The sequence below is a fragment of the Calliphora vicina genome, chromosome 2, assembly GCF_958450345.1.
Source record: "Calliphora vicina chromosome 2, idCalVici1.1, whole genome shotgun sequence".
Classification (NCBI taxonomy): Eukaryota; Metazoa; Arthropoda; class Insecta; order Diptera; family Calliphoridae; genus Calliphora; species Calliphora vicina.
Genome location: NC_088781.1, coordinates 98,228,329 through 98,345,101, shown reverse-complemented (window position 1 = coordinate 98,345,101; position 116,773 = coordinate 98,228,329). Strand labels below are relative to the sequence as shown.

The following is a 116,773-nucleotide window of genomic DNA, read 5'->3' as shown; positions in this document are numbered from 1 at the left end:
GCGTATGATCTAGAATATTCGAACTTTGACAGTTAAAGAGCAATCTAGAGTGCAGATGGCAGTGTTATAAATAGTGGCAGAGGTTGCAGTCGTAAGTGAGTTTATCAGATACGCTTTTCGAATAAACATCAACTGAAGTGTGTTGTGTTTTTCAAGTAAATTGGTGTACATTGTAAAAACGGCACTGCATTGCCGACAATTGCAGTACTAAACATGGAAGAAAACTGCACGATGTAGCTAATTATTAAGAGTTACGTATGTATCTTATCTTTTGTGAATAAAATTAAAAGTTGTGGACAGATTTTAATGGATTAGGACTTGTATTATTTGGAACTTCGTTTTCCAATTTTTCATGCTGTTTTAAAAAACAAAAATTTTTCCACTAGTCAAATTTATGGATTCAAAATAAACAAAAAACAGAAAATTTACATTGCCGACAATTGTAGTACTAAACATAGAAGAAAACTGCACGATGTAGCTAATTATTAAGAGTTACTTATGTATCTTATCTTTTGTGAATAAAATGAAAAGTTGTGGATAGATTTTAATGGATTAGGACTTGTTTTATTTGGAACTTCGTTTTCCAATTTTTCATGCTGTTTTAAAAAACAAAAATTTCGAAATTTTTCTAAATATTTATTTTTTTTTGCAAAAAAAAACGTGTTAAGCCTTATTTAAACGTAATTTTATTGCAGAATTTCGTTTTTTCAGTTTATTCAAGAAACTAAACCTCCTCCATTTTTGAAATAACGGTATATCTCGAAAATACGAGCTAACATAAAAAAAAACTGTTAGCTCCACTGAATTCACCGTACACGAATTAGTTTAACCCACTTCTTGACAGAAAATAAAGTGTCAATTTCGTGCACAGTGTAATTAAACAAAAATACTTAAATTCTTAAGTGACCACCATATGTGATTGGAATTTCTCTAATAGCACTACTATTTTAACAAATTTTTTTTTCATCATTTATTTATTGTATCTTCATTATTTAATGAACTAACAATAAGTGGTTCAAATCTTATATCTAATAATTATTATTTAATTAGTCCAGCCAGTGCCGGACGAAAAAATTTTGTATTCATGGTTGTTTTGGTTAAATTGGCATTCTTCCTTCTAGATTAGGTCTGCTGTGTCCCTCCTTCTTAATCGAGTGTGGCCACGGTTATCTAATATGTTGCGGGCCAGCGGGTTTGGGTGAACTTCAAGTTTTTTTTAAATATTTTTGTACATTTTTGGAGATTTCTGTTTTTACAATGGGCACGTTTAGATCTTTGTGTATATTCGCGTTTTTGATATACCAGGGGGCAACTGTAATCATTCTTAGAAACTTGTTTTGGCGTCTTTGGATCTTTTCTACATTTGACGCTGAGGCCGTATCCCATAACACCATATCGGTTTTATGATCATGTTATAAAGTAGATGTTTACAATCTAAACTAAGCGTAGAGTTTCTGCCAATAAGCCAATTAATTTGAATTGATTTCAATTTCATTTGAGTCAACTTTGCATTTATATGACTTTTCCATGTAAGGCGACGATCGAGATGTATTCCGAGGTATTTCACTTCCGATTGTTGAATTATTGTTTGGTTATTGATATGAATAGCGAGGCATGATTCTCTTCGCAATGTAAATGTTATGTGTGTACATTTTTGCTCGTTGACTTTAATTTTCCATTGTTTTAATCATTTTTCTTATATGTGGTTTTGTAAGTAACGAGACGCTTGTTTTGGGTTTTCATGAATGCTTAGAATAGCAGTATCATCAGCAAATGTTGATGTATGAGTGCGATTGTTAGTTGGCATATCAGACGAATATATCAAATATAAAAAAGTTCCCAGGATACTGCCTTGGGGGACTCCAGCTTCAATGGGTTGTGTAGTACTTAAAAAGTTTCCCTCTTTAACCTTAAAAGTTCGACCAGTTAAATAGCTTTCCAACAGCTTATGTGTGTTTGCGGGTAAATTTTTACTCAGTTTGTATATTAATCCAGCATATCCTATCAAACGCTCAACCGTTTACACTCAACCTTCGCTCACTGTTTTCGTTGAAGAGACTCATTTAAGAGTAGTTGTAAATAATTTAGTTAACACTATTGATCTTTATTTAATAGATAATGCACAAAAAAAGTTCAAAAAAGAAATAAAGAATTTTCTTTACTTATTTGTCTTTGTCTTTTTGTTTATTTTTGTTTTTATTTTTTTTTATTTAATATTATTAAAATAAAAGCGTCCTTTCGCGTTAATAAAAAACAGGTGTAATTTATATTTATTTCCCGATAAAAACATTAGATTAACGAATTAACTCGGAGTAAAAATAAACACGTCCAATCTCAATCACGGTCGCTTTAACAAATTTAAACGCAATAAATTCTACAGTAGTTTCTCGCTTTATATGGCGTTAAGAAAAAATTAGTCTATTTTTCGTTAATTTAACAGTTTCAGTGAAAACGCGTTCGATTATTCCAAAAACAATTTTAAACAAATTTAATGAATTTATATGAGGAAACACTTAATTTTAATTCCGCAGTGAGTATATTAGTTTCTATGGACCTTCTTCCACGATGTTTACACATTTAATTACTACATGGCGTTACAGGTTAACAGTTAAATGACAATCAAACTCGCAGGAATATCTAACAAAATCATATATTATTATAGTAGAACTTATTCCCCAGCGGAGTAAAAATTATGGTTACAATTGTATCGACTATTATTCCAAATTTATAAAAATGTATCTTTACCTTTTTTCAAGATAAAATGTAAAAAGAATACTTTAAAATAGGTTTAAAGTAGGGTCGAGCCAACTTTAAAATGGTTTATTTTAATCTATTAAACGTTTATGAATACAATTTTAACAAATTTTGCTAACAATGGTTTATAAACCAGTTTTAATCTTTTATGAATACGGCCGTTAGTTTTACGTAAATATGTAAATTCAAATATCTACACTATTTTAGGTATTTATACAGTTCATTTTATTTTTTCATATAAACCAATAGGCTGTTTCTGACATTTGTTAAGACCAGTTGTTGTTTTTGTAGTACCGCCACCACTTAATATGAATTCGCCTTGAGCTGTATAGAAAAAGTTTTACAATAGGTGTGTTCGCGTACTTTCCAGTAACATTATTTTAGAGAGTAAAAATAAATTACTCTCAATCTGAAAAGTAACTAAAAAAGTACGCGAACAACAATTTGTAAAAATAAGTTGCATTTTATTATAAATCAATTTAAAACTTTTGTTTTGTGCTATTTTACTTCTTTTCCTTGCAAAACTTGTAAATTGTTTTAATTTTCAACTTTAAGTTTTGTTTGCATTTGCAACCATATGTTTTAAATGTTTTTTTATGTTGACATTTTTTACTGGACAAAAAATTTCCTTTAAAAAATATCATGTTCTCTATCTACGAACTGTCACTTTTACCACTCACTTGCTCTCTCGTTACAAGTTTTTAAAAGTAAACGAACTTAATCCCGTAACCAGTGATAATTTGTACAAATTATCAAGTACGCGAACACAACTAATTATAGTTACAATTGCCTTAAGTGAACTTTCATCGAGTAAAGTGTTTTGTTATAATCTTGAGTCATAATTGTTGTCTCTGTCTAACCAGTTATACATATAAAGTGGCGTTCTTTTGTGAAACATAACCTCATTGTTGTCAACGTGGAAGGATAATTATATTGGATTTAATAATTTTTATTGGATTTAAGAAGGAAGGTCGAAATTAACTCAACCGATTATATCAACACATTTAATTACAAAATTAAGGAAAATGGCTGAAGCCGGGGGCTCTTGCCCGCCGGAAGAGAAGGATGACCAAGAGAAACGTAGGAAGACGTCAACCAAAGCGCAGCCAATGGAGGAAGAAGGAACAACAAGGGGTAAGTCGGATAAAGTCTTGAATATTGACATAACTCGGACAGAAAACGTGGAATTGTGCGTAAATGACATTAATATAAATCGGGAACAGCCAACTAGAGTGAATATTGAGTATTATTATGATGAGGACCATATAACGCCCTTACATTATTTATGTGGACGCATATGATGCGAATGGCATCAGAAAATACATGAATGGAATAGCAGTATGCAAAACTATTATGGATTTGAAGATTGAGAATGTACTAGAGATTTCAAAAATTGGTTTCGGAAGATGTAAAGTATTCTTCAAGAATTATACTGCCGCTAATAATTTTGTAAAGGATAGGATATTTGGACATATTTGACATACCAACGGAAATATCTGAAGAGGACTTTTTGGAATCTATTTACTCACCAATAGGGATTATCAGGGCACAGAGAATAAATCGACGACAGAAGAATGCCGAAGGTGAATTAATATTTGTAACGACAAAGAATATGAAGGCGATTTTAAGGGTAATGAAATCCCTAAGGAGCTAATTTATGGTTACACGAAGATAAGCGTGAAGTACTTTATACCTTTCGGCCAGTGTTATAGATGTTTTAGATGTAAGCACTTTGCCCAACACTGTAAACAAAACTTTGAAATTTGTCGAAATTGCTACAATCAACATGATGATAACAACTGCCTGGAGATCAAATGCACAAACTGTAAGGAAATCATTAACCCACATATAAGGAATGTCCAGCAAGAACAAAGGCATATGCATTGAAAAAGTTGATGATAGTAGGGAATCTATCAGTCAAAGAGACCAGGACAGAAGAACAATAGAAAAAACAACATCAATAACCATCACGAGGCAATTAGAGATTTCCATAGAATTTTAATATAATAATTATTTATGCTTAAGGTCTTTTTTATAAAAATATTTAATTTTTATTTCAATATTTCGCTACATCAATGTGTAGCATCTTCAGAAAAAAAATGTTGTTTTTGTTATTTCAAAATATTTTGAAATAACAAACAATGTAGCGAAATATTGAAATAAAAATTAAATATTTTTATAAAAAAGACCTTAAGCATAAATAATTATTATATTAAAATAAATTTAAAAGGTCAAATAAAATTAGATTTCCATAGAATTTTACCGTTTTCCAAGGTGGCAAAAAATAACATGAACAGGGAAAATACAGCAGCATGAAGCTATTACAATTTAATATTCAAAGCTTAAAGAAAAAAGGAAATAAAGAATTACTTGAAATTTTTATGGTTAACAATAACATTGCAATTATTTATGAAACTTGGTTAACAGATAATGCATTTACAAGTTTGAACAACTACAACTTTGTATGTAAGAACAGACAGGATGGTTTTGGTGGTGTTGTATTCAAGAATTTAGCAACGAAATAAGGAGAATATTCACTTATGCAAAGAACCAAACAAATTTAACGATATTTTGTGGTGATCTTAATGCAAAATCTAAATTATGGAATAAAAACTCATCTGATAATAAGGGAATAATAATTGAAGATATTCTTATGAATTCCAACTACAGTTGTATCAATAATGGATCTGACACATTTATACCACCAAATTCACAACCATCGGCCATAGATGTGACCTTTTGTAATAGACAAAATACTGCATGGAAGGTAATGAATACTAAGATAACTGGTAGTAACCATTGTCCAATAATTATCGAGATCACAAAATTTTTAAGAATATTCTCAAGAAGAAAGAATTGTATAACGATATTAATAATATCCAAGTTGTGGGAGATTTAAATGATTTTACAAAGACGATAAATAATCTTAAAACTAAGAACACGATAACAGTAACAGATGGGAATAGGTACTATCCCAAATGTTGGTGGGGAATTGAAGCAAATAAATTATTTAGCCTATGAAATCTAGCAAGAAACAGATATTTTAAAGACAAATCAATTAACAATCTCGAAAACTACCGGCAAATCGAAATTAAACTTAGAAAATATATAAATGAAAAGAAAAATCAGGCTTTTAATGATCTTTTGGATGAACTATCACATCCAAACTCGATTAAGGAAATGTGGAAAAAACTATCAAGAATTAAAAAATATCAATTACCCAAGAAAATTAACAACTCATGGAACTCCGATCAGGTTAAGGAATTCTTATCAAGTTTAACGGAATCTAACTCTTCGATAATTACTGAAGTGGAGATCTACGGCTCAATGCATTAATGATGTCATCAATTCAGTTTATAATCTTAAGAGCAAGGGAAATCACGTGTTTGGATATCGACAAAGCTTATGACAAGACCAATCACAATTTATTATGTAACATGATGATAAATAAGAGTTTCAATACCCATACAATCAAATAGCAACATAACTTTCTAGAAAAAAGAATCCTTGTACTTGGGAATCAGGAGGCTCAAACAAGTAACGGTTTGACACAAGGCAGTTCACTTTCTCCTATCTTGTTTAACCTTTTCACGGAAAGTTTACATGAAATTAATGATGAAAAAATCATGCTTTTTCAATTTGCCGACGATTTTTCATGGTAGTGTTCGATAAGAATTTCAATACTTTGATCATCGATACAAAATCAATTCCCGAAGTCAGAACCATTAAGTATTTAGGCCGAACTATTTCAAATAACAACTCATCAATGGATGATGTTAAGAACTTTATAAATAATATAAAAAGAACTTGCAACTTTTATCGTATTCTTAATCATCGTACTTTTGGAATTGCACCGAAGAGAGCTTTACTAATATATCGTTCCTTTATAAGACCTCGAATTGAATATGCCATTTCAACATGGGCAAAAATGCATTAAATATCATAAAATCCAATATAAACAACTACATTAGACAGGCACTGGGTCTTCTTCGATCTACACCTACGCATATTCTATATCATATGGCTAATGAACTTCCTCCTAAGTTCAGAATTACTCTTATAACAGCTAAGGAAATCTTAAAATCATTACTACACAAACTTCCAATTTCAAATTACATTAATGAGTTACAAGGTATAAACACGAGTATAGCCAATATTTATCGTCAATATGATTTCATTTTTAATGAAATCGGTGAACTTACGAGGTGCAACAACAACAATGATCATATAACATTCGAAACTGATTTTTTCAAAGGATCTTGTAGGAACAAAGCTGAGGCTAATGAGGACATTATCCAAAGATTATTTGCTGAGAAATTAAATTTTTTTAAACATGAGGAATATGAAATCTTATATACAGATGGTTCTGTATCAAATAACTCTACAGGCTTTGGCTTCGTTCATCCTGAATCTGATACTGCTGAATCTTGTTATACATTTAGAATTTTATCATCAATGACTGCAGAACTACTAGCAATTGATTTTGCTACTCGAAATTCATTCAAGAAAATTGTGATCTTCACTGATTAAAAATCTTGTCTACATGCTCTACAGAATCCTAATCATCAAAACTACATTACACACAGAATCCTTAACAAATGTGACAAATCACAAGTTAAGAGAATTTGTATTAATTGTATTCCTGGTCATGTGAACATTTTTGGAAATGAAATGGCAGATGAAACAGCCAAAGAGGATTCCAAGAAAGGGTCTCTAGTACACATCAAGTGGCCACTCAAAGATGCAATATCGGTAATAGAATCTCTTTTACATGGTGAATGGAATACCGAATATACTCAGATCAAGATAACAAAGGGCGTTGATTATGGTTATGACTTATGGTTTGACAATACTAATACGGACATGACGAAATTCAAGGCTTCCGACTTGAGAACAGCAGATCGAATCCTTTCTGGCCACACTTACTGCAGGAAGATTCTACACCAAATGGGTGCTGCACCTTCGGATATTTGCGAACACTGTGGAACAGTAGAAGGTACTTCCCACATAATATTCAATTATCAACTTTACACTAATAAGAGAAACAAATTTCCCATCATCGTCAAATATAACATTTTCAAAGATTTTTTCGAGGGAATTGGAAAAATAATTCATCTCATGGAATTTCTCAATTCCATCGATATTACTTTACAACCAGGATAAGGAGGAAAAACACTAAGTTAATACAATTTCATGTAGAAACACATAATTAATAATGAGCTAGTAAATCCTGGCTAAAATTTGGAGTTAACGTTATGTATTTTTTACATGCCAAATAAATTTTAGCTGTTGCGCAGCTAAGTAACTTCAAAATCAAACAAACAATAGTTACAATTGACTACTGAGATATATTAAGTAACCATTTGTATTTATTTTGCATTACAAAGAGTGTTTTTATTTATTTATTTTCATTTAAGGCCCCAACACTATAAGGTTATATAGGCGTTACATTTACAAAGAGTACATGCGAGTTAAATGAACCAAAAACATACAAATTATAGTAGCCAAGTAATTAAACATTACTGTAAATGTCTGCCCCATTAACCATAAAAATTTAACTTAAAGTAAGTCCTAACTGTAGCTCTTAATATTGAAAATATTCTCTCTGAAATATGTGACATTAGTTTTGTAACCACTATGTTGTATTGTAATTACATCAAACCGCAACAATAATTTTTGTAACTTAAAATTTTCCACCATATAATTTTCCGACCCTATAAAGTTTATATAAAAAATTTTTTTCCAAAAAATGTATTTTGTATTTTGAAGTATAATTTGGTGAAGGGTATGGTATATAAGATTCGGCACAGCCGAATATAGCTATCTTACTTGTTAAACTTAGTGCTAAATTCGGGTTTTTATTTTAGTAGGGGTAAAAGGGATACATTGATTGTTTGTAAAAAACATGGATGTGTCTGTATTATTGTAGACCATTGGTAGGCAAATAGGGGCATTTAATTTGTGTGCTTTTTTGGGTAAAACATTAAATATCCAACAACAGCAAGCAAATGAATGAAATGTGTGTATTTTTACTCTCTTTTGTTCACATTCGGGTTGTTTGACGAAAATCATCGTAACCTGAACAATATGAACGCCTACCAGGGTTGTCAGATTGTTTTTACCTCCATCGCCAAAATAATTTTTTTTCGATTTTTTTTGTAAAATACATAATTTTATTTATTATAAAGTCAATTTTTTCAGTTTAAATCTAGTGCATTAGTTATTTATATATGAAATTCCCTTTCTACGCAAGCGTTGCAGGTTGGTAAAATTAATTCAAATTTTTATTGCTAAACATTACAAAAGGCGCATCAATAAATGTAGAAACCGTGTATTTTTTACAAGAAATGGTAAAAAGTTCAAAAAAGTCGAAAATAGTCGGAAAGTCGACTTTTTAAAAAACGGAAAAAGTCGAAAGGTCGAAAAGTCGATTTTTTGTTTCAGCTATAGAACCCTAATTTATACCCCATGCATTGTTCACTAACTATAAACAATTATAACTTTTATGGTTTTGAATATTTTTTGCCAATTTCTTTTTTTGTTTTCTTAAGTTTTTATTCTTTTTATTAATAATAATAAAGCTTTTTAATAAATAATTTACGATAAATTTTCCGTGGCGTTTTAGATAAATCGTTTTATTGTAAGTATATCTGAAAAGTAAGAAATCTTTCATGGACTCAAAAATATAGAATACCATTTGATTCCAGGGTTCTGTTGTCATCACATGAAAAATAGATATATAACCTATTGGGATTACAAAATAATTTTTGCAACCTTTTGCATACTGCATACACATTTTTTCAAAAGTTCAGCAAGATATTTTACAGGGTTAAAGTTGTTTTTCAAGGTTATGTTTTAATGGTTAACGTTTTAGTAAAACTTTCAGACTATATTAAAAATTATATTTACTATAATATTCCTAATATTCATATAATCGCATGAATATAGCCAAATAATTAGTTTTTCTCGAAAATCGCAAAATTTAAATCGCAGGTACGGAAAAACTATACGAGATATTCTCAATAAATCCCAATGTGATGACCAAGAAATTCTGAAATTAGCTTAACAAATTTTTTAAAAATTTTAAAATGGAGTTTTGAAACTGGCGTTAATTAAATTTATTTTTTTTGGTCTTACCTGGTTAACGGTATCCTATGAAGACAAAAACTCATATACAAGTAAATATGGATATATTTTAAGTAAAAATGAGCTATTATTTTAAAATTTCTCAAAATATGTTAATTTTCTTTCTACATTTCTTGTTCTAGTGTCTTGAGACAAGTTAATGGCCTGAGGATTTTTTAATAACTTTAACATTTTTTAACCAATTTTTGTCTTTTATATCTCATTAGAACGACAATTATGTACACATTTCGATTCCTTTAATTAAACTGCAAAAGTAATTACTTAATGGCTATTTTTTTAAAAAAACTGTAAAAATTTAATTTTTTCCCCTTTAAATGCACCTCAAAACTTCAGCGTAGTTGCAGCACCAGTTAACGTAATCCTATCATCCTAATATTTTACACAACGTGTTTCTACAATACATAGAATAATTCTAGAGAGGGGGGGGGCTATAAAAATGCCCAATTTTATTTAATTGGAGCAATCTACTGGAACTGACGATGGTCGATCCAGTTGTCCGATTTCGCTCAATTTTTCAAAAAAGATGCGTATTTTCATGATAATACCTTTAATAGTTTTCAAAATACAGATTTTAATCCCCCTAAAATGACAAAATCTGACACTGCCAGATAATTTTGAAGGAAAATCGGCAACTTTGTCAAAAAAAAAACAATTGTTATAAATGTATGAAATCAAAAATTTTTATTAAAATATATATATTATTAAAATGTATATCAAAACAAAAGAAATCAATTCGGCAATCAACATATTAATGTTATGTTATACAAAGATAAAATTTTAAGTCTGAATTATCATTATTTTTAATTTTTATTTATACATAATTAATATGAGATAAGTTCAAGTTTTTTAGTTAAATATTTAAGTGAAAATAATGATGAAATGAAAATTGGTTTTAAAGAATACATGCTTGGTTTTAAAGAAGAATACATGCTTGGTTTTAAAGAAACTTCGTTAAGTTTAAAATATCTTTCTTAATATCTATATCAAAACAATTTGAATTGTTATATTTTAAAAAATCTTTAGAATAAAGAATACCTTCTAAAGATTCGTTTACAAGGGAACATCGAAATTTAGTTTTATTAAGATTGACCTGACTAAAAATACGTTCAATATTATAAGAAGAATGTTTCAGTATCATTATTTATTGAATAAAATTGTCTAATAAGGTAGATGTTTTATCGCCACGCTTTTGTCCACAAACTGTTTTCCAAAACGTTGATAAATTAATTTCAAAATCATCAAAATGTCCTATAATTCAAAAACACAAGATTTTATCACTGAATATATCTTCACATGAAAACTGTTTATTTCAGTTAAAAAGAACCGTTAGGTTTTTTTACATTTTTGTTTTGTTTTGCTACCTTTATTCTTCATAGTTGGATATTTTTAAAGCATAAAAGTAGTAAAGTAAATGTAAAGAACTCTAATTCTTTTCACTCTCTAACGAAATAACATACGTATTTTGCAAATAGTTTTGTTGAAATATTTACAGTTGCCAAAATAATCAAAACATATAAAGTAACCAAGTTTTTAGAATTAAATAAAAAAATCGGCACTTTGCTATTTTTAAGGTATAAAATCGGCAGGCCTGTTGCATACACATATACAAATCCAATAAAAATTTAATATAAAGAGATAAACTGACTCGATTTCTAAATTGGTTATATACAAACCTGTCACCATTTCACCAAATCATCTCAAACTTATTCATTTTCATAATTGTTTACTAAATTGTAAAAAAAATCAAATTAAACTCAAATATTTTCATCAATTACATTTATTTACACATCTTTAACATCAAGCCTTGAGAAACGGAAAATAGCTGAAGCCGAGGGCTACCGCCCGCCGGAAGAAAAGGAAATTCAAGAAAAACGCAGAAAGAAGACAATCAAATCCAAACCAACAGAAGAAAACGCAATAACTAAAGGTAAGTCGGATAATGTCTTAAATTTTGACCAGACACTGTCTGTCCGTGTCTGGGTAACGCGAAATTAGTAACTTAGACACAAATCGAGAACAGCCAACTAAAATTATCAACGAATATCGTTATGATGAAGACCATAAGGGCCATACATTATATATGTATGTGTGAAGCATATGACGCTAGTGGCATCAGAACATATCTTAATGGAATATCAGTATGCAAGATAATTATGGACTTGAAAATTGAGAATGTAATTCAGATTTCTAAAATCGGTTATGGAAGAAGTAAAATCTCGTTCGTGGAATTCTAATTTTGCAAATGATACTAGAATTCCATAAAAGGGACTAACGCCGAAAATATTTGCACATTTTGTATCCAAAACAGAAATAATATTTGACATTCGAACTGAAATCTCTGAAGAAGACTTCTTAAAATCTATATATTCGACATTAGAAATACAAGGAATAAAACGACGACAAAAAAATTCTGAAGGTGAATTAATTTATGTTCCAACAAAAAATATGAAAGCTATATTTAACGAAATCCCTAAGGAATTAATTTATGGTTACATAAGAATAAACGTGAAATATTTTATACCAGTGCAATAGATGTTTTAGATATAATCACTTTGCACAACACTGTAAACAAAACTACGAGCTCTATCGAAATTGCTACAACCAACATGATGATGACAATTGCCTGGAAATAAAATTCACAAACTGCAAGGGAAATCATCCACCTACTTATAAAGAATGCACAGCATTTTTTTTGAAGGCCCCAGATATCTCCGGAATCCAAATCTTCAACAATTCTGTCAGACATACTTTCGAGAATTTTGCTATTTAAAATCAGCAAAATCCGTCCATAAATAACGGAGATATGAGCAAAAATCCGAGACAACCTCTGAAAATTTCATCAAAAAACACAATGTATTGCATGCTTTGACAAAAAAGAAACAAAACGTATGTTTGGATGTGCATGCTATGCGTATTTTATTTTTTTTTGTGTTTTGTTTCTTTTGGCGTTGTTGTTGTTTTTTATACAACTAAACGTTTGTTTGGTTGTGTGTTTGTATTTTTGACAAAAAAGCAACAAAACGTATGTTTGGATGTGCATGTTTTGCGTATTTTGTTTTTCTTTTGGCGTTGTTGTTGTTTTTTATACAATTAAACGTATGTTTGGATGTGTGTTGGTTTCATGGGCTTGCGTATTTTGTTTTTTCTTTAGGCGTTGTTGTTGTTTTTTGTGTTCTTGATAAATTTAGGATGCTGTACGCTGAAAGTGGGCAATGTTCATACATACATATATACTAATTATAAAAAATAATAATGCATCCACAACAAAGGTGAAGGGTATACAAGATTCGGCATAGCCGAATATAGCACTCTTACTTGTTTTGTTTAATATTATTGGGTTTTCTTCCATTCTTTTTTCTTCCATATTTAATGTTTTATTTAATAAGCATAACAATGCAATTCAAAATTTAAAAAAATAAAATATTTATTTTTTGCGAATTAACAGAAATAAATAGAAATTGAAGCCATCCGACAAATAGAGAAAAAATTCGTTAGACACGAACCGGATGATATACGTCTGAAACTATAAATTTAATGGAGAAAAACTGTGTTTTCAGTTTTTCATTTCGTGATCCTGTGTCCTTTTTTAAGGACTTCAAAGTTTCAAAGAAGAACAAGAAGATTTGTAAAACATTTTGTATTATCTTTATTTTATCCTGTAAGGATCAAAAGATGTTAAAAATGTCCTTTAAAATGTTTATCCTTTAATATCCTTTAAGATTGCCAAAAAATTCCTTTTAAAAAAATAGTGGGTTAAAGACCCAAATATTCTATACTAAATGTCAAAATTTCATCCTTTATATATATAAAGGTCAAATTAAAATATAAAAAAAATTTATTATTATACAAAAAAGTTTTATTAAGAAAAGTGCATGTTTATAAACTACACCACCATAGTGGGGGAGGTATAATGGGTTAGGGCTGTTGTTTGCAACATACAAAAATATTGTCCCAACACCCACCTTAAAGTATTCCAATCTGCTCAGGATCACTTTCTGAGTCGACTAAGCGATGGCAGTCCGTATGTATGTCCATCCATGTAAACCTTGTAATCAAACTACAGGTCGCAGGTTTAAAGATAATTCGACAAAATTTGGCACAAACCTTTATATTGCCCCAAGGACAAAGGCTATTGAATTTAGTTAGAATCTGCCCATTATTTATCCTAGCCCCATACAATTGGCCTATTTGAAAATAGTTAAGCTGTCATAAATATCTTAATTATAAACATATTCAAACCAAATTCAGCACAATTAAGTTTTATGTAAGCCTCACGACCAACTTTCGTGACGATCGGTCAACAATATTCCATATCTCCCATATAAGCAACATTCTCGAAAATGTCATTAATATACATAAATCTCTGAAATATGTCAGTATCCAAACAAAATTCAACACAAATATGTTTCATATATTCGCAATTCATCACACCAAATTTTGTGACGATTGGTCCATAATTAGTCATAGCTCCCATATAAGGCCCACTACCGAAAATGTGTGTATTCAAATAAGATTCAACACAAATAAGTTTCATATCAAAAGAAAACTCTTTATAATCATATACCCGGTGTAAGGTATCACAAGGTCGGGCTTGCCCGACTATACCATTTCACTTGTTTATTAAAAAGTCTTCTTCGTTGCTTTTCACAACGGATTTTGTTATATTTTTTTCGAATGATATATTAAAATAAAATATAAAAAATCAAATAATTCAAATTTAAAATATTTTTTAACACTTAAGTAGTTAAGATAGAAGGATGAAATTTTGGCATGTGGTATTCAATATTTGAATCTTTAACTCACTATTTTTAAAAAAAAAATTATTGGAAATCTAAAAGGATATTCAAAGATAAAAATTTGAAAGTACATTTTTGACATCTTTTGATCCTTACATGATAAAGTAAAAATAATACGAAATATTTTACAACTCTTCTTGATCATTCGACACCAAATTTGACATAGTAGGATGATCAGAAGTATTTTAAAACATTTTTTTAAAAATGTACTCCTCTGAAAATTTGAAGTCCTTTTAAAAGGAAACAGGATCACGAAATGAAAAACTGAAAACGCAGTTTTTCATTTCGTAAAAAAATAAGGACTCAACAATCATCTCAAATAACAAACCCATTTCCTACTTTCTGTTTTTTTTTAAACACTTGAAGCTATGATTAAGACTCATATTGAGAATCATATTATGATAAATAACTTGATACCCGAGAGGTCGTTTACATTCAGGAAAAAGAGATCTACGGCTCAATGCATCAATGATATTATGAATTTAGTATACAGTCTTAAGGATAAAGGACATCATGTAATTGCGGCATGTTTGGATATTGACAAAGCTTTGATAAAACCAATCATAATTTACTATGTAACTTAAAGATGAATCAGGGATTCAATACTCATATAATGAAATGGCTAAACAAATTTTTTGAAAAAATAATTCTTGTACTTGGTAACCAAACCTACAATCTACTAGACAAACTAACGAGCCTTTCAACATATTGTAAAAATCGCAATTATCCTTCAACTATGAAAAGATAAAGGCAATACATTTCAACAACGATTCAAAATCAATTCTTGAAGTTAACTCAATCAAATATTTGGGCAGAACTATATCACCGTGCGACAGCAATTATTGGACTTGAACGACACTATACACATATGAAACCTGAGATCATATATAGTAGAACTGCGTTTTCAATTTTTCATTTTGTGATCTTTTCTCCCTTTTAAAGGACTTCAAAGTTTTAAGAATATAAAAATTTCAAAAAAATTATTTAAATAGTTCTGCTCATTAGTTTTTCTTTATATGGATATCAAATGAAAGGGGACAATTTCTAGAAGTACATAATTTTTTTATTTTTACTTTTCAGGACGAAAAGTTGCAAAAAATGTCCTTTGAAAATGTATCCTTTTATATCCTTGAGAATTTCCAATATATTTTTCTAAAAAAATATATGTTGAAACCATGCATATACTTTAACACATGCTTAAATTTCGTTCTTATAGCTTTATAAGTTAAGCCTAAACAGAAAAAAACATATTATGAAGTTAATTAAAAAAAAAAACTTTTATCGATACAGCAATTAAGATTACAAAAATATTAGATAGTACTTTTTGGACTTGAACAAGTCCACATACACATGAAACTGGAGATCGTATATAGTAAATCTGCGTTCTCAGTTTTTAATTTTCTGATCCTTTCTTCTTTTTAAAGGACTTCAAAGTTTCAATGATGTACAAAATACTATACTAAATACTAAATAAAGATATAAAAGAAAGAAGAAATATAAAAATATATTATGGAGAAAAATGAATACGTTTACTCTGCCGCTTGTATGGAGTATGTGAATCTCGATATATCGACCAACAGTATTTAGCGAGCATGCGACAAGTGCTCTTTCCTCTAAAGCGATTTTCAATAATTGCTAGGTCCTGGTGGAATCGTTCCCCATGTTCGTCACTAAAATGTCCCAAATTATCGGGGAAAAAATCTAGGTGCCTATCTAAGAAGTGTATTTTCAGTGACATATTCACACCCATTTCACCGAAGTTGCGAACGAGATTGCGGACGATTTCTTCGTAGTTTTCAGATTTTCTATTACCTAAGAAACTATTTTTCTCAATAGGTGATAGAAGGTTTGGAAATTCCTTGCAATTTAACTATTTTTTTAGTTGGGGTCCATTAAAAACACCTTAAAGTATAAAACATTACTTAGGGTAATACAATAATATAAGTATTTAGCAATCGAACCTACCGGCGTCAATCTTTGCTTCGATTAATTTGGGAATTTTTTTCCCAAAGACACAAAAAACATTGGTGTTTGGCAAACCCTTTTTTTCAGGTCAGAACAAATCATCCAACAATGTCGGTCATAATTTATTAATTTAATAATAGCGCTTATATTTTCATAATTTTCTTTAACATCTGTACCATAAATAATTGGCACTGATGGATACACATTACCTACGTGAAGCAACACACCTTTGAGGCTCTTCGTTGATCCATCTATAATGAGGCGCCATTCATTTGGGTCATAGGAATGGCCAATAGTTTCGAAAAGTTTTTCAACATCATCTGCGTAAGTGATGCCAGTTTGGTCATCCACTTTGAAACATGCGTCAAATGATTGCTCGTTTGAACGCTTTCGGACTGATGTTACCCGAAAATCTTCAGAAACCAATTTCCACTGTTGTAATCGGGAACCTAATACTTCAGCACTTCTTTGCGAAATATTTGTGTCACGCACGAGATCATCAAAATCCGCTTGGGTTATAAAATGCGGCGATGGATCGGCTAGCATATTTCCTATTGGTAAAAATTCCGAATAAAGTTCTGATCTAGAGCCGATACTCAGTAATTCTAAATCATCACATGGAATTGTGCGAACCTCTTCCGATCGAGCCGTTGGATTTGATGTTGAACGTAGTACCGCGGGCTGCACTGAATCACATTTATGGTAAACGATTTTCTCCCTATCTTGATTCTTCAGCCTGATGGTATTCGGCTGATTTCGGCAAAAGTAACACAAATCGAGCGAATGCTCACTCCGCTTCAACCAAATTACTGGGTACACATATTTTATTGGGAACTGCTTAGATCGTAGTAACCCCTTGTAACAATAATTACACACAACTTCTGGTATATACCATGCCTTCGGAACCATGTTTATTAAAAAATATTGTTCATACATATCCACAAAAGCCTTTGTTACATTTTTTCCTTTATTAAAAGGTACAAATAAACCACAAACAACACAAAATTTGTTTTTATTATGACATTCCATATTACTTTTTAAAAATGACCACTTATTAAAAATTATTTATAAGAATTTTGACGTGTCAATTCAAAACTACTAGATGCTTGATGTTACATAAGATATTTAACTTTTTATATACAATGTATCCTGATAAATAAAAACTAATTAACTTTTAATAGACTCAACCCTTTTTTAAAATTAGTAGGAAAATTATCTGGGACATGAAAGAAAAAATGTTTAAAGGATTTTCCTTGAAATTTGTTGTCCTGAAAAATTAAAAAAATATTGTTTCCATTTCTGGTGACCGTCTTCTTTTATTTGACAAACATTTATAAAAATATTTATTTAATTTTTTATAAATTTGTACATCCTTGAAACTTTGAAGTCCTTTAAAAAGAAGAAAGGATCAGAAAATTAAAAACTGAGAACGCAGATTTACTATATACGATCTCCAGTTTCATGTGTATGTGGACTTGTTCAAGTCCAAAAAGTACTATCTAATATTTTTGTAATCTTATTTGCTGTATCGATAAAAGTTTTTTTTTTAATGAACTTAATAATATGTTTTTTTCTGTTTAGGCTTAACTTATAAAGCTATAAGAACGAAATTTAAGCAGTTGTTAAAGTATATGCATGGTTTCAACATATATTTTTTTTAGAAAAATATATTGGAAATTCTCAAGGATATAAAAGGATACATTTTTCAAAGGACATTTTTTGCAACTTTTCGTCCTGAAAAGTAAAAATAAAAAAAATTATCTACTTCTAGAAATTGTCCCCTTTCATTTGATATCCATATAAAGAAAAACTAATGAGCTAATTTGTATATCCTTAAAACTTTGAAGTCCTTTAAAAGGGAGAAAAGATCACAAAATGAAAAACTGAAAACGCAGTTCTACTATATATGATCTCAGGTTTCATATGTGTATAGTGTCGTTCAAGTCCAACAAAAAAAAATGTAAAATTGTATCACGGTGTAATAGATGAAACCCAGAAAGGACTGTTAACTTTGCGGTGGGAGATTAAAACCAACTTTTGCACCCGAAAACCATTCTGGAAGTGTGGAAAGACAATTAATTAAATTTATCCAGACCTACTTCCCAGTGTGGAGATTAAAATTGAAAAGAAAAATTATTATTATCTACAATTTTATCCTATTATCATGGATAATAATAATAATAATATTGATCATGATATGGAGGAAATTAATGTAGAATATAGTGAAGGTGAATATTTCACCTTATCAGTTTAAAAATTCAAATTTTTTTCTAGAAGATTTCAACCCATATATAAAAATACCAAAATATCAATTTGTAAAAAAATATCTAAAAATTACCCTTTGTTCTGCGGCTCCTCATATGATTTGTAGCAAAACTCGTTTGTTTCGAAAACAAGTTGCAAAACTCGTTCGTTCCAAACTTGTATCTATTATTTCTCTATGTTGCAGATTATTTAAATTTTTCAACTGTTGAGTTTTTGTCAAGAATGGAGTATCATCTAAGAATTTAAAGCCTTCGACTAATTTGGTCCATTTAATCAGCCGCTACATGTTTTTCACTTTTTTCCAAAATTCGGTTTGCATTTCAACTACTCATATATTCTATAATGTTATCATTTATTTATTATATTTATGGCATTCCTATATGCATATTAAAATATTGAGCAAATTACACAATTTTAAGGTCAAACATTTTCATTTAGCTAATGTGTGATGTATTTTATTTAATTTTATCAAAATTTATCATTATTCTGCAATGTTAATTCCAAATAAATGAATTGTATCCCTTATAAGCTGCTATAAAAAAGAAAACATATTTAATTAAAATGCATTTGAAGGGAAAAAGGCGAATTTCATTAAACAAAAATGCATAGAATGAAAATAGAACGAATGAAATCGTTGGCGCAATTATCACAGACACTTATTTTATCATGATTATTAAGACTTTTGTTTCCAAAAGAGATCGCTTGTCGATGTGTGGGTTTGCGGGTGGGTGACTGTTTTTTATGGGGGTACTTTTCTTAAGTGTTTGTAAGACCTGAGAAAAATACTTTGTTTAATTGGAAAATGTTTTTTTTTCTTATTGTGTCTGCAATTATTTCATTCATAAATATAAACAAATGTGCAGACAAACCAGCAGACACCAGACCAGAAATGAGTACGAAACTTACACAAAAAAACAAACATTTTAGCACTTCAACACTTCTGCAAAACTCTCAAACAATCAGTTAATAAAGAGAACTCGGACAGTGCGGACGATATAAAATCGAGTGGAAGAAAATTAAATTTTAAAAATTTATCGAATACAAAACGATATCGTTGTATGTGTGTCTAGTGTGAGATTGTTTGTTTATATTGATATCTTGAGTAACAAATTGTTTGGACTTGTTGGACTTGTTGGACTCATCACCCTCAACAGAAACAACAATAAAATATTTTTAATTTTGTTTATTTATTTAGTTTAAATGAAATAATTGTGAATATGAATGTTTTGCATGTAAAAAGAAAATACGAGCGAATTTCACGACTAATAAAATCGACACTATGCATCTTTAATATCCGTTACCTGTATGATTAGTTTAAAATAGTCGCGCTTGACGTGCTCGTGCTAATTTTGATACAAATATTTCGGCAATATTTTGATAAATCTTCTAATTTTAAACTTGTATAATAAAAAGAAACGTCGTTAATTTCGTCATTTTGTTTGAATCATTAAAAAAAAAATATTAATGGCAGTTGAGCAGCTGATATCGTTATCTTAAGACAACAATACTTACTATATTTGTTATTGATATTGTTGCTGTTGTTGTTGTTGTTACAGAATAAAACGTCATTAATCGATTTGATCGAATATTATTTACTCGTGTATAAAATGTGCTGTGCTAAAAAATAACGATCGTATACAAAATAATAAAAAGCAAATACAATAGTTTTTAATAAAATAAATAAAACAGGAAAAAAGTTACTAAAAGAGGTATAGAATTTAATTAAAGTTTCCTGTATTTTTAAATAATAAGCGATACATTGACTACTTGCTTAACTGCTGGGAAGTGTTTGGAAGGGAATCGCAGACTTTGTACGTGTGCATCTAGAGTTCAGTGAATTCTAAGGTGGATCATAGCAAAGAATATAAATCATGATTTATATTCTTTGATCATAGTCCGATTAATCGCAAGTCGTTTTCTCTCTACATTGGACCAAATTCTGGTTTATGCTTTTCCCATCTTGTAATGAGAAACATTGTACATTCTGAAACTTGTTATTTATGTCCAAAATTTTGAATTTTTACAGTACCAGTCTCTCGAAATTTGTTTATAATGTTTGCTACAAAGCAACACGACCGATATTGCCGCTGTAGCCAAGTTAAACTGATTTTTATTTTCGTGAGCAGATTTAGTGCTGTCAAAATAATGAAAATTATGAAATATATGAGAGCTAAAATATATTAAACAAAAAAGTATCAAAAACATTAACTATTATAAATATATTAACAATCAAGTGATTTTAACCAAATAAATTGATCTGTTTTTATGATATATTTAAAAGTGGCACCACTGAATATGTATTTGAACAACATATTCAGTGGTTATGTTGCCGCCGTTTTTAAAATAATTAAGTGGTTGACAATTATTGCTAGCGGCATTTGTAGTCATGTTGTAGGTAACCTGCAGTCGTGAATGTGTTTAATGAATAATTGTGCCTTCGAAGTGTTCTTACGTGTTGGCAGCTATTTAAATTGTGATCATTCAAAAAATAAAAATTTCCCAGCCAGAACAAAATCTATCGGTCAAATGGGCGAAAACTAGATATTCCTCAATTTTCTCTAATCGTTTTTCTGTTCTTGAAAACAGTAAGGAATTTCCAACTCTAACTGGTGCTTCAAATACCAGTAACAAAAATTATGAACATAAAATTTGCTTTATTAAATTTGAATACTCATTTTGACACTATGGCGATTATGACTTTAAATTTAATGCCAAATTTCAATATAATTGCAAACCAAGAATGATAGAAAAATAGATTACGCATTGCGCATGTTTCTTATTTTTTAAAAAAAATACATGTTCAATGTACTACGTCACATCAGCAATAAAATTTTCAATATTTTATTATTTTGAAAATAAAAATTGTTAAAAAATATATAAAAACCTGAAAAAATGTTGTAAAAAATTTAAAAAGTGTATATATTGCAAACATGAAATGCATTGTAAAAAATTGCAATAGCACCAACAACTCTATGGCGTACGAAATGATTTTTTTTATTTTCCACGGAACCACCCATTCAATAGCAATTGTTAAGTTTTTATGGTCGTAGAAACCGGATTAAAAAACACGGTATATTTGTGAATACGTTTTCACTGTTTATGTTTTACTTTTTTTTTTTCAAGTACAAATCTGATGTGACGTACATGCGCAAAACGAAAAAATTTTTAAATACTGAATGCGTAATCTATTTTTCTATCATTCTTGATTGCAAACTATAGTCGAATTCAATTAAGTCTTGAATATTTTAATTCAGAAGCGTTCAAGATTTTTTAATTTTCTAATATTCAGAAAAATCGCCCAATCATTCGTGGTGACTTTAATGCTAAAGCTACCAGATGAGACAAAACCACATATAATCCTAGTCTTCATGCTTAAATACAAAAGAAAGCTAATTTTGAATAAGCAGTTTTATACTACATGCCTGGTCATAGTGGAATTATTAATCAATGAAATTGCTGACAGACTGGCAAGAGTGGCACCTAAAAGTCATTAAATGGTCAATGAAAGATGCACTCAAAACGATCGAATCTATGTCTAGATAAGAATAAGAATGGGGAATATAATATAATTAAATCCTTGAAGGGATGATGTGACTAACAAGTCTTGGTTTCATGACTTGACATTTGACAATAATGGAATTGAAGTTATTGGTATTAGACTTGTCAACATAATACTCAATGCGCGTTTCTTTTGTGCTGGCACCATTTCAAGAATGGGAGTATTACCTTCTGGATTATGTGACACTTGCAATGTTCATGAAGATGCTTCTCACTTACTATTCAATTACCAGCAATATACTATTGAGAGAAATTCATTACCTACAATTCTCAATTACAACAACCCAGCGGTAAAAATACACATTACGTAAGCGCTTATCTAAGCAATATTTCGTAGCAGTCATTGGTGATTCTTTCGCTTATTTTCCCACTTAGATTTAACATAAAAGTGTCATAGGCTGTATAATCGGTGTGCTCTCGCTTAGAATGTAAGCCACAATATCAGTAGGTGTCACTACTATTTAATTTACATTAAAAGCGGAGTTCTAAGCGAACTTGATGATATGCCTATAAAGACTTGCAAATTATAATGTAATAAATGTAGATTACAATTCTATTTGCATTTGCAAGTTAAGGTATAGTACCATGCATACTGATTTCGTAATTGAAAGAATACTTATGTATATTTCCATACATAAATTTCTGGAGGAAAAACCTTCCATTTTCATTTAATTTATTTTTAATTTTTCGGCACTAAAATCAACACCTTCACTTACAGGATAAATATAAATTTTATCAATTTTGTTTTTCATGTATAAACAAGAAAGAAAAGGTATTTATTTTTAGTGTATTTTAGTGAAAAATAAAAAACAAAAAAAATTAAATAGCTGCTGACTATCCGCTTAAATCGTAATCGAAGTTATAATTAGTGCATGATGTGTTGGATTACGCACAGATTATACTCTAAGTACTTAGATTGCTCGCTTAGAATATCATCCTGACGTTATCGATTATTATCTGGGTACTTTGTTTCATTTACCGCTGGGAAGTTAACTAACTGACTTTATATTTGGGTATGGAGTTTAGAATATTTCCATCATCTTACATTTCGTTCAATTATGGATTTACAAACATGGAACATACAATTTATCATCAAGATAATTTTTCATATTTATTCAATTATACGAATATCACATATTCATCCATTGGATATACATTACTAAATATTATATCAAATTTTATGATTGAAAGTATCTTAAAAAACTTACAAACAAAAAAGTATAATTTTCATCAAGGAGAAATCTCCTATACTTTTTAATTCTTGAAGAGGAATTAGGTAATTTCTCAATCCCAAACAAATTGTAGAAAATTGAGTAAAGTGTTGAACTTAGCCTTGCTTAAAATTCAATTTATTAAGACCTCTTTTAGTAATTTTTTTCATAAAATCATTTTGTTTATATTATTTGTGTGTGAACAGAGAGTTTTGCTACGGAATCAATGTTATTCGCCGTATTTTGCGTGTTGTTTATAAACGGTGGCATACAAAGTATAACAGCTGGAGCACCTGAACGCTCGACGGTGCCATTATGTTGCCCTGCCACCGGTTGGAAATTAGCCAGAATATCACGAGGTTTATTTCGTTACGACGACTATACTTGTATTCCGCCAAAGGCGGTTAGCATGCCAGAAACACTTGATGTTGAGATTGTACCATTTCAAAAGAGTTCGCCTGTCTTCGGATACGGTATACTGGAACCAAAATATCATCCACAGATCAATTCCACCATACCAATGTGCGAGGGTAAAAGCTTTGTGGAATATACAATAGATGGAGACTTTGAAATTCCGCCAATATCATCATGTCTTATGGGGGTGGCTGAGGATCGTGTGGCAGCTATTTCCTGCGTTTCAGATTACAGCGACAAGAAGCAGCCAATAAGTTTTATACACAAATGCTGCCCCAACAACTACACATATGATAGTAGTCAGCGCAAATGTGTGAAGGCTCCTGCAAATTATCATTTATATAGAAAATTGTTTAAAAACTATGCGATTTTCCATGCAAATTCTCTGGCCTGCCCACGCAATAAAGTTTTGGTTGAATATCAATTAAATGATTTTAAATTTTCCATTGATAATGGTCAATTATTTTTGAGAAGTTTAAATAAGAAATTTGACTTTTCGGAGTATTGTATAGAGGCGGTGGCACAAAATGATGGCGGAGATAACTTATTACAGCCCTCAAACATGTTAAGGCGAGAACAACAGTTTCTTATACGTACTTGTGATGATATACTGACAGTATGCCGTCGCATCCCATGCATTAGGAGATGCTGCAATGATGGTGAAATGTTTACAAAGGGAAATGCTACCTCATACTGCCGACGTGATGAATCTGATACAACTTATCACAGTTTCGAAAGTCTGGAGATTAGTGGGAATTTTTCTAAACCACCAGGTAGGTAAATACTTATTAAATATTTAAATCATTATTATTATTATATGTTATACTTTTAGTTTAGTTAGTTTAATTCTTATTGATTCATCTGCATTTGAATTGTTATTGAAATGATTTAAAATCTGTATAAAAATGTGTATAAAGAAAACATATTTATCTCTATTTATATGCATGTTTAATGTTTACCTTAAAACACCACAACTACTCACTAAAAACAAATATGTATTTAGCTACGCGAGAATTAGTTGAAAAAGTGATTCTCAAACTTTTTCTCACAAAATATTGTACTTGTGACACGTGTCGAAGGTACACGACTTTAATAACTTAAACTCGAATACTCCTTGGCTACGTCAAATTGGCCAGAGTCCGATTATCCCGGACCAGTTGTCAGATTTATTTCCAAAAAAATATGATTCTGTCTTACTGTATAGCGTCATTAGTTTTAAAGATAATTTAAACCATTTTTTATATTACCTTAAAATACTTTCTGCTCTTTCAGTTGAGTAGAGTCACATTATTGAATATATCATGAATTTGGATTTTATCTACAAAATGTACAAATTTGTGGTTGTATGGAAAAACTAGATAACTTCATTTTTCGAAAACACTAGAATAACGTTTTAAACATATTTCACTAATTATTTAATATGAATTTATGTTGTTATGCATGCGCATTAAACAAAACATAATTTTAAATAATGTTGAAGATTTCTGGATCCGTTGAACTCATTTTTGGACATAAAACATATAGTGTGAAATGAATTTGACTCTGATTGTTTATTTGCTATTATAAAATTGTTTATTGAAACCGAATCTATCTGTAATATATTTACAGAATATATGTATATTGTTTTATTATAAGAGAAAAATCTGTCACGTACGGTATGTCATGTACGATATTAAATTTTATTTATTATAAAATCATCCAAAGATTGTTTTTATTTAAATTGACGGATTGTAAAGGAAAACTATTTGGTTTAGTGTAAGAAATTAAAAGAAATCATAACGCCGCTCACGATTCGCAAATTTTCTCATATTTCTACATGTACCTCAAAATTACTTCCGTTTTATGTCACGTACGATATACCCTTATTTCGCTCGATATTTTGGACAACAATGTTTCGAAAGAACTTTTTATTATTTTAAAATATAGTACCCTCTGAATGGAACATAAACACCAAATTATTTTTCAGATACTCTTATTTTTGCAAAATCTATTTCACTCTATTTGCTTACAAGTATCACGTACGATGATATGGAATTGCCCATATGTCACATCTGCTGTTTTTATATTCTTATTGATCATTGGCAATTATTGTATGACATTTTGTAAGGATAATTATAAAATATTTAGTAAAAACAGTGGTAAAATTGTGCGAGCAAAAAAAATGCAACTCTACGGAAATTTACTTAATTTTTAAAAAAATAAGTATAAAAAATTGCTAAAGTATAACAATGTTGCATTACCATCATTTACTATTAATACAAACAAATTTAAGGACATTCAAATTCAAAAGGATAAACATTTTATCCAAAAAACGCCATACTCCTATTCCGTTATAAAAATTTAGATATAATTAAGAATTTTGTTATGATTAGAGTGCCGAAATAATTTTGATGGCTAGTTTTGAATTGGATTTTATTGAAATAAAACTAAAATGTTAGACATTGAAGTAATCAAGGCTGTGTTACCTGTTCCTATATTTGATGCTACCCAAACGAACTCATGTGGACATTTATGACCATTGCAGCCTATTGCTAGCACAATTTTACCAATGTTTTTACTAAAAATTTTATAATTATCCTTACGTAAAAAAATATTGGACAAAATGTCATACAATAATTGCCAATGATCAATAAGAATATAAAATCAGCAGATGTGGACAATTGGATACCTTTTTGAGCAAAATCAGTGCTGTTGAAAATCACATAGCATATCGTTGCATTTTTTATGCTCGCTGCTGTATACAATCTCCTTGTCAACAACAAACCAAAAAAGAATTATTTAAAAATCATGGCTGACTCCAAAGTTATATGGATTTGAATTTAAAAATTTTAATAAGGTAATAAAAGTACTTTTTTTCTTTTTAAGTTATCTAAAAAATTTCTAGGAAGATGTATTAGGAATTTACACTTTTTGAAAAGCTAACTTCACACTAAATATTTTAAATGAAAACAAATTTGAAAATTGTTGATACCGAGGGGACCAGGTCCATCCAAATAACGCCTATTTTTTATGTAAAATTCAATTTTAGGGCAAAAATTCTCAAATCGCATAGTCGATATCAAAATATAGTAACCCTTTTTAGATGGTCAAATATGTTCTTAATTATTTTGTAAAGAGTTCCGATAACCCCGGCCCTGGTATGGATATTATATCCAAAAAACTAAAAAATCCCATTTTTGGGATTTTTTAAAAATTTTTTTGGACTTGCGGGATTCCCGATTACACATTTCAAAATTTATTTCTATTTTCAATGGAAAAATCTATATAACTGTGAAATTTCATTAAAATATATTCATAAATAAAAATTTTATTTCAATTTGAAAAATTTGTATCTTTGAAAAACTCTTTTCAATCGGACTAAGGGTTTAGAAGTTACAGATTTACTTCTCTCTTTTTTTTCTCATACCACTGTGCAGCGCTGTATCTTTACGACAAGTGTCAAGTGGGAAAATATATATTTTTAAATTTGGGCCTCCAATGATCTTGCGGAAGTGAGAAGCAAGCTGAAATATTTCAACAATATATACGAGTAATGGAGGAAAGATGTCAAGGAAGATGGACCAAGATTTGATGGCAGATTACTGCTGGAATCTTTGTCGGGATCATAAGCCGGTTGATTTTGTTTAGATTTTCTGTAGATTAATTATCCAGAACATATCGAGCCCATAGCGCCAAATTATCGTAAGCGACATTTTCAAAATTTTTTTTTATTGCAAAAATTTAAATTTTATGGACCGACTGATGTTTTAGTGTTCTCAGAATATCAATATTGTTAATAACTTCAAAATTATAGGGGGTAAGATTTTATCGTAAGTCAATGTTTACATTTTACGGTAAACGAATTTTATCGTAAGCGACACATAGTAGTTAGAAAAAAAAGAGGGAAATAAATGTGTAACTTCTAAATGGTTAGATTGGTTTGAATGAAATTTCACATACGCAAAGAAGAAGTGTTCCCGAGTTTAAGTTCTGAACGTGGACCTCATTTGCCCACCAGGGCAGCGACCAAGGATCCTCAAAGTAGGACACCTCGGGTATATTACATTTTTAAAATTATCCAATTTCTTCGTTTGTGTTCCGATTTCAAAAAAATTACACACATAAAATCTTTTCATCGAGTGCTACAAAAGACGTAGTCGTAGCTATCAATTGGCTCTTATAGCTTAGGAGATATTCGCATTGAAAATAAAATTTTCAAAATTTTTACCCAACCTACTCCAGTTTTTTGATAACATCGTATCCAAATATTTTCCGATTTTCTCCAGTTTTCCTTCATTGAACTAACAACATACGTATGTGTCAAATAAGGAAAGAACTTTTTAAAAATAATGACTAAGTCCAAAGTTATATGAGTTTGAATTTAAAAAAATTTTAAAAAGCCGATTTTTCGCTAATTTTTTGGGAAAAAAGAACTTTTTTTCTTTTTAAGTTATCGCAAAAAATTTCTAAGAGGATGTATAAGGAATTTATACTTTCGGAAAGCTAAGTTTTTATAAAATATTTTGAATGAAAAAAAAATTAAAAATGTTTGTTATCGAGGGGACCAGGTCCATTCAAAAAACACCTATTTTTGAATTCTCAAATCACATATTCGATATCAAAATATTATAACCGATTTTAGATGGCCCAATATGCTTCTAATTATTTTGTAAAGGATTCCGATAACTCCGATATTATAGCCAAAAAACTAAAAATTTCCATTTTTGGGATTTTTCAACACTTTTTTGGGAATTGCGGGATTGCTGATAATAACATTCAAAATTCGTTTTTATTTTTCCATTTTAAATAGAAAATTTACATAACTGTGAAATTTCATTAAAAACTATTCATAAATAAATATTTTATTTCAATTCGAAAAATTTGTATCTATGCAAAAATTCAATAAAAAATATTTTTTGTCATATTTTTCAATAAAGTATTTCATGAATTTTTAATTGTCAAAAGTTATAAATATTTTTGAAAAATAGACAAATAGCTTGAACGAAATTATAATATATAGCATCATAAAATTTTTAATTCTATGTATAAATTTCAAAAAAATCGAAAAAACCTTCTCCTGTAAAATTTGTGTTTTGTCGCTTACGATAATTTGGCGCTAAGGGCTCGATATGTACTTTAAGTGTCGTTCGTCAAATATTAGGCGAATAATACAAAAAAATTTTCAAATTATGCAAATATTAAATGTCACTATATCTTTGTGACTAAGCCACTAGAAAAATACTAATGACGCCATCGCAAACCGGTTTCCAGGGTTTTTTTTATTTGCATATTGTTACACCACTTTAGTGTGGGATGGTACAAATAATGTAATGATGTTTGTAATGCTAAAAATATTAGTCCAACATACACCTTAAAATAAACCAATCGACTCCGAATAATTTTCCGAGAGAACAACGCATTTTCTTCGTTGAACAATATTTGAAAATTAATTTTTGCATTTTCATGGTCAAAAAAACAAATTAAATTAAAAAGTTGTATAAATCAGATTTATGAAATAATTTGAAAACCTCTGAAGAACTCTAGTCTAGAACCAATCTAGTTCTAAATAAGAACACAGAGAAACTCGATTCGTTGTGATAACAGAATTTGTAGCCAATCGCATAATTCAGTTCTAATGACAGCATTTTCTTATATTGAAATTCATTCAATATATGCAGTTTGTTTCTGTGTAGTTACAACAAAAGTTGTAACAAAATTACAAATTAAAGAATAATTGGGGTATTCACACGGTCTGCTATTAGTCATATTGTCATAATGTCCTAATATATTATAATAGTTGTTGTTGTGTTTTAATTAAAAAGTATTATTTTATGACAAAACAATAAACCTAGTTCAAATAGTTTTATTAGTTTAGAACTTTTTTGTTTGAAACAACAAAAATTTGATTAAACTATCATAATATATTAGGACATTATGACATATGACCAAATAGTAGACCGTGTGAATACCCCGAATATTTTCGAACTTCAAAATATTTTTTAGTAATTCTTATTTTTTATTTAGTATTTCGATTTGTTTTTATTCTCATATCACGAAATGATGGAAAGTTCGGAAAATCCAATGCGGATTGCAGAGCGTGTAAAAGAAATCTACAAAGTAATAATGTTAACATTTAATGTTGATAACTGTAAATATTGGTAACGCTGATCAACGATGATTTACTGTATTCATGCATAAAAATAGAGTTGATCACCCTATACAAACGATTTGGAATCACTATTAGTTAACACATTTTTTAATTTTATTTAAAGTGATCAAATCATCTACTTAGACATTTTGTGTATTTCTAAAGGGTGCTCCAAATTCAGGTATCGTTTTGAAATGAACAAACGTTAATTTATTTTCTAACTCACATTACACAGTAATACAAAAACTAATGAAGTAGAAATACCTGATAAGTGATACTATTTTTCTGATAGGTTTTGTTGAGTACAACAAGAATCTCTTTTTGAAATTTGCCAAACACCCCCAAAATCTTGAGTTTCAGGTAAAATAGTAAAAATAAGTTGATATTCTATCAATTAAATTTTCCATGATCTTGTGGTCGGTTTCTGAGCGTATTTGACGAATGGATCGGACGATATTTGCTTTATTAGTTTGGAGCGCTTCTGGGTTATCCGCAGAATGTCCAAAATTTAGAGAACAAGACCCCCATTGTGGGTCAACTTACTATGGTCTTATATACGTCGTTGCAAAGGTCTTTAAAATATCTATCATTAGATATCCTATTGTCTATATTAATGACTTAGTAATCCAGATATAGGTCAAAAATAGTTAAAAAAAAATCGAGGTTGTCTTGGTTTTTTCCCCATATCTCAGCCTATTTCTATTTTATTCTATTTTTAAATTAACCCTAAGCTATCTTTTGTTGTGTCTTATTTCTGACTTTCTGGTTGAATTTTACGTTTTGGTGTATTCAGGAACTTATAGTAAAATTTCACGGATAATATTCTGCGGAACATTTTAACCCCTTAAATCCCTGTTTTAATGGTGTTTTTTGCTCTTTTTTAAAAGAAGGACAAAAAAGACCCCTGCCTTGACGATTCAGAGGGATAACGTATTCTACAAAAATGTTCTTCGTAACATTTTACACAAAGTTGCTAAACATATTTTATAGCTAAAATGTAAGGATCACAATGGTTCCTTATGCCGATTAACAATAAGAATGTGGTAGAGTTGTGAAAATGTAACCCCCCCTCAAATGAAATTCAAATGTAAACTTTCAATTTATTGGTCGGACTTTGTAATTTTGGAAAAAATTTGATTTTGTTGTATAGTGTAATCAATAGCTTGATGGGAAATTTTTAAAAAGTTACCTCTATTTAAACCACCCTTTATTTTTGTAGAAATTTGCTCATTTCATAAAAAAACAAAAAAATATTCTGTGTAAACAAAAACAAACACAACAACAACAATATATTAACAAATTTATCTGTTATTTAAATACGTATCAATAGTATTGATTCAAATATTTCAACTCTATAACAAACACTACTGTATATTTGAGTATGTGTTTGTACATATACAGTGGAAGCCACATAATTAAGTATTGCTAATTTTATTTTTAAATTTTAAAAAGAAATCACTACGACCTTTTCACTTTTATAATAACATTTAATTTACATATATGTAGGCCTTTTCCATAAAATCGGTTTTAAAAATCGAATCATATTATCAGGAGATTTCCCAAACATTAAACAAATTCACATTTAAATATAAGATTATACTAGCAAACAATTAAATTTGCAATAAAATTTAAAATATGTAATCTTTGATTTTCTTTCTTAACCTTAAATTGAGTTTATATTTGAAGCATTTGTATTCGAGAGAGTCTTGAATTCCTCTTGGTATTAAAATAAATGTCAAGCAAATCGAGTCAAAAATTCTATAAAGTGATAATCATAATGTAATCATATTATATGTGTATCACAAAATTGTATAATAAGTCTGTAAGAAAAAATACGAAAGAAAATAGTCTTGTTTTCTTTTAAAAATTGAAAAATAAAATATGTTGAACTAAAATTATTACGAATTATTTAAGTTTTTTAAGATAATGAAAATCATAAAATCGATTAAAATTTAAAACTTTTCGGTTCGGTTCTGAAAAAATAGGTCGGACTCCAATATTTTTCAATATCTTCAGAAAATAATATAATTTAATGGTGTTTACTCACTTTCAAATGCCCATAGTATATGGGCGAATGTTTTAATAATATTGCCACCACTGTACATAAATATTATTGTACATGTGTTTGCTGCTAATTGTTAAAATCTTCATTTATTTAGTTTAGAAACGTCATCATATCAACCGGCTAAATGTGCGTTCGCTTTAAAAATTCATTTGAAATAAATTTAACGCTTTCACGATGGATTTAAAATAATTTATGATTGTTTATTTATTTGATTATGTTCAAGAGCAAGAATAATAAAAAATCCTTATACTAAAATATAAAAGTAAAATGTTTGTCTTGTTGCCGTCACGTCACGTCACATTAAATTAAATTTGTAAGGGAAACCCCCATAAATTAAAATTTGATTTTTATGCGGCAACCAATTTTATAATAAAGCTATTGTGTTTTTTCAGATTACATAAGATGAGAAACAAATTAGTATTTTAAAACCTGTTATTAATTACATATACAGAGAAAATTCTATTATTAATATTTCATACGAAATAATCTTTCACAAAACTTAATAAAATGAATTTTACTTCTTAACAAGCTTTTAAATAAAATTATTCAACAATTAATCAAATAATTTAGATAAATAGCGACATCTGGTAATTTAAGACCACAGCCATGAATCAGAAATAATATTAAATATTTTAGTTATTAGAATAGTTTATGATTATATTGAAATATTTTGGTCCATTGTTATAAAATTTAATATAATCAGTCTCATTTCCGCATCTCTATTATGCGGTATTGAACCAAAGTTCAAGTTAATAAAATACTTGGAGAGTAACGTTACAGAATAACTGATTCAACATTGATCAGCCTAAACTCTTGAATTCCCGGGAATATTTTTTTTGACTAATGCAATGGTTTTTGTCTAGTATATTCCATATATATAAAAATCTTGGCATCATTTTTAATTTTGTATATATCCGAGGTGCCTCACTTTGGGGCATTGTGTCTCAGCGTCACCCAGCTGGTATAAGCCCAAATTCAAAAATTAAACTTATCAACACCTCCTGTATATCCATGGGAATTATTAAAATCGGTCTATTATTTTGGAAGATACAGATTTATTTCCACTTTTTTTCTCAGTTCCCCCACTGTGCACTGGGCCGATTTCGTGCAAACTTCACGTTTCCACAGTTAAGGGTGACATCAAAGTGTACACATGTTTTTATATATATAGATTTCTAGTTTCATTATAAGTCCGATTTGAAAATTTTGTTTCAATATCTCAAGTAGTTTTCATTTTATATAGTTTCTTGTTTCTCCTATAAACTTATGAAAAGTTATTTTGCATTTTAGGTGACGATATATATATTATAATTATCGATTTCGAATCAACATTTTATACAGATAAGTTATATGTATGCAAAAATCAATTATGTGAATATCGGTTCATAACTCGGGTATAACTCCTAATATCGTACAAATATATACATCAGGATAAAGTTTAACACATTTTGGATTTATGTATACAACTTCATATTGTGAATCCATAATTGACCATACTTCCTATATAAGGTCCTCTTTCGAGAATCAATTTAACACACATAAATCTCTTAAAATTATCGTTATTGATAAAGTCTGAAATCCTGTATTATGTAGCTCTTATCTATTATTAATTTTAATACAAAACTAATTTGTGTTAAACACAAATTGGCTATAACATATTAGGTTCACTTCATATTAACGCGTATAAATATTTTATAGACATATATCGACAGATACTCCGAAAGTCAACAAGTTATACAATTTATATACCCTTTTTATACTCTATTATTTTATTTGTGTTGAATAACGAATGTAGATCATCAATTATATACTCACTGTGTCTCGTTCGCTAACATAAGTGTATATTTTATTAAAAACATATGTTTTTATTACGAGCATTTTAACTTGAATATTTATATAGTTAAAAACTGTGCCGTAATAAGGAAGGTAGGAAGCAACAACGGGATAGAAATAACTTTCAACAGATAGTTACGTTATTCCATGTCATAAAAAAGTACGTTCCAATTCGTTTATTTTTTAATTTGTCTGTTTTGTTTTAACAATTCCGGCAACAAAGTAAGGGATTAAATGCTAGAAATATAAACTAAAGTTTTGATTATGGAAATTACTATTATAATTAATATCCTAACTACTTATTTATATTGTTTGCACAACATTTTATCATTTTTTTTTTCGCACAATTATTATAAACAGTTAATAAAATTATTAATTTACTAAAGCTTTTATTACCCATTCAGACAACTACAATCATAAATAAATAAAAGAATTAGAATATTAAATACTCGAATTGCTAATGATTTGCATCAACCATAAAGGTTCGGTCGGTCATACATGGCAAATGGTTAACAACAGTTGTTTGCACAGAGAAATCAAATACAGTTTATATTTGTTGGACTTAGTATTTGTTTGCTAAAATTTATATTTCAAAATTGTTGTGGATAAATATAAAAAAAAACTGTTACATGCCTGAGGGTCGTTAAAAAATATTGGCAACAATAAACATTATTCAGCTCTCGTATTCGAGAAGGAACTATTAACGTGAAATAATTAAAGGAATTAAATAACGTGAAATAATCAGAAATTCATATAATTGATTGCAATATTTATTGACCATATTCCTTTGTTCAAATTGCCAAATGTAATTGTGAAGTATTATAATATGATAATAAAGTTAGGTTAGATAGGAACGTATTAAATAAATAATAAAGAATAATTGAATCTCATAGTGATAATTTGAGTATTTAGGTTTCCAATTGTTTTGAAAAATATTTCCAAACAATTTTCCGTTTTGTGATTTGTATTTGCTACAGTGTAAAAAATAACATTACCATTATTAATAAATCAGCTCTATAATTTTTAAAACAACCCTCGATTTAGCAACATTTCACGCCATGGTGTGAAAAACATTTAAAAACAATTTACATTTATTGTTATTTTCTTTACAGTTTTTGGAATTTTACGCAGCTTAGATTGTCTCAAATATCGTTTAGATCCGGATGCTTATGCCGACGAAGCCCACACGATTAGCGAACGTGATGGATCTCTGTATGTGATGGCCTCCAAGAAATACTACACAAATGCACAATATTGCGTTGAGAAAATACGCAACGCCTCGTGGGCCGATCAAAAGGTAATTTGACCAGTATGTCCATTTGATACTGAGATTTCTTAACAACAAAAAAATCAATGTTTTACGATAAAACTCTTAAATTAGTTGTACACATTTCTTTGCTTCGATTCAAAAGTGGTTGGCAACGATCGAATACGCTTTAAGGTCTACACCATTGGTCTATTGATTTCATGTTCATTTTATGCCATCACGCTATTGGTCTATTTGTGTATAGCGCGATTGCGTAATTTACCGGGAAAGATATTGATCTGTTTGGTGAGCAGTTTGTTTACGGCATATTTGGGAATAGCCTTGGGTCAATTGATGCCAACGCCAAATGACACTATATGTTTTTCATCAGGTGAGTGTAGAAATTATTGCATTTTAAATATTTTTAAAGTTTTTTCAACTAAATATTTTTAATACATAATAATATGTATTCAATATTCATGCGTATAATCATACATACATTCATATTGCATTGTTATTTTTAAATAAATTTAATCAATTCGATTTTATTTATATTTTTCATAGGTTTCTTTATTTACTTTTGTTTGATGGCGGCGTTTTCTTGGATGAATGTCATGTGTTTCGATATCTGGCAGACATTTGGGTAAGTTAACTAGTCTGTCGACAGCTAATCTGTGTGCCTACAGTGGCTCCTTATCACCTAACTGGTTACTTGATTAGCTGACTACACTACAGATTACATATACACACTAAAGTGACAATTGACATTTTGCTAGATTACATGGGATGCATAAAATAACCAATTGACTTCTCTATGCACCACCAAGAGCACATACGTGTCAAATGACCCGAAACGTAGAAATTGGAGTCAGCTAGTGATAAGACATTTGTGACAATTACTGTATCTATAAGATACATTGACTACCTGTAAAACTGCTGGGACATACAAACAAATATAGATTAATTTATATTTATTTAAAGAAATACAATAATGATAAACTAATAAAGCCATACATTTCTCTGATTCCAAAAACACGAATGCATTCACATTATTTTAATACAGAATACGAGTATACGTTATTTTGAGTGAAGATGTCATCGGATATCATAGCTAGGCTTCTATAGTTATGCATTAAACACATTGCAGACAGCAGACTTCACAAACACACGAATTCAAATGCTGCCGGCTGAAGTTGCAGTCGTGCGACAGCTTCAAAGTAAACAGCTGATTTATAATTCAGTGTTGTCCTTTAATTTTTTACTTTAATAAAAAATAACCGTACAAAATTCCAAATTAATAAAGATTTAAACAATTATTTTGAATAAAAATATACATATATGTAGTAATAATTTATGTACCTTTTATTAATTTATTTTAATATGGTTATCAGAAACTTCTCTTAATTAAGTAAACAAAATATATATTTTTTAAGCACTAATTTGATTTACATTTTTTATTATATTAGTAACACTATTTCTGTTTTGCAGTTGACAAAAATAGAAATTAGCCTAATTGGGTAGCAGCAACAAAAGAAGTCGTGTCGCCGTGAAGTTGTGCTGTCGTGAAAAGAATCGTCTTCATGTATAAACGTGTGTATTTTATTTTTGACAGATTGAAGTCGGAAGCCTGCTGTCTTCAATGCGTTTAATGCATTAAGCGATTATTTCTGGGCTGCTGCGAAATGAAGTAGTGGAAGGCCTTATTGCCCCATTCCATAGTCATATATTTTTTACACACGGTGTCCTAGCCAGCCAAGGCCTTCTGCTTCACCTTCTTCAACAGGCCTGGTAGTAGGCCTTCTTTAACAGGCCTGTTATCAGGACTTTTGTAAATTATTTGAATAACAGTCACAAGTTTTTTTTTTTAATAATCGCCTTTAGAAATGGAACATACTAAAAAAACCATGAAAACTTTAATAATAACCATGTAAAAAATTAACACTATGCACAACAGCTTTGTCAAAGAATTTAAGCAAAACAATTTTATGTTTACTTCTTTTTATACCCTTCACCTTCGTTAGAAGTTTGTCATTCCGTTTGTAATTTCTACATATTTCATTGCCGACCCTATAAAGTACACATATTCTGGATCCTTATAGATAGCGGAGTCGATTAAGCCATGTCCGTCTGTCTGTTGAAATCAACTTTCCGAAGCCCCCAAATAACTTACATACACGATTCATACATCAATATCTCCGGAATTCTTCCGGCTCTGTTGCTATTTAAAATCGATAAAATCGGTCACAAATGGCTGAGGACAACCTTTTTGCCCTACATTTGGATTACTAAGTCATTAATATAGACAATATAGATATTTCAAAGACCTTTGCAATGACGTATATAAGTTGGACCTACAATGGGTCAAAATCTGAAAAAATATTTTTTAACAGGAATTTTTTTTTCACCAAGATTTTTTTTTTGCATTTGTTGTTTTGTCTTTGGAATATGATTTTTTTGTAACGGCATCCATAAGGTCATACTGAGAAGGCAAGCGAGCATGAGTACTGGATCTAAAAAAAGGTCTTACAGAAGGCCTCAAAAAGTTCGCCGCTGGGTAGCTTTAAATATAATAATGTTTAATGTGTTGTATAACTTGCAAAAAAAATCAAAACTTTTTGATCTTCCGCACAACCAAGACAACTTCATACAATCACGTGTACACCGCTCGCAACGTGTTTGGTCAGCATATCGATTACGAACAAATACATCTCTTTTATAAATGAGACATCAGCGCAAAACTGGTGTAACCCATAATTACAATTATCAATATAAAAGTGGTGTAAGCTACTTTTTGGTATTCAAAAGCAGAGGGAGCTGAAAAAATTGGTGTGGCACAGAGCATAATATAACAAAGTAATGTAGCAAAAGTGGTGTAAGCTGAATATACAACTAAGTAAATTGTTTGGGGTTACACCACTTTTGCGCTGATAGCCTCAAATATATAATAGAAAATTGTACAATTTCTTTATTTTAATGATTTGGCTCAAGGATCCAATTGCTCATTACGAAAGCATTGCGAATTAATGCGTTTACCATTTCTGGCTCCTGGTGTCTACTACACCAGCTCTAATTTAAAACTGGTACACGCTGTTTCGCACAGATCTGAGAGAAAAATTTTTAATGACTGTCGCATAGATCCTGCTGAATTTGACCGATGGCCTAAGTTATATTCACTTTAAGTTCATCGATTGATTGCGACTTATTGGCCGTAATATCCGGGAGAAATAGCTATTCCTTCAAATCGTTTATGGCTTTCGCGGTGTGGCACTTAGAGCTGTCCTCTTGGATCCAGGTGTCGTCCAAGTTCATATCATTTAATTCGGTGCAAAAGAAATTGCATTCAACAATGTGCACTGACACCTTCGCTATTTATGGTTCGAATTAAGTTCTACATTACTGTATATTTTATTTCAATACAATATTACTATCCCCTACTTTGTGGTAAATCCGGTATAAAATTGCTAAATAGATATTAAAATGGTGAAATATTATTCACAGTCTCATTGATAAATGTTAATTTAATTAATATTTTTTTGATAAAAAAATAAACAAAAGCATACTTACTGCCACACATTGTTTAGGCACCGCAGAAACATAAATGAGTCGAATTATTACCACTGCCAGGCATACTATCACATGGTTCATTTTGCGCTTGATATATTTATCTAATTTTAGTATGTCATTTAATTAATTTTATGTGAAAAAAAAACAAAATAACAAATGTAGTCAGTCAGTCACTCCCCTGTGGTCAGAGTATGAAAAATTCTCCAGACCAACAAAAAAAAAAAAAAAACCATTCACAAATAATAACACCTATTTGTTGTTTCTTTTTTCTAGTTTTAGTTCATTTCTTTTATTCATTTAATAATCAGAAAATAAACGCACATTCAAAGGGACCTCCACTGGCGAATTTGTTTTTAAACCATTAAATTTATTATGACGTACATATTTAATTTCATTTTAATATTTTTATATCAATAAACATTTTTATATCAATAAATTGTAATGTGTAATTCCTATTCCAACTACTTAGTTGTGAATTATTTTTTATACGGAAAATATTAACGACTCTTATTGTTTGCATTCAATGATGATGGATGTCATAAAACAACAAAAAAATATTTGCCCTCAGAAATAAATGTTCACTTAAGCCAAATTAATGACATTTTCGTGGGTATAATAATTGTCAATTAACGATGAAAGTCGATATTTAATAGCGTGTTATTTATATTATTTTTACATTAAATATATGTACATACATATATTTATTAATATTCTTACTACATTCATCCAAAAACTAATATAAAACATTAAGGTGGTACTTACTTTTTTTCAAGCACATAAATTCTTTTAATTTCCTTCTCTACTTAATAGAAGGAGTGGCAAGCAACAAATTGCATATTACGAAATTATTTGTTAAGAATGTATTGGAGTGAGAAAAGTAAACTATGTCAAGGTGTGTGATTGTTATGTAGATGTGTCAGTTGATTAAGAATTAATCGGACAACATTAGAATTTCTATTATCAATAATTAGGAAAGAAAGAATGTAAAGACTTTAGAAATAACAAATCCATTCAAAACAAAAAAAAAACTCATCCTTAGTATTATTAACATTGAAATTTAACAAAAAGTTAAAAAAATATAAAAAATCATACGACAAAACATATCCCAGCGGGAAAAATATGCAGTAAATGCCTCATTTTACAGACACAAGAACTTCTAGCTGCATGGCAAAATCATTGCTGTTAGAGGACTATGGGAAGGTCTACTTATGATGGGCTGCAAGCAATTTATTGTTGTAATTTTGTAAGGAGAGTTAATCAAAGAGATGCAGAGTATTATACTTTTTGATATAGACTATTTTCATTTACTCACTTGTTGTTATAAGGGGATTCATTCATATCTAAGAGCAGACAGAGTGGAATGAGTATAGGATCTTTTAGAATGTGTAAGTATGCCTTTTAGTAGGCCTACAAACTGAAGTCCTATCATTTTTTCTCACTGGGATTGGATTCTATAACACATACTAATATATTGTTGGATAAGCGCAATTCTTCTTTTTTTATGTATAGAACAATTATAATACTCTACTGTTTTCATTGGAATATCGGTGACCATAAATAATAAATAAATACAGAGCAAATCCAACTCCGAAAATCATTCTAACGATCATACATTCCCTAAAATGTCTGGTATCTACACAAACTTAAAGGCACATAAGTTTTATGTAGAAATAAATCACGCGAGATTTGTAAAAAACAGTTTTGAATACTGAGTACCCAAATACTCAATACTTTCACTTATTTTACTCTTGCGATATTTTTTATGTTTTTAAAATCTTTAATTCATGAGAAATTAGTTTGAAATTACACAGGTCAATTTGGAACTACCTTTACATTTTTTTTACTGGGCTTATATACCCAAGTCACACATCGTATATACAAATACATACCACATAAAATATTAACCACCCTAATACATTTCTAACAAAAATGACTTTACTTCCTTGTAAAATATCACTATTTGATAACAATGCAACAAGTGTCAATAATCATTAACAGCTAATATTTTAAGAAAACAAGTAGAATTTTTTATTCAGGATAAATGGGAGGGTGTATAACGAACAAATACCGTCAACAAGTGTGTAATTACCAGGGAAATCGAAATCATATGGATATCAGTTCCAACTAACAATAATATGACAAATGTTATTATTTAAAATCCACCTATCTTGATAAAAACAAATAAGGGAGCTATATTGCCGAATAGCTCCCTTACTTGTTACATTGCTATGTGCCGAATCTTATTTTTACAGCATATTTTATGCGCATACAATACTTTTTTAGAATATATTTAAGGTTTCCCTGGTTATCAACAATATACATATGGGCAATTCCACGAGAATGACAACCACGACTGAAAAACCAAAAATCCTTAAAACTTGTTTTTTAAGATGGTTTAAATAAGAGAACACTACAATTTTACTATGTAATAGTATTTAGAGCTTATTACAACATTTTAAGGGCAAAAATAATAGTTTAAACTGAGTATATTTAATTTCTTAATTTAACTGGTATGTTTAGGCTAAGATTACTGAGGAAACTAAGCTCCCAATTAGCATGTAGTATGAAATGAATTTGACTCTGATTGTTTTTTTGCTATTATCAAATTGTTTATTGAAACCGAATATATATTTTCTATTTATTATACCCCTCACCTTCGTGAGAAGGATATACATATATTAGTTTGTCATTCCGTTTGTAATTTCCACAATATAATTTTCTGACCCTTTAAAGTATTCTGGATCCTTATAGATAGCGGAGTCGATTAAGCCATGTCCGTCTGTCTGTCTGTTGAAATCTACTTTCCGAAACTCTCAAATAACTTGCACGATTCATCCATCAATATCTAAGGAATTCTCGGAAGGAAGCTCGGTTGCTTTTTAAAATGGAGAAAATCGGTCCACAAATGGCTGAGATATGAGGAAAAATCAGGACAACCTCGATTTTGAATTATTTAAACTTATATCTGGATTACTAAGTCATTAATATAGACAATATGGATATCTTATGATAGATATTTCAAAGACATTCGCAACGACGTATATAAGACCATAGTAAGTTGGACCTACAAAAGGTCAAAATCGGAAAAAATATTTTTTTAACCCGAATTTTTTTTCACCAAAAGTTTTTTTTCCCTAAATGTTAAAAAAAAAATTAAAAAAACAATCGAAACATTTTTTTCCAAAAAATTAAAAAAACAACATTGGAAAAAAAAATAAATTTTGTTTACCTAAAAATACTCTCATATTGCTCTATATTTTGGACAACAATATTTCGAAAGATAAAATATAGTACTCTCTGAATGGAACATAAAGACCAAATAATTTTTTAGATACTCTTATATTTGCAATATCTATTTCACTCTATAGGGGTACAAATATCACGTACGATGATATCAAATTGCCCATATGGGGAATTTCATATCAAGTGAACCAACATTTGAAATCGATGTTCTATTGGATAATAATTCAGAGAAAATTTTTCAACAAAATCTCTCTGAACTCTCTGAATTTGACATTTTGGCCAAACCAGTGTGTTTTCTCATACTTAATACCTATTCTTCTTAGCAAAATGTATCCCAAATAATTTGGATAGCTTTTTCGATTTCAAAAGTTGGTTCACTTGACATGAAATCCCCCATATGTATGTATGTTCTGTTAAATGGTTTAAACGAATATTTGTAATAAGAGTAGTAGTTTAATTAATTGATAGCATGTGACAGCAATATTTTATACTAAAAAAAATTTGTTATCATTTATGTATTTAAATTTTTTATTAATTATTTGTTAAATTAACTAATACTTTTTTCAGATCAGCTAAAAAGAAGCATGGATTTAAAAAGAATCAAACTAAACGATTTCTGTTGTACTCTTTGTACGGATGGGGTCTACCAACGCTGATAACAGCTATAACGGTAACTCTAACAAAAACTGAGGTTTTAAGCGAAAATATTCGACCAAATTTTGGACATGGAAGATGTTGGTTTACATGTATGTTGATATAAATATAAAGAAAATGTTCACCATTGAAAAATAGCTATATATAATATATTCAAAATCTCAACTCTTTGCAGATGATTCTCCCGGTTCGGCAAATCTATTATTTTTCTCCGGTCCGATTGGCTTATTGTTTCTCATCAATTTCATTCTATTCATTTTAACACTGCGCTATTGCAATCGTGTTAAGCGTGAAATCTTTCGCATGCAAAGTTCGAATAATGAGAAACCTGTTCTGCGAAGGCGTTTCTTTGTGGACAAGGCCAGATTTGCCATGAATACGAAACTATTCGTAGTAATGGGCATAACATGGTTCTTAGAACTCTTGAGTATTTTATTTTACGATCACAAAAAGATTTTCTTTTGGGCCATCAGTGATTCGTTTAATGTTTTACTCGGAGTGTTTGTCTTCTTTATATTCGTATTTAAGAAACGAGTTTGGCATTCGGTTCTGGAGAAGTTTGGTGAGCATTTTTTTAATTCAAAATCTATTTAAAATTTTTGTAATAATAATTAACATTTTACTAGGTTTGCGAACGAGCGAATCATTGAAGAATGGTCCAGCCGGAACTGGTGCTACTCATTCCACTTATACTCAAAATAATATATCGATGACACGCCTGAATGTAATCGAGGGCCACACTACCCTATTAAGCCCAAATGCTGCACGCCGTATGCCGACTATGTAGACTGAGAGGAGTTTACATTTCTATAGTGCTTTTGTAAATACTTTTTATTACTGTATATTATTTTTCTTCTTTTTATTAATTTTTCATTTATGTGCCATTATTATTTATTTTTGTCTCACATTCGATATTTTTCCTTATTTCATGAAATCATTGCATCATTTAACATTGAGAACAGTGAGATTCCAATCAGAAAGTATTTATGTATTTAAGTTTATTGTTTTGTTAAACATATTTAATTATATGAAAGTAATTACTACTCTATTTTAATATTTCTGAAAACGTTAGACTATTAAAATTTAACAATTCAAAACATTATTAGAGATTTACATGGTATCCTATCATATCATAATGTAGAACATTATTTCACAATTCACGGCTCGGATTATCCGACTCTTAGCAGTTAGTTACGACAGAACAATAAACATAGCAATAACAACATATTTAAACCATTGTGAAATATTAGCACATTATGGCAATATGACATGATAGGATACCTTATGAATCCACTAAATATTTCGAAAACGTCTTTTCTATTCAGTAGATAATAAGTAATATACATATACTTTCAATTGCGTTTGGGGATACTAACTAATCCTTAAATTTCTTCAAAGATCTTTACTTGATATCGGCTTTTATATTAATTTTCTATGGGGTCCAAATGTTATTGATTTTCTTAAACCAGCCAGTACTTAGGAATATCTCAACAATATAGATCATAAAAGAACACATAGGAAGATAACTTAGTAGGCGTTATTTTAAAGCAATACAAGAACATACATTTTTTCCCTGATCATATGATTTACCTTTTTTCTAGAATGCACGAAACCTTAATCGTAAAACGAAAATAAAATCTTGTTTGTCTGCTTCTTGACCGCAATGGAGAAGACGAATGTGCCTATGGGTGAGAGTAGTATTTAACTATATTGCTAACATTGGAGCAAAGTCACCATTGGAGTTATATTACTTATATATTCAAGATTCGTTGATTTCAAAAAAGAATTACGATTGAAATAACCGAACTTTAGTCAGCCTGTCATTAAGATTGAATTATATTTAAGGAAAGTAATGACAATAAAGTGGATTAAATTTTGTTTTTTAAAGCTGTATTTCGAATTACACATTTTGTGAATGTTGATCGATTAAAATACATTGGACAACCAAAAAGCAGGCAAAAGTCTATGAAGATTACTTATTCGAAAGACATTGTTACACGTAGTTTAATTTAATTTTTAAAAATTCCCGAGAATGGAAAAAATCCCAGAAAACCACTGGTAAATAGTTCATCTCCTGATTACTTGATTAAGACACGAAAAGTATTAGTCAGTGTTTTCACTGATTCGGACTGCACTAATATTTATTTTAAATTTTTAAATTAAACACTTAAGGCCTTATTCATAAACAATTTTTGAATTTGAACAACGTTTTAAAATCAAATTTTGTATGGAAATTTAGCATGAAAACATTGTTTAAATTTAATTTTTTTTTTATGAATATGGGGGTTAAAATATAATTGTAGCGACATACGATTATATTTTAACTGTATAGTGGCCCTAAAGATCAATCTCTGGCATTTACTTTCCAAGTATAATTTCATTAAAATTATGTCCACGACTACGCTGTAGATAGTTCATACGGAAGGACCAATTTTCAATTACTCTTTCTAGCATTGCTACCGGAATGTCATGAATTACGCTAGTAATGTTGGCTTCCAATTCTTGAATTGTAGCTGACTTATCAACAAAGACTTTTGACTTCACATAACCCCAAAGAACAAATCCACATGATCTAGACCGCCAGCTACTACTATTCAAGACTTGGAAGCCAACATCCAAATTTGTTATTGTACTTCTTTTAAAAATCAATAACAAATCCTCAAAATAATTTATGCAAATTTTATTTTAGAAAGAAAATAAGTCAATATCCTAACGGTTCAGCAAATTTAAGGTTACAAAGTAAATTGTATGTCAAATGATGAAATATAAAGAATTGACTTTTGCCATTTATTTAGTTCAAAATTGGAAATTTGAATGAATAAAACAAGTGAAGGTAAAGACTTTATCATGACTCTATTTTGTTTTTGCAAATATTTTTGGTAATGGATGTTCTAATATTTTTCTAAAAACATCCAGTACAGTTGTTTGGCAATATCAAGAATTTTAAATGAGTTTGAAAAAAGGAACTTAATTTTTTTTTATATTTCTCACCCCATTAACACGAAGTCTGGTTATGCCTTTTTGTATGAAAACTGTCAGTATAACTTTTAGTTAACACATAACCAGACTTCGTGTTACTGGGGGTCAGAGGTTTAAAAATATTTATATTATTTTGGCATATTTATTAAGAACTGGCTTCAATAATAAGAAATTTTAGAATGAGTAGAATTAATCTGTATTCTAAACTCTACACGCCCGATCATAAAACGTGGGCAGATTTCAATGAATATAACAATGTTCTATTCATTGAAATCTGTCTATATGTTTGAACAAATTGTACAAAGTTTTTCTAACACGAGATGGTCAATTTTGATACCCTGTATCACAATTTGTATTCTAAAAGGGTGGTCATAAATTTAATTTTCTTAAATCCAGTGCAATTTTTTAATAAATCGCAAAAAACCATTTATGATCCGAATGAGGTGAAATTTAAAATATATATTGTCCTTGAGAAGAATATATGAAAAAACGTCAACATTTTTCAAGGAGGGCAAGATTTGTGGAGCTTCTGGAGAGTGAATACAGGATTTTTATATAAGTTTTTGATATTGGAGAAAACCTTAAGACTTAAGACTAAGATTGATATTGTTTTTAAAAAATTTGATACCCGATGTGAACTTTGATATGACTGGTCCCCATTACCCCTAGGAAGCTGAACAACTGTAAATCAACTCGAAAACAACTCAGCTCCAACCATGTGAAATTTCGGAACAATATCTCCAATACGGAATTATTTAAAAAAAAAAACATTCTTAAACCACTATGCCTCATTGGGCAATCGAAAATTCAGATTTATAACTTTTTTTTTACGATTGACCCTTTCGAAAAACTTAAACAATCTGTTGCTCTGCGATTTTAAAAATGTATAAAAGAGCCCAACATCATATTCCATTATTATTTCTCAAAATTCTACTTTAAATTGGCATCAATAAAAAATTGTGTTTTTAAACCAATTGAAAGTAATTCCTTAAGTTAAATTTGACCACCTTGTATCCCCAAAAATTAAAGATAGAAGAATTTAAATATAATGAATCTGATTATAAGTAAATCCCCCACAATTTTACTAGAGTGAGATTATTATGCTTTTATTGTTTCACAATAAGTTTTATACATATGGATGGATGCTTCATTTGACAAATTAATTAACACTATTTTCAGACTATTTTGGATTTTAATATCACCTATCAACTATTTGTATTCCAAATAAAGTAAATTTAAAACTACTAAAGGTATTTACAGATGACAATACTGAGTGTATATTTTTCAAATTAAAAATATTAAATCCAATCGGTTTGTCAAGAAATCATTTTGAAAAATACATTTCTTGTTTACATGGTAGTTTCAAAACATGATACAATAATTATAGAAGGTAGAATCACTAGGGAGAGTTTTCAATATTTAGCCCTATAACGTAAAACTTTGATTTTGATTTTTTTCATATTTTCTTTTGTTTGACGTTACAAGAATTGTATAATTGAGAATTTATTTCCTACTGAGTATACCTTATATTGTTGTGTCATGGATTCAAGATATTTTTTTGATGATTATTGATGTTTTTCTGCAAATTCTATTTATTTTGTATATTTTCTTCATATTGAAAGTTTTCGATTTGTTTCAAAAACATTTGATTTGTTTCAAAAAATAATTTATGTACTTATATTATTTGGAAATCTAATACAATTTTTGTTTAGACGATGAAATTGTTTTATGACACAAAAGATTTGGCAAATATTAATACTCAGTATTAAATTACAAAAGTTTGTAGCCATAAATTAATAAATATAAACACTATAATGTTCTTAATTAGATTTCTTTAACTTTTTGACGATTTTAAAGTCAATTAGCAATAAGTTAAAAAAAATTCTTTAAATGATTTTTAAAACTGAATTTAATCAAAAAAATATGTTAGGCTTTTAATAAAATTAATGGTGTTTTGGGGAGTTGATCTATTTGACATATGAGACATCTACCGGTAGCAATTAAAAAATCAATATTATATATATTTTAATTTCACTTAAGATATTTATAGACGGCAATACTGAGAATTAACACTTTTCAAATTTAAAATATTGAAATTAATCGGAATTTCAAAAAATCGTTTCGAAAAAAACATTTATTGTTTACACGATAGTATTACAAATATTTTATTTCTTTGTTGATTGATATTTTTCTGAAAACTTTATTTTCATTTTATATTTTCTTGACATTTTTGTTTGCCTTATTTGTATTTAAAAATACATACCCGATACATATGAAAATAAAAAGTTTTTGATTTGTTTTAAACAAATTTTGAATACAGAAATCATTCGTAAAAATCAAAAAAAATCATTCGTATTTTTTAAAAATCTAACACGAATTTTGTTTAGACGATGAAATTGTATTATGATACTAAAAATTTTTGACTCAGTATTGCCGTCTATAAATACTTTTAATGGAAATGTAAAACTACACACAGTATTATGAAATGCAAATTAATTTTTCTAATTTATTTAAGATCATGTAATTAAGTCCAAATAAAATGGAATAAGCTAAGAAATTAATAAAAATTATGAAAGCTTCATTTTAAAATTTTGTAGACATTTGAATCATTACTAAGAATATTTTACCCATGTGTTCTCTAAACCATTTTTTACACAATCATGCTTTAATCACTTTCATCTATGCCTAAGAATAAGCTTAAAAGAAAGTCCGAAATAATGCAAATAATAAAGAATTAAAAAAAAAACTATAAAAAACAATTGTGTTTTAATAAAATTATGTTTATTTTTATATAATAATTTCGTATCCGCCTTTTTTGTACATCATTGACAGACCGAGCGATAAAATAGAACCGAACAGAGGAAATAGAGCAATCGCGGATGTCGCCACGCCCACTGTGGTAAAATTAGTGTTGATTAAATTTCTCAATTTATATAAACAACCCTGCAATATAAATAGGAATGAATTACTTCAGTGTTTTACTTAGTAGTTAAAAAGAAATTAAGAAGAAAACTTACAATTTCATATACATTATTGGCATCTGTCGTTGTTTTGTGAACACTCGATCTTTGTGATCGGAAACATGAGGATGGTACAGAGTTCTGAGGCCAGTCAAGAAAACTTTCATTGCCGCAACATTGTAACTGAAGTTTAAAGGAGATATATAGAGTTAATTTACATATTACAAGAGTTACTTAAATAAGAAATATAAAAAAAAATTAGTTTTTAATATTAGTAGATTACACAGAGGAACAAAATTGACATTTTGGTTTGGTGCCGTGGAAAATGTTTTTGATAAAACATTACATAGTCAAAACTATATCTAGTTTTTTTTTTTGAGGAGCTCTTGTTTTTAAGATATCGCGGTTTTAATTTTTTTGGTTATTCTGTATTTTTTTCACTTTTTGTTTTGTTATTTCATAAATGGAGACTAAAATTAAAAACGCATTTTTGTACTGGTATTCTACACAAAATTATCTTTTATTTGACATCTATTTTGTTTATCTAAGTTTCAGGATATATTGGTGATATCGCAAGGATGTTGAAAATTAACTTTTTTCAGTTTCATCCTTATAAGTTTGACCTATTGTAAAAGGGTTCAACATTTTTTCACTATATACAATAAAACATATCAATAAACTAATTTATATAAAAATATTGAAAATTCGCTGAAAATATACTAACTATTTGGCAAATAACTCAAAGTTTTACAATATTTTTTATATGTACATATTTCATATTAAAAAAATTATATAAATGTTCGTAACTTGAATGTTTTACACCTGTTTTTTTTTTTTTGATAAATATAATTTCTCTTGTTATATTATTTCATTATGGCTAGTAAGATGAGATGCTGTGTTAAAGATCCTAATATGTTTTGTTACATTTGTGACGAATATATGTTAAAAGATCAGCGAAAATCAATTACATACACTGTTCTCCAATTGTATTTTGCTTACTTTGGTATTCAAATTCGCAACTTAGACAATTCCTGGATATATAATGTAGAAATAAATCTATATGTTTGTAAAAATTTATTTTTTTCTATAAAATACTAGTGTTTTTAAAAAAAATGTTTAGATATTTTTCACAAAAACGCTGTAAATCACGTAAATACAAAATTCGCAATATTTTAAAAACGTCAAATGAAGTATTTACATTGCTGTAGTTAGATTTAAATGTGTATTAAGAAATAAGACTAATGATCACCTAAAAATTTATTTATAAAAAAATTGTGTTTTAGGATGTAAAATTTCGGGATATTATCTAAATATTTCATTAAATTTTTAACGCCCCCTGTTATCAAAATGGAAAAAGATTTACATATGTTTTTAACAACAAATCTAACATTATTCTACAATGAATGTTTATGTTTAGTTTTAAACGATGTAGACACAATGGAAAAAGAAGCTAGAGAAAAAATTGTGCACAAATATCTAGAAAATCCGTCTTTGTCGGATTATAAGATAGCCAAAATCTGATATTCGGCAGGTATCTGAACAAAAATTTTATGTTTCGGCAGCTCGAGGTTGTGTGGCCTTTAAATATGAATACGTAAAATTGAACAAAAATATTAATTTGGCAAGAAATCCGCAGCTGCGGCTTGAAGACTCAAGCTTTTCAGAAATGTATAACAAATTACATCAGAATTATATATAAAAAGATAGTTTGGAAAAGCGATTGCTGTCATTTATAATACATCACACATCTGATACAAAGTTTTAGCCAAGTTGTCATTACTCAATGACAAGTTGTCTTTACTCAAATACAACTATGAAATGGTATAATGAGAATAATATTGATGTTATACCAAAACACATCAATTAAACAAATTGCCCAAATTTTCGTCCAATCGAGATATATTCGGCAATTGTTAAACGTAAAGTGAAAAAGAGTGCAGGTACAGTAAATAACAAGATTTTGATGATAACAAAGTGGAATAAATATGCTGGAATAACGGTAGAAGTGGGAAGAAAAATTGTGCAGCTATCAATGGGAGGCATAAGAAGAAAAGCCAGAAAATTTATTCACAATAAAGACACATAAAATGTTAACATACGTTGTTTCATTTAAAAGTTATGCTCGCTTTAATCCGTACGGATTTTAAGTGACCACTTCTTTAATTTCGCGTTTCGGACCTTGGGGTTATGTGATGTCAAATGTTTTCATCGAGAATAGTATTGCCAAATGTGCCGAATTTCGCAGTATTATTTACTCCCGTTCAAATCAAATTAAATTGTATCTCTTAACTATTCCATTGAATAATTCATTACGAATTAATTCATAGGCTTAATTCCTTAGTACTTCAAATGTATTGAATTCATTCCTTTGAGAATTCATTCTCAAACTATATTGAATGATTAATTTTTTCTTCAATTCAAATCTATTATAAAAAGGCCTTTGTCAATTTTTTTCAATTCATAATTAAAAGCAAATCAAAAAACAAAACTGAATTGAAAAAATATTTTAATTTTTGTAATGAATTAATTCCATTATAACTAGGGTTATACCGATTTATTTTATACGGTTAACTGTTCGAATAATTTAAAATTGCCGATTTTCAAATAACAAATAAACCGATTAATTTGTGTCGATTAACCGAAATTCCCTTTTTTGCACTTTAACATATTTTTTTGTATTTATTTTTTCGTTTCAATTCTAATACAAATTTCAAATTAAAATTACATATTTTTGCGAACATCCAAGAAATACATGTATTTGAAAATTTGTATTTACATGTATAGACGAAACTTTTTTTGCAACGAGTTTTTATCAGAAAGAAACTATTAAAAGTATTCAAAATCTAAATAAATTCAAAAAGAACTCCAATGGTATAACGAAGGCTTTTATATGCTTAGAAAAAACTAAAAGAAGAACTGAGATATTGGATATTCTTTATCATGCCTTAATTTATCCATCATCTACAATCAGTGAGAGAGTTTTTTCCAAGTCAAGTTTTTTTAAATCTAAAGGAAAAATCGTTAAAAAAAACATTTATATTATATTCTTTTTTTAAAAGATTATATCAGTAGATCTCACTAAAATCCTAAAAAAATCAATTTTTTTAGTTTTTTTTTTAAATTTTTGCCATTAAATAATTACTTTTGCAATTTAATTTAAAAGAATCGAAATGTGTACGTAATTTTCGTTCTAATAAGATATAAAAGACAAAAATTGATTAAAAAATGTTAAAGTTATTAAAAAATCGCCAGGACATTAACGTGTAACGTGTTTTTTGTAGATTAGTTGTTTGACAATTATTAGATTTCATATGGGCAATTTCACGAGAATGACTACCACGACCGAAAACCCAAATTTGAATAGGAGGAACCAATAAAATATTACTATGTGTAAGTATTTAGAGCATATTAGTGGCATAATAATAGTTTAAACTGACTATATTTAATTTTTTAATTTAATTGGCATGTTTTAGGCTAAAATTGCGGTTAAAACTAAGTTCCGAATTAGCATATAATATGAAATGAATTTGACTCTGATTGTTTATTTGCTATTATAAAATTGTTTATTGAAACCGAATATATATTTTCCATTAATTTTTTTAGTTTTTGTATACATATATTTACAGAATATATATTGTTTTATTATAAGAGAATAATCTGTCACGTACGGTATGTCACGTACGATATTAAATTTTATTTATTATAAAATCAAAGATTGTTTTTATTTAAATATAACGGATTGTAAAGGAAAAATATGTCGTTTAGTGTAAGAAATTAAAAGAAAACATTACGCCTCTCACAATTCGAAAATTTTCGCATATTTCAACATGTACTTCAAAATAACTTCCGTTTAATGTCACGTACGATATACCCTTATTTCGCTCGATATTTTGGACAACAATGTTTCGAAAGAACTTTTTATTATTTTAAAATAGTACCCTCTGAATGGAACGTGAAGACCAAGTTATTTTTCAGATATTCTTATTTTTGGAAAATCTATTCCACTCAATAGGCGTACAAATGTCACGTACTATGATATGGAATTGCCCATATGTATAACAGTTTCAAATCAGGGGGCAAATTCTCGCACTCGCAATCGAAATAAATTTCGAACGCTTATTAGTGTTCGAGTAAAATTTTTTATACATTTTATTCGATATCGAATAGGAGAAACATAAACAAAACTCGCACGTTCGAATAATTATTCGATCGTGTTCGACTGCGGTAATTAGCCCCCAGATCAAAAACAGAAAATTTGCATAGTTTTAAATCGAGGGGCATATAAAAAAAGGCTGCAATCTATTTGCTGAACTCGTGTGATCTGTCAATATCAAACATTATCTTTTGAAAATAATCCATAAATGGCAACTGTTACTGCTTTTTGTTAAGGTTTATTATGAAGCTATAAGTGCTTTAAGTTTGGTCTACATTTAACTCTTGGGATTGATCATATTGATTTTATTTTTCAAACAAAAGTAAAACGTTTTGTTTTTTTTTTGGTCAACCTAATTTTATATATGTATATTACATTCTAATTCAATTGATTTAATATTCTAAATGAAAAAAGTCTAGTTGAATTGTACTTACACTTCTTTGAATGAAATCCATTATGTTTGCAGAATTCGTTGGATGTTGATGATCATAATTTTCGATTTGATTGCTTATGCCGCTCGAGACGCCATTCAATAATTCATCTTTATAAGTGTAGACATAGACAGATAACGAAATTAGCGAAAATAGCATTGTTATCAAAAATCCACCGTACTAATAGTAAAAAAAAATAGACAATAGAAAAACAGAAACAACAAATTTAAATTATGTACATATTTAGAAATCAAAACAAATGAAGTCGTAAGTATTTATAATAAATCTCTAATGTTACTAAGCCATTATTATTGTGTTATTATTGTAGTATGTACGTAAGTATTCCCCAGGAGGCAATCATTACCAGATACTATTATTGATTTACTTACAACAACTAACATTGACGATTGTACTTTGACAATGCAAGAGCAAGCCAGTGAGCTTACAAACACTATTATAGCGCCGATTATCAGCAAAACGTAGGGGGCTTGATCCGAATAGGCTGAATTGATTTGTAGATAATTTTGAAAATCTGTTTGCATCCAAATACCAATCCATATCAACGATAAACCAGATATCTAAAAGCACACACTCACTATTATTAGTTTCATAAATTAATATTATAAATTTGAATTTAAAATTTAATTTCATTATAAAAAACCAGCACTCATTACCCAAAATGCAATGTTAAAGAGCATTAGTAAAGCTCGTACACAGGGATACGAAACATAGCGATCGTTGTTATTGTAATAATAATTCATCTTTTTTTTATTTAATTTTTTTTTTCGTATGTAATTTTATTGAAGCGTAAAACAAACGCAAAAGTTATATTTATTATTTATTATAATTTATTAACACAAAACAATACACAATAAATACTGCACTCTGAACGAATCTCTTCTGCTCCAGACTCGCTTCACTTAAAGACTATTTTAAAAATCTGCAATTTTAAAAATACAAATACTCGCTGATGTTGATGCTGCTGCCTGCTTGCATTCTGTTGTTTTTTTTTTTTGTTTGAGCTGATCAATGATCTACTCAAGAACATTCGTGATAAGAAAGAAATAATACATACATTTTTATTTATATATGTACTCGAATGTAGATAGATATGTATTTACACTCATATTTGTTGAAATCGCACATGCACGTCCACCAGTATTAAATTGAAAAAAATAACAATAAATTCTGCCTCATTTCAAAATAAACAATATTTATGCTTCCAAAATGGTAGCAGGTAATGAGAACTAATCAAATTCGATAAACTGTCTGGTTAAAAATGAAAACACTTCATATTATTATATCGTTTATCCTATCGATATAATAAATTCTATTATGAAAACTGTTAAAATATATTTTCAAATATAACAAGACATGATGATAGTGGGGGTAAATACTTTGTAATAGGAAGTTTTTTATTACATGAATAAAGTTAAAAGTAATCTAAAGCAACTGTACATTTAGCTCAATAGCTTTACGTTTCTCCATAAAACGTTTTAAAGTCACACTCTACAATGCACAGTGGTTTAGCTTCCTAGCGCTAATGGGGGCAAGTACGTAGCCCCTCAAAGTTGGTCACCACGGGTCTAAAATTTTTAAAAAAAAATCTTCAAAAATCCATTTATGGTCCGAATGAGCTGAAATTTTGAATATAAATAGTCCTTGAGAAGATCTACAAATACGCTTACAAGTGTAGGTTATCTCTATTAGTTGAAGAGATATTCAGGTTTATTGATTTATTTTTTTAATTTTGCTCGATCTTTTTATGGTTTTTTAGATATGGCGGGCCTAATTTATTTTTAAAATATCAGCTATGTTGGCGATAAAATTCTAAATAAAATAAAAAAACTTGCTAGCAGTTATCTCTTTCCTATAAAATGTTATACACATCCATATTTGGAACTTGTAAAAAGGGCCGTATTTTTTAAGTTTTTTCCCAATTTATATTCAAAATTTCAGCATATTCGAATTATAAATGGATTTTTGGCGATTTTTTTAAAAAAATTGAGACCCGAGGTGACCAACATTGAGGGGCTACGTACTTGCCTCCATTAGCGCTAGGAAGCTGAACAAACGAACACGAAAATACCTCAGCTCAAATTTCGTAACAATATCTCCAATAGTTCCACTGTGCGTCATTAACAAAAACATTATTATTGTTAGTGCAAAACATTATTTTTGGCCAAGAAATGGGGTCAAATTACCTATAGTGCGATGTCTAGATTTATTTGGACAATCCATGGGTCGTCACGCTCATCTGTGAGTCCCGCTGCCTCTTCCTTCACCTAGCGGCTGCTACGGTGACATTTTTTGCGTAACTTCTATTCGACTGCGTGCAAGTCTAACACTGTATATGAAGATGACTAACTACTTTTAGGAGTTGTCATTGGAGTTACTTAACGAATTTGTTCAGAGTTGGTTACAATAAAACCAAGAAAACCTTGAAAAAATATATAAATTCTTCAATAAATTGTCTACTTTTTGTATTATTTAAATTTTTATGCCAAGGAATGATAAGTTTTAAGAAATTGCCACAAAGTCAGTACTTTTTAGGATACTTTTTTGACCTAAGGATGACTTAATTTTGTCGGGTTATGAGTCTTCGACACCTATCTATACAGATAAATCTAGTGATAGGATTATTCCTTAGTTTTTGCGAGTTTGTGATTGATGATAACTAAGCAATAAACCTACTAGATTTGGGTTAAATTGTTTCTATCATGCATATGCATAAAAATCTACTGATTCTTTAGTTTCTGGTATGTGTTGGCTGATTAATTAACGCTAACAATCTTCTAAATTACGATTAAACATCGTCGTACAAAGATGCGCTGGTGTGACCATTGATTTTAATACAACTCGAGAACCATACAACTATGAAGCCTATTTGTTTGAGTTATTGGGCTTGAATGGACGATTGGACTATTCGTGAGTTCATGAATCATTGAATCGAACAGTGACATATTTCATTCGTCACATATTGCTGGTGACCGTATAATATAATTATCAATTCCTTTGATCTTTTTCCTAATCTTCTTGAATATCATGGTTATTTCATTCCATCTAAAAGTTAGATTAAAATTTTGTGTGAATTGTCTAATTGTTAATGCTCATAAGGATAATATTTATGAGATTCTGTTCATTCGTTAAAAAGGAAGAATCACTCATGTTCTCAAAATCCTATTCTTTCAAAGTACTACGTAAACTGTACTGCGATTCTGCAACATTTAGTTAATAATAGTTGTGTTCGCGTACTTTCCAGTTAAAAATATCCAGTAACTTTATTTTAGAGAGTAAAAATAATTTACTCTCAATCTGAAAAATAACCAAAAAAAGTACGCGAACAACAATTTGTAAAAATTAGTTGTATTTTATTATAACCAATTTAAAACGTTTCATTTGTGTTATTTACATCTTTTCTTTGCAAAACTTGTGAATTGTGTTAATTTTCAACTTTTTTGTTTTGCTTACATTTGCAATCAAGGCGAATTTATATACAAGGTGGTGTCGGTGGCGAATTCAGGAAAATACGAGCGAAAATACGAGCGAACTGTCACTTTTAACACTCTCTTGCTTTCTCGTTACAAGTTTTTAAAAGTAAACGAACGGAATCCCGTAACTTCCAGTGATAATTTGTACAAATTATTACAAATTATAAAGTACGCGAACACAACTAATAACACTTTGCACAAAATTGACACTTTTTTCTGTCAAAAAGGGCACCTAGTGGGTTAAACTGCCAAAAAAAAATTGATTTCGAAAGTATTCTGATTATTCCATCAAATCAACCTAGTTTAGAGATCTTACTATACGAATTGTGATCTCAACCGAGTTCAAGGATAATCTAGGTGAGCTGCAAGACTAAGTTCAAACTGCTACTCTAATTATACCCTTGACTTTCGTGAGAAGGGTATATATAAGTTTGTCATTCCGTTTGTAATTTCCACAATATAATTTTCCGACTCTATAAAGTATATATATTCTGGATCCTTATAGATAGCGTCTGTCTGTCGGTTGCAATAAATTTTCTGAAGACCCCAGATATCTTCGGGATCCAAATCTTTAATAATTCTGTCAGACATGCTTTCTAGAGAATTTTCCTATTTCTGAGATATGAGGAAAAAACCAAGACAACCTCGATTTTTTACCTATGTATATCTGGATTACTAAGTCATTAATATAGACAATAGGGATATCTAATGACAGATATTTTAAAGACCTTTGCAAACAACGTATATAAGACCATAGTAAATTGGACTTACAATGGGTCAAAATCGGAAAAAATATTTTTTAACCCAAATTTTTTTTTCACCAAAAAAATAAAATTAAAAAACCAAAAAAATTTTTCAAATAATTGTAATTCGAACAAATTTTTTTTCCAAAAAATTAAAAAAAAACAACTTTGAAAAAAAATTTGTTTACCTAAAAATATTTAAAATTTGTATTTTAAAGTATAATTTGGTGAAGGGTATATAAGATTCGTCACAGCCGAATATAGCTCTCCTACTTGTTTTTTAAATGATATTTGCCAATTACCAGATGAAACCAGTGAAACCAGACCATGTCGGTCTGCCTGTCTGTCTGTTGAAATGAATTTTCTGAAGACCCCAAATATCTTCGGGATCCAAATTTTCAGACGTTAACCCTTAAATCGTGAAGGTCAAAGGTCAAATTTTTCAATATTTGGAATTTCTCTTGGAAAGATTTCGAAATGTTCGAAATGTTGTATATTTTTGGGCCGATTTTGATGAAATTTAACAAAAATATAACACAAAGCCTAGTATTTACAAAAACAGCAGAAAAATTAAAATTAACCCTATATACCACATGGTGTTAAAATGACCCCAAACTTCTAAAACCATAAAAAAATATGATTTTAAAAGTTTGGGGTCATTTTAACCCCAAGTGCCATTAAACGTTAATTTCCATTCTTGTGATGTTATTATAAACCCTAGAGATTATGTTATATTTTTGTTAAATTTCATCAAAATCGGCCCAAAAATATACAACATTTCGAACATTTCGAAATCTTTCCAAGATAAATTCCAAATATTGAAAAATTTGACCTTTGACCTTCACGATTTAAGGGTTAACGTTTTCCAATTTTAGTAAAAGTTTCAGAGTATATTTAAAATTATCTGGACTATAATATTCTCAATAGGTTTTACTTAAAATTTATAAGAATAAGGAAATAGAGCTCGTTGGCCTAAAAATTGCCAAATAATTGGTTTTTCTCTAAAATTTAAAAATTTAAATCGCAGGTACGGAAAAACTATAAGAGATATTTTCATAATATTTTCACATTTTTATTCCCTATTATATTCTTAATAAATCCCAATGAGATGATCTAAAAATTCTGAAATTTGTTTAACAAAATGTTTAAAAATTTGAAAATGGAGTTTTGAAACTGCCGTTAAAAAAAATTTATTTTTTTGTTCATACCTAAGAATAGGTTAACGGTATCCTACGAAGACAAAAACTCATATACAAGTAAATATGGACATATTTTAAGTAAAAATGAGCTTTTATTTTAATATTTCTCAAAATATGTTAATTTTGTTCCTACATTTCTTGTTCTAGTGGCCTGAGACACGTTAATGGCCTTGCAAATTTTTAATAACTTTAACATTTTTTGACCAATTTCTGTTTTTTATGTCTCATTAGAACGACAATTACGTACACATTTCGATTATTTCAAATTAAATTGCAAAACTGAAAAAAATGCATTTTTCCCCTTGTAAATGCATCTCAAAACTTCAGAGGTCTTGCGGCACGTCTTAACCCCAACCGATTTACCTAAAATTTTTTCAGGATGATTTTTTTACTAATGTTCACCAAACTGGGGGGTGAGAATGGCCAAAATCCAACTTTCGTTTATTAAGGGCCACCCTAGTATATATTTATAAAAATTAAATGGTCCACGTATGTAATGACATCACGTGAGAATGGCTGGAGCGATTTGTCTGATTTTTTTTTATTCGATTATAAAATTTTAGGAGATGGTTTGTAAAGAAAAAAATTCGGAATTTTTAATTTTTAATATATTGCCTTCTTTTCACTTCTCACTGTTCTTAATAAGATACATTTTTTGGATAAACTTGAAGAACTACATTACTAAATAGCTACCTGGCGAATCATCTTGTTTATTATAATTCGTATGTATTCAATCAGTGACCCAGATTGTTGTTATGCATAGATTGTTAAGGATAATCTAGGCACTAGCCAAGTTTCGGCTTTTTCTTAAAAATGTGTTTTAGATGACCATCAAAATCTCAAATTTAATTTTCGTTTCGAGAACATCTGACAAGTTTCTGAAACGAGATACTGGAATGGGGCTGAATGAAAACCAAAAATGAAAACAAAAAAGTGCGAATTTTTAAATGTACATACAGTAAATAAAATAAAATTGTTGTTATTACTTATTTGAAATAATTTATATTTATACCTAGCAATATGTAAATGTGAACTTGTGCTAGCGTGTGTTTCTGAAAGATTATGGATGCATTTAATCAGAAATTTTACAAACACATAATTTTTGTTCCTTTATTCGAAAAGGGATTTTATTGCTGCAGTAATTGTAAATACACAGCACATATGTATGTATTTATTTATTACATACATACGTACAAGAATTTATTTATAAGTGTGTTCTACAAATGCCATTTATTCTAAATGCATCAACAAGTGCATGAATGATAATTATTTCATTGACTCTTCAAGACAGTCATTAAACAATACTCGTATCACACAAAGACTTCCATGGGTGTCAAAACAAATATGTACAGTGGTACATACAGCTTAACGATTTATCGGTTTTTTATTCTCTCAAATTCAAAACAAGTAAAACATTTTTACTTATTCACAATTAAAACACACATGTTTAGTTTATGGACAGACACAGTACACAAAGCGTTTAAATGGTGGCGTTTCACTAAATCAATATTAAATATTTATGTAGTCTTGTTAAGATTATTTCAAAAATACTACACAAATTGGAGAAAACTTAAGAATTTGACATTAGTGTTTATTTTGGAATTCGTTATTTGTTTTTTTCTACAAATATGTACCGACATTATTCTACAATAAACAAACTGGATTGTTACATCTGCAGCATCGCACAGCGGAACCGATTACAAAATAAACGGTAATAAACATAAAACTTTAACTAACTATATTAATTCGTGTGGTCTATACAAAATACTGAAAAACAATAGGAACGTTGATTACTGATTTCAGAGAAGAGACATTTTTACATAAATGAGCGTTAGTGGGGCGATCAATGTTGTTATATCGATCCCTAAACTAAACCAAACTTTCTAAAAAGTGAGGTTTTAAGGAGAAGCTTTCAAAGTTAACGTGATATCTCGGACACAGTTATAAATTAAAAATTTATGTTTTTACCAATGAAAATCAATTCTGAGCCACCGATCCACGACGTGTATAATTTTTGGCCTAGGAGCATTTTAAAAACATCGGCATATACACAACAAAAATTTATTTAAACTATCATAATATATTAGGGCATTATGACAATATAAACCAATCACCAAAATCCCGGGAATTTCGCAAAATTTTCAATCTCGAAATCCCGGGAAATTGTGCGAGAATTCCCGGGAATTATTTTCCATAGTTTTATGTGATTATTTTGAACTTGATTTTCACAAGAAAATATTCATACAAGAAAAAATATTAAACCCAAATAGACCAATAACAAGATCATTATTCAAAATATTCCAAAAACTCGAATGTTCACGGCAGTCACAAAATTCTATCCGATCGAAAGTGGAATTATTTAGTATTTTGCTATTTCATAAAGAGTAAAACTAAAATTTTTGGAATAAAACCACCTTCCTTGGAATAGAATTCTGTTTAATATTATTGGGTTTTCTTCCAGTTTCCAAAGCTGCTTTTTGTTTTCTGATCCCAGCTTTGGGATTTTAGAAAACGTGGCCCAAGTTGAATTTTTGATAAAAATTAGTTTTTTTTTAAGAAAAAAAGAGTTAAGTCACCTTTTCGCCCAAAAAACAGCAAAAATCTACTATTTTTTTAATATTTAAATTTAAAATCGTTTATTTTTGGATCCATAATAGATATTGACCTCAAATCTCTTGTATGTTATTGCTAATTTAGTTGTCTAACTAACTAAAAATTCGAGTCCATTCGGTCCAAAATTACGCCCTATATTTTTAAAATTGCGGGCCAAGGTATGGCCAAATTTTAAAATTTCAATTTTGAAATGCCTATAACTCGGAAATTATAAGAGATAAATAGAGTTAAAATCTTTAAAATCGGATGGGAGAAAAAAAAAGGCCACGTGTTTAAACATTTTACAAGTCGAAGGTACACTACTTTGAGCCCCCATATCGACTCCCCTGGAGCATTGGTATGGCAAATTTTAATAACTTAAACTCGAATGCTCCTTGGCTACGCCCGGTCGGACCAACCGTTTAGAAATGCCAGTAGTGTTTATAAAAAACCGACTTTTTAAAAAACTGGTTTGTCGGTTAACCGAAAATTGGCCTTTTCTAAAAAACCGGTTTTTCGGTTAACCGACATCGAAAAAACCGGTTAAACCGGTTAACCGTCATATATGTGTAGAAAACATAAAATGTCCAATAAAGTCTATACAGCTTTAAAATTTGTAGTTTTTAGTAGTCAGGAATGGTTAATATTAAATAACTATGAATATACTAAAGTGCTAAGTCCATTTTATTTTGTAAAAATTGCAAAATTATTATCTCAGTCAAATGGAATTGTGTATAAATATGCTACTAAATATATAATACGTACTTGTTTTAATTATTGGTTTATTCATTAAATTCCAACCAAAAAATGTAAATCAATTTTTTAATTAAATTTTTGATAATTTTGAAATTTATTATCACCTTAACTTTCTGATACGAAACAGAAAATGTTACAAGTCCTAAAAAAGGATGAAAACGCACTTCTTCTTAGGTGTGATTATTTGTCATTATAAATCATACCAAATAATTAATAAAACTAAATTATCAGATTTCAAAAATGTTTCATATCATGGATTTCAGAACGTTTTTTTGTCACTCCTGCAATATTTCTGAAAAGCTAACAAAATGATTAATAAATTAAAATTTTAAGAACAAAACACACTAATGAAGTCAAATTTTTATAGGTACATCGAATTCATTTTAACGTTTGGTAAAATCATCAATAAGTTTTTAATGAATCATTATAATGCATTAGTAAGATTTAGTTAGCCTAAACTTATAGAATTATGAGGAATTTAATTTTAATTTTTAATATTTTCATTATGTGTAATTGACTCTGAAAAAGTATCTAAGTAAACTCATCGTCCTCTACTATATAGAATCATTGTAATTCTTAAAAATATTAATCTAAAGAGGTTTGTATTGTAAATCAGCAGTTTAGGTTTCAAATCATACCAATAATGTGTATCGAATGAATACTAAAAATGCACAAAACATGAAATTTATTAATTTTATTCCCAAATTTTAAAAACCCGTTAACCGAGTGATAAAAACCGGATAAACCGGTTAACCGAAAATCAACATTTCAAATTAACCGGTTTATAAACACTAAATTCCAGATTTATTTACAAAAAATTTCGATTCTGCCCCACTGTGCATTGTGCATTCATCCCAAATGATAATTTTGCACCTTTTAAGGATTGTGGACATACCTGAGTTTTTACTAATTTTGCAAGTTGGTGATTCTATCTGGTTCAAATTCAGTGGGAGTTGGAGTGCGCAGTGTGTCCGTCGTCCAATAACGTCGATGCAAATTCCGATGATGCCACTGCGAGTGCAAACTAATTCAGCATTCGAACCCACGCCGACAAAGAGGAAAAAAAGTCCGCCATTTCCGTTTGCTATAACTTGCATAATTTTTTCGTAAGCTTTTTTTTGAATGATTGATTTGAGTTTTCACATATTGTTTTTGCTGGTTCACATCGAAGTGCTGTTCTCGCATCAGGTCTCTGTCTTGCAAACTGTTTATGTGCCGTATTGGACCCGGCATTCCTAGGTCAGTTAAGAATTTATTGTTAATGGATATGCACATGTCCTCAATCAGCATTAGAGATTGGTTGATAATATCGTCTGAATACTGCTGGTTAGGCTCAGTTACGCGTGATTGCATTCTCATGCCTTCACTTAAGCTTTCGCTATGCGTTTCCCACTGTTCTCGTGGATTCGATGCATCGCGATGGTGAGCATGTTGCTAAAAGAATCGCCAACAAAGTGCGTATTTGTTTTGGGTGATATGTGAGTGATGCTTCTTTGTCGGATTTTAAAAACATATGTATAATTTTTTCAATCAGAATAAAAATTATTAATTTTATAATTTCACATTGTAGATTCACAAACATTTTTAATTAAAGTAGATTATGCATTTAATCCTTTTATTCGATAATTCTTGTATTAAATACTTCGAATAATTATTCGTAGGAAATTGCTCGATTATTCGAATGGATAACTTACTAGATGCGCTTTATGTATAATTTCCCAGGAATAAATCACCAAGAAGAAAAACTACTTACGTCCCATTATTGGAAATAAAATGCCAGTTAGAATTATATATATTTTGTTAATTTGAAATTTAACTCGTTTTAAATTTTATTTAAGAGAGATGCAGTTTAGAACACTCTATTAAGTTGTTTGAAATAGAAGTGGGGGGGGTATAATTCATAATTATCATAAATATATATATATTTTATATAAGTATTTATGTTATTATTATTATTATATATTATGTATTTATTTATTTATGTATGCATGTAGGTGTTTAACTGTGTATTGGTATGTATATAATAGTACTCGTATATGTATGCAATTTCTTTTTTATTTATTTTTTTTTTGTATTTATGTTGTATGCAAGTGTTGTATTTTTCAAATAGTTTTTTTATATATTTTATTTATTTGTTGTATGTATATACTCGTAGTTATTATTAATTAATAATATTGTAAATAAATTATAAATTAATAAACATTGCCATTTTTGGTTTTTCCTTTTTTTCTCATTTTCTCTTTGTAATAAATATTGTTTTCTTCTCAAGGATTTGTGTGTGAATAATAATAATCTACTTTGAACATTTGTTTACAGATGATATCCGCTCTTGCTGGGCGATATGTTCTTTTGCTCCTCTGAAATTTAAAGAAAAAGTTAATTAGCAAGATACATAAAAAATAGATAAAATCAATTTATGAATGTTATATTAAAGTAACAATTGAGTTCAACTTGTACAATTATTGAAATCACGGTGTTATTCGAGTTTAATTTTGATCGAATAAAATATTACATTTTTTTATTTAGTTCGGGAATGGTTCAGTTTTAACCATATTTTACCTTGTTAAATCATAAGATATAGACAATAATTTTATCATGATTATAGGGCAGGTCGGAGAGGTGTTAATATGTCGCAGTATGAAGTCATGCACCGATTTCAATAAGCTTCTTAATTGGGTCAAAATAGAAATTTGATCATGTTTTCCTTAAATTTGCGTGTCTTAGTTAAGTTTGATAATGTTGTAATCTAGAGATCTTAATTAAAATCTATGAAAAATTAATATAGGAAAATGTTCCAATGATGAACATCTTTATTTAACATTATTGAATTTTTATATTTGAGAGTTTGTCTTCAATATTTATATAAACTATTTTTTTAAATGTTATCTTATTTTCGATTATTCGGCTATTATTTATCGAATATTTTTTTATTCTAAACTGAAAAGTTTTATTCACTCGAATAAAAATCATTTTTTTCCTCGATTATTCGAATGACAACTCCAATGTTCATCTTATATTATCATATTAGACTGGAGGTCATCAAAATTATAATAATTGATACAGTAAAATGGACGACCTTTTTCTTCTCAATAACCCGACATAACCTCTGGCATCAATAAACACAAGAGACATGCTCAACTAAATTGCCTAGTGTGAAAGGGGTCTTAGGAATATCCATTTGCAGAATGTGAATCTTTATTTCGTTCTTAATCTAAATCCGACTAAGTGCGAGTTTTTGCCTTCATATCAAATGTCTATTAAATATTAACACTCGTTGATATTTATGCGTTCTAGTTTAAACTGCGGAGTATTGCCATACACACGTCAGAAAATGACACATTTTGTTGTAAAACCATTGAGTAATTCAGATTAGATTAGAAAATTCCGAAAACCCAAATTAATACAAACAAATCTACTCAAAGAATATTTCGTTAAGTCACTTAAATCTTGAATTTTTTATGTTTTCATACACAATTTTTGTTTATATTTATACCCTTTACCTTCGTGAGAAGGGTGATATATAAGTTTGTCATTCCGTTTGTAATTTCTGCAGTTTTCATTTCCGACCCTATAAAGTATATATATTCTGGATCCTTATAGATAGCGGAGTCGATTAAGCCATGTCCGTCTTTCTGTCTGTTGAAATCAATTTTCTGAAGACCCCAGATATCTTCGGGATCCAAATCTTCAATAATTCTGTCAGAAATGCTTTCGAGAAGTTTGATACATATTTAAAATCAGCAAAATCGGTCCACAAATGGCTGAGATATGAGGAAAAAATCAGAACAACCTCGATTTTTGACCTATATCTGGATTACTAAGTCATTAATATAGACAATATGGATATCTAATGATAGATATTTCAAAGACCTTTGCAATGACGTATATAAAACCATAGTAAGTTGGACCTACAATGGGTCAAAAACGGAAAAATATTTTTTAACCCGATTTTTTTTTTTTCAAAAAATTTTTTTCGCTAAATATTAAAAAAAAAATTGAAAATTTAAAAAAAAATCCGAAAAATCCTAAGACAAAGTGTATTAATAAGATGATATTATAAACACAGCTGATTATTATTTTTTAATTACACAGGGCAACAAAATTGATGTTTGTGGTTCCAGTGGTACAAATATGGTCCACATTTTAAATTCTATGGAGAAGTTTTTTTTTAATTTTTTTTTGGAAATTGTGAATTTTTTTAGACGTTTCTCTACATAATTTATGATAACTCAAGAAGGGTTAGTCGGATATTATTGAAGTAAACTTTGAAAAGAACAAATTTACATAAACTTTAAAATATATTTTTTACGTGAAAATAGCAAATTTTTTTGTTTTAAAAAACTCATGAAAAATCGAAAACGGCAGATTTAATAAAAAACTATCCCTGAAGATGCTGAAAAATAAACAGCGAAACGTTGGATAAAAAAAAATTAAATTATTTCTTTTATTTACATTTAAATATAATAAGGACCTTGAAAGCCCATATTAGATAAAATCTAATAAAAATAAATAAAAAATTTGCTATTTTCACGTGAAAAATAATTTTTTTACTACAATTTGTTATTATAACTCCGAAACTACTGAGCCGATTGAAATGCAATATATGTATATGTGAAAATTTGTACATAGCATGGGGAAAATGTATTCAAAATTCAATCAATCGAATGAAGAACATTAAATAATCAATTTTGATTATATATATCAACCAAAAAAATGAACATTTTGTGAAAATGGGCTAATTCGCTTAATTGTTAATAAATTCGAAAAGAATCAATAAATTTTTATGTTCGATATCCCATTTTATTGCTATTATATGCGGCAAAGCATATACATATTTGCGACAAAGCATACATTTTAAAAGCAATAAAATAAGAAAATTGTGTGTATAAAATAGTTGTTACTGGAAAAGCGTTCATTTACTTTTTACTATTTTTGAGAATTTAAGAGAGTAATTTTGTAAATTTTGAGTTTATTCTCTTGTTGCAAGTATTTACTGGCAAAGTAAATGAACACACCTAATAATTATAAACGAATTTGTTTGAATGATCTTTTAGTGGTGTCCCGTTTTGGAAATTTTAAAAGGTGGCAAGTCTAGTCATGCACTTTCTTTCTCTGTTGTAATATGTCCAGCTATTGAGATTTGTTTATTATTTTTATAAAGTTTGTTGACTTTTGTATTGTTTGCTGATAAATAACCGAATATGTGCAGACCCTGGTGGCTCTGAGTGCCCACCACTGCGATAGATAAATAGTGCATTCTGTTTATATATAAACGCAGGATGTAACATTCTGACAGGTTTTAACATGGCGTTGTTTAAGGGGAGGAGGAAATTGGCAATTGTAAACATTTAAGCAATCTGTAGATGTTTACAGAACTAATCCATTAAATTGTTCATCACATACTTACATATAACGAGTGAGTTCCTCAATATCAACTAGCATGGTATCCTGACTGTCGTGTAAATCATCACGTTCCATTAGATAATTAACAAGCGATTCGTTTAACTCTTCAATGCGTGTGTGTAGATTATTGACTAAAATCTGTAATTGTGCTATATTCATGTCGGTTAACAATTGTCGAGATAAACGACGTTTGTCAGGTTTTATTTGTACACCAACTTTATCCAATGAATCACGTATTATGGCTGTTATGGGAGAGACTCGTTGATTTTGACGTTCAATCTGTAAATCCAATAAAAATGTTAAAGATTTCGTTTGATTAAAAACTAATTTCAATATGTCGCATACCTCCATTTGCATGTGGGCCATTTCTTTGGCCTGCGACAAGGCCATACGGGCTTCAATTTGTAATTTTGCTTGTTTGGTGAAGAAATCACACTCTCTGTCTTCATTGCTAAATGTTTCGCTTAGTTGTTGTTGCAATTGTTGGTGTTGTTGCTGTTGTGTGGTTAGTGTTTTTGTTGCTGTATTGTTGTTGTTGTTAAGATTTGAATTATTTGAACAGCTGACTGAAAGGGGTCGTCCATGATATGGATGCAATTGTTGATTATCGGTTATTGATATTTGGCTGCCATTAAATGGAAATACGCCAATTTGGGATTTTGATTTGGATAATTTCGGACAAGTTTCCGAATCGGAACTATGACTTTCGGTATCGGATGATAATTCTGTAATGCGATTAAAATCTGCAAAACAAAATATGCGTATTGAAATTATTTAGTCAGAAATTTACTTTTAAATATGTTTGTAAGTATATAAAATTTGCAATTTAATTTACCAGTTTGTAAACGCGATTGTATACTGGGTTTCCATAAGTTTCGTTCTGGTTGTATTTGTGTTTGTTGTTGCTGTTCATTGCAATTCTCCTCAGCACCCATGGCCAAACGTCTTCGAATTTCCTCACGATCACTGCGTCTCTATAATATTAAAATAAAATCAATTAGATACATGTCTTGCTTCCGCTAACAGGATGACAAATGTATTCGCAAATATTGCTTGAGCTGATTATAAAAATATGACTTCGCCTTAGTGAAATATTCTCGGAAAATAATTTAAACCATGCATACAAGAACATTAAATTTAAGAATATTTAACAGAGTAAGGCATTTATTTATATATGGAGTTTGACATTAAAAAGATGGTCTGCATACTCCATACACGAATTTTAAATTCTATGTTCCCGTACATATGGCATACATTTAGGTTTGTGAAAATTCCACTTAGGCGAAATCGTAACTTTATGGATGAATTCGCTCGAATTGTTCACTCCTCCACCTTGACAAAATTCAACTTTTTTAATTTAACAATAAACTAGTTTTACGCGAAATGTAACATTGAGAGTGAAATTATTGGCCTAATGCCTACAATATTATTTACATTTGGTGTTAAATAATTGTTCATAAATATATTTAAAATTTCTTACACTATATCTTTTATAATCCTCTACACTGGGATCAGTTACACGTAAAAATTTATCCACAATATTTATGAGAAATTCAGGTTCAATGCACGATGCATCCTTTGTAAACAAAGTCAATTCAATATTTGTGAATTTAGTTTCACTGTACACGCGCGGAAACATGCCATCGACACAATCGCGATCATTTTGGCCGCATGATCTGTATTTGTACAATTTACGATTAAATTTTGTCAAGAACATTGTTCTGACTTCAAACACAATTTTATCAAACATTTTCTATGTGGAGACAAATAAAAAAATAAACTTTAGACTAAAAACTAGCGATAACGAGTTGTTGAAGATCCTAACGACTGTTTAACACTGATTTCATTTAAGAAAAAACATTACAAATATTCATCAGAAATTCATCCTTCCTTTGCGTAGATCAGTGCCAGAAACAACAACAAATCGAAAACAAAAACAATACATACGTGTATTCACTTACAACGGTTAAACACACACACTCATCCATTAAAACAACAATAACCACAAGAACTTCTCTGTTCAACCCTGATTAGATTCAGGGGGATTCAAACATGTGTGCATTCCTATACAGGGATGAAAATGCTGATACAATTGCACTTTTATTTTGGTACATTTCAACGGTAAAAAAGTACATTATTTGGAATGGTTAAAAGCAACAACTTTACATCATTTTGAAATTATTGATTTATGCAACATTTTTGTATTGAATAAAATTAGCTTTCAAACTGTATTTAATATGAGTTTTTGTCTTTGTATGATACCGTTAACCTATTCGCAGGTATGACCAAAAAAGTTTAATTTTTTTAACGGAAGTATCAAAACTCCAATTTCAAATTTTTAAAAATTTTGTTAAACAAATTTACGAATTTTTTGATCATCACATTGGGATTTATTTACAACATAATAGGGAATTAAAATATGAAAAAAGTATGACAATACCTCCTATAGTTTTTCCGTACCTGCGATTTAAATTTTGCGATTTTCGAGAAAAACAAATTTTTTGGCCATATTTTGGCGAATGAGCCGAATTCCCTTACTGTTATGATTTTTAAGTAGGAGCTATCCAGAATATTATAATCCAAGTAATTTTAAATATAGTCTGAAAGTTTTACTAAAATCTAAAAACTTTAACCCTTAAATAGTGAAGATCAAAGGTAAATTTTTTCAATATTTGGAATTTTTCATGGAAAGATAGCGAAATGTTATATAGTATTTACAAAAACAGCCGAAAAATGGAATTTTTTTGCAAATTTTTCACTACCCGATTCCCGGGATTTTTAGTCGGGATTCCCGGGAATTAAAAACTGACGAAAATAGAAAGAAAACAAGTTAGTACTCTATTTTTTTTTTAAAGGTGAAATTTTTTTTACAGTTTTTCGTTTGAATCTCGGCAATAATAGTCCGCTTATTATTATTATTTACTAGTTGACCGCCCCGGCTTCGCCCGGTAGCTATTTACTAATGTTAGTTCATCATGAGAGTTTTACCCGGAATTTTTAATTTTTTTTCTTTTCGAATAAAAAAAAATCAGCCAAATCGCTCCAGCCGTTCTCACGTGATGCCATTACATACATGGACCATTTCATTTTTATATATATAGATTTGGGGTTTTTCGAATGAACATTAAAAAAAGCATATGGAAAACTGCACGATCTAAAGATTCAATGCCAAGATTGACCGGTGCGAATTATTCCAGAAAACTCTAGGTATTTTCAAGTATAAAATTGATTTTGGTCATTTTGGTAACAATGACAGCTTTATAATGAGTGTGTTTTGCAGATGTTGTATTATAATTCACCTTTGAATCCAATAATTTGGAAATTTTCGAGATCAACATAAATTTTATCTCTTAACTATTCAGTTAAATGTATTGAATTCATTCCTTTTACTTAAAGACTTAAGAAATTTTTTTTTCAAAAAATGTGAGATTGAAAAAGTTAATAGTACTTTTTCAAAACACTATTTGGTACCAAAGTAAAATTTAGATTGTTTATATCTGGGGGCCAATTACCGCAGTCGAACACGATCGAATACTTAATTTTGGGATTGTCTTATTCGATATCGAATAAAATGTACAGAAAATTATAATGATTACTCTCGATAACGAATGAATTTTTACTCGAACGCTAATAATCATTCGAAATTTATTTTGATTACGAGTGTGCGAATTTGACCCCTGAAGCTAATTTCATATTTCCCAAAATGAAGTTAGAACGGTTTACATTTCTAAAAATCTAAATAAAACAGTGAATGGTACAATTTTAGGCCAAAACAAGTGCCATTTATCAATTTTGATCATATAATTGTAATTTACATCCCTGTTACTACTTACGATTAAAAAAAAAAACATGGAGCAGATGTTTTTACTTCTACAATATTCTTTCGTACTCTATTTCTTTTTTTTAAACATAAATATTTCTTAAGAAGTAAAACAACTGCGCGTGTAAGAAGGTACATTTTATTATACTTTTGTTGTACCTCCCGCAATTTAAACATATTCCAAGAACTCTTTTACATATGAATGCATCAGTGTTTGAAGGCCAGTCCTTCTCTTTGAATGAGTTTGTGTGTGTGTGTCTGCATGGTGTCATGTGTTAAACTGTTTTTTTTTTATTTGAGGGTTGGAATTTTAGTAACAGTAGAAGTTATTGAATGTCTAGGTAAAAATCGGCAAATATTGTATTAATCTTTGAGTACTTGTTCCTGTTTTTTTTTGAAAATCAAGAACATATCGATAATAACGATCTATTAAATACAACTACGATAACAAAAAGTAGAGAATAATTTAAAATATTTCATGTACATTAGGGTGGCCCTTAATAAACGAAAGTTGGATTTTGGCCATTCTCACCCCCCAGTTTGGTGAACATTAGTAAAAAAATCATTATGAAAAAATTTTAGGTATATCGGTTGGGGTTAAGACGTTAAGCCCTCTGAAGTTATGAGATGCATTTACAATTGGAAAAAAATGCATTTTTTCAGTTTTTGTAAAAATGTTGGCATTAAACAATTACTTTTGCAATTTAATTTAAAAGAATTAAAATGTGTACATAATTGTCGTTCTAATGAGACATAAAAAACAGAAATTGGTCAAAAAATGTTAAAGTAAAGGCCATTAACGTGTCTCAGGCAACTAGAATAAGAAATGTAGGAACAAAATTAACATATTTTGGTAAATATTAAAATAAAAGCTCATTTTTACTTTAAATATATCCATATTTACTTGTATATCAGTTTTTGTCTTCGTAGGATACCGTTAACCTATTCGCAAGTATGACCAAAAAAATAAAATTTTTTAACGGCAGTTTCAAAACTCCATTTTCAAATTTTTAAAAATTTTGTTAAACAAATTTCAGAATTTTTTGATCATCTCATTGGGATTTATTGAGAATATAATAATGTGAATATAATGTGAAAAAATTATGAAAATATCTCTTATAGTTTTTCCGTACCTGCAATTTAAATTTTGAAATTTTCGAGAAAAAATAATTTTTGGCAATATTTTGGCATAAGTCCAATTTATCTACTGTTATGTACACATTTTAATTCTTTTATATTAAAATGCAAACGTAATTTTTTAATGGCAAAATTTTTGCAAAAACTGAAAAAATGCATTTTTTCCCCTTATAAATGCATCTCAAAACTTCAGAGGGCTTGCGGCACGTCTTAACATAATATAATTATTCACTTTATTTCACTGTTGTACTTTGACCAGCTGAGTGCTGACCACTGCTTTAGGGCCATCATAATGAAAACAGGAAATGAACATGTTTCTCAAAATATATATATGTATGTATAACGGATTTGCAGTTCCATTTTGAAAAACACATTAAAACGATATTAGATTAGCTAACGCCCGGTCATTATGTATTGTATTTTAAAGGTTCCAGCAGTTATAGTAGACTGTCCCCAACTTTTTATTTTACCTATCGTTTAGGGTGGCAACTAGTTACAACTACGTGAATAGTTATTTTAACACTTGCATGTCCTAAGCAGGGGGTCAATTGAAACTTTTGGTTAACAATGAGGCTAGAGATAGATCAAGCAAATATCGCCTAATAACATTTTAAAATTTTTTCCAGCATTTTAACAAAAAGTCTTCTATAAATTTTTTTAATTCTTAAAAATTGTATACATTTTTGAAAAGAAGACACAATTTCCTATACGGTGATATATATAACATACAGTAGCCCAAGAAAGTCTACATACAGGAAACATTATTATGTTACTTTAATTTAAAGCAGTTTTTTTAGTTTTTTTTTAATGAGATATATAATAATAAATGTCTTATGTCGATTTTAGCAAAAAAAAATTCAAATAACGCCCAAAAGTTCACCGTTATTGGAGTTATTGATTCTGAGTAAAACAACGAAAAATTTATTTTCGGTCACGCCTACTTTTGGGTGGGCGGTGCTATTAAGTTTCATAATATTTTGAACATTAAAGCCAAAAAAACCCAAAAAAAATTTCGTTATTTGACTCAGAATTAAAAAGTCTAATAAAGGTGAAATTTTGGACGTGATAGGAAATGTTGCTAAACCCGACTTAAGTGATGTTGTTTTAATTTTTTTTAGTGTGAATTTATTTTTTTAACAAATATATTTCATTAATTTTAACTTACAAATACTGCTTTCAACGAAAGAAATTTAATTTGAATTCCTGTATGTAGACTTTATTGGGCTACTGTATATATCTTATCTTTTCCACTAGTCAAATTTATGGATTCAAAATCAACAACAAACAGAAAATTTACAGAATATTGCCGTTTTGTAAAAAGGGCACTGCATTGCTGACTATTGCAGTACTAAACATAGAAAACAGTGCACGATTTAGCTAATTGCTACGAGTTATGTATCTTATCTTTTGTGAACAGCTTTTAATCATTTAGGGCTTGTTTTATTTGGAACTTCGTTTTCTATATGTGTGAAAAAATATGAATTTTACAATTTTTAACGCCGTTTTAAAAACCAAAAATTTCGAAATTTTTCTAAAACGACTGCGAAGATTAAAAAGGTTTTAAGCCTTACTTAAAGGTAATTTTATTGCGGAATTTAGGTTTTTTCATTCTATTCAAGAAACTAAACGGTTTCTGAATTACGCGAATATATGTTGTGCAACCTCCTCCATATATCTCGAATATATTTCGACGGTATATCTCGAAAATACGAGCTAGACTAAAAAACGAAAAGGGATACCCCCCACAAAATGTTAGTTTTCTTTAAAATATGAATAAAATTGTTTTAATTTATTGTTTGAACGGTTTATTTCGTGCACATATTAAGTTACTGAATTACTTAATATGTGCACGAAATAAACTGTGAGGTTATTTTTCTTGAAATTTCGTTTTTATGTTAAACTAGTTGATCGCCCCGGCTTCGACCGGTAGCATTTACTAATGTTAGTTCATCAAGTTTCTCCAACCCACGCACACCAGCCTGTTCTTATTTATTTGTAAATAAAATATCTAAATTTGTACTGCATACTTTAGGGAGCTTTTTTATTACAGTTGACTGGAATCACAAAAAAAAGAATTTCCGAGTTTTACCAGGAATTTAAAAAAAAAATCAGTCAAATCGCTCCAGCCGTTCTCACGTGATGACATTACATACATGGACCATTTCATTTTTATATATATAGATATTTTTAATAAATCAATTGTTTTTATTTTTTTTTTGTAAATACAATTAATAATACCATATTTTCAAGTATTTGTCGGTGTTATTTTTTTAGTATGTAAGATAATTATAAAAATATAACGAAATCTTTTATAAAAAGTCATATGCACGAAATAAGCTGTGAGCCACTGTAGCCATTGGAAAAATCGAACTTTTTTCCAAAATATCGGTCTAACCTTGGTGTAAATTTAATCCCGATCGGAAGACATCGATTTTAAAAGTTGGTTCACTTGACATGAAATCCCCCATATGTAAATGGTTGCTTAATTTGGTGTAATAGTTCTTGAGTTCATCGAATACGAACAAACACTTTTATTTTATTATACCCTCTAAAATGAGTGGTTAAAATGGAGTGAAAATTTTCCAAAAAAAAAAACGACGACATTATTTTAATTTACGCAAAAACCTTCGGAAAAATGATGATACCCGCAAATCAAATTTTGAAATTAACACTAATGTACATAGATATTCCTATGTGAGTTTGGAGTTTATTAGATATAAAATTATTTTTTTTGGAAAACTAGTACAAAAGATATTTGCAAAAAACCAATTAAAGTCAAGGTAAAAATCTAAAAATTCAAAATTGAAACTTAAATTCTTTTAAAGTATAAGAGAAAAATTAGTAAAATAAACCGGATCTTTTTTACTATTCTATTTGCCGTTTAACCAAAATTCATTTAATATCTCTCCGTATCTGTACAAGTTACGCGTTCAGCAATGTTTATCAAACTGAAGATGGTCAACTTTGAAGCCCTGTATCTCAACTTTTTTTTTTGTGTTTGATTTGGTTGCACATCAATTTGCAATCGGACTAGTAGCTTAGAATGACAGATTTATTACCACTTTTCTTCCGATCGACCCCACTGTGCCGGATTTGAACGGAATTATCAAGGTTTTTGGCACCATATAGTTGGAGTGTCGCGTGGGAGACAAATGAAAATATTTATAAAACAGAATAAATACTGTTCATTTTCAATGCTTTGTTTCAATCAACATTAATTTTTAATATTTTCTTTCTTAATTTTTTTCCGAAGTTAGGCGGTCTGGACAAAAACTTTGTAAACTAGTGTAATTTAATGTTATAAAATTAAGTTAGTTAAAAATCAACATTTCTTTTATAACTTTATGTTAATTAAGTACTAGCTCTGATAAATCTAAATAAAGCTGGAATTACGATCGACGCACGATTGAGTGGATAAATGTGGGACAATCACGGGTAAATCGGGACATTTGGCAACACTAGTACAAACGAATGTCTTACTAACATTTCAGTTTTTTTCCTTACATTAATACAGTGAAATAGATTACAATTTTATTTCATAAAGTCCAACCAATAAATTTTGTTAGAGGAGACAAAAAAAAAAAGACTCGTGTATCGGCGTTTTGAAAGTTTACATCTGAATTTCATTTGAGGGGGGGTTAAAGTTTCCCAACTCTGGTACATTCTTATTGTTAATCGTCATAAGAAACCATATGATCCTTACATTTTAGGTTTAAAATGTGTTCCGCAAAGTTATGTAAAATGTTACGGAGTATATTTTTGTAGAATATGTTAACCCTCTAAATCCTCAAGCCATGGATCTTTTTTATCCTTCTTTTAAAAATGAGCAAAAAACACCATTACAACAGGGATGAATGGGGTTAAAATGTTCCGCAAAAATATTGTCCGTAACATTTTACTATAAGTCCCTAAATACACCAAAACGGAAAATTTAAACAGAAAGTCAGAAACAAGACAACAAAAGAGAGCCGAGGGTTAATTTCGCATTTATTAAGAATTTTATTTTAAAGAACATTTTAGGTATAAAATGTAAATTTATGCAAAATGTTACGGAGAACATTTTTGTAGAATATGTTAACCCTCTAACTCCTCAAGGCATGGGTCTTTTTTGTCCTTCTTTTAAAAACAACAAACTCTATTAGAACAAGGATTTAAGGGGTTAAAATGTTCCACAAAAATATTGTCCGTGAAATTTTGCTTAGGGCTAATTTCGCATAAATCCAAACTTTAACCCGCCCTCAAATGAAATTCAGATGTAAACTTTCAAAACGCCGATACACGTGTCTTTTTTTTTTGTCTCCTCTATCAAATTTTATTGGTCGGACCTTGTAATTTTGGAAAAAATTTGATTTTGTTGTATAGTGTAATTTATTAACTATGACGTAATCAAAAAATTTATCAGGAAATCCTCATAGCTTATTTAAAAATAAGAGAAACATGTTGCGTACAGGAGATTACACAGGTCAACAAATATTGGTGCCAAGATACCGTTAATGGTTTTGTATTAAGTGTGGATTCATAAAAACAATAATGTTTTTAATTTGTTTTCTTACGTGTAGCTTTCATAAGTAAATTCGTGTGCCTGTTTCGTTTAAAGCTGTATTTGTAAGTTAAAAACACTAAAAAAAATTAAAACAACATCACTTAAGTCGGGTTTAGTAACATTTCCTATCACGTCCAAAATTTCACCGTTATTAGAATTTTTGATTCTGAGTCAAATAACGATTTTTTTTTTGGTTTTTTGGGCTTTTATGTTCAAAATATTTTGAAACTTAATATCCCCGCCCACCTAAAAGTAGGTGTGACCGAGAATAATTTTTTCGTTATTTTACTCAGAATCAATAACACTAATAACGGTGAACTTTTGGGCGTTATTTGAATTTTTTTTTTGCTAAAATCGACATAAGACATGTATTATTATATATCTCATAAACAAACTGCTTTAAATTAAAGTAACATAATAATTTCTCCTGTATGTAGACTTTCTTCGGCTACTGTACACACAAACAAATTACACATTGAAATTAAATAATTATTTTTTTTCGTTTTATACTAGTGTTGGATCTGAAAAAAAAAGTGGATATAAATCTGTAACTTCTAAACGAATAGCCCGATTTTAATAAAATTTCCCATGGCTATAAAGTAGGTGTTGAATTTGGGCTTATAACACTAAGGGGTTATAACACGAGCCACAATACCCCAAAGTGGGGCACCTCGGGTATATCAAAAATTAAAAATGATGCCAAATTTTTGTTTGTGATCCGATTTGAAAGATTTATATATATATGAAATTATATATAAATATATTATCCCGTATAGTTTACGAGTTATTCACATTTGAATAGTAAAAGTAAAATAATATTAAAATTCGTATTATTGCGTGGTCCACAAGCCTTCCGAAGTAGATCAATTTTTTATATAAATTTCAACTTTAGACAACATTTTCTCAAATCGCATAGCTGATTTCATAAAATTAAGACCTGTTTTGTATGTCCCAATATATTCATCAATATTGTGCAAAGGGATTTCATAGCTTGGTCCCTTCAATAAATCTAAAAAATCCCAATTTTGGCAATTTTGGAAAGTTTTTTGGGAATTGTGGGGTTGTCATTAACAATTCACAAATATCTTTTTCACTTTTCGATTTGGAAAGTTTCTATATAAGTGTAAAATTTCATTAAAAACGATTCATAAAAAAACTGTTATTGCATTTTAAAAATTAAAATTTTCCAAAAAAATCAGCTATCAATTTTTTATTCCCATATTTTTGAAAAAAGTCTTTTATAATATTTTTAATTCTTAAACATTTTGTATATTTTTGAAAGGAGGAGGAGGATAATTTCCTACACGTTGATATATAATATGTATATCTTTTCTTTTCCGCTAGTCAAATGGCATCCAAATACATAACTCGCAGTAATTAGCTTCATCTTGTAGTTGTCTGTCATGTTTGGTAATGCAGATTATCGGTAATGCAGTGGACAAAAATATATTACAAAACAGCAATTTTCTATAAATTTTCAGTTTGTTGTTGATTTTATATATATAAAATCGGGAAAGAATTGGATCCGTTATTAGCCAAAAACCAGACCAAGGTGGGTAAATAAAATAAAATTTTCTTTTCAAATGCGAATAACTATAAGGGATAATATATGGCTAAAGCAATGTTTTTTGTAGATCTCTTCTAGTAGATTCCATATATACAGTGGTGGCCACCAATTTAAGACAAATACTTGAATTAATTTCATCAACTGAATTTTAAGTATATAAATGTGAGAAAATATGTTTATTTAAAAAATTTTTTGTTGGTCAAGTTGTAGAAAAATTTTATGTGTTCGTGGTGAATATGTATGAATTGACACAGTCGAATAAATCACACTTGTGTGTTAAAACAGTCCTAATGCATAGATATTTGTGGAAATATTTGAAAAAATAATTGAGAATCACGTGAAATTTAGCAAACAATTTTTGTCTTAAATTCCTGGCCACCACTGTATATAATCTTTCAAATCGGATCGCAAACAAAAATTTGGCATCATTTTTAATTTTTGATATACCCGAGATGCCCCACTTTGGGGCATATAATTACTATAATTATTTATATGATTGTGGTAACCATAATATGTTAAAGTTACGGTTCACTTGATTGTAGTAATAATATATATGATTGTAGTAAATAAGTATATATGCTTGTGACAACCATTTTTTATGATGAAGTATTTACCACATTATGTTGTTCTCGGCCTATGACTATCATAATCTGGGAGCAACATATTATGATATAATGATTAATGATGAAATGATTGCCATAAACATATATTTATTTACTGCAATCATATACTTATATGATTGCGATAATCATATGGATGATAAATTTACCATTTTATTCTCTGGGTGCATATGAAATTATCAATATTGAAAATCTCTTAAAATAAAACATAGGAAGGTAATGTCATGATATTTATACCCTACACCCTTAAAGTATACCGATCGACTTAAGGTAGGGTCACACATGGCAAATATTTGCTCAAAAAAGCGTAACCACTTTTTCTTAGCAAAAATTTGTTTCACGTGTTTACTCATACAATTGTTTTGTAAGATCAAACAGCATCAAATAAAATAAAACAAAATTTTTAGTTTTGAATTATACAAAGTAAAATAAATTTTTGGAATAAATAAAAGAATTCAAATATATTTTATTTAGTGGTTACGTCTTTTTCGTCAAATATTTGTTATGTGTGACCCTACCTTTAGAATCACTTTCTGAGTCGATTAAACAATGCATTTCAATGTCCGTTTGGCTGGCTGGCTGTCCATGTAGATATATTTTGAAGATATTTCGATATAATTTTTTGTACATATAATTTTTTCGGCCCAAGGACCATGCCTATTGAAACTGGCTGAAATCGGTCCATTATTTCACCTATCCACCATACAAATGTCCTCTTGAAATTGGACTTTATCGGTCATAAATGTTTAATTTATATATGTATCTACACAAATTTCGCTCCAAATAAGTTTTGTATATACAAAATTCATGTCACTAAATTTTGTTACGATCGGTCCATAATTAGTCATAGCTCCCATAGAGACCTCAACTAACCTCACACAAAACTGCTATTCGTTTTTGAAACAGATGAGTTTTCAATTTTTCCATTGAAAGTACACACATACAATCTGAGTTGAAAAAGTTCATTTTCTAAACAGATTTCTTTAAGATTTTCCGGTAATGGTAAATGTCCTAGAAATCAGGAACCTTGTACTCGTGGAATATGTAATAATTTTACAAACGATTTTCGGATTTAAAATCTTTTCGGCTGTTGTGGTTATCCCGTTAATTAGTCTTTAAAAGTCAAGGACAAATTATTTTAGTTCAATACTTTTTAATAGCTTATAATTTCGAAATATGCAGTCATAGACAAAATATACATAGAGCGGAAACTTTCCTGTCAAAGACCTAACTCATTTGTCAAAAACCTGAGTGGTGAGAATGTAAATGTAAAATAAAACTAGAGTATCCAAAACCGAAAAACCGTCAACCGGTTTTTCATCTTTGTAAACTCCACCGGTTTTTTGTCAAACCGGTTTTTGTATGACGGTTAACCGGTTTTAATGAAATATATTTTCTAAAGCTTATTCAAATATATTTATGAAAAAATTTGATAGCATTTTTAAAAATATTGATTTATTTTATAGAAAATTGTAGCATTTGACAACATTTCGTAAAACATATAAAATAATTGCATAAAGAATTCAAAAATGCAAAATTTCCATTAAATAAAAATTTAATATAAACCGGTTTTTTTGAAGACAAAAACCGAAACCGCTTAACCGGGTTTTTAACAGATAATAATCGAAACCGGATTTTTCAAAAACACTCTTTTTCGGTTTAACCGGAAACCGGTTTTTTGGACACTCTAGTCTCAATGTCAAACAGTACAATAGCACTGAATTTTCCATTCCTGCTGTATGATGAAGTCTGTTGATGCGAGGATTTAATGAATCATATTAAGAATTTAAAAAAAAGCTTTTGAAAACATTAATAAATAATTGGAAAATACTGAGACTCTCAAGATAATGTAGATATTATTTTACATAGCATGTCACGATAATATCAGTACATTAACCCCTTTGAAAATGTAAGTATTTCCCCAAGGTCGAAAAGACGTTGTCCTGGCGATACGACTTTTTATAAGAAAATTTAAATACATGTGAGTGTTATGTGTGTTAAAAATAAATAAGTAGTATTCATTCATTAAAATTTAATAATTTTAGCTTTTAAACAGAAACAAGTTTTTGGATTTTAATTAGTTACTTTCTGTTTTGTTTTTTTTTTCCTTAGTAAATAAAACTGCCTTAATCTTCGAAACAAAATCAAAATATTGTTGCTTGAACTTGAAAGATTTAAGCAGTACTCCTAGTATGCTCTCTGAGTCATTTTAGCTAATACCAGTTTTAACAATTTCAATGCAAATTTTAAATTGTTTTTTATGCAGTACGTGAATTAACTTAAAGTTTAGTTAAAAAGTTTAAATAATAATGTATACTTAAGTAGGTACCTCTTCTTTCCAATTACCAGCCGTATTGTTGACAATCGATGTAAATAGTTCCACTGTGTCAACACTTTCATTTTCATCATAGCACAGTGTGTATAAATCAAACACGAACCTAGAATCCTTCTTATAATGGCGACGTGTTAGCGCAGTGGATTTAAATGTTTCCTCAAAATCATCAAATGTATCTTCAGTGGCCATGGCCACTGATTTTGCAGAAAGTTTATTTAGTTTGGTCGGTCTATTTGGCATATAAACTTATTGTTTCGACCATGTATTTAAAATTTTATTCAACCACAAGATACAAAACACACTTTAACACGAACGAATAGATTCAATTCACTGTGTACTATGTACGAGATTTTTAGCTGGCTATGTTTTTTTTTAATACGAATACGTTAGTTGTATCTCTGAGTATTAGAGGATGGACAAAAACACGACACGCTTTTCGTTTTTGTATCTTGTAGATTTTTTAGTTATTATTTGTGTTGTTAACAAAATAATGACGTTTTTTTAATTATTTTCATTTGGGTAATTGTGTAACGAATTGTATTTTACTCTCAGTTTTTGTTTTGTAGATTATTTTAAGCTTGTGATTATTTATTGCTAGTAATAGTTAATGGTTTAAACGCGAAATCCAAGAGAGGTAGAGTGTGCTTTTGATAACCTTGACTCTTCTTCATCAGTTATGTTTCAAACACTCGTGTATTCCGTTAGTCACTGCGAAGCTTATGGCCTGAACTTAAAATTACAACTAAAATCAAATAACTTGTTGACTGACAGACATACTGGCTGGCTGGTTGGCTGCCTCCATGGCTGAATGTACGAATAGTGAACGCTGTTTGTTGTACGTGCAAAGAGATTGCAACAAAAGTATATTATTTTCGAAAAAGTAATAATGGCAAAAAATTAAATTACAACTTAAACTGAAAGCTTTAATAAACTCCGGTGTGAAGTGAGTGAAGTGCGATCTGCATGGTTGACTCAATGTAGTGTTGTCATGTTTTTCCATAAATGTTGGGAAAATATTTACAAAAACCAATACATTTGGTGTAACTGAATATTGTATAAATGTATGCAGTGAAGCCATATGCAAAATAAATACAGAAGACATTACATTGGGTCATGTCAAATGATTGATCACTCCATGCTGATCCAGCATATCACGAAACTCACTGAATATATGAATTTCCAATGAAAAGTATATCCAGGGACTATATTCAATACCCTCTATTTTAGATTTCCAGGAACAATACTTTTTGAGGCCATTTTTTATTTTTGTGTTTATATATTTATAAACATTAGGCCGGGTCGAATTGTATGGACGATAAAAAAGTAAACAATCGTATAGCAAAAACGCAATCTACGGAAAATTCTATGAAAGTTTCCTCAAGAAACCATAGGTCTAAAATGAAATCCTATCTTGCGCATTTCTACTTTTATCCAATGATATTTCAGTATATATTTTTTTAATAGTTTTTTTATTGGATAAAAGTTGAAATGAGCAAGATAGGATTTGATTTTAGACCTATGGTTTCTTGGGGAAAAATTCTTAGAATTTTCCGTAGAATGCATTTTTTTATGAAAAAAATCGACCCAGCCTAATAAACATACTTTAAACTACTATTTTACTATTAATTCTCTCTTTAATTAACATTTGTATGTTATTTATAATATACTAGCTGTCCCGGCAAACGTTGTTGTGCCATAGCTCACACAAAGTTTGAAGACTCCCACTATAATAGTACTCCAGATATGCAATAATAATTTTTTACTTTGTATGGGAGGTGCCATGCCCATTGTCAATTGTGAATCTAAATCATCCAGGGATCCACTCAAACACACACAAAAAATTTCATCGAAATCGGCCCAGCCGTTAAGGAGGAGTTCAGTTACTAACACACGTGCTGAAGAATTATATATATAAAGACTAGTTGACCGCCCCGGTTTCGCCCGGTAGGATTTACTAATGTTAGTTCTTCAAGTTTCTCCAACCCACATACCTGCCTGTTTTTATTTATTTGCAAATAAAATATCTAAATTTGTACTGCATACTCTTAGGAGCTTTTTTATTACAGTTGACTGGACTCAAAAAAAAATTTCCGAGTTTGGTTTTTTCTTCACAAACAATCTTTTCAAATCGAATAAAAAAATCATCCAAATCGCTCCAGCCGTTCTCACGTGATGCCATTACACACATGGACCATTTCTATTTGATTTCCTATTGATTTCTTCGACATTGTTGAGTATTGGGAGGAGATTGCGTTGGTCAAGAAACCGTTGATTCACAATGGCGAAATACGTTTTCTGCAACTATAGGTTCTCAATAGAATTAGAAGCTGAAAAGGGAACACCTCTTCTAAACAGGAGGAAAACCAAATAGGTAACACTTTGATAGGTAACACTATGGATATTGAAAGCGCTGTGGAAAACCTGGAAACCCAATACCCTTTCAAGGACATCAAAAGCGGACGCAGTGGGGTATTTGTTTATATACTGACAGTTAGGCCGCAATAAAAAACTCTAACAGGTGTATACACAACATCTAATTTAGTCCAGGAATGCCTGGACTCACTCAGACTAGATGGGGTTGGGTAACCACATGCACTATAACCAGGACGATATGGTCCCAACCAAACCGAGGGCGGGCAACATTTCTTCTTGGCTTAACACGCTCACAAGTTAGTGATGTAGTGGCGGTTATAACCGGTCACTGTACTTTTGGCAGCCATGTGAGAAGACTTGGCTTGCCCTATAATGACTTCTGTAGAAGTTGTCAAAATGAAGAGGAGGATAAGAATATTTTTCATCTTCTTTGTCATTGTCAGGCATTATCTACGCTAAAGGTTTCTGGGACATCGTTCCTTAAATAGTCTTTCTGAGAGTTCATTAATGCCTTTATCGGGAATAGCATTTGGCTAATCAGGCCAGACAAGGGAATCTCCACGGAGAGTCCTAATAATCGCCAATTGACTGGTCCTCTTCACTTTTCTAACCCTTAAGCACATCGACTGTCCCCTTCTCTTTTCATATCTATCTGTCCCAAGTAAGCTGCTATTCTTTTCTGTCTTCACTTTGCGGCTGCCTGGTAACCTAATATATTGATTTGTTAAATCTATTCAATAATATGAATACTGAAATGGTCCTTTGTCATTATTCAAATGGTATTTTTAAATTTCTAAATTAACGAACTTAGGACCATATGTTTCTAAACACACATTCCGCTAATAAAGATTCAGGTTAATAGTATTTTTATATTTTGTTTGATATTGAAACGAATTTGTTGCCTTTTATCAATTTCTTTCTTACCTTCTTTTCTATTTCCTTGGCCATTTTTAAATGCTGCTGCAATTGTTCCATATCAACTTCCATACCAATTTTATAAGCGTCAAATAATTCTGTTGAATTACATAAATATGAATTTTATAGCTTTAAGATTTATTTTGAAAACCACAGCAAACTTACCCAATGCACTTGGTGATATTAAATCTGTACTACCGCGCGAACCACGATCGTTAACCGAATTCTTAAGATACTGAGCCCATGATGATAATTTTGCATATTTACTATTGCTTAGTATTTGTTCTTTGTCGCTGATCAATTGTTGATATTGATTCAATTCGGCCTCCTCTCGCTTGCGACTCGAATTACCATCGGATTTATTACTACTACGTTTGGGGTGAAACAAGCGACTTGCAATACTCGGTTTCGAATGGGTATTTTTGACAATTTTTGCCGATTTCTCAACATGATTTGATTGGGATTTCTTATTTGAACGTGATGCCTGTTGACAACGCTTGTACTCAATTGCAACTGGGGGTAATTGTCGATCGTCATAGGAAGATTTTTGATATTTAGGTTTCGATCGGATATCGGACTTGGGTGATTGTTGTGGGCTTAAATTTGATTCTATATGAACTTTGGATAGGGAGTTTTGATGGGAATTTTGTGTAGACAATGGTAAATCAACAGCATTATCATCAGCTAACTCAGGCGATATTTTATCAGTATCTTCGTTATCGGCTTGTTTATTCAAGGCCTCCAAATATTTATTAGTATCAATTTGATCTTTGGCTACCGATAAAACTGCATCAGAAATCTGTTAAATATAAAAATGTAATAGAATTACAAATATTATTTCATTTACATACTTTTTCGCCTTCATCCATTGGTAACTGCATTAGATCTTGAGTATCAACCAAACGTCTGTAGCCACTAACCAATAAACCAAATTCTCTCTCGACTTCCTGGCCAAAGTCACCAATTATATCAACGGGTGTTAAGCCGAATGACATTTCATCTTTAATTTCCGTACTGCGCATACCATAACAATTAACACCGTGTGGTTTTTCCATTTTCAAATTGGCATTCTTTGTATCTTGATATTTTCTTTCGGGTACAAGATGAGGACTTACGCCTCGTAGCAGATCAGGTCGATTTTCTTTTTTGTGCAACGGTTGCACGTGCAGATTATAATTCTTAATTAGAATATCTGGTGTAATCGAAACTGGTGGCATATTGCTGTGATTTTGTAAAAGACACTCTTGCTTCTCCAACAAAGTAAGCGTATTCTTTAAATGATCTTGCAAATCTGCAATATTAAATGGCTGATTGTTAGTGTGACCATTGCGATTGGTAGCATCATCCAGAGATGGTCTATGACCCTTACTGCATTCCATAAGACAAATGTCTTCATCTGCTTCAGCATTCTGAATGAAATCTAAATTATTCTGCTGCTCAGTAGAGATCATAGTCTTTTCTGGAGTATTATTGTTGTAAGTGTTCAATTGTATTTGGGATTTCTCCTCATTTAGACTTTCGAAACTGTCGGCGCTCAGTTCCATTTCATACTCTGACATATCGCTCTCGTAGGAATCGGAGGGTGAACTAGTAATAAAATGTTCTGAGAGGGTGTGAGCTAAATGTTGAAAACCCGGATAGTTAGGATTAATTATACCTCTGGGAAAAAATGAGTGCTTTGGTGTGTGTAAGGAGCCGCTAGATGATGAAGCTGATGTCAAAAAGTCATCCTCTGAAACGAAATGTTTTAAACGAAATTTGATTGGAAGTGAATCTTTCTAAATTTTAGTTCTAAATGTATCTCTAAAATGTGAGTATATAATGTTCTCCGGTTTACGATAGATTTTTTTAATTTTAATGTCCATGTCTTTAGTTATTGAATATGACATCATTCAAATGTTCGCCGTGACTTCGCACATCTTCTAAGGGGTGCTAATTTCAAAGACTCTGCCGCCTTGATCCAGTTTAATTGGAACGGATGTCTGAGTAATGTTGACTTTAAGGGTATCGGTCTACTGTGGCTTTTAAAAACCTCACAAGGAAAAGTATATCGACATCTAATCGCTCTTGGTAACCAAATCGTATTAAATTTGTGAGAGATTACCATACTCTTAAATCATTCATGCAGAATGTCCACTGTGGAGACTATGTGGCTCGTGGCACCATCCTGCTGGAACCGCAAATGTCAATTGGATCTTTTACCCTAGTCTCGATGCAAAATTCACCTAGCTGAGGTCTTTCAAAGTCCGAGTTCTTCCTCTCGGGTTTGTTCGCGGCTAATCTGGCGTTCCTTTGACGCACAGTTATTTGATTTTATAACGAACCGGTCGTTTCGTATTTGGCCACCAAACCTGCCAGAATCGACTTTGAAGGGACACGTGCCGCAACAGTTGCTCTAATGAAGCATCATCTTGATCATAATGTTTTGTAATTTGGACAATTGTGCGCAATTGTGTCAATTTTCCATTGTGATTTTCCATCAGTGACGACATAATAAACAACATATTTGACAGACACCGCCATAGCAAAATGGCCGCCACAGACTGTCAACATAGACCCACCCTTATTGGAAAGCATTTATAAACTTTACCGGCTTAGTTCCTATATGATATGGGTTTGTACCGATGATATTCGATAAATATTGATAAAAAAATCTTCAAAAATTAAAACATCTCTTTGATATTTCAGAATTGTTTCTCAAGTAAATATGGTCTAATAATAAAAATTAATTACACAGACTATACCAACCTTTTTCATCGCTATCATAAATTGATTTAGTATCACTGCACAAATCAATCATAGAATGATCATCGTAATCATTGTCGTCTGGTTCAAAACCACTCTCAACTTTTTCCGTATCTATAAGATCCTCAGATTTATCGTCAATAAGCTCTAAATTCTCCGCTTCAATCTTTTTACAATTTGCTGCATTATATTGACTAAATGCCACATCAAATGGATTCGTACAAATGTGTTTTCCACCACAATCGTTATTGCTATTAGGTGTTTCTTGAGAATTGATCAATTCAATGGGATCCAAATCAGTATCAGTCACATGATCGTCTGAACCATTTTTCAATAACTAAGAGGGGAAAGTGTGAAAAAAATGAAAAAAATGTTCTGGTGATAATTTGTCCATTGGCTAAATATATGTGTATAAGAATGATTGTTTTGAACTAACATTAATATTTTCAAAGTCTCTTACACAATCCTCGTAAAAGCTTTTGTTTGTGTTAAATATTTCCTTGAAACTTTTGTAAGTGTTTCCGGTATTGTTGGCGTCTTTGTCATAGCAATCTTCAAATGGGTTTACGAGTGTTTTTGGTAGTGCCCCGCAGCAATAGTGCGGTAGAACATTATTATCATTTAAATGATTCAAAATTGGTGGAGAATATTCTGTAGGTGTGGAATTCAATGCCTTCAGTATAAATTCATCTGCTGATGAGGCATAATTTGTTATCGTTGTTGCTACAGTCGTTGCGGATGCTGCTGAGGCAACTGTGTTAGCAGTTGGAGTGATTGTAGACGTCTCCCTATAATAAGTGGGTGTTCCCGAAATCGGTGTATTGTCGAATTTATTGTGCCCTGTTCCTAGTGCCGATAAAAGCAGAGAATTTGTGCTGTGATTTTCTCGTTGGTTATTAATTGGATTGAATACAGATGCAGCGTAACCAGCTGTTGCTGAAATATCGGGAACTCGCATAACGGTCAAAGTCTGGAAATCAAAAACAAATTAAATTAAAAGCAATTTTTATTAATGTATAAATAATATAAACTTATTGTATTATTGCCTAGCTAAGTAGAGCCTTAGGAAGGAAATGCAATTTTCTTATCTTTTTTTCATTTGTTCATGTCTAACAACTAGGGTGATCGAATCTTCAACATATTTTAGAAACCGGTTTTCGGTTTCTTCGAAAAATTGCAATTTAATATTAACCGGTTTTTAATAATAACCGGTTAACTGTTTTTTTGGCCAAATATTATAGCGCATAGAAATAATTAGAAAAAAAGTTTTATTTTTTAAAATAATAGTTATTAAAACAAAAACACTTCATGGAAAAACATAACAAAAGAAAAAAAGGATCATATAATTATGATAAAGAGTAAACATGTATTCTAATAACAAACAATTATCCTTTAATTCTAATTTTGATTACTTTTTTAACCTTCGCAAGGTCTTCGGGTCAAATTTGACCCATTTTGAAATTAAAATTGACTTTTTTCTAAATGTCAGTGGTTGGTATTTTTGATATTTTATGAATTTTATTTAATTGCAACTGTCAACAACTACGTTAGGTTTTTAGAAAAACAAATTGGCAAAAAATATCCATACAATTTTTTGCACTTAAGGTCTTTGCGTCATATTTGACCTGGAGCAAAAATCTTGAATTTTTGTTACGCACAATTAAGTAAAATGTTGTCAGAGCTTTGGTAGCACTAATATATGCTATGTTTTTCTTATTCTTCATAATTTCTTCGGATAAAATTTGAGTCATTTTGAAACTAAAATTGATTTTTTTCTAAAAGTTAGTGGTTGATATTTTATGACTTTTATTTAATTTCAAATGTCAAAAACTACGTTAAGATTTTTAAATGAAAATATTGACAAAATAAAATATATATTTTCTATTTGTGTCAAAATTGACACGAAGGTCGTTAACGTCAGTAAATTTGGTCAAAATAGACAATATGGATAATGACAATATGGATAATGACGTATATAAAAAAAATGGAGTGAAATTTTTTTTTTCAAAAAATGAAAAAACTGCACAAAAAAAATTAATTTTGTTAGGTAAACAAATATTAAAATATTTAAAATTTTTATTTTGAAGAATAATTTGGTGAAGGGTATATAAGATATCTTAGTTGTTTAAATTAAAAACTATGTATTGCTGATTTTCAATAACAAAATGCTCATGATATATACATATATCTCAAATGTTGATCTAGGATATCTGGGTCCTTCGGAAAATGTATTACACGGACATGTAGGGAAGTCCATATAACGAATCCAGAATATATAAATATTCTTTATGGGCCGCAACTGAAAGTCGTTGAAATTACAAATGGAATGACATACATATAAGTATATAAGTATATATTACAAATTACAAATATATTTGTAATTTCCCTTGCCACTCATGGTGTAGTGGCAATTTACAAGAAGCAACATATTCAGGTCAGTGACAATGCAAATTTTCATATAACTCAAAATAATAATGAAACAAATATGTATTTAAAATAATTCCATTGAAGTGTTTCTAAAGTTCAACCCTGCGGACTTTTGTTACGATTATTTTCTAAAAAGTTTTTGTGGCTTTCAGTTTTGCTTAACAGCGAAATTCATTTTCTAATTTCATTCTTGTGGTTTTTAAGGCTTAAAATAATTTCAGCCTAATTCTGTTATTGCACGAGTGTACGATTTTGTTCATAGCAAATGCTTAGCTGCAGGTCTTTTGAACTTCTTCTTTTATAATTTCTATTGCCAGTGCTTTATAGTAATGGATTTTTAAATAATATTTATTATTATAGTTTATTATTATAGTTAAAATTAAAAAAAAAACAATGAAGTTATTTTAAATAATAGTTAGCGGTTTCCGAAATATGTCTTTCCCTTAATGAGAGCCCATGTTAAAGCGGACTGAATTTGGATTTAAAATATCCAATGTCATTGAATTACATATATCCAGAAGTAGACCTCTTTATGTTCAGAAGTTTTGAGCCAAATTCATGCGAAAACAAGTAAGAAAATAAGTAGGTCAAGCTCGACCATATATACCGACCCCACTAATTTTATAATTAGTGGGGTCGGTCATACATTTAGATTCGTTTGGGGCACTTTTGACTTTTGGGTCAAAATAAGGAACATCAGAATTCATTTTGGAGGTATAGATCCTTGGGCAAAGTATCTTGTTTTGATCACTAGAGTACGATTTTCCTTGTCACTTGGGTGATTTTTAAATCGACTCGGCCTAGTATATATAAAATAAAAATTTCATATTTCTGGTCTCCAGTCAAAGGGCCGATTATTTGATAAAAGCTTTGAATATATTGTATAATATCTGTAGTAAATTTCATTGAATTTCATCACAAATGATAAATGAAAAACATCAATGACTTATTTTTTGTGTTAAATATAATTTATATATAATTGAATGTCTTGAGTTACAACATTTTTATTTTAATAGATATCCTACTCACATCTTCCTAAGTGACAAAATAGGCCTTAAAGGAAAAGACCTAAGCTTTCTTTTGAGCAAAAAAAAATTTTTTAAAAAAAGTCCCATATTGGAAAAAAATTTCGATTTTGCAAAAAAAAATTAAAAAATTGTTACAAAATATTTATTTTGATAGATATCCCACTCGCATCCCACTAAGGGACTAAAAATATCTTAAAGGAATGGACCTAGGCTTTCTTTTGAGCAAAAAAAAAATTAAAAAAGGGCCCATATTGGAAAAAAATTTCGATTTTGCAAAAAAAAATTAAAAAATTGTTACAAAATATTTATTTTGATAGATATCCCACTCGCATCCCACTAAGGGACTAAAAATATCTTAAAGGAATGGACCTAAGCTTTCTTTTGACTACAAAAAAAATTTTAAAAAAAGGGCCCATTTGGAAAAAAAATCGTATTTGCAAAAAAAAAAGTCAAAAATTGTAAGTCTTGAGTTAAAAAATATTTATTTTGATAGATATCCCACTCGCATCCCACTAAGCGACCAAAAGGGTCTTCAAGGATAATATCTAAGCTTTTGTTTGACCTAAAAAAAAAGATTAAAAAAGGGTCCATTTTGAAAAAAAAAAGTCGACAAAGTTTTTGATTTTGCAAAAAAAGTCAAAAATTTTATGTTTTGAGTTACAAAATATTTATTTTGATAGATATCCCACTCGCATCCCACTAAGCAACCAAGTAGGTGTCCAAGGAAAATATCTAAACTTTATTTTAAGAAAAAAAAAAAAAAAAAAAAAAAGAGAAAAAATTTTAAAAAAAAGTCAAAAAAGTTTTTGATTTCGGAAAAAAAATATTAAAAATTTTTTATTTTTTTTTTTAAATATTTTTTTTCGAAAGATCGAAGAAATAGCTATCTATACTATTTGGGACACATTTTGCTAAGAACAATAGGTAATAAGTTACATGGATAAGAAAAAACCCCTGTTTGACCAAATTGTCAAAATTTTACCCCCTATAACTCAGAGAGTTCTCGACCGATGTTGTTGAAAAATTGTGTCTGAGTTACTATCCAATAGAGCTAACCTTGGTGCAAATTTCATCCCGATCGGAAGACATCGATTTCAAAAGTTGGTTCACTTGACATGAAATTCCCCATATATATCATTAGTATTAATTATATCCAGAGTTATAAATAGAAAAATACCTAAAAAGTATGATATTAATTCCATTTAAAACGGGAGATGAGTGTAAGTTTATTTTACTAATTTGTAGCATGATGTCATACTTACATACTCATCAGTCGTCAAAACTAATGATGGAAAATATAAGGGTCTCTGATTCTGTTCGTATTTTCGAGATATACAGTTATTTCGAAAATGGAGGAGGTTGCATACATATATTCACGAAACCCAAAAACGGTTTAGTTTATTGAATTAACTGAAAAATCCGAAATTCCCAAATAAAGTAACTTTTAAGTAAGGCTTAACATGTTTTTAATCTTTGCAGTCGTTTAAGAAATATATTTTTTTTTTTGGAAAAAAAATATTTTTTTTAGAAAAATTTCGAAATTTCTGGTTTTTAAAACGGTATTAAAAATTTAAAAATGCATATACGCTCGTAATTTTAATTTTCATTTTATTCACAAAAAATTATACAAATATCCCCTTATATTTTATCAAAATACATAACTCGTAGTAATTATCTACATCGTGAAGTGCACAGTGGTATAGAAAAAAAAGAGGGAAATAAATCTATACCCTTAGTCTGATTTGAATGAAATTTGACATGTGCTAAGAGGAAGTGTTGTCAAATTTAAGGTTTGAATTTTGACCGCATGAGTCCACCTGAGGTGCGGCCAGGGGTCCCCAAAGTAGGACTCGGGTATGATACATTTTTAAAACGATCCTATTTGTGTTCCGATTTCAAAAAACTTACACATATAGAATCTCCTTATCGAGCAATTTTAACGTCAAGTGCATAAAATTATTAATTTTCATGTATATCTTGATTTGTTTGTATATAAACTTTTAAAACTTAAAAGACAAGCTAATACCTTCAGTGGCTTATTGAAATTACATAAAGATTGAATTTCATGCTAACTAAAATTACAATAATTAACTAATATGTCTGCATTTAATTCCTTTAAATTTCTGTCATTCTCTACATAAACGAGGAAATTGTTTGAATATTTTTTTACGGGTATTTTTGCCTTTGGCAGCTGAACTGCATTCTAAGGAGTATGAAGCTGAGATCCTTTTCAAATATACTCATAATATGCTTTTAACAAACAATTTCGTTTGTGTATTTATTTGTGCCGTGTCAGTAGTTCATAAACAACTTTAAAGCACTGGCGAGCTGAGCTGAAATACTCGCAAACAAATGAAATTCTTTCACTTTGCCATTTTCATGCTCGTCTGCTTTTGTTTCGTACTGCTTTTTTTTACACACCACCAAAAATATGAGAGTATATTGAGTTTGTCATTCCGTTTGTAACATATCGAAATATTGTTCGTAGAACCAAAAAGTACGATAGGGCCTTCATATAAAGGTCCTCAAATTCTTTGTTGATCAGAAATGTTTAGTATTGAAAATGGGAAAAATCGGTCAAGCAGAGTTATGGACCAAAATGTGAGACAACATCCAAAAAAGTTTATATATTTCAAAACTATTTTGCAATTTTGCACACGTTATTTCTATTATAAAAGAACAATTTGTATTGTTCTATGTAATCTAGAGTGTAGACACTTTAAACGTTTATTTTGTACTTTTTTTCTTTTTGCCCATGTAACCTAGCGTGAAGTCAATTGTCTCTTTAGTGTCTCTAAGTAACCTAGAGTGTAGTAAATGTTTATTAATATAAAATAAACATAAACATTTAAAGTAGTTGATTTACCCACCAGAAGTAATCTGTTGGAGAGTTGTCGGAGTAAGGTTAGTTTACAAGCAATCGTTTATTGTACTGTTTATGAGATGTCTTTAACTGACTATTTAAGGTCAATTAGCACTGTAACTAGTTGTCCAAGTAACCATTTAGGTAGCTAGTAAGGTAATTGAATCTATGTAACCTGTATGTGAATTCAATGATATCAGATATCAGATAGTCTCATTGGCAGGGCAACCAAAAATATGCAATATCATATTTTTTGCTGTGCGTCGTATAAACATATGACTTAATTATTTATCCGTTTCAGATAATTTTAAGAATTTTGGCATCGATTTGTTAGTGCATATTTTAGCATATTTTGCTCTTTACAGCATATTGTAGCATATTTTGCGATTTATAGCATATTTTTGCATATTTAACTCATAACTGCATATTTTTGTTGCATATTTTATTTTTTTCGTCATTTTGTTTTCTTAATGTAATGTAATTTTATTTTGCATTGTAATTCTTTATTTCAATATTTTAGTATTTTGTTACGGTCCAATGTTAATTGGCCCAACTACTTAATGAAAAAATGAGAGTATCCATAATCGACTTATCTTTATTGAATTTTCGTTGACTTAAGAGAGCTTATTTTTCATATATTTAAATTAAATTAAAAAAAATATACACATATATCAAAATTTATCAAATAGTAAAAATTATGTAAAAAAATGAAGAGAAAATTTTAAAATTGTATGTTATTATTTGCAACATCTTAAGTAAATCAAACTTAAGTTTGCTAGAGACAGTTATGGCTGGGTATTAACAGTGTACCAATATGAATATTTAAACAACTATTCAACAAATGTTCTGATTATTAAGATTTACTCAAATTTTTAACGAAGATGTTAAGAAAGACGAAACAATGGATGAGTAAGGAAGAACATAGGAAATGTCACGGTATTTTGAGTTTTAATTGACGCAGTCTTAAACAGAACAAATCATTTCACTATTGTAAGGTTTTTTGATAATTCTATTTAATTTAGAAGCCGATTTTATTTAGATGTTAAACTACATACATGATGAATGCTACAAAATCAATTGCAATTTTTTACCAACAAATTACACACGCTCTAAATAGAGTTTTTAAAAATTATTCAAATGATGAAAAAGTGGATTGTTATGCTTTATGTAGAATTTCGAGAAATTTATTCGGAACATCCTCTCCCTACTGATCCCATAAACATTGGAGCACATGGATTGAGAAATTTAAATATTATGCCACTTATTACTAAAAAAAATTTTGAAGTATTAGGCTATTTAAAAGATGAGACAAATCAATTGATAAAGATTGTCTAAGAAACTCTACGGAAATCGAAAACACGGATTTAGTTTGAAAACTTAAGTAATTATTTGATAAATATAATAAAATGAATTGAATCAAACTATTTGTCTGTATGGCCGAAGTTACTAAAATCGAAATGTAATCCTATAATAACCAATTTTAATTTATGAGCTCAATATTCTATTTACTTCTTATATATTTTTTTAATAAAACTTTGAAATCAAACAATAACCAAATATTTTTAAGTGCATATTTTTAATATTTTATGAGCATATTTTTCGTTTTTAAGTGCATATTTTATGCGCATAAAACACTTTTTTTAGAGCATATTTTTGGTTGCCCTGCTCATTGGTATTGAAAATATGCAAAATCTGATCAAAATAAATGTATTTATACAAAATGTATGTAGGGTATATAAGCCGAATATAACACTCTTACTTTCATAAAATGAGTCAATTTTGTATCTCTAGGGGTATGTAAAGGGGAAAACAAAACGAGTACATAAAATTCCCCAGTGGTCGGATAGGTTTGAGTTGAGTTGTGTTGTATGGAATTGTAATTTTCCCATTTCTTTAACATTTTAGCAAGTCATACAATTTTTTCGCGAAATATTAACATGAGAAAAAGTTCTTGTGTGTGTAAAGAGTTTTACATATTCCATGTTAGTACATGAATTCATATAAATAAATAAATGCTTGAGTATTTATCCCTTTTAAAAAAAAAAAATTTGCATATTTAAAGTTATATGAATTAAGGGTGTGTTTTGAATTGGTTTGATTGAATTTTTGTAAAATGATACAATATTATGATGCAGTTCCCTGAAAACAGATACCGCAAAAGGTGCCCAATGTCACCACCACCTTCGTAACTGAATACACATACTCCTTCTACAAAAACTCACATTCATCACATCACCCCATTGCATATCAATCTTCAAACTAAATATTACAAATTTTTAAGTGAAAAACGTTTGTAAACACAAGAGTGGTTGTTATTAATTTTTAAATATGTGGGTATGTAAGTAAAATTTAAATTTAACAATGCATCATTGGTTATGAATTACAGTAAAATAAATTTTAATTAATGTAGAATGTTCATATCAAAAATTCTTCACATGTTATGAGAAAAATCGAGAAGTTGTGAAACTAAGCTAGAATAAAAATTATGTTTAGTTGGAAACATTGACTACTTTTTTTTAAAAATAATTCGTAAATTAGTAATAAATTTCGATTGAAACCTATGAACTTTTTAAAAAAAAAATCTTATAAATATTCACCCTTATCGTGGTTGGCGTAAACGTCTTACGCCTACGACTGTTTCGTACTAGATTAAAGATAAAATGCAAAATGTTTCTTTAATCTAGTACGAAACTGTCGTAGGCGTATGACGTTAACGCCAACCACGGGGTGATTGTGTATTTAAAATTTTATTCAAAGAGAAAAATATATTCTTTAAACCCCCAGTAACACGAAGTCTGGTTATGTGTTAACTAATAGTTATACTGACAGTTTTCATACAAAAATAATTTTAACCGACAGTATAACTGCTAGTTAAGGCATAACCAGGCTTCGTGTTAATGGGGGTAAATAAATATGAAAATTCCAAAATTTCCACAATAAATTGTAAATAAAGTTTGAGATTTATAAAATGTTCAAATCATTACAAATTTGAAAGTAAAAGTTTTTGTATATTGTATTTTTAATATACATACATACACATTAGCGGTATTCATGATGAAGAGCTCTTGGCCTGGTGTAAAAGAGCAATTTAGTAACACAAAATTTTACACATTGTGAACGTACCTTTAAAATTTGCTGTCGATAAATTTTATTCTCGAACCATAGATTGTATTTGTAATGCACTTTTCGATTTCTTTCTTCTTTTTTCTATAAAATTTATTTAGAAATAATATTGAATTTATTTCCAAAACAAAAATGTCATGAAATATCAAAAACACCTCAAATAGTTTAGAATGCAAAAGTGTAAAGAAGTAAAAAAGTAGTTCTAATGTATTTTGTTTTTGGTTTTTGCTAAACTGCTCTTTTGCTACTTTGAAAGTACTCTACATTGTGAATACCGCTATTCATTTGATATTAAGTAGACATTAGAGTGTCCAAAAAAACCGGCAAAATTGAAAAACCGGTTTCCGGTTTAACCGAAAAAGTGTGTTTTTGAAAAAACCGGTTTTGATTATTGTCTTTAAAAAAGCCGGTTAAACGGTTTCGGTTTTTGTCTTCAAAAAACCGGTTAACCGGTTTATATTAAATTTTTATTTTATATGAAAAAGGGCTCCTTAAGTTTATTTTTATTTGTAGACGCTAATAGGAAATGTGTTAAGAATATGTACTAAATCTTCGGAAATTTAGCATTTTTGAATTCTTAAGGCTCTATCTTTATGGAATTTGCTATAATTTTCTATAAAATAAATCAATATTTTTAAAAATGGTATCAAAGTTTTTCATAAATATATTTGAATGAGCTTTCGAAAAAATATTTCATTAAAACCGGTTAACCGTCTTACAAAAACCGGTTTGTCAAAAAACTGAAAAGTTAAAAAAATATGGAAAAACCGGTTTTCGGATTTGTATACTCTAGCAGACATTCAAACAGTTTTCAAACTATTTTGTTTTGTATACAAAGAACTTAGAAAATTTTCTTTCAAAAAATAAAATATTATATGAATGAAATTTTCATCAATCAATCAATATTGGAAAACAAGTTACAAAACCTGATGAATAATATGCTTGAACTGATGTATGAACGATTCCTTTTCATATAATGTAAAAAATTTAAGAATTTTGTAATATTTATAATCAGTGTATTTAAATACTACACAAAAAGTTTGAAAAACATTTGTATTTATGTTATAAAACACCAGAAAATACTATTAATAAATTATTACCATTTTGTTTGAAAAAGGCAAAACAAAATTTAAAATAAAATTTTTAAAAATTTATTACTTGTAATAATTTGTACAAATTATCACTGGAAGTTACGAGATTCCGTTCATTTACTTTTAAAAACTTGTAACGAGAGAGCAAGAGAGTGTTAAAAGTGACAGTTCGTAGATAGAGAACATTATATTTTTTACTGGACATTTTTTGTTCAGTAAAAAATATCAACATAAAAAATATGTTAAAACATATTGTTGCAAATGTAAACAAAACAAAAAAGTGGAAAATTAACAATATTTACAATCTTGCAAAGAAAAAAAGTAAAATAACACAAAACAAATTTTTTAAATTGATTTATAACAAAATACAACTTATTTTTACAAATTGTTGTTCGCGTACTTTTTTGAATATTTTTTACATTGAGAGTAAATGTATTTTTACTCTTTAAATAAAAGTTACTAGATAATTTTTACTGAAAAGTACGCGAACACACTTAATATCTGATTATCGTTTTTCATAACGATAAACCTCCAATTAACATTTTTTTTGTATGAGAACTGTCAGTATATAGTCAGGATAAAAAATAACTAGAGATTGAGAAAATGGGGGTTAGTGTTTGAAAATTAAATACATACATATGTACATATGTTTTCAAATAAATATTTATTAAATTTTAAAGAGTTTAGCTTAAGGTATTTATAGACGGCAATACTGAGTATTAACACTTTTCAAATTTAAAATATTATTGAAATCATTTTCAAAAAAATCGTTTCGAAAAAACATTTATTGTTTACACGATAGTATTATAAATTGTTATTTCTTTGTTGATTGATATTTTCCTGCAAACTTTATTTATTTTATATTATCTTGACATTTTCATTTGCCTTATTTGTATTTATAAATACATACCCGATGCATATGAAAATAAAATGTTTTTGAATTGTTATAAACAAATTTTAAATACCGACCGTAAATCAAAAAAAATCATTTGTATTTTTTGAAAATCTAATACAGATTTTGTTTAGACGATGAAATTGTATTATGATACTTGATTTTTTGACAAATATTAATACTCAGTATTGCCGTCTATAAATACCTTTATTAAGTATTTTCTTCATATTTTACATACATTTGAATGAACATAAAAACTTTATTATTATGTTTTCAAAAAAACTTTTAAAACCGACCGTAATCAAAAAAAAATCATATAATTTGAAAATCTAATACAATTTTTGTTTAGATGATACATTGTATTATATTACACGAGTATTTGACAAATATTAATACATAGTATTACAGTAAGAAAATAACTTAAATTATTCTAATTCAAAATAGTATCCCAGCAAAAATTTGCATTACCAAGTAATGAATTAAAATGCTAAATTCTTAACTACTTACACATTAGCATTTTAACTCACTGCGCTTTAAAATATGACATCACTCAAACATGACAAGAGCCATTATCAGTAAAAACAGAATGTACTAGAAAATAAGCAGTTATATGCATAATGTAATGTAGACGGTATGTAGTCGTCATTGAAACGTAAATTACACAGTGAAAAAATAACCATATTCGTCCGTATATGGTTATAAAAGACCAAAAAAAAGACCCAGACCAGTTTTGCCCAGTCATGCACTTTTTTTATGGGCCACCAAATATTTGGGGCCTGGTTGTCATTTTTGCAAAAAAGTGATAATTTTCTCAGGCTCATAACAGTATGGAATTTTGATTGTGAACACATAAAATCAAAAAATTCGTTTTTTTACCTTTTTTCCCCTGTCCAGGTCCATAGGTAGCAAACCGTTTAATATTCAATAAACAACTTTCTAGAACATATGAATTTCCTAGGAATGATTCTTAACACCATTTAGGTAGGTCAATATAAGTTTGTAAGAAAAAACTAAAGGAATTAAGTGTTTTGGGCCATAAACTATTAAATTACTATAACCTAAAGCATACTTTTAGGCAGCTTATAAAAATATTTCTAAATTTATTTCGATTTCTTTTGAGATTTTGATTTGAAGATGAAGTTTTTTTTGAACTGTTTGCAAGATATGAGCCTGATAAAATGATTACTTTTTGCACCGAGGCCCCAAATCTTTGGGGGCCCATAAAAAAGTGCATAACTTTGGGCAAAACTGGGAGACACGGGTCTTTTCTTTTTGGTCTTTTATCACGTAGTGGTGTCCGTATATGGTTATATTTCCATGACTCAAAAAATTACATACAGTGTTATTGAATAATTGCAAGCCACTACCCAGTTTTTACTGGAATGCTAATGTTTTAACTCATGATAAACTAAACCAAATCGTTTAAAGAAAACGTTAATATGAGAACTTCTAAAAAAATAAGTTAATTTAGTTGTTTTGTAAATATTTGAATTTTGAATTAATTAATTTCTGTTAAAGACAATCCTAGCAAAAACTTTAATTTCCAAGTAATGGGTAAAAAAGGTAATTTAATGACTCTTCACTGCTTACCCATTGCATTTTTAACTCATTATATTAACATGGTGATGTCATTCAAGGTATTTACTTACCACGAATACAAACACAACTAAGTAAATGCATATGTGGATAATATTCTAAACTTTTTTTTTTTTATTAACAAAAAAAAAAAAAAAAAGTTTAGAATATTATCCACATAAACTAAATGAGAATTATACTGATTCTTTGTCTGACACGTTACAATTATTCGTATGTTCATTGAAATATATATGTAAATACTAACATATCGCATAACATTGTAATAAGTAGTGTTTGTAAAAAACCGACTTTTTAAAAAACCGGTTTGTCGGTTAATCGAAAAATGGCCTTTTTTAAAAAACCGGTTTTTCGGTTAACCGACATTGAAAAAACCGGTTAACCGTCATATATGTGTAGAAAACATAAAATGTACAATAAAGTATATACAGCTTTAAATTTTTTAATTTTTAGTAGTCAGGAATGGTTGATATTAAATAACTATAAATATACAAAAGTTTCAAAATTATTTACTCAGTCAAATGGAAATGAGTATAAATATGTTACTAAATATAAAATACTTGTTTTAATTATTGGTTTATTCATTAAATTTCAACCAAAAAATGTAAATCACTGTTTTAATTTAATATTTGATAACTTTGAAATTTATTTTCACCTCTACTTTCTGATATGAAAGACAAAATGTTCCAAGTCCCAAAAAAGGACCTATAAGATGTAGACGCACTTCCTCTTAGCTGTGATTATTTGTTATTATAAAATGGTCAGATTCAGATTTCATAAATATTTCAAATAATGAATTTTAGAATGTTTTTTGTCTCTCATGTAATATTTCTGAAAAGCTAACGAAATTATTAATAAATTAAAATTTTAAGAACAAAATACACTAATGAAGTCAAATTTATTGAAGGAAGGTATGTACATCGAATTCAATTTAACGTTTGGTAAGATCACCACTAAGTTTTTAATGAATCATTAGTAAGATTTAGCCTAAACTTATAGAATTATGCGGGATTTAATTTTAATTTTTAATAGTTTCATTATGTGAAAAAAAGTTTTAAAGTAAACTCATCGTCCTCTATTATTTAGAATCATTGTAATTCTTAAAAATATTAATCTAAAGAGGTTTGTATTGTAAATCAGCAGTTTAGGTTTCAAATCAGACCAATAATGTGTATACAATGAATATTAAAAATGAACAAAAACGTGAGATTTATCAATTTTAGTCCCAAATTTTAAAAACCGGTTAACCGAGTGATAAAAACCGGATAAACCGGTTAACCGAAAATCAACATTTAAAATTAACCGGTTCGCAAAAAACCGAGATTTGGAAGAAAAATCGGGTTTTCGGTTAACCGGTTTATAAACACTAGTAATAAGTCATTATTAGCCTACTTCTATGTCATTGGAAATTTCATTACCAAGGTTTTGCTAAGATCTTCAAAGTAAAAAATATTGACCCTATTTGAAGCAGCAAATTTTTACATTCTTCGTTCACTAAACAACATTTAAATCCCTTATTTTTATACCCTTCAGCTTCGTGAGAAGGGTATATATAAGTTTGTCATTCCGTTTGTAATTTCTACATTTTTCATTTCCGACCCTATAAAGTATATATATTCTGGATCCTTATAGATAGCGGAGTCGATTAAGCCATGTCTGTCTGTCTGTCTGTCTGTCTGTCTGTCTGTCTGTCTGTCTGTCTGTCTGTCTGTCTGTCTGTCTGTCTGTCTGTCTGTCTGTCTGTCTGTCTGTCTGTCTGTCTGTCTGTCTGTCTGTCTGTCTGTCTGTCTGTCTGTCTGTCTGTCTGTCTGTCTGTCTGTCTGTCTGTCTGTCTGTCTGTCTGTCTGTCTGTCTGTCTGTCTGTCTGTCTGTCTGTCTGTCTGTCTGTCTGTCTGTCTGTCTGTCTGTCTGTCTGTCTGTCTGTCTGTCTGTCTGTCTGTCTGTCTGTCTGTCTGTCTGTCTGTCTGTCTGTCTGTCTGTCTGTCTGTCTGTCTGTCTGTCTGTCTGTCTGTCTGTCTGTCTGTCTGTCTGTCTGTCTGTCTGTCTGTCTGTCTGTCTGTCTGTCTGTCTGTCTGTCTGTCTGTCTGTCTGTCTGTCTGTCTGTCTGTCTGTCTGTCTGTCTGTCTGTCTGTCTGTCTGTCTGTCTGTCTGTCTGTCTGTCTGTCTGTCTGTCTGTCTGTCTGTCTGTCTGTCTGTCTGTCTGTCTGTCTGTCTGTCTGTCTGTCTGTCTGTCTGTCTGTCTGTCTGTCTGTCTGTCTGTCTGTCTGTCTGTCTGTCTGTCTGTCTGTCTGTCTGTCTGTCTGTCTGTCTGTCTGTCTGTCTGTCTGTCTGTCTGTCTGTCTGTCTGTCTGTCTGTCTGTCTGTCTGTCTGTCTGTCTGTCTGTCTGTCTGTCTGTCTGTCTGTCTGTCTGTCTGTCTGTCTGTCTGTCTGTCTGTCTGTCTGTCTGTCTGTCTGTCTGTCTGTCTGTCTGTCTGTCTGTCTGCCTGCCTGTCTGTCTGTCTGTCTGTCTGTCTGTCTGTCTGTCTGTCTGTCTGTCTGTCTGTCTGTCTGTCTGTCTGTCTGTCTGTCTGTCTGTCTGTCTGTCTGTCTGTCTGTCTGTCTGTCTGTCTGTCTGTCTGTCTGTCTGTCTGTCTGTCTGTCTGTCTGTCTGTCTGTCTGTCTGTCTGTCTGTCTGTCTGTCTGTCTGTCTGTCTGTCTGTCTGTCTGTCTGTCTGTCTGTCTGTCTGTCTGTCTGTCTGTCTGTCTGTCTGTCTGTCTGTCTGTCTGTCTGTCTGTCTGTCTGTCTGTCTGTCTGTCTGTCTGTCTGTCTGTCTGTCTGTCTGTCTGTCTGTCTGTCTGTCTGTCTGTCTGTCTGTCTGTCTGTCTGTCTGTCTGTCTGTCTGTCTGTCTGTCTGTCTGTCTGTCTGTCTGTCTGTCTGTCTGTCTGTCTGTCTGTCTGTCTGTCTGTCTGTCTGTCTGTCTGTCTGTCTGTCTGTCTGTCTGTCTGTCTGTCTGTCTGTCTGTCTGTCTGTCTGTCTGTCTGTCTGTCTGTCTGTCTGTCTGTCTGTCTGTCTGTCTGTCTGTCTGTCTGTCTGTCTGTCTGTCTGTCTGTCTGTCTGTCTGTCTGTCTGTCTGTCTGTCTGTCTGTCTGTCTGTCTGTCTGTCTGTCTGTCTGTCTGTCTGTCTGTCTGTCTGTCTGTCTGTCTGTCCGAGAACAACCTCTGAGACAACCTCTGAAAATTTCATCAAAAAACACAATGTATTGCATGCTTTGACAAAAAAGCAACAAAACGTATGTTTTTGGATGTGCATGCTTTGCGTATTTTGTTTTTCTTTTGTGTTTTGTTTCTTTTGGCGTTGTTGTTTTTTATACAATTAAACGTATGTTTGGATGTGTGTTGGTTTCATTGGCTTGCGTATATTGTTTTTGTTTTTTCTTTTGGTGTTTTGTTTCGTTTGGCGTTGTTGTTTTTTATGTTCTTGATAAATTTAGGATGTTGTACGCTGAAAGTGGGCAATGTACATACATATATACAAAAAAGCAACAAAACGTATGTTTTTGGATGTGCATGCTTTGCGTATTTTGTTTTTCTTTTGTGTTTTGTTTCTTTTGGCGTTGTTGTTTTTTATACAATTAAACGTATGTTTGGATGTGTGTTGGTTTCATTGGCTTGCGTATATTGTTTTTGTTTTTTCTTTTGGTGTTTTGTTTCGTTTGGCGTTGTTGTTTTTTATGTTCTTGATAAATTTAGGATGTTGTACGCTGAAAGTGGGCAATGTACATACATATATACTAATTATAAAAAATAATAATGCATCCACAACAAAGGTGAAGGGTATATAAGATTCGGCATAGCCGAATATAGCACTCTTACTTGTTAAAGTACATATCTGGAACTTTGAATGTTATAAACCGAGGTAGGATGCGATCGAGGTCGCGGTTTTTTGCTTAAATCTCTGCCAATTTTGGGGCGAATGGCAAACTAATTTTATATTACCACACATGATGAAGTGTTTAATAATCTGCTTTACAAGGCTATTTCAAAAAATATATATCACTGCATTCTGAAGACATGCTTTTTTATAATTTGTCCAGCTAGCTTTGAAATCACATTGTGGTTTTCAAATGAAACATTTTTATTGTTGTTCTTTATTATGAAAAATTAAAAAATAATGTATACTTTTAGGCTGATATTTAATTCGTACTCGATTAATGAGAACTAGTGATGATAAATTGAAACGAATATAGACGTACAATTTGCAGGAGGCGAACTTATACACCCTAACTATGAAAGAAATTTTAAAGTTAATTTTTGTTAAAGTCGCCTTTATTTTAAATAGAACTTTTGTTTTTATTTGAAAAAAGCTTCAAAACTTTTTCCAACATATACATTAAAATTGAAAATATTTTTCAATGAATGTAAACAAAAAAAAATAAATTTCAAAAAGACAAAACGTACATAAAGTTCAAAACAAAAAGCTTTTTTGGAAATAATATAACAAAATTTTTTATTATTTCAATTTAATTTTCACGGATGCTGTAATTCGGACTCAGTTTTTTATAAGTTATAGTAGGATAAATATTCTCTACACAACATTCTTTAGATTGAAAGCTTATTATTATTAATAAATCACTAAAATCTTTCTGATTGTGTTTATTGAAATTGATCGAACTGAAAGTCCTGAATTAATTTTTTCCAGCGGTAAAAAATAATTTTGATTCGAAAATTAAATTCAGTTTGAAAATTTGCGTTGAAATCGTTTAAAGAAGCTATCGTACGGAATTACGGAATACTAAATGTGTATCTTCATAATTCAGAATTATTAATAGAATAACGTTAACGCTATTTTAGATGTAACGGTATTTAATCGGTAACGGTAGCCAACCTTGTAAAATGGTGATACTTAAGGCATAGGACACATTTGGGGGACATTTTTAACAACTCAAATTTTTCTAACCGATTTTTCACCTTTTGTTTCTAACCAATTTTTAACTTTATTTATATTTAAGATAGATAATTTTGTATAGATTTCTATTACGATGTTACTAAATGCGAAATTTAAGATTTAATAAAAAAATTCTTTGCATATCCAAGCTATAGAGCAGATCCGATTTGAGTAAATTGTTCATAGTTTCAGATTTTACCAAATGTTACCAAATGAAATTCGAAATTCGCTAAATAGTCACAATCACAATAATAAACACAGAAAATATTATAAATTCACAATAACAAATAAAGAAAATATTTTTTTCAATTTAGGAGTAACAAGTAACAAATTAATGCTGTAATTAGTATAATTTTACAATAACATATTTGCAAATAAAAATATAAATTTTACTATACCTTAAACAGGCTTTAAATATATTTTACAAATTGTTTATGATCCTTTAGGTGGATCCATTTTTCAAAATTTTACCAATTTAACAGGCAACAGATAATTTTTCTTTATGTAAGTAAATGAAAATAATTTAAACTTGAGGTACGAGTACTAACTATATGATGTCATTAATTATATATATATTTTTTTTATATTATTCATTAAAATCTACATATCTTTTTGTTGCATCAAAAAAATTTCTTTTTTGAATTTAGCACCTCTTGGATTTTTATAAAAAGACAATAAAAGTGTCTGTTATTGTTTCTTTCAACTTTTGAAGATGCGCTACTTATTTCTTTTGTTAATTAAAAAATATATACTTTGTTTTATTTTTCTTGTTGTGATTAAACAAATTGTTATAGTTCCATTATCCTTGAACGATGTTACAAATTTGCAAGGATTCGTAAATTGATTTTTTTTCTTGACTTACAAATCAACGAAGATTTATTATTAACAATTTTTGTTTTCGTAAACATGCGCATTTCAATTTCTACAATAAATAAATACACGTATTAACTTTATTTGAGCCAATTAAGGAAATTTTAATAATTTATTACTGCTTTATGTAAAACCTAAAATTGTTACATTACTAGTTATTACATTATTAGTTTTGTAAAAATTTAACCAAGTACTAAACTTGTATTAAATATTTTTTTCTTTGTAATCTTAAATACATAAATGTATATAATTGTTTAACATTAACATTATTGTTTACACTCACTTGTTCATACACCTTGTATTTTGAAATTATTTTAAATTCACTTTCAATAACAATTATTAGCTATTTGTTAAAAAGAAAACTGTAAAATACCAGCAATTAATATATTGAAAAAAATCGATAAAATTTTACTTTAATATTACACATTATAAAAGTCTTAAACGTTTTCGCCCAGAAACCACCCTCTTTTCATTTACACACAAGTTTTTCTGTCCAGTTTTTATTTCTAAAAATTATAGGTTTTTACACTTTAATTGAAGTTTACCTAAATATTCCTAATTTTATTTATGATAATTTTGTTGCAAACAATTTGAAAAATTGTATTTGTTGACAAAATAAGTGGCAAATTGTTGTTCTTTATGCACTTCGGTTAAAAATCGCCATCGACCGCAATTTTAACTACTACCGACTTTGTTGTAAAGACTGACTGACCCATGGAATCTATTTAAAAAGTCAGAGTTCTAATTTTTTTGATTTTAAGGTGGTGGTTGTTGTTTGTGGCACTTGTGTGGTGCGCATGACTTCTGTAAATGCTTTGGAGACCACGTGAATACGGCCATTGTAAGTGTCATTAAATTAGCCGGTTTTTGTTTATATTTCTAGTTGTAACGTAAACAGAGAATTTCTACACTTAACGGTTTCTCTCACCTACACATTCACCAAAACAAAAAATCAGTTTTTCAAATAAATAAATGGCAATAATAGTTGTTTATGTTACCGACTAATATTAAAGGCCAGTAATCAATTTTAAAATATTAAAATGTCCCCTTATTTCTATTAAATTCCACAATAAATGTAAAAAAAAGTTGTTTGGCAATAGCTCAATCCGACGTGTCGTAAAAAATAATAAAAATCAACAGGTAGGAGTGTATTCCCACCAACAATATGTTGTTTTGACATTCTATGGGAAATCAGTTATGGTCCGAAGTTCGGACTCCGAACTGTACAGAATTTGATAGAGTGAATTTCTTAAAACTTTTAATGATTTATGTCGAAATAAAGATAGAAACTTGAAATTCGGGTAATGGGTTCCTTTTGCAACATGTAGATCCACTAAGAAGGGATTTTTGGATTTTCCACAGCAAATAAACCTAGAAATAATATTTTAAATGTTTTCGCCTTTAATCAAAAAAAGAGCCGACAGGTGTCTGGCACTTTTTTGAAATTCGAAATTCAAGAGGCCATAATGGGTAAAAATAATCCCCATTGAACCCTATGTTAACATTTATATATCCTAAATAAATAAGCATCTGGCACAGATCAATAAATACTAGAAATCTCTTTGGTATTTTTTGAAAATCGAATTCGTTATTTCTTTTTGATATTTTTTTATCAAAATATTTTTTCTCAATTAAAATTCCATGAACTGTTATTTTCAAATTGTACGTATTACTGATAATTGATATGAACATTTTCGAAAACTATTTCTACACGGGGGACAAAAAAAGGCATAAAAAGGGGATAATGACAAGACATTTACGATTTGACATTAACGAACTTATAAAGTAAAATAAACAATCCTAAAATCCTAAAACTAACTCGCTAACTATTTGAAATTCAATTACTAACGAGTAAAAAAGGTAAAACTTCAGTACATTTTCTTTGGTACTTTTTTCAAAAGTATTTCTTCCCTATTTTAAATTGTGAATTTTTATTTAAATTTTTTTTAAATAAAAATTGTTGCGCCGCTGTTGAGTTTTTAACCCAGGTTGTTCGGTTACAAATCAGGAATCTAAACTGTATAACTACGCTTATTTTCACATTTAAAACATTAATTTTATTTTCAAAATTTTCACCAATGGTGAATTACATTAGTTAAATTCAATTGGTGTTGACAGTACAGACAAAAACCCTAGGGAAAAAACATGTAAACTGTTTTTTCAAATTAATTTTTCCTAACCAAGCGAACGCAAAAGAAATAGATGATCCCCAAGAAGGATAGAGTTTCTAATAGTTAATGAGCATGCTTCTGGAAAAGGTATGTGAACCAGATTAGCTAAACAAATAAATATTGAAATATAAGATAAAGCATATCAGTATTTTTTGAGAATAACCTGTAATGGACATGGAGGTGCTACGGAGCTTATCCAAGTGTTTATATAAGTGTTTATTGTTTATTTATCTAATCGTAAACGAATGAACTATAGAACACAAGATGGATAAGAATCAGGAAATAGGTACATTCTTATTGCATCATTTTTTTTTTTTTTTTTTTGTATAATAAATATTTTATTTATTTTTCTTCAATTTATATAACCAAGCCTTAGGGGCCATTAATGGCTAATAAAAGCTACTAAATAAAATAATTAAATATATTAACTTTTAACAAAAATAGTATAAATAAAAATAGTTAAAAACAAGTAATTACAAAATTATTAACATTTTTTTTTCTTTTATGCAAACATTTAAATAAATATAAATGTATATATAATTTAATAAAAAAAATAAAAAATATAGTTATCAGACCCTTTTTTAAATCATTATATAATAATAAAACAAAAAAATTATAATGCATGAATTATAGTGCATATTTTTAAATTTTGAGGAATAGTTAAAGAGAAGGAGAAAAAATTATAAATCATGTGTAATTACATAATTCATTAGTTTTCTTCGAAAGGCATAAGGCGAAGATGAGAAACATTTTAGATCCCTAGGTAGTGTATTCCATATTCTTGATAATCTTATCTGGAATGATCTTTCAAATATTGCGGAATGAAAAAGTGGATATAAAAATTGAGGGTTCCTATCAGAGTTTATCAAATGAAAGTTGTCTACTATATAATCAGGGAAACCGTTTACAAAAATCTTGTAAAAAAATATTAATAACCTTATAGCTACATAATTATGAAATGAACATCGAAGGAATCTGTCCACAAAGGGAGTTACATGGTGACGTATTCCCAAATGAAAAACAAATCTCACGATTCTATTGAAAATTATTTTAAATGTAGCAAATTCACGACCCGTAGTACCAGAAAATACTTCTATACAATACAAAATATTTATATTTTCTTAATATTTATATTTATTTATTAATATTTTCTTTATTTTGGCTGTACTTTTTCAGCCTAACCACAAAAGCCGAAATGTCAATAATAAATCCATAAATTTTACTATTATTTTAAATTTCGTACCATAAAACTAATTTCAAACAGAATTTATTTTAAAATATTATGTATGAAAAAATATTTTGAATTGCTTTTATAAATATTTTTATTTTTTTATTGAACAATGTTTTCAATTATTTAAATTGAAAATTTTTTTACAATATTTCTTAAGGTACGGATCATAAATTAAAACTAGATAGGTAACTGAGAGCCAAAAACCTAAGTCTGTTGTCAAAAACCGTATGTGTGAAAAGAGAATTTTTTTGTTTAATTGTTTCATTGTCATTTCTCTCCCCTTACCTACTATGTATTGTTACGTTTTTACCTTTTAAAAATGGTGGTTTATTTCCTTTAAATAAGTAGTTTGTAATTTGTAACAACTCTTTATTTATTTAAATTTATACAACAATTTAAATAGTCACTACTTTAAATAAACACACTTATATTACACACTTTATAATGAACAAGACTACTCTAACGGCGCGTATGATAAAATGACTGAATGCACCAGCTACATGAATTGTCTAACGGACAAAACTAGAATGTTCTGTTTCTAGAGCTTTCGGTTGCATTAATTAATGTAAGCAGCATTGACAGTTAATATTGGCAGCACTATGCTGCTAAGTATCCACTTATACCAATATTTACAAAAGCTGTTGGATGTGGAAATCCGTGTTAAAATCGTTAAATTCAAATTGAATGTGAAGGATATTTTCATAAGAAATTTGGTTCAGTGTACACACATCGTAACACTAGAATACGAAGCAAATCAATTGTTGTCAGAGTTTGGTTAACAATGTTATAAATGTTCGATGACTTTATAATATAAAGTCATCGAACATGCATTGATTCTTTGCACACATTCAAATGTCTTCCTAGGTCTTTAGTAGTCACAATTTGTTCCTAATGTTTTGATTTTGATGTGTTAACCCAAAGTCGATTAGATCTGAAAATCTTCTTTCAAAGAGCTAACTCAGTTGTCAAAAACCAGAGTTGAGAATGAATTTGTAAAAAAAAAACTATGTATCTCTTTTCCGCTTTGTGTATTTCTATATATTATAAGTTTTAACTTATAAAAGTTTTGATCGCATGCAACATTTTTGACATGAAATATTTTTCTACAAACACATTAACCAATTTTACAAATTCACAACTAATCATAATATTAATAGGCAAGTCGATTTCTTTAGACCCCTTTTACGCTCACATTATACATCCAATTTGGTCAAGAAATATACCATTTTAAAGAGATTTATTCACAGAAGTGCAGAATATATATTTTATTTAAATCGGTTCAATTTTTTAGGAGCTATAAGTGTTTAAAGATGTTACTAACACATATGCAAAAACGTGTACATGTGAACATTAAGCTAAAAAGTAAACAAAGCAGTGCGTGTTTGTCCAATTTGTTGTTGTAAATAAATAAGAGAAACAATTAAACAGTATTTATTTCGCTCTGTTTTAAGTGAGAGTTGTTATAGAAAACAAAGAAGAAGACTTTAGTAATTTAAATTCGCTTTAACACATTGTCTGCCAAGGCACTTTCAGCAAATGAGATGTTGGGGGCCACAGCATTTTCTTTGCGTAATCTCTTCGAAAACGTCAATATTGGAATTTAATCTACTGTCAGTAATATTTACTGCTTAGAAACAGATTTTTTTTATAAATAATTGGGTCGGTCTTACGAAATGGCGAAAAGGATTTTTTATGGGATACTGAGTTAGAAAAAATACTCAGTACAAGTTCAGAAAGTGATGAAAAATGTAAAGATTACAGTTTTTATGAGGGACTTCCAGACAACATCGAAAAAATTCTTAAAATCCAGCACTATTGTCGGACATGGCTAGAGAGAATTAAAGTCGTGTCGGACATATGTATCCGACGTGGCGTAAACCGCATAGTGCATTGTAACATATATGTGTCCGACATGGCAGTCAATGTGTTAATAAATATATTTTGAAGCTTTTTTTTATTTTCTAACTCCCATATGCATAAACAATTTTTAAATTTATCAAAGGTTTATAAAACAAAATTTCCATTCAAAATTTGTTTTATAAACCTTTGAAAATTTAAAAACTGTTTATGCATATGGGTGTAAATATGTAATCACTGCATGAAGTTTAATGAAAAATGAGACAGGTCGGAAAAAATGGTGAGTCGCCTCCCATAATTTATTTTTTTGCATAGTTTCGCTGAAATGTTTCGGGATTGGAATAGTGGGCGGGGCACACCCTATACAAAGTATATAATTAATTTCGAATATCGGTAGAACTATAATTGTAAAAGTGTTTAAACTTTTATCGAATTAATTTCTTATTACTGTGCGGAGTTTAGCTGAATATAGACGTAATTAGATTAGAGGGCATAGCACCTCCCATACAGAGTAAATACTGATTTCGAATATCTGGGGAACCAAACTGGGAGGGGTCGGAAAAGGTTAGTCACCTCCCAAACAAAGTAATAATTGCAAGGTTCTTCAAATTTTGTCCGCATAGCTCTCTTACCATTTTACACAGATTGGCTGAAAATGGTCGGGATTGAAATAGTGGTTGTGGCACAATGTAAATAATTAATTTTAAATATCTGGAGAACTATAATTATAAAAGAATTTTAACTCTGTATCAATCAATTTATTACTATTCTACGGAAGTTAGCTAAAAATATATTTATTCCTGTTCCCTGTTCGAAGTTTAAGCATGATCGGCTTAGTAGCTAGATATTTACATAAGAGGCTTAAAAAAGGGTGGGATCAGAGCAGTGGAGTGGTATCTCCCATACAAAAATAGTTAGTTATTTTCGAATATCCAGTGAACTGTAATTGAGAGATTCTCAAATTTTGTATGTGTTATTTTCGTATTTCCATTCATATTTTTTTAATTTTACTAGGGTAGGGGTAGCGAAGTGCACCGGGTTATGCTAGTAGTGATTAAAGTACATACCTTATTTTTATTAAAAAATGTATTTCTACAATACATATTACCACATTACTAACGAAATCTAATAAATTATTAAAAATGATAAAACTATGACTTAAAATATTCTTCTTCAAATTTACGGAAGTCTTCTTCTGTGAATATAGACTCCTGCTTAACTTTTGGTATAATTTTCTCCACATAACGTCCTTTATGAGCTCGCTGAACTATCTATAAAATGTAAACAAAATTAACAGTTAGCATATTTCCTCAAATATTAATTTTTAGCTGTTACCTTTTCAGCATCCTTCGCTTTAACCGTGTTCATGGACAAAGCCAAAAGTCGTTTTATATTTTCCTCTGTTTTTTTATTGGAAGACTTCAATTCGTGCTTCACATCTTGAATGCTCTTTTTGTGCTTCTTGGAAAAATGTTCCACCGCAATAGTTTTGTTTTGAGTTTTATAATTTTTGTTGTTTGCATTCGAAGTTTGTTTACCTTGAATAAATTATTTTTTAAGTTTACTAATTTAATTTCAGTTGGAATTTACTGATACCTTTTTTAGTTTTTGTTTGTTTAAGATCTTCTTCAATTATATCGACACTTTGTTTTAATAATTTTAAAGACATTTTAATTTCAATTTTTTTTAAGCAACTGCACGAAAGTAAATAAAAATAAAAACGTGTGTCAAGAGTGCGTCAGAAATTAGTGTTGTCAATGTTAGAATCACATAGTATAGTTTGAATGATATTAGCGTTTTTGGAAGCTGTGATAAATATTAATACTAAAGCTGGCCACACACGGATGAATTGTGAGTCCGATTTGTTCGTGTTCGACTTGTTAATTGGGCTGTGCGCGAACAAAATCACAAGTAATTGAAAATTTTCAATCACAAATCAGGCGAACAAATCATTCCGTGTGTGGCCACCTTAACAAAAATACAGTAAAATTCGGTTATAACGAACTCCGATAATATTCATAGTATGAAATAAATAACATATTTATCTCATATTATTTCAATTTATTTTATTGACACATATTTTTTGGAGTTCGATATAATAAATGAAATTGTATCCGTGGAACCATTAAAGTGTGATAAGACTACCAGAAGAATGCAGCGACTTCTAGGCAGAGCTCCTAGCGATTTGGAATGCTACGGACTTAATAAATATGTGTTCATTTCAAAATAAAAGTGTTAAATCCATTAAATGCGATGAATTAAATTCATAGTTTGACGTTGCAGGGGTAAATATTGAAAACTATCCTTAGTGTTTCCACCTTCTGTATTATTGTATCATGCTTTTTAAGTACAAACATATTTATCATTTTATGTTTTTTTTAAATCGAGCAAATTTTTTTTCTCTATAGAAATAGTATAGAAGTAATTTTTGTCCATGTGTTTTAACCACAAAGTACACATAGGTGTCACGAGACGGCAGATAAACTTGTATTATAAAAATATAATTTCTCTTTCATAACTAGCATTTTATATTATTTTTTCCGTCATCTCTGTATACGTGTGGTTTTAACCGACACTGTAAATATTAGAATTTCCCACAATTTTCAAAATATGTTTCTCTTTGAGCGATTTTATAAAGTCTTCATTTTCGACGAAATTGCTGACATTTTTTAGTACCCTAATGTTGCCAGATGTAAGTGATACATCGTTATTGCCAATTTTTTTGTACTAACAGAGTTGTACTTTTTAATGTTGCCACATTTACCAATGTCTACATTGGCAACGCATTTTAACGAAAACAACTCGAAATAGAACGAAGAATTTTACACAATGAACTCGAATAAACTGAACGAAAACATGTACGCCGCCATTTTCTCTTGTGCATTTTATGTCAATAGTTTACAATATCACGAAACAAGAGAATTTTCATTGCAACAATTTTATTAAAATCTATACAATAATTAATTTATTTTTGCATAAAATTGTGAAAAAAGTCAAGAAAAACTTATGGAAAATGTTTGTTCATAAAATGCATTACGTAATAATGCAATTAAAAGTGTTTTAAAATCAAAAGAAAAATAGAAGAAAAATCTTTGCCCCAAAACAGAATTGTAGTGTGTAGTAGTGAGCAATTTGGGTTCGTTGGTTGGTTGTATTTAATTTTTTTATGGTGTATTTTGTTGAGTGAGTGAGTGTAAAGCAAGAAGCAGCAGTGCTGGGCTGACTGGCTGGCCAAACCACCTCAAGAAAAAATTCAAGATTGAAAAAAGTGAAAAAGCAGCAGAAGAGGCTGACAATTTTCAAATATTAATAGTGGTCAGCCAAGAAAAATACAAGCTTAGCTTGTTGACCAAATTGTACCATAGGGAGACAAAAAGTCTCTTCAAGCAACAAATACTACAAGAAAAGGAAAATAAATAAGACAGTGAAAAACAACTACTTGGTCGTGCGTGATCGTTTCAAACGACAAAAAAAGAAAAAAACAAACAAAAAAGTAAAGAACGAAAAAATCTATGAAGAAGCAATAATTGTGTTTAAAAGTGGTGTGTAACAAGGAAAAACTACGTGTATTTTTATTAAAACTAAAAGGGTCCTTAAGAAAAACAAAAATATTGAAAATAATTTAAAACTGACGTTGGCTGTGTCGTCTGTACGGCTTGATTAAGGAAGAATATATATTAATAATAATAAAAGGCAGGCTTCCTCCTTGTTATTCTTGTTCTTCTACTGAACTTCGCCCTCAAAACCTCAAGTGTTTTGGGTGAGGGAGGCGAAGTGCACTTCATACACGAGCAGTTGAATAAACGAGGGCGCTGCTGCACCTCTTTCCCTCTTCAATGTAAGTTTTTTACTTTACTTTTTTCTTTTTCTTAATTCCTTGCTTGTTTTATTGTTGGTTTGTTTGATTGTGTCTTTTCGACTGAGTATGTATTGAGTGTGTATGCAGCATGTGTATTTATGTGTGTATGTATGTGTTGTTTCTTTTCTTGTTGTTATTTTTTAATCTGCATAAAAATCAGAATATTTTTAAGTTTAATTTTTATTTATTATTATTTGTAATTAATCGCTTTAAATATTTGTTTTACCTTTCATAATTTTGTTTTCTTTTCACTTTTCTTGCGTGTGTATTGATATTAGTGTATAATTTGTACTTTTTTTTTTGTTAGCAACAAGTTTTTGTTGTTGCAGCTTTTTTGTTTTCTTGTCTCCCATTTCTGGTTCTACTGGTTTTTCTTTTGTTAACAACATTTTCATTTATTAGATATTTTGAATAGTTATTAAATAAAATCAAACTTGCTGTTGACTGTTAATTGCATCCTTTGTTGGCCCTAAAATGTTTATTGTTATTGCAAATGATGCTATTATTGCTGTCGTAGTTGTTGTTATCGAATAATGAAAAAGTATGAAAGAAAATAAAATTTAAAGCATTCGCCAATTGTTTAATTATTTTTAACATTTAACCCTTTTACTGTCAATCACTATAAATTTACATCAAGACATCGAAATGAAAAACCAATGAACGACAAACACATATATTTTCAGATAAAATTTACCATTGCAAATTAATATATCAAATAAATCGTAAGCTATTATATTATTTAGTAACTATTACGATTTCAACGAAATTTGCATACGTCAAACTCTCTAGGAACTATGCAAGTTATTGGGATATTTGGAAGTAAATTATTAGTACAAACATGCGGTCATATTTAAGAATTTGAAATATTCTTAACTCTTTAGTTTTACAAGATATCAAATGTGTATGTACTTCTAATTGACTAGTAGATTAGAGATTGACACCAACATAAAATTTATAAATGTTTATACATTTTTTTATACCCACTTTTGTACTTGTTATTAGTAAAATTATTAATTTTTATCAATTTTGTGACATTAAATGTACTATTTGTCTTTGCCTTTCCTTTAAAAATAATGGAAAAGTTGACGTACATTTCATTTTAGATATTTTGTTCATTGAAAAACTGCGGCTTGGGTGATAGAAAGAAACATTATCATAATAATGCTACAGAAAAAGAGAAGTACATTGGAATAGCTGTAAAATGTCCAAAAAAATATTATCAGTTGGCTTAGATATAG

At 29.5% G+C, this 116,773-nt stretch overlaps 5 protein-coding genes across 5 annotated transcripts in view; 2 read left to right on the top strand and 3 right to left on the bottom strand.

Moving 5' to 3' along the window:
• The first annotated feature begins 20,501 nt into the window (after positions 1-20,501).
• Positions 20,502-47,367, top strand: mthl15 (methuselah-like 15). Its single transcript, XM_065501856.1, has 8 exons — positions 20,502-20,635; positions 23,902-24,882; positions 35,247-35,431; positions 35,516-35,771; positions 35,945-36,023; positions 42,755-42,933; positions 43,017-43,403; positions 43,468-47,367. Exons 2-8 carry the CDS (start codon positions 23,922-23,924, stop codon positions 43,626-43,628), a joined length of 2,208 nt encoding a protein of 735 aa, XP_065357928.1. The 5' UTR covers positions 20,502-20,635; positions 23,902-23,921; the 3' UTR covers positions 43,629-47,367.
• A 1,212-nt stretch (positions 47,368-48,579) lies between these two features.
• LOC135950957 (tetraspanin-6-like) lies at positions 48,580-54,195 on the bottom strand. Its single transcript, XM_065500493.1, has 5 exons — positions 54,039-54,195; positions 53,754-53,942; positions 53,368-53,544; positions 48,838-48,963; positions 48,580-48,763 (listed from the first exon to the last, which is right to left on the bottom strand). The coding sequence occupies exons 1-5, from the start codon at positions 54,123-54,125 to the stop codon at positions 48,608-48,610; spliced, it is 735 nt and encodes a 244-aa protein (XP_065356565.1). The 5' UTR covers positions 54,126-54,195; the 3' UTR covers positions 48,580-48,607.
• Positions 54,196-63,931: 9,736 nt separating this feature from the next.
• Schip1 (Schwannomin interacting protein 1) lies at positions 63,932-107,197 on the bottom strand. Its single transcript, XM_065501784.1, has 10 exons — positions 106,963-107,197; positions 88,040-88,573; positions 87,607-87,940; positions 85,710-86,590; positions 85,024-85,657; positions 84,868-84,956; positions 68,384-68,522; positions 67,894-68,291; positions 67,553-67,827; positions 63,932-64,502 (listed from the first exon to the last, which is right to left on the bottom strand). Exons 2-10 carry the CDS (start codon positions 88,559-88,561, stop codon positions 64,439-64,441), a joined length of 3,336 nt encoding a protein of 1,111 aa, XP_065357856.1. The 5' UTR covers positions 88,562-88,573; positions 106,963-107,197; the 3' UTR covers positions 63,932-64,438.
• A 5,533-nt stretch (positions 107,198-112,730) lies between these two features.
• Positions 112,731-113,403, bottom strand: LOC135951630 (active regulator of SIRT1-like). Its single transcript, XM_065501315.1, has 3 exons — positions 113,273-113,403; positions 113,012-113,214; positions 112,731-112,947 (listed from the first exon to the last, which is right to left on the bottom strand). Exons 1-3 carry the CDS (start codon positions 113,343-113,345, stop codon positions 112,828-112,830), a joined length of 396 nt encoding a protein of 131 aa, XP_065357387.1. The 5' UTR covers positions 113,346-113,403; the 3' UTR covers positions 112,731-112,827.
• A 1,136-nt stretch (positions 113,404-114,539) lies between these two features.
• Positions 114,540-116,773, top strand: part of da (daughterless) — a 13,745-nt gene continuing 11,511 nt past the window's right edge. Inside the window, exon 1 of the mRNA XM_065501693.1 lies at positions 114,540-115,514. The gene's annotated coding sequence lies outside the window, so the exon portion shown is untranslated. The remainder of the gene's footprint in view (positions 115,515-116,773) is intronic.

Excerpts from the sequence above, each read along its gene's own strand:
- LOC135950957 (XM_065500493.1), bottom strand. The coding sequence starts at position 54,125 with ATGAATTATTATTACAATAACAACGATCGCTATGTTTCGTATCCCTGT. Across the intron at positions 53,943-54,038 it reads TCTTTAACATTGCATTTTGG|ATATCTGGTTTATCGTTGAT; the intron begins GTAATGAGTGCT and ends GTGTGCTTTTAG. Across the intron at positions 53,545-53,753 it reads AATCGTCAATGTTAGTTGTT|TACGGTGGATTTTTGATAAC; the intron begins GTAAGTAAATCA and ends TTTTACTATTAG.
- mthl15 (XM_065501856.1), top strand. The coding sequence starts at position 23,922 with ATGTTATTCGCCGTATTTTGCGTGTTGTTTATAAACGGTGGCATACAA. Across the intron at positions 35,432-35,515 it reads CCTCGTGGGCCGATCAAAAG|TTGTACACATTTCTTTGCTT; the intron begins GTAATTTGACCA and ends CTCTTAAATTAG. Across the intron at positions 35,772-35,944 it reads CACTATATGTTTTTCATCAG|GTTTCTTTATTTACTTTTGT; the intron begins GTGAGTGTAGAA and ends TATTTTTCATAG.
- LOC135951630 (XM_065501315.1), bottom strand. The coding sequence starts at position 113,345 with ATGTCTTTAAAATTATTAAAACAAAGTGTCGATATAATTGAAGAAGAT. Across the intron at positions 113,215-113,272 it reads ACAAACAAAAACTAAAAAAG|GTAAACAAACTTCGAATGCA; the intron begins GTATCAGTAAAT and ends AATTTATTCAAG. Across the intron at positions 112,948-113,011 it reads AAGCGAAGGATGCTGAAAAG|ATAGTTCAGCGAGCTCATAA; the intron begins GTAACAGCTAAA and ends TACATTTTATAG.
- Schip1 (XM_065501784.1), bottom strand. The coding sequence starts at position 88,561 with ATGCGAGTTCCCGATATTTCAGCAACAGCTGGTTACGCTGCATCTGTA. Across the intron at positions 87,941-88,039 it reads GAGACTTTGAAAATATTAAT|TTATTGAAAAATGGTTCAGA; the intron begins GTTAGTTCAAAA and ends TTCCCCTCTTAG. Across the intron at positions 64,503-67,552 it reads GAGGAACTCACTCGTTATAT|AGGAGCAAAAGAACATATCG; the intron begins GTAAGTATGTGA and ends TTTAAATTTCAG.